Genomic DNA, 116,594 nt, shown 5'->3' on the forward strand with positions numbered 1-116,594 from the left:
TTAAGTATCTGTTTGTTTGAAATTATGGACATTTGTATTTGATTTGTTTGGAAAACTGATGAAAAAAGTAATGATGAACCAATTTGTTGACACCAAATCAGCAAAACAGTAAATAATAACTGGCTATCTCTTGAAGAAGCGTTAAAATGAAATTTTCCTATCATACATAAATATAAATTGAAATTGAAGCCTACGATACATTTATTTAATAAACGCCTACGATTCCAAATGAATATCTTTGATACCTTTCTGTCTCACGGTAACTTTTAAATAATTATTAAAACTTAAGCAACATGTATAATGCTGAAAGAGCTTTGACCAATCAGAATCAGAACGTCAGAACCCAGCCACCTTGAATTGGGCAAGTGGTAGACACACTCATATCACGTATAAATGGTTAAACCATTATCCTATTAACAGGAAAGCGCGTCTGATGAGGACAATTGTTACGGTAAAGACACGTGGTCCAAGCGCCTCCCCAACCTAGTCCCTCCACCTATCCCTTCCTACAGGAGAATGGCCAAACCCCCAACCATTATTCACCCTTCATCACCATCGGATGACAAAAATTTCCACTTGTGTCATCCGGGTAGGGTTTAGTGGTGGACAAAAGTTGACCCGATGGCGCACTTGTGATTTTTGAGATCAGTGACTTCTTAGAAGTTGATAAATTGTTTGTTTGGTGCTATTATTGACATGTTTTGAGATTATAAATTTATTTGATTGTGATTATTAGTAGTGATTTTTATATTTATGATAATTATTTTTTCTATCTATCCATGTTAATGCTACATCGTTTTCTAACTAATTTGATGAGCTCTCAAAATTTGGCCAACCAAACATCAAAATAATCAACGATTTTTGAACCACTAATGTAGTTATCATGTGGCACCGATCGGCATCTGTTGGCCTCAAGCACCACCTAAATCTCAACTTACAAAATTACATTAGGTGTATAAAAGAAACCCTACGTCTTTTGAGATGGGCTTTTAAACATCAAATAACATTTCTATTGATTGTTAGACAATTCAATTCAGGCTCTGTTTCATTCCCAATAATTGGAGAAAGAATACAAAGAAACAGTATTTCAGAATATTAAAAAAAAAAGGAACTTGTATTATTTTATTATTATTTGATCGATGTAAAACAAAACAGGGAATTAGGTGGGGTTAACTTTAGAAATAAGGAAAGTTTGTTTAAAAAAGCTTCTTAAACTATCCTTAATTGGCATATGGAATTAAAATCATTCTTTTTTTTTAGTAGTTTTGGACCGATTTTCGAAGCATGGGCGTTTTTTGGGACCGATTTTCAAGAAAAAATGTTCATACTTTCAAGACCCATTTTTCACAAAAAAAAAATTAAAAAAAAATGCTTCAGTCAACCGTTGGGGGAAACAGTTCACCGATTCGACGTTTCATGCATCGGTGGGGTCCTGATTTACGAAACATGCCCAATTTTTTAATAAACACCTGAACCAAACATTCATATATATGGTCATTTGTTGGAATGCCTATGTAGATCCAACGTGACAATTTTTTTTTGAAAAACGGCCATGGTTCCAAACATTCCCGTAATTAAATTCTTGAAATTCAACTTTTGTTAGCTTGGTCTGAGCATTTGTTAAATTTTAAATAGAAACGGGTGAGCCCTCACGTAGTTGAATTATTAAACTCAAGCAAACCCGACTTACTGCGCTAGTTTTGTTTCACTCTCATACTTTGTGCAAATCTGTTTTAGTATTGGAAATTTGTAACATTCAGACCCTATCCTTTAACTAGTAATATATATGTGCAAGGAGGATCATGACCCATCATCATTTGAATAGGTCCAACCCAAGATACAGTCTATGCCAAAAAAAAAAAAAAGAAGCACGATAAGTATCACCACCAAAAAGAATACGACCACATAATATGCAAGGGGCTGCTGAATTTTTTTAAAGAGAAAAAAAAAAAAAAAAACTTCTTGAATACTGATTGTAGACTTGGGAAAAAGTTGACCTAACCCATGAACCTGACCCAATCCAATCCGAAAAATAGGGTTAGGGTCCCATATTTAATTACTTGAATTTGAGAATGGCCTGACCCAATCCAACTTGGAAAAAATTGGATTGGGTCATGGGTCAATCCACTGACCTGATTGTTAGGTCTAATTGGGATTATTTGTATATTCTTAGAATCTTTCTCTCTTTCATCTTTACTATTTAGTCTTTACTCTTTATCGTTTACTCTTTGAATTGTTGAATGTTCAACTTTTTCTATTTTATGTTTGTAATTATTGAGATTAATTCCTTTAATTTTAACAATTTTCATGTATTTTTCTTTATTTTATAAAATTTATGTTATTTTTAGGGATGACCCCAATTGACCCGTGGGTCAACCCTAACCTGAACATTTAGGGTTAGAGTCTAATATTTACTGACCCAACCCAAACCCGACTCACCCAACCCAATTGCCAGGTCCCTACTATTGCATATTATTGGTATTGCAATTAAGATTTAAAAATAAAAAGAAATCAGAAACCAGTGTAAGAAACCTGAGGAATAAGAAATAATTACATACTAGTACTAGATTGAATAGGGGGAAGAAGAAAGACAATTTCTTTGTCCTGGTGCAGATTCAGTAAGAGATGGATATGTTGTGGCATATCTTTCATGAATTCTTATTGAAATCTCAACAAATTCGAGAAATTATGTATATAGATTATAGATTGAAGAGAGAGAGAGAGTTATTATTTTATTTCTGTCATATATTATATGAAGAAATATGTTATAAATAAATAAATGGCATTCACACCTCTCATGTCAGCTTTCAAGCCTTCTTCTTTTTATCCTAAGATTCATCGTCATCTTCTTCATCATGAATCCAAATCATTAAACCTAACATGATATATGTTGCCTAGTTATCAAAAAAAAACATGATTAGATATCCTTTTCATGTCGTACCTCTCCTAATGACTAAACAGTTTATAGCACCAAGAAAGAAGACAAGATGCATTGAAAGCCTGGTATACCTTTCTCCAATAATTAATTAATTTGCAGTCAATGCCTCCGCTGAAATGGTACACCCCTTTTTGTTTTTTGGTATTACCGAAACAAACTGTAAATTCATTAAAGCTCAGTTTGGAATGAGTCTAAATTCAATTATGTACAGTAAAAATACATATAAATTAAAATATATGAATTAATATTTGCACTCTACATATTCAGTTTGGAAGAAGTACAAATGCAAATGCAAATATATACGAGTGCAAAACCTTATACTCAGCATAAGTTAAAACCATGGTGACAAAATATTGTACAGGTATGGCCCAAATGCAAGGGATAGGGGAGGGATCACAGGTATATATAAGCGCCCCAATTATGTTTGGTGATATAATCCGGAAAGCCTGCGTCAATGTTCAACCCAAACGCAGAAGCTCTTCCAAACGAGACCTAATTAAAAATGATACACCTTTTTTTAACTTTAAGGCTATGGGGAAAATTTTTTACCGAACAACTTACAAAAAAAAAAAAAATTAATTCATACATAGCCTAAATGCTTAGTTGAAATTGAATGGTGGAGCAGGAAAATGGTATGGCGTAAGCTTGCTGTCATGTGATATATATGTATATATATGGCTAGCTAGATGGTTAATGGGTAAGATCATCAACTTAATTTCAATTACTGGGTCAAATGGAAAGATAAATGTATATATGCTATATTTCATTTAATAATTTGAAGCTGGGAGGTGTCTCCATGTACACCATTATGTTTAAGAAATTATTAGATCGCCAAAGTGGATAAATTCATGGAAATCCATGGTGGACCATACCTCAACTTGTGTAAGCATTACGTAAGAAAGCTTTTAAATTAGGGTAAAATACAAAAATCTCCCCTACAGTTTTTATAATCATAAAAACTTTCTTTTAGTTTCACTTTAATAAAAATCTCCCTTACATTTTTTAAGAATTCAACAAAAACCTCCTCTTCATCATTAACCCAGACGGAAAATCATTAAAATTATGAGAGTGCCCCTGATTATTTGTTAGGGCATCATTAAAATATTTCAAAATATCGGAATTACCCTTGCTTCCCCTTCCTCTTGTGGCAGAACGAGGGAAAGGCACTGTTCTCCGTCCCCAATCTCCTCTCACTGGTTTTTGTCCTTGATTTTTTCTTTCTCCATCCCCATTGTCCCTACTCTCTTCCATCAATCCAGAGCAACCGAAAGGTACTGTTCATCTTTTTCACAACGGCAACAAACAGAGTTTTGATAACTAGCAACGACAACCTCCTCAAGACTCTCTCTTTCTCTCCACTCGTCTCTTCCCTCTCCTATTTTCTTCATTTTTCTTTCTTTCTCTTCTTTCCCATCTTCTGTTTCTTCTTCTCCTTTATGTTTTCCCTTACTTTGATTCTTTTGGTCTGCTTTCTCCTCACAAGCATTCTTCTTCCCACGAGCTATTCCAATGCTCATCAGCTCTACCAAGGAAGAGATTGCATTTGACATCTCTCCAATTAGTTTCCTCTACTCCTCAACTGAAAAAAATAAAATAAAAAAAACAAAAACAAAAAATGTAACAGCTGCTAGAATGTTTTGTAATTCCTCCTCTTAGAACGTCCAAAACCAATCCCAATCCATTGTTCTTGAAAATTAACATTTTGTTCTTGGAATGTTTTGATAGGTTCAGCATGGCTGCCATGGCAGTCTCTTGTATTAATGGACCAGTCATGGATAGAAGCTTTAATAAATTGGGGATTGTGCTGCATCTGCCAAACAAGACCTATTGAATATGCTTGATTTTACAACTGGATCTCATAAGCGACCTTCTTCCTCTCTTCACCCGTCCCTTTTGCAAGCCATCGGCTAAAAACTCGTCAAGCATTTAAATAGCTTCTACAGCTGCCAGACTGCCGACAAAAATCGTTTTTGTAATGTCACGACTCCTACCAATATTTTGAAACTTTTACAATTCCAGTATTTTGAAATATTTTAATGATGCCCTAACGATTAATCAGGGTCATGTTTATAATTTAATGATTTTTCGTCTGAATTAATGATAAAAGAGAGGTTTTTTTCGAGTTCTTTAAAAATTCAGAGGAAGCAAAACTAAAGAAAAGGTTTTATGATTGTCAGAAACTTCAGAGGTTTTTATATTTTTTCCTTTAAATTATTTGATAATTTTATTCTCAATCCTTTTAAGTTATCTTCATTGTACGTAATATGTTACAGCCACAAATTTAATTTCCTTTCAAATTGAACAACCAACTACACCCGCAAGCCCTAATTAGAGCACCAATAAATTAAAAAGCGGTTTCTTTATTGAGTGCTGAAACTTCTGAATCGATCGTGATGGGAAATTAATTAAGACTGTGCGTCTTTAATTTCACTCTTCATTTCCATTTAATTTCTTTTGTCATCATGAATTAATGAATCAAGTATGTATGTACCAAAGGCTAAGGCCTTCATATATCATATTCCATAGTCGAGACATATATAATAATACGAAAATAATGATAACAGTTGAGAGCGAGAGCCAGTGTATTATATTACTAGCTAGAGAGAGGGAAAAAAAAAATTGGAAAAGAAGAAAAGTAAAAAATGGGTAAATAAGCAAACAGCCCACCCCCACCCAAGGAGTAGTGATAGATGCAGCTTGTTTGAGCTTAGACAGTCCTGACTGGCACAGACTGGTAATTTAGTAAGAATCTGAGTCAATGATTAGTTTGGAGCTTGGATACGTAGCTTATCAAATCCTAGTGTGATCCGAGTCATGAGTCATGACTTGACAAACAAATATCCACCACATGCAATTAGTTGCAGAGACCGGAAAGAATCCTGGCAAATTGGCATCCATCGATCGTCACCTTAAATATCCGTTTGGTTTGTAGTTGTAATCGGAATTGGAATTAGAATTGGAATTGAAATCCTCTGGAATCAGAATGGTTCATTTCAATTGTCCGTTTGATTCAGATAGGAATGAAAATACGAATTAAAATTAAAAAGAAAGAAATTTTATTCTCAAAGGAGGGGCAAGGAATAAAATAACTATTTCCTCAAATGAGAAAATACCATTTCAACAAAAATGATAATGAAATTCAGATTCCATCCAACCAAATAATTAAAATTAGAAATTGGTCGATTCCAATTACTAATTCGCCCACGCAGCTCAACACTACTCAAATGATTCAAATATGTGTGGGCGATGTAGGGCGAGCCTTGATTAAGTACTTGTGGGGTCAGTGAGTTTTATATATCGATCAGGGATCGAGTGGTCGACACATTCGATCAAAAATTAGGGACCAGCGACGGGCGACGTGATTGGCTGACGGGCCGGGGTGCAAACACACACTGGTACGAACTACGAAGGACAGCGTGTCCCATCATTATTGACTGCACAAAGCATTAGTCTTCGTGAAATTGATTTGGGAACAAGTTGGTAGCATTGCTGTGTCGCTGAGACTGGATCTGTTTCTCACACTTGGCGCCTCACAAGCGTCTAACACGCATATACGAACATCTCAACATCTTCCCTATTTATTAATTATTATTCACGAGAGGTATTCTTAATGCACGGTGGATGTGCATGTGAGGCGCCCATTTGTAAGGAGCTGATCCCGCTTCTATTCCGCCAAATTTACACCACAAAAATGGCAAACTCCTTGACAGTTGGCTTGTTTGGTGGCACATCCTCTATCAAAGCTATTTTTGGCATATACCTTCCAAATTAAACTGTCCTCCACTAGGCACTATCAGCCATGCACCCCTTGCATTATTTTGAGCTAACATAAATGCGCAAAATTAATTATCAAAATATCCAACTTTGATCGTTTGAATGTTAAATTGGCTTCTAAATTTGTTCTTCCCTATTAATTACATTGATCATAAAGTTTGTTTAATTATGTATTTTTTTATGAATTTTATGTATTTTTTATATTTTCTACTTTTAATTGAAATATATTTTTTTAATTTTTATCACCTTTTTATTGTCTACAATTTTTGCCTTTTTTTACTTGATATGTATAATGATTTTTTTTTAATTATCGTTTTATGTATTCTTTTATGCAATTCCAATATTTTGGTTGAAATATATTTCTGAAAAAGCATCGCTTTTTTATGTTTTTCTTTATTTTGACATTTTTTTGTTAGTATTTTTTTATTTTTATCAATTTTTGTCTCCAATTTTTTTTTTTTTTGTATTTTGAGAAAAATATTAAGTGTACGTGGTGGATATGGGATCAAAACGGGTAGGTTGAAGTGGGTGAGGGTTAGGGTGGGTTAGTGTAAAACCACATGTTTTTATCTAAGGGCATTCTTGACATTTAAAAATGTTGAGATAATAACAACTGCAATTTCAATTGACATTCTAATGTTGAGTTAATGGAGAGGATGTAAATGCAACAATGTCCTAAAGTTTAGGGGAGGATAGTGGTATTAGCATAAAGAAGGGTATTTGTGCTTTTATTAGCATAAAGTAGGGTTTTGACAAGGGGGTTGTTTTCTCTTTGATCCTATGTTGGGCGATGGATACTAGTGGTTGCTGCTGTGTTTGTCGTCCATGGTTAATTCCGTTTGCAGTTCTCCAACAAATGCAATTATTGATGGCGGTTATATTCTCTGGTAATGGTTGTAATGTTTGGGGCTTTGCCATCTTTTGCGGATCTACTCCCAATCATACTTTTACCGATACCTTGCAGTTTCTTTTGGGAACCTCTTTGCTGTTTTAATACTTTTATTGGTGATTATTACTTCACCTTTTGTAATTTGGTTGCAAAAGTTCTTTATGTTCTCCTTCATTCACTTTTATATTTTGTTCTTTTTATAAAATTGTATCTGGGTTTTCTTGATTGGCCTTGTTGTCAATTATTTTGTACCTATATCAATTTCTTGACTGAACGAAATATGCTTTAAGTCTTAAAAAACAAAAAAGAAAGTACAAGGGAGATTTCAACAATTTACCCTTAATTGTTACATGTGAAATTCAGGTCTTACCCAATCAAATTAAAGATGTCTTATTTTTCATGGGCTCACGTTTTACAAAGTGTATTTTTGTATTTAACAAAATATACTTTGACATAAAACAAAACATGAACCAAAGATATCAACAGTCCACATCTTTTGCTGCAGTGTGGAGATGTATCATAAGTTTTGCCAAAACATAATATTAGAACTCCAATATATATATATATATATATGCAAATGCAACAATAAATTCATTAATGCAACGTAAAGCTTAGCTCATATAGCCACACACGCACCCTCTTGTAAGCTCACCAATCCTATGTAAATTTATTGTTCAATTAGTAATTACCTAAGATCAATGTAGGGCTATTCACGGGTCGGGTTGGGTCAGTTTATTGGGGTTTTCCCAACCGACCCGACCTGGGCGGGTTACCTAAGATGAAAATCGAAACTGACCCAGTATTAAACAAAACCAACCTGGTCGGTTTGAGTCGGGTTGGATCAATTTGGATCGGTTTCGGTTTTGCTTCTGTACAAAAAGGACATAGAAGCCTAGAAGGAAATATCTATTCTGAAAACTTAAAACTGAAAACTGAAGTTTTTAAGATATTTTCTGGAAATATATTTAAAACTGAAATATTTATTTTAGAAATATATATATAAACAAAAATATACATATAAACATATTGGAATATATATTTTCTGAAAATATATATCTCACATATTTTAGAATATATATTTTTTAGATATAGATTTTTTCAGATATTTCGGTTTTTATGCAAAACTGAAATATCTTTATTTAACAGTTTTAAAATAAAATATTTTTAAATTAAAACGAAATATATATTTAAATAGATTAGGTTTTTCATACAAAACTGTAAACTGAAGTTTTTAAGATATTTTCTGGAAATATATTTAAAACTAAAATATGTATTTTAGAATATATATATATATATAAACAAAAATATACATACAAATACATTGGAATATATATTTTTTAGATATAGATTTTTTCAGACATTTCAGTTTTTATGTAAAACTGAAATATCTTTATTTAACAGTTTTAAATATAAAATATATTTAAATTAAAACCGAAAGGACTACTCGTTCCAAGAGTTCCCACCATGCGCAGACCGCCATAAGGTATCCCTTACCCAAAGGACTACTTACAAATGGTAGTCAGAATGATGCAGAACCAACTTCCTACTCTCAGGTGTCCAAGTCTACTCAATGGCACACTGCTATGGCATTTGAATTTCATGCTCTCATACAAAATGGTACGTGGCACCTTGTTTCTTATGATTCTTCTATGAATGTTATTGGCTCTAAGTGGGTTTACAAAATTAAGAGAAAACCTAATGGTTCTATGGAACAATACAAAGCCAGACTAATAGCTCAGGGCTTCTCTCAAGTTCCTAATGTCGACTTCACTGACACTTTCAGCCCTATTGTTAAGCCAGCCACTGTCCGTACGGTTTTATCTTTGGCCACCTCACAAGGATGGAACATTAAGCAATTACATGTTCACAATTCCTTCTTGAATGGATTTATTTAAGAAAATATTTATATAAAACAGCCCCAGGGTTTCAAGCATCAGACATGTCCAGATTATGTCTACAAGCTAAAAAAAGCTCTCTATGGTCTTTGTGAAGCTCCTCGGGCTTGGTTCTCTTGACTCAGTAGCAGACTTCATGATCTTGGCTTCAGAAGCTCTCAATGTGATCTCTCTCTCTTCATCTATGCCAAAAATATTATTTCTCTATATATTTTGGTTTATATCGATGATAGTATTGTTATTGGTTCTTCTGCTGCTCATGCTTCTTAACTCATTTTGGATTTGTCTCTGAGTTTCTCTCTTAAGGATCTTGGATGTCTACACTATTTTCTTGGAGTAGAAGCTCATCAAGACAAGACTGGACTATTTCTTTCTCAGAGGCGTTACATTTTGGATCTCCTACAAAAAACTAATCTGGCAGCCTCTAAACCCTTGACCATGCATATGGCTCCCATGTCTAGATTGTCTAAATTTCAAGGAGACCCACTTCTTGATCCTACTCAGTATCCTAGCATTGTTGGGGCCTTGTAGTATGTTACATTCACATGTCCAAAAGGCTTGTCAATTCCTTCAAAACCCGACCAATGATCATTGGACGACAATGAAATGCATTTTGCGTTATCTCAAAGGCACAATTGAGTATGGGTTATTTTTTGCATCTAATTCTCTTGGGTATTTAGTTGCTTTTTTAAATGCTAATTGGGCCAGTTGCCCTGATGACAGCCGATCTACTAGCGGCTATGGTATTTTTCTTGAGTCTCATTTAATCTTCTGGAATGCAAAGAAACAACCCACCATTGTCCATTCTAGCACTGGAGCCAAATTTCGCTCATTAGCTAACTCCACAACCAAACTATTGTGGCTTCATTCTCTACTATGAGATTTGGGCATCCGTCCATCTATTCCACCTATTCTTTACTATGATAATATTGGCACCACCTACCTAGCAGCGCATTCGGTGTTTCACACTCGTACCAAGCACATCGAAGTGGGCTTTCATTTTTTGCATGATCATACTCTGTAAAAATCTAGATGTCTGATATATTTCTACTGATGATCAACTAACCGATATCTTTACCAAACCTTTTGCTCCAATTTGATTTGATTTTCTCCGGTGCAAGCTTCATGTGCTTCCAGCCCAGTTTCACTTGATGGGACGTATTAAGGAAAGCTCTCCATAAGGTAACTCCACAAGTCTGGCATTTACCAATGGACGCTCTCAGTCTAGATTAGCAGCTACTAATAAAGGATCTTTAGCAGCTGCCAATGAAAGATCTCCTCCAATAATAGCAGTTACTAATAAAGGCTCTCACATAGATTTGGCAACCACTAAATTAGAATGAGAGTTAATTAGCAATCTTTGTACATAGGCAACTGCCTATTCTATTCTTAGTTTCTTTTATTATTTTTGTTCTTTGTGTATCTATAATGTACCCATCTTAGCCTGATCGACAGGTTAATCAATACAAGAATTCTTTTATTTTTTATTTTCTCTTTTCTACATTTCTTATCTCGCGAGAAGCATGTGGTTTGAAGGCCCATTGGTCGGTAAGATTGAAACAATAGATTAGGTTAGGCTGGGTGTGATTAAATATTATCTTGGTAGATGAGAAAAAAAAACAATCTAGCAATAGCAACAGGGTTTATTGTATTTATATTTTTATTTTATAAATAGGTTTATTTGTTTCTCTCTTTTTTCTCTGAACTTGTTAGGTTTTGGTTTGGGATGGGTTGTGAGACGTTCTCCTTTTGTCATTTTTTATTTCCTCTTGGCTTTTGCTCATGTATTACTCCCACAATATTTGTAAGTGAAGCACTAATACACCATGCACGCCATTTGCCCTCAACTTGCAATTCAATTTAATAGTTTGATTTGTAGGTTCGTGTCACACATCATCGACTGAACTGTATCCTTATTTCATTTTTTGAAAGATAAGGAAACTGAATTGATTGTGGATGAGAGGGTGCCAAATCTGATTTTTTTTAATTAAAAACACTTTGGTTTATATAAAGGCCAGAAGAAACGATCTACTAGTGGTTTTTGATGGCATATCTAGATGTTTCTTGAAATTTTTGAAGTGGTTTTTGATGAGGGGTAAGGTGGCCCGATGTAGCAACCGAGGTACACATGGACACGATCAGCCACTAGGATGATCTCAGCAAGGGAGCCCTTCTAGCAGCTCGGGACCTTAAACACCTCGGTACCTAATCCAGTTCGGAGCCAAAGAACTGAGCTGCAAGATCGGAGCCAAAGAACCAAAGCGCCATGTAATCGACTTTAAAAGCTTCTCCAAGGGACTCCGAATTCTCCGGGATCACAGTGTTCATTAACAAGGCTCATCCTCACTCTGCCCGAATCGGAGGGAATTGATAAACCTTATTAACTGGTGCATTGCTTTCCTTTGGAAACGAAACAGATCTTATCTACGCAGCCCGGAGATCCCGAAGCCTTTTCGTAGGATTCACGACTACTGAACTATATAAGGGCATCAAACCTTAAAGTGAAGGTACGCGCGATTATTTGCTCACTAGCACTCTAGCATTCAAGTATTCATCTCGCATCTATAATATAGTAGTAACTTAAGAATCGGAGCGACCTCGCCAGGCTAACCACCCTGGGTTCTCTGATCTATTATTCTGCAACTTGGTACAGCTCGCCATGCAATTGGTGTTCGATTCATCTTCCAACTAAAAGTATCCAGATCGTGCACCACCAATTTTGAATTTCCACATGTTTACTGTATTTAGATTTTTGGAATTTTCAGGACGTACTTGAAGAATCTACGAAACACAATTGTATTCGGAAGTAGAATATTTTGAACGAATTTTCTTTTTTGTTCTCAATTGAACAATTAACCTAACAGTATCAATGAGACCATTTGATTGTGATTTGGAATACTTAAAAATGTTGCATATAAATAATGCTCTATTTTGATCTCATATAAAGTAACTATTTTTAATAATTAAAAGGACTAATATTAATATAGGCATTTTTCTTGTCCAGGCATTTTCCCTGGACCACAATAAGCACTCAACAGGTTTCATTAACATCAAAGGAATGGTTGTAAGACATCATTCTAAATTTTAAAACTACTCTCTTTGTATATTTGTATGCGAATTATTATCTATTTGGTGTCCACGGTGAATGCTCAGGGGTATTTTTAATCTCAGTCTCTTTTTTCCTTGGAAAAGATTGAGAATCCACTTCCCAAGCTTGATAGGGACATCCCTACAACTTACGAGTTCTTTTGGTCACATGGGATGATATCTAATAAAATTGGCCTTACCATCACAAATGAATGTGATCTGTGAGGCTTCATTGAAGGCATCAAACATGACCCAAGGGAAAAACAAGACATGTCAATTAAGGGAAAAAAGGAATAGAATAATTTCCTCAAAGGCATCATTTCATCATCTTGAGTTGAGTTGTTTCCACTAGGATGGGGAGATTAGGCAAAGAAGGTAAAATAAAAAAATGAAATGAAACTAATTTTAAAGCATTGAAATTCTTTTTAGCAAAACGAAGTGCAACCACAACCATGAATAAGCAGTAAAACAATAAGTTATCATTCTCTTTGTGAAAACTGAAAATAACCACTAGGAACTCCCTAATAAAACCATTTGCAATACCATACTTCTAAAAGCAATTGAAATTTTCATAGCTCTATTAAGTTTTCTTTCAACATATATAATAGTACTATACTTCTCTGATTTTTTGCCTCTTAAATGCATTCTCTTAGAGTTGGTGTGAAGGTTGTATGCTTACTAAAGAGTCAAAGGTTCAAAGATCTCATAGAAGTTATTCTTAAGTTGATATTATCTGGCTTCAATTGTTTGTGAAAGTATAATAAGCATTATCATTAGTTCATGATCTCTTAGGTGCATTCTAAGAGGAGATAATTGACTTAAGTTCAGTTTCCAGCTTGATTCCAACAAATTATAAATGGCAGTATTCCCGGGAAATCTAAAAGCCACCCTAATTCTAAGAACTTATTTTGATAATTACCCTTATTCCAAGAACTTGCAAAATTGGGTGCAAATTAGGTTCAGCATATGGGTGTCATGGCTTCATATGCATAAATACCAAGCAAGAGAATGTGTTGCCTATATAATAGAGTTGCAGCTTCTTTGATTGGGTGGGGGTTTACAAGGAAAGAGAGAGAGGGCAGCTAAAGTTGTTGCCACCAAAGGAGGAAACCATCTGCATGCATGAACTCCAAGAGTTGCAAAAAACACTAAGGTGGTTTTTGGAGTTTTGAAACACTTCCTTTGAGTGTGTTTGGTTACAACTTTAAAAAAGCTCATTTATATCTAAGATTTTGCTATGAAACACTCCCTTTCAGTGTGTAAGAGTAGCAACACTATTTGACAGCTGAGAGGTGAGAGACAAATTCAGATTGACTTGGTTTGAATTGGTCCATTTGATGGAAGTGGTGATGTGGTGACCAATGTAGCTGCTTTTAAAGTGTGTTTCTTTCTATTTAGTTAGTTACTTTGTAAAGGGTAAAGCTTTAATGATGAATCATAACTGCACAAGCGTGGAACGTACAACCTATGGTCTTGATGGGAGGATGATAATTTATGGTATTAGGCATGGTTTTCAAAACCGGACCGGAAAAACTGTGAATCGGTCATTTGATCGGTTCCATTTTTCCCCAAAACTGTTTTTTTTTTTAAATCGTTGATTTTGATCAACAAACTGCTGAATCGGCTAATTAACTATTCAAACCATTCGAATGGTTTTGACTGTTTTTCAATTTTTTTATTTTTTTGTCAGAATGGCCCAACTGTTCAACCCGGTAACCAGACCCCTGACCGATAAGATCGTCGGATCGGTTTTAAAAACCATGGTCTTGTGTAGTTTTCTTATTGTTACGAGGCAAATGATAGGCATATATATGCTAATTCCTTAATACCCACTTTCAGGTACAATAATTGAAGGCCAGTTTTGGAATGCCATCTCCTCCAACATGGATAATTGCAAATGGTGGGGCATCATCAAACTATAGTCTAAAGGCCAGGTAAGCAACTATTGTTTGAACATTATGTCCTTTTCCTATTTGCTTCAAACAAAACATTTGAGCCAGAAATTTATTAATGGGGAAAATCTAATAGAGTCTCTCGTTACACCTCTGTTCTATCGTTTTCTTTCTGTTGTTAAAACACGATCCTTGCATGGGTAATACCCGGATCCTTCACTTATACCCCTAAGTTCCTATGTCAAAACATGATTCTTGTATGGGTACAGGTAGGGGATATCTATTGGGCCAATTGTAACCCAATTTCAGCTGTCATTCGTAATGAAACGTGAAACTCTTATTGCAACCAATTCATTCTTAATTGTTGCCCTAATTGACTATATGGACTATTACCAATAGGGGTGTCAATGGACCGATTTATGGTCCAATCCAACTCAATACAATATGGGTCCATAAGCAAATAGTCCAAGTCTGATCCAACCCAAATCTTATGGGCAAAGAATCTAATCCGATTCATTTTTTGTGCAAATGAAAACAAGTCATGTACATATCATGTAATTTATTAATTGAAAGAATCCAACCTGGACCACATGCATGTCTTTTTTAGGGAAAATGGGTTCAAAGAGACATGCATATATCTCTTAGGGTGCTTTGCTTTGGCAAGGTTATTATGTCAAAGTTGTCATCAGTGAGCCATAGCAACTCTTAGGCTGTGGGGTTGGAAGGATGCCATTCAATTCGCTCTCCTTACTCATCCTAGTCAAAAACAGTTTTACGCCATTAGCAAAGACCTTCCTCCTCTTAATTGCTATAGTGAAGTTTACTTATGATTCAAGTGTCAAATAATTGAGATTAATCTTTAAGTTGAAGAGCAAAATCAGCCCTCACATCATAGGCAAACAATATTCTTTTATACCTTCTTTGCATTTGTACTTAAATATTAGTTCACTTTCTTAAACCTCCACAAAGTTTTTCCCATTGTTTCCCTATATTGCTTGCATTTTTTTGAATTGTCATCAGTTGCAAATTTTTTATCTTATAAATATTTTAAACCGACATTCTTTTGCAACTCAAGTGTCAAACCAAGTTGGCCAAAGTCAGCCCTTACAAAGTGAAAAAACAATATTCTTTTAAAGATTTTCACTTCATTTTACTTGATTTTGTATTCTGAGCATTAACCAATTTTTTACTGATATACTCCATTCCTTAACCATTTATATGGTATGATTTGCATGTTCAATCATTATGTTAAGTGGATTTGCATTGGAAGACATGTTACATTATCCGGGAAATTGATTTCTTTTATTCCTTATACTTTTATATGTCAATCGGATATTGTATTTAGACAATTTGTTTTGGATATTTATTATAATAATAATTAATAATTCAATTAATAGATTTTATTTTTAATTGCATTTTTATTTAAATTGTTTTTTATGTATCAATAGCCATGAGATATGTATTAAATTGAGATTTCTTATGAAATTAAGCTAGTATAAAATTTAAAAAAAAAAAGATTTATCAAAACCGGCAGTCATGCAATTGCCAACTTAGTCATAAACAAGTTACAAGCCGGTGGTCAAATGGACTTAAGCCGACGGTTCGGGCTGCCACCTAAGGCAAGTAGAGTTTAGACTAGCCTAAGGCAGCGGTCAAATGGGACCTAAACCGGCGGTTCGGACTGTCACCTAAGAAAGCAGGTAGAGTTTTGACTGAGCTAAGGTAACGATCAAATGTGATCTAAGCCGGCAGTTGAGATCACCGCTTAAAAATGGAAATAACGAATTGATCATGCGACCGACATTTTTGGTTATTTATGAGAACAGAGTAATCATGGCGGATTACAAGATCTACAATGTCGGGCTCCATAACCGCTGTGTTTTCTTCTCTTGTGTTCTGACTTCTGACAGGGAAGTAGACAAAGCAGCTCAGGCTGGCCCAGGCTGCATGATCTGTTCAATACATGGAATATATATACCTACCGGCCACCGGCATGGACAATCATACAACAAGAGGAGCTGTCTCTCCTCTAACCACCCTAATTATTTTTTAGTGGATCGCTCGCAGGATTAATTAATTCCTAATTAATCGCTTTAATCACTTTTCACTTAAACAACCAAAAAATGTAAAAGTACTGGATGTGGATTGAATTAGAACTAGGAATGGAATCCAATATATATGGCGCCAATGGGGACCCCTCCAGGCTCCAGCCCTCCTGAATGTGTGGTCGTCGATCGCCCTCTTGTAGGCTACGGCTTCAAAGTTCAAATTAAAACCTGGAAAAAAGGATGACATCCCATGTGACCCTTGCGCAATTGCGATGAGTTCCCAGGGAGCACAATCCACAGCCCATTCCCTCGTGCATTGGGAACATCTTTCATGCCTGTCATTAGGAGATGTTTCTAATTCACGGAGAGATGGGCTGTGGGGCGAGATGGGATCTGCTCCTCACAAATGAGTGCTTTATATGCACATTCACCGTGCATTAAGAATATCTCCCATAAATAATAATTGATAAATACGAGAGATGTTTCCAATGCATAGTAAGATGAACGTGTGAAGCGCCAGGTGTGAAGAGCAGATCCGGTCTCCTGTGGGGCGCCCTCTGTGGGCAGTCCATTCCATCTCCCCTTGTGCCACTGCCTGATTTGTCTAAAATATAGGTCCGGTGTGGGGTACCGATAGGGTTGTTAACATTTCACATCCTACCGTAAGTGATGCAATTGGGCCGGACCCGACCTTCTACAGGTTTTAGTTAAGGAATACCAAACCAGCCCAGCCGGCCTAAGTGCAGGCCTGGGCTAGGATACAGCCCACAGGCATTTACCTATATTAGTATTATATGTCGTGTTTGTCAGGAGAATGACTAGCACTAGCAGCGAGATCTCTCACATGAATAATTCTGGTGTAAAGCACTAATTTGTTCATGATTGCCAACATTACATGGCTTGTTCATCGCCAGAGCTGGGACACCATTTGGATGGTGAATGAAGATGAGCCACTGGGTGATCATTCAGCCTGTAAAAAACCTCAAGTAATTACACCCAAAAAGCTCGTCCGGCCACCAATCCTAACTATCTAGTCTAGTTTGGTTTGGTTTGAGTGTGGCAACAGTGACTCGTGTATATACACTTATACTACTCACTAGGGGTGCAATTTAGGTCAGGTTATTTCGAACTCAACTCGAAGTCAAATCAGGCTAGGTTGAGTCTGTCAGGTTGAAAATTATGAACGTGCTTTGACTAACTTTTGGTTAAGGTTGAGGTTTTGAGCAATCTAAGACGTTGACTAGGGGTGTCAATTGCACTTAATTTGGTTCAATGTGAGTCTATTTATCATTTTGGACCAGTCCAATTCAATATTTGAATCGTCCAATCTGTTTAATTAAATTCATTTTGATTTAAATTGGTTTCAACCGATACGCAGTCCATTGACACTTGTATTCTTATCTTATATCAATGGACCAGATGTTGTCTTAATCCAATCCCATCCAATATAAATTTATCACGGACAGGCCAGGTCCAATCCAATCTAATAAATATTTTGGACTGAATTGATCCACTCCGCAATGTCTTGTTGGTCTGTCCCATCCATCCAAATTGATTTTGGACTAGATAGGGTCCAATATATATGAATATTACATAAATATGTACATGTGCATGCAATTACTACAATTATTTTGGGAGTGCTTAAAAAATAAGTGTTTATTCAAAATAAGTGACTATTTGGGCCAGACCACACCATTAAGCACTTATTGGTGTTTGGGAAATAAACCATAAATAAGTACTTATTTTTTAAGCCCAAATTTTCAGATTTTTTAAGTGCTTATACAATAATTACTTATTCATTTTTTCTTCTAAAATTATCCCTAGTTGAATTTTAAAATACTACTTATAAAATCATCCCTAGTTGAATTTTATAAAAGTATTTTCATAAAAAATGTTTTTATAAAAGTACATCCTTAAAAGTGCTTTTACAAAAGTACTTTCATAAAAATATTTTTAAGAAGTGCTTTTGCAAAACTACTTTTATAAAAATGTTTTTATAAAAGTGCTTATTAGAGAAAAAGGCTACCAAACGCCCAATATGAAATAAGTGCTTATTTTTAAAATAAGCACTTGAAAAAGTTGGGTGCCAAATACAAATAAGTGCTTGTTGGAATAATCACTTGTTTTTAAGCATTTATTCAAGAGGTGTTTGGCAAGCCTTTCTATACAGTCTTCCTGGCTTTGATAAGCTTGAAAGACCAAAAATCAGTCTTTTTCCATTTGGTAACCAAAGGTTGGACAGACCAAAAGATGCATGTATGGAAAGACATGAAAATATCAAAAATACCGAATTTTGGGAAATTTCAAATGAAGATTTCTCATCTTTCTGAGTGATAAATAGCCTCTAAATGCGTTTTTAAAAGCTAGATAGACTGACCACTTACCAAATGATTTTTGTCTTTAAAGACAATACCCCAAAAGCTAAATACGTCTTTTGGCCATCTGGGATACTGAAAGATCTTTCTAAAAAGACTTTCCAAACGGAACCTAAAGGCCCCCTTTGGCGCGTCTTTTTTCATGGGCTGTCAGCTATTTAGAAGCCTGACAGATTGTGTTTTGGTCTTTCCCTGTTTAGATGGAAAAAATCTAGTCGCCAAAAGATGCCGCCTTGAAAAGATGCATGAGACCCATTTTTTCACCGTCTTCACGCAAAAAAACATACGGGAAGATGCACATTTACCAAATGGTCTTTAGACTGCTAAGATCTTAATACAAAAGCTCATAATGTCTTTTTGCTATAAGATATATCGAAATATCTTTCAAAAAAGACTTACAACTTTCCCCTTCTCAAAATCCGACTTAAGAAAAGAAAAGAGGCAGGGAACTCTGGACTAGAGGGGTATTTTATATTGGTAAAGCTTGGGTCTAGCCGTCTAAGGATACATGATTCACAACCCATCTGGTGATTGGCCAGATGTAATAACTAGTAATAGTTGCCTTTAGCCTCAAAATGGGCTATTTTATGCTTAGAGATCATATGAATCATATGGACTGAACTTAGGCCAAATCTGGTTTGGTTACTGATGGGTCCTACTTTGGTCTTTGATCACTAAAAAATATGATATTTTATTTAGAAATTACAAGGTATATTAAATAGCTACAGAGTAACACTTCGATCTTGTCAAATGGATCAGTTTGGATTCTTATGTAAACTGCCATTTATTAGGGGTGCAACTTGGCTGGGCTTGAATTGGGACTTTTTAAATCTGAATAGGCCTGGCTCAGAAATTCAGGCCCAAAGACATTTGCCTTATCCTACCCAAGTCCATATTGACTTGTGTTGGATTTAGGATTTTTAAAGCATAGATCGAATTCAATTTGGGCTGGCCTATTATGCCTCTGACCTCAGGTTAGACAAGGCCCAGAACTTAGGCCAAAGTTTTGTGGTTAGGTCCGCTTTAGGCCCAAATCAACCCACCTGAGTTGCACCTTTATGTGGCAACCAGTTTATAGCTCAAAATAATTACTGAGCTTCTGCCCCCACTCTCTCTATGTTTAGAGAATGTTTCAGCCCATGACACCTTATTACATGTAAAAGATAAATCCAATCTTATAGGCCAGTTTTATTATTTATATTAAAAATTAGGATTATGAAAAAGACATGATATTATATTAAAATCAACCGATATCATAAAAGTTATACCCAATCAACGTATTAATCAAAATTCACAGGGTTTTGATTGATCAAAAATCTTCTCGTATCATACCTCTCCGGCATCATGGGTTTACCAAAAACTACTTAATCATGTAGAAATTGACGGGCCCCTTTTCTGAAGCACGGTCTGTAATTGGGATGACATGCTTAGATAATTATTATCGTTGATGTTGCAGTTATTCTCATCATCATCGTCATGCAAAGGGATTGATATATTATTACATGTCATGACGATATTGGAGCAAGATGCCATGTCAGTCAGTCACCTATCTTTATGTTAATCATTCGACATGGGCGATTAGGCTGATTCGAAAATTTGAATTATGAAACGGCTATCCAACGTCTCTTTCCTTGGGAGCCACATTATAATTTCAAATTGATATTCGAGCTTTTCCATACTGTTCTAACTTAAAACTCTCCAACTATTATCTTACTTTTGGTTCTCAAATTGCCGCTTGTGCCCCTCGCGACATCCTAAAGAGCAATCAATTTGGGCTCTTTTGAATTCCTCACTAAACATAGATAAAGATTGTTTGTGTTTGTGAAAGCTAAAACCAACCGAGAGATGGCTCGTTGGTGTGTTATTAATGTTTGTGTTTGTGTTATTAGTTGGTTTCTTCCGACGTTGAGGTAGAAGTTATTAATGGTGTATAACACTAAATACCAAAATATATATATATATATATATATATATATATATATATATCTGAAGACCTATAATGTTTTTTTTCTTTGGATTCCTGATGATCCATCACTGTTTTCAAAACCGGATCAGAAAAATCGGGAATCGGTCACTTGATCGATTTTGTTTTCCTCCAAAACCGTTTTTTTTTTCAAAACCGTTGATTTTGGTCAGCAAACCGTTGAACCGGCCAGTTAATCGTTCAAATCGTTCGAACGGTTTTGACCATTTTGCAATTTTTTTTTTATTTTTTGTCAGAATGGATTGACCGTTCAGGTCAAACGGTCAGACCGTTCAAACCGGTAACCAGACCCCTGACCGATTCATTTTTAAAAACCATGTAATCCATTACTCAAAAAAGAAAAAAAAAGTTAAATGTTTGAATTTCCTTATGAGGAATTAAGAAGATGAGAAATTGATAGATCTCTTCATAAAAGTGTTAGTCTTTAGATCATGGTTTTCAAAACTGGACCAGATCAAACGGTCGGATCAGAAAAACCAGGACCTGATTGATTCTGTTTTTTCCCAAAACCGTTTTTCTCCCTAAAACCATTGATTTTGGTCAGCAAACTGCTGAACTGGCCGATTAACCGTTTAAACCGTTCGAATGGTTTTGACCATTTTTTAATCTTTTTGTTTTTTTTTTTTTTGTCAGAACAGGCCGACCATTTGAGTTGAACATTCAAACCGTTCGACCCGGTAACCAGACCCCTGACCGGTTCGATCACCGGGTCAGTTTTAAAAACCATGCTTGAGATATGCTAGCAAGATGAGGCAGCCAGATTCCAACTTGACTGCTCCGTCAATCTCTATGAGAAGACTTCCTTTTGGAGAGGATTTTAGTTAGATAACGATGGCAATATGGGGCTGCATGTCGTGGCAACTGTGGTGGTGATGTAAGTAATGATATTTTTGGAGCACTTATTGTGGTTGTGGAGACTACTATTTCTGTTCACTCCACCAAGCATAAGAAAGGAGGAGGAGGAGAGAGAGAAACAAAAGGATTTGCAAACTTGTAGTGGTATGAGAGTTGCATTGGTCATTTCCAGGAGACAATATTATTAATGGTTCTCAATGGGTAAAATAGGGATTAAGAAATATCTAATCGTTTTTATGAATTAGCCCTTGATGCTTCATTTAACTAAGCCCTATTTATGTTATGTGGGGTTATATTAAGAGATATAACCCCGGTGATTTTTGAACATGTCGATGCTTGGTGCATGGTGTAAAAAGACAAAATGTCACATAGAACTAGTGTTCGATTAAAAAACTGGTGTCAAAAAAGTGGGAGAATGACGATTTAGCTCAGGGTAAGAATTTTTAAGCCCAAAGTCCAATTAGCGTAGGTGTCAGTTCGGAATTGATGTTAATTTACAGGCAGGCATTGGTGTATAGAGTAGGGATTTCTAACATTTTGAATGTTTATAGATCTACTGTGAAATTCAGAAATCTGCATTGGCCCTGTCCGTATTTTTCCGTAAAAAACTCAGTGAGGGGTCTCGGGGGTTGTCCTACAACAAGGCATTGGTGCTCTCATTTTTTTCACCAAACATTGTTTATAAACTCAATATTTTAACGCCCAACCACATATAGGACACAAATTTCAAACAAGATTCGGATAATTTGGTCTTGGACCAAAAACCTTGAACTCTTCCACTTCAAAAGCCAAGAGTCATCCCATATACTTTGTCTTTACACCAGAACATATAATTGCAAAGCCCTTGAGAAGAATTTCTCAACCATACAACAAACTACATCATCCCCAAGATCCATTGCTTGTAAGTTTAGAGGGGATAAAACTTTTGTTTTTTTAAATATTCATCTCCAACAATTATAGTCTATGGATCATTTTCATCTCTACATAGTCTCCATGCTAGCTCTTCAAGTAGTGCAAAGTTGAAGGAATGAGGATCCTAAAACCCTAAACCTCCACCACATTTGTTCCTACTAACACAACCCCACTTAATCCATTTTATTTTTTAATTTTTCACCACCTCACCAAAGTCTTCTTTGCAACTTAACCTTCTCATTACAAATTTGCTTTGAAATCAAGAAGCATGACATAGTGCAAGCAAAAATAACAATGTTAACATATTTAATCAGCACTTCTTTCCTAGTTCGTTTCTAATAGAGATCAACTTAAGAGATTCTTTTAGAAGCCATTATATAAATGCGATGGTTGAACAACTCTCTCTTAGACCTCTCAATGTTTGTTAGAAGACCTAAATGTATATAAGGGTGACCCGTCATTTTTATGTGTAGAGATTTAGCTAAGAACTTGTTTAACCCATGATGGATATTGTGACTAAAAAAACCAAATTTAGCAAGGCTCACTTGTTGTTCTGTCTTAAGGCCCTCTCATAAGCATAGATAACATATAAAAGCATATGTCATTCCTCAAAATCCATTTTAGTAAAGATGTAACTGTCATATGCAAAGAACAAATGATGTGCAATTTCTATTCATTTTAATGATGAATAATTTCATGATAGTCACCAAATATTTATGCTTAAATATTTTATTGGAAGAACCATTAATAAGCAATTGATATGACACATTAGAGACACACTCCATGACATAGTAATCCAAGTTTCTCAAGTAAGTCTCCTCATCACTATTTCTAAGAAAACCCACCATACTTTATCCTAAGCCTTATTTGTATCTAATAAATAACAGATGGACCTCCAATGTTCAAATCCAAAAGTATAAAAAAAAACCATCAAAGACTCAATGCCCTCCCAAAATGTACCATATTAGCATGCAAAACTTTCTATCCCCTCCAATAGCAGTCAAACATGCCACTCCATTTCAAATTAACAGTCTAAACTTAACAACGGTTTGGACTCCAAATTTCTTTTTATTTTCATTTAAGCACCCAACCCCCGCTCTTCTTCATTTTCATTTTCACTTCTCTCCTCAGCCGCCTCCCCATATCTTATTTGGTTGTTGTTGAGGTGGTCTTTGAGTTGGTCGAGTCACCACATGTCAGCTTCCATGGCCAACCTCCTCGGACCAGGTCAGCATAGCATAACACAACCACATCACAAGAAGGTGCATAGAGGAGATAGATTTCTACGCGGACAAGGATACATGCCTCACCAAGGAAGGGGAAACCTCCCACGGACCTCGGCGAAGTCCAGATCAAGAGGGTACGCCATTGTAAGCACGTTAAATGAGCACTTTTAAATTTTTTTGACACATGTCCCTTGAAATACCCCCAACCTACCCTTGAAAATGATTAAATACAACTCTTAACAGTTGTCATGATATTTACAATGTGTTCACTGAATGTGGTTCCTATATTGTGCCTACTAGATCTGGTCCCCCTCGGCGGGCGACCTCATCTCGACAACCCCGCGGACCTAATTCGACTACGACACAGACGTTCGGCTATATAAAGGCATCTCCCCCTCAAGGTAAAGGACTTTTGACTCTCAACCTACTTCAACACCCTTTGCATTCAACTCTGTCCAAACTAACATGTTCTCCTCAGCTCATCTTGACCGATCTCCCATCTCTTACTAACTTGAGCACCGAAGTGCCTACTTGAGGAACAACTCCCCAAGCATTTGATCATCTTTCTGATTGCAAATTATATCGATGCACGTCTTCGTTCTTCCACCTCGGCCTTGTCTAGTTGGCAGGACTTATTTGACTACGTCCTTGGTTGAAAGTACCTCAGATCAGACAGTATGAGATTGGCACCATCTGTACACAAAAATCCTATTCCCTATTTTCTCCCTCTATGTGGACCGAAAAAAGTCATGCCTAGGAACACTTTGACCACTCTGGAGCTCGTTCCCTACCCCAGGAATCTTGCTCATGGCATAGTTCCCCTCTATGAGAGGCTCATCCACAAGCTCAGGTTAACCCCGCTCAGTTTAATGCTCTACAACAGAAGGTCAAAAACATAATCACGATGATGGAAGCATTGGGGCAGCAAGGACTAGTCCCCCCTGCAGTACAGGTGCCCACAACAATTGATCCTCGGACTGAGGACCCCAAAAGGCACCCTATAGAGCAACCAAAGTCTAGGATAGAGCGTGAGTGACTCCAACTGTCTCAGAAGTCTAACTCCCAACCTTAGACCCGAGCCAACAATGCTTACACTCAGTTCCACCACACCGACACTCGACTCCCTGCCAAAGAACGACTCGACCAATGTTCACACCACCAGTAACCACAAATTTCGCTAGTTGAGTCTAGCTCCGTCCAAGACCGACAAACAATGCCCAAGGTAAAGAAATCAACAAACATCAGTCCGACAGACCAAAATGTGGAGATCAGGAGTCTGTGGGAAAGATTGAACAAGCTAGGGCACAACCAAGTAGACTGCAGCACAACCCCTTCGATGACCCATCCCACAAAGCCGCATCCTGCCAAAGAGACAGTCTTCACACAAGAGATCATGGATGAGTTCCCTCCTCCAATGAGCACCATAGTGTTCAACCAGGCAGATAAATAGTAATAACCCTACTAGTGCTTCTTACACTAGAGAAAATACCTAAACATCAACAAAATGATCTATATGTGCTAGAGGGTGCAATAGCAAAGAAGCCTGACCATATACCTAAATGAGTTCGACATCATTTGGATAGGTTGGACATGATACCATCTCAGCACGGTCACAACCCCTGGGTCTAAGAGAATTCTAAGGTCAGAGATCATGTTATGCTCATACACATAAATCTTGCTAGGACGGGCCAAGGTGGCCCTCTCACCTGTTCTCAAGCACCTCAACTCAAACTCCTCAGGAATGCTATACGCCTCCCACATATAGATCCTATTGACTGAGGAAAGACCGCAAGGAGTTGAGGCGAATCATTCCTTGAACCTCCTCTCAAGGACTTGCCCTTCTTCCAATTTTACCTTGGCCTTGCTAGCCTATTTGATGCCAACTTCCTATTGGACCTCAGTCTCATCCTGCTCATTGACCTTGATCGTATTGGCGTCGATATCAGGCACTCTAACCTTGACCACCGCAGGCTGAGGAATACAATCATTCTCACCCTTGAGGTAAAACTGATGAACAAAGAAGAAAGAGAAGAAGACAAAGTAGAGAACATCAAACCGAGGAAAAAAAGAGCTCAAGCCACCTGAAACACCAAGCAAGGAAATAGTCCAAAGTGTTAAATGAACTCCAAGCTGCACTCCCTCTCAAAATGACAAAGTGAAATGGCCCACCCCACTCCCTCTTTATATTGAGGCAACAACAGTCTAGACCAAATGGAACCAATGGTCCGGATGAAACACTACACTCAATATGTGTGTAGCCTCAGGAAGACGAAATGACACAACCGCCAACCGATATAGGTGATAGTAGGAATCATGAACTAACGAGTTGACCCGCCGGCCCAATCCATCCAAGTTTTGACCAACCAAAGAAATTGAAGTTCTTCAACCGAGGACCTAGTAGCTCTTCTACTCCATCGCAGTCGAGCACTACACTCATTGACTTCAAAATTGAGGGAGTGGTGTTTGAACTGGCTAAAGTCACCACATGTCAGCCTCCATGGCTAGCCTCCTCAGACCACGTTAACACAACTTAACGCAGTTGTGTCACAAGAAGGCGCATCGAGGAGATAGAGTTCTATGCAAACAAGGAGACACACCTCATCGAGGAAGGGGGAACCTCTCAAGAACATTAGCAGGTAACCTAATTCCAACAACCCCGCAAACCTTTTCCAACTACGACACATATGTTTGATTATATAAAGGAATCTCCCCCTCAAGGTAAAGGACTTTTGACCCTCAACCTAGTTCAGCACCCTTTGCATTCACCTCAGTCTAGACTAGCCTGTTCTCCTTAGCTCGTCCCAACTAATCTCCCATCTCTTATTAACTTGAGCATCGAAGTGCCTACCCGGGGAACAACTCCATGGCCATTTGATCCTCTTTGTGATTGTAGATTACCTTGGTGCACGTCTTCGTCCTTCCACCCCGGCCTTGTCCAGTTGGCTGGACTTATCTGACTGCATCCTCGATTAGAAATACCTCAGATCGGGTAGCATCAGTTGTCATCATCACTACAACCACTAACTTTTATCTCTACTTGACAAGATCACTATTCCGGTTCAGTTGACTACCAATCCAATGTCCAACATTTTCATGATGATAGGAAACCTTCTAGATGAACTCAAGTTTTTGGATCCTATTGTTAAGGGTTTCATTTGTTTCCTAGATGTGAACCATGATACTAGAGGCCCCGACTCTTGTAGATGGAGCTTGGAACATGACCACAAAAAAGCCTTTGCCAGATTTAGTTCCGAGTATGACTTTACTTGGTGGAGTTTCAAGCATTACTAAACCAAAGAGTCCAAAACACAACACAACAACAATGAATCTAGTAGGTGGAGCTTTGAACATATCCTCGGAAAAGACTATGAACAACAACTCGATTTTAGTAGGCAGAATTTTGAAGATGTCCACTTCAAGGACACCAAGTAACTCTAGTAGGTGATGCTCTGTAATTGTATATCCAACTAGTCTAGTCAACAAGCTTTGGATACATGTAACACACCTTGCTATTAGCTCACTACTACTAAATTTGTGCCATACAAAGAACATTCTCTTACCTACTATAGTTAGTTTCTCCCAAATATTATCGCTTCTTGTCCTCATAAATGACTTACAAATTGGGGTACTTCAAAGTAGTGAATAGATCAAAAGAAGCAATCGCCAAAACTAGGAACCCTTCTAGTCTGTTAGTAGTTGTAGAATCATCCATCCCCAGGGATAAGGGAAGGGTAAAGCTAAAGATCAGCCAAAATCATGATCTTGTTGAGAGGGGGAAGTGGTGAAGGATATCTAGAAGTGAAAATGAAAATGAAAAATGAACGACAAAGGGGGGTTAGGAGCCTAAATGAAAATGAAAAGAAATTTGAAGTCCACAGTGTCGTTAAGTGTAAACTTTGTTAATTTGAAATGGAGTGGCATGTCCGAATGCTATTGGAGGGGACAAAAAGGGGGGATTCATGATGCACTCTTGATAGACTTTGTTTTGCTATGTTGCGAAAAAACCCAAGAAAAGCATATCTGAATGGCACCCAAAATGAAAGTAAAATAGAGATAAAGAGAAGCAAGCATATAGCCTATGTCCCTAGCAAAGGCGCAGAAATCCACTATGTAGTAAGCAATGGAGAAGAAATACTGAGTTGTGCACTCACAACCTCACTCATAGAAAACCCTAAACCCCAAATATACCCAATGTCTCATTCTTCTTTCACAAGACAAAGACTAAGTATACAGGAGAGAAAACGCCTGAAATACCTAACTCTTCGTATTCAGATTGGACCTATAAACTGAATATGGATCGGGTCTAAGCCCTACACTTCCACCACAAACCACTATGGAACTTTGCCTTCAGGTTTTTCTCAAATTAATTCAAAGTGGATTCATGAAGCGAGTTGCCACAAAGAATTCAAGGCACAAACATAGCATGCTACCATAACATTCCCATTTATATGTCATATTTCATTAGTTTCTTTTAATATCTTTTTCTTTTTGCATGGAAACTTTTTAATTCAATATTTCAACCATCAAGCCAAAAACACATGTTTGCGACATGAATCATTATGCTTGGTAAAATGCTTTTTAAGCTAATATTAACATTGTTGGACTTAGCCTCTAAGGGAATCTCATGTTATTAGGCCAATAATCTATACTATGCCAACCCAATGTTTAGGTCCATTACAGAGCCCGTTCAATATATTGTGATTTGTTACCAAGTATTACGAGTATAACCGTAGAAGAGGGTTTGAACTTGTGTCATAACTCATATTGGTCTATCAACTTGCAGCACAAGAAGGAAACAAAAAGTAAAAAAGAAAGTCTTGATACATGGCAAGGGGGACAAGGGATATGTTGGATGTATGTTTCTGGGTTGGAATGCAAATGGATTGGATTGGATTTGAATCAGGGTATATTCGAATCCAATATGATAATATAAAACTTGTATCCGATCCCATCCAATAATTTGATTGGATCTCACAAAGGTCTATTCAAATTCAAATCCATTAAGGATGTTGGGAATCCTAATATGATATTATGATCCAATCTGATTTAGTTTTTGTAAAATTTAACAAATTATTAAAAGGAAAAGGGTAAATTGCTGAAAACTCTCCAAAAGTTTCTCATTATTGCTAAAACCTTCCTTGAAGTTTAGTAATTTCAATCACCTCCTCTGAACTTTCTGATATAGTTGCAAGGAGATCCCCTTTGTTAGAATCCTCTAACAAGAGCCATGAAAATGTCCAAAATATCCATGCATTTACTATTGAAGATGGTTCCTATGAAAAAATAATACAAACTTTATGAACAAAAAAAAGAGAGAATTTAAAGTAGCAACTTTACCTTTAAGTGATTGATATGAAGGGCAAATTTGGAAAATAAATCAATTTAAAAATAACTACATGGGTATTTTAGACATTTTTGGAAAATAAATCAATTTAGAAAATAAATCAATCCCATCTAAGTGATTCATACGAAGAGAAGATTTAGAAAATAAACATTTTTGTCAAAAATAACTACAAGGGTATTTTAGACATTTTCATACCTCTTTTTAAAAGATTATACCAGAGGGGTCTACTTGCTAGGGGTGAGCATGGGCCGGATTAGTTCAATTCTGTGTAGAACTTGGAACCTACCCTATAGGGGTCGGTTCCAGGGCCAACCCATGGAACCTGTACTTCCTTTACATAGCTAGCATGGGCCATCAAAATCTCACCCCGTTTTGCGTTAAGGGGGGTGTAGGTGGTCCTCTCTACTGGGGCGGTCCTAGATCGCTGACCTGACCTAGAACCCTGAAGTGGTGACTTGCTCTTTCTTCATGGAGACTTGCTTCTTCTTGGTGACTTGCTTTTCGTTCACAGGATGCTTGATGTTGTTGGTTCCTTCATCTTCTCTTTTCCTCTTTTCCCCTTGTCGAATCTCTGCCCTGGAGCCTAGGGCTTCTTCCGTCTTCATGAACTTCTCAATGTCGGAAAGGAACTTCTCAATCGTCTTCGACGGGTGTACTCCGAGGTGCCATGCGAACTCGACAGGCCTCACTTCTTTATGAGTTGCGGTGAGGCGTACGGATGGGTCGAGGTCGAGTATCTGCAAGCACTTTTCGTTGAAATGCGTATCTTCTAATTGATTCATTGTCTTTCTATACCACATTCAGAAGGCTTGACATGGATTTCAGGCACTTCTTATTGGTGATGAAATGAACAGTAAAAATGTTGGCAAACTGAGCCTAGCTCTGGATCAATCCTAGTGCTATGTTCTTGTACCATGATCTGGCTAACCCTTTGAAGGTTGTGGAGAAGGCCATGCACATGCTCACCTCATTTACCCCGACAAGGAGCATCTGAGATTGGAATGCATTGGCGTGGTTGTTAGGATCAAACTTCCCATCGTACATCTCCAGCGCGGGTGTTTTGAAGTCTTTTGGCCTCGGGGTTGCAAGGACCTCTGGCGCTAGGGGAGAGGGATGGATGTGCAGCTACTGAGCTCACTTCCTCCCTCACCCTGCTCGATTATGGAAGGATGTTACTCTTTGGAAAACTATTTTTTACTACTGTCCAGCAGGCTTTGCAGCAACATTGCTTCTTCATTGTTTCGGTGTTAGTGCTATTTACTTCGGTGTTGTTAGGCACCTCAACTCTGGTGCATTCTTGTTCTTGGATATTATCGCAAGGAGGAAGTTGGTTTCTATTGCTCATGTCCTCCCTACCACGGATGCTATGCTGGTCATTACGGGGAGTAGAGGGGTCTCGACACGAACCCACACCTCGTGCCCTGGGTTGGCAGTGGCTGTTCTGGAGGTCACGGTTCTCAGGTCATGAGTGTTGTTGCTGATTGGTCTTGGTTTGCATACTATTCTCAGGCCGGTTCCTTGGATTCGCTCCCTGAGATGGTGGGGGCGTGCGCTGACCCTCAACTCTATCCCGAGGTGTGGTCCGAACTCGTAAAGTTGTTGGGACCAGAGATGCTTCTACACCCCAGGGAGGAGATCAGCGTACGCCTTGCAGATGTTGGTCCTGGATCTGGTTTGGCTGTGGTAGCGAGGGAACTATTGCTGGTACTACTGCTGGTATTATTGTTGGTATTGTTGCTGGTATTGCTAGTAGAGGTAGTATAAAGGGAACTGTTGATACTGATGCATCTGTTGCATCTGAAGCTGCATAACTTGGACGCTTTGGACCATCTCATCAAACTGGTAAGGCCCAACCCTAGGAGGGAGCATAGAGGGCTCTAGGATAGAGAAGGTAGTGTTTACTTGGGGCAATGGGGCGTGCAGTGGTTGAGTAGTGAAAGTCTGATTCACCTGACCTCCTGGGACAGTCAGGGGGATAGTGATCTGGCCGATGGTTATTGAGGGGCCTTTAGAGTAAATGGTGGTGTGGTCTTGCCCCCATTAACACTCATGTCAATGGCCTTGCCGGTATTGCTTGATGATGCCATCAAGTACAATAGAAATCAAGAGTGAGTAGGGACTTAGCTTTTATGTAGCGTTCCAATAGATGACGCCAAATGATGGTGCACGACCTGGATGCTCCTAGCTGGAGAATGCTGTCGACGTCACTTGCTTAGTAGGATAATTAATCTGTAAGACAAATTGACCAGAGAACCCAGGGTAGCTAACCTGAGGAGGTCACTCTGATGCTTAATTGACGAGCTATAAGTTGCATGCTAGAGAGATAGAGAGCAAATAGACGTGTGTACCTCGATTTCGGGCGGTTAAGGCCCATATATAGGTGGGTGACTATAACTCTTGTGAAACGTCCCCAAAATCTTTGCTCTGAGCCATTGGGGTCCGTTCCTGGAAGGTGGGGATTCCGCTAATTGACGAGAGTCACTACTACCTTCCGATTCGAATGGGATAGAATTAATGCCTACGGTTACACGATGTGTCCCCGAAAGGCTCAAAGATAGCCGTTAGCCTTCTAGACACTCGCCATGTGTAACCCTGATAAGCGCAATCTTCTAGGATACCTAGGTTTAGGTAGTAGCTAAGATGGCCAATGTGCCCGAGGTGAAGTGACCTGCCGAGGTGGTCGGGGTGTGGTCTGACCAGTTGAGGTGAGGTGATTAGGTATACAAAGTTAGTTTGCCAGATAGTTGAGGATGCTAAGTCATGTGTCCAGTCACTTGATCGAATCCACGCGTCTACTACTTACTAGGTCGGGCCAAATCACCTCCCATCAGGTTCCTTTGGAGTGTATGAGTGGTTCCTCTAGAGATGATGGTAACGACTTTTTCCTTTGTAGTGTGTGAATGGTTCCTCTGGAGTAGATGATGATGACTTTACTCTCAGAAGTAATTAGGGTTGTGGATGTTTTTTTTTTTTTAATTTCAGATAGCTCGTGATGCATTAGATTAGGCTTACGACCAACCAACCCAATTGCCACGTTGGTGCCAGGTAAGATTTGTATTTCGTGAAATGCTGAACCATTGGGGGAAGCAAGAATTTGAATTCCCTACACGGCTAGATTCACATAAATCGAGATGTTTCAATTTCTTTGAATTTTCTAATAAATGCCCAATTGTTCAATTGTAAATAAATGCCACTTGAACCAATTGTTCAAGTGGGGGAAGCAAGAATTTTATTTTATATATATATATATATATATATATATATATATATATATATATATATATATATATATAAAATAAAATTATAGAAAATAAAATATATAATAAAAATATTATAATTTTTAATTATTAAAATTCTTATTTTTTTAAATATTAAATAAAAAATATTTATATATATAATTTTTATTTTTATAAAACATTTTTTTCTCAAATTGAGCTCGAGCTTATGAGTTTTTGACTCGAGCTCAAGGTCCTAACTCGAACCAAGCTCGAGCCTTGTACTTCCTAGGCAAGGCAAGTTCGAGACTCATACTATTCGACTCGGCTCGGCTCGAATCCACCCCTACTCACACCTAATTGGTGCAGATGTGACATCGTTTTTTCAAGAAACGGTCACGAAACCAAGCATGCTCTTATATTCATCAAAGTTTTAGAATTTTTGTGCTTCCAAATCTAAGTTTTTAATTTATTATTTATATGATATAAGAGTATTATATAATATAAATAAAACACTATAAAATATTTAAAAATGTTAACCAATTAATTAAAATTTGTATTGAAGGGTAAATAATTAAAAATACTATTGGGGCTTGAATCACAACCATAACAATATGCTTGTACAAGATCCTTTTGAATGGTGGACATCAGAGAAAAACACTTTTAGAATTGGTGTAAGGCCTATCTTCAGCGGGACCCATGAAAGTTCAATCCATAGAAGAATTATGTACTGTTGACATCAGTGGTGGTCACCAAATCAAATGGTTCTTAGTCAATTTGGACAGGACAGATAGCTAGTAGTAGTTGGTGATGATTCTCGTGGTCGTGGGATCTAAAAGGTTTCATGCCCACCTCTCTGCCTTGAGTCCGGATCTCCAGCGCACGAGAACTCTGCCTTTGCCAATTATATAACTCTCCTGCACACCATACAAATTATGAAGATACAACATGTTTGAACTTTCAAAACAAGAAACAAAAAGTTAAGAAAAGAAAAGCAACCCCCCTCCCTTTCTCTCTCTCGAAGCAACAACAGCCTCTGATTTTCTCCTAATCTTGTAATTGTAGACAAGACAAATTGTGCGACCCTTTTCGACCCATGAAGCCTTTTTCACTGAGAGACACAGACACTTCTTTTCTGGCAAATGGATTTTTAAAATAGGGGCATATTCGTAATAATCTCCAATGACGAGTCCTATTATTTGCAGAACATTTCAAATGCCAGAAAACAAACAAAAGAACGAAAAACACTTGCTGAGAAAATAATAGAAAATCAAGCGACGGACACCAAACTCAAATGCATCAGATAGACCGATTGACCTGCAGACAGATGCCCGTTTTTTGAAACAGAGAAAATAGAGTTTAAAGATTGACGCTCACAGGGCGCGCCTACATGGAAATGTTCCCAATACACGGTTGGATGTGATGTGGAGCGCGAGTGGGACGCGGTCTGTAGGGCGCCGTTGGGAATTTGAGAAAATAAAATAATAAATAAAGGATAAACAACACAAAGATAGAGCGCGCTATCGCACTGGTGAGAAGTGAGAAATAGAGAGGGCGAGAGAGAGAGAGAGAGAGAGAGAGAGAGAGAGAACGGAGAGTGAAGGGGATCAGACGCTATGCAGCCAAATAGAAGTAGAAGCAGAAATAGGAATCAGATCAGCCTTGTTGGATTTGATATCCTCACTGTAAATGACGTATTCAACAGGAAAAAACCCTAAACCATTCAAGAGGTCTTCGAACTGGACTGACCTCTGGTTCAGGTACAAAACTCTCAAGCATAAGCATGTTGTTTTCAAGATGCAGCTCCCATCTCTCAACGCAGCGGCAGCAGCAAAAAATGAGAAACATCCAGCGAAAAACCGAAGCTTAGGCTCTTCCAAGGATCTAACCTCTCTCTTATCCGACGAGCTTCTCCTTCGAATCTTCTCCAAGCTTCCTGACTCACAAAGAAACCCTAATTCGCTTGTATGCAAGCGATGGCTATCTCTCCAGGGACGTCTCGTTCGCTCTGTTAAGCTCCTCGATTGGAGTTTCCTTGAATCTAGTCGCCTTGTTTCTCGTTTCCCTAATCTTACTGATATTGATCTTGTCACAGCTTGCATTTGTAGGCCCAGGAATTCTGGAATATTTCTATCCCACAAATTCATATCCTTTCATCTTGACTCTGGTTTCTCTCCCGGTGGGTTTATCCACGGGGAGAATTTACTGTCGCCAGAGTCAATTGATCGAGGGCTACGAGTTATTTCCCGCGGATGCCCTAATCTTCGGAAGCTTGCATTAATCAGTGCCACTGAAACGGGGTTGGAAAGCGTCGCTGAGGAGTGCCCGACTTTGCAAGAACTAGAGCTGCACCGGTGCACTGATCTCACGTTGCGTGGGATTGCCGCCTGCCAGAACCTTCAGATCTTGAATTTGATTGGAAGTGTCGATGGTTTTTACAATTCTGTGGTTTCGGATATTGGCCTTACTATCTTGGCACACGGGTGCAAGCGGCTTGTGAAACTTGAGCTGAGTGGGTGTGAAGGGAGCTACGACGGGATCAAAGCTATTGGGCAATGCTGCCACATGCTGGAGGAACTCATGCTGTGCGACCACAGGATGGATGCAGGGTGGATGGCAGCATTATCATTCTGTGGGAATCTGAAGACATTGAGACTTAAGTCGTGCAAAAAGATTGATCCGAACCCCGGACCAGTTGAACATTTGGGGTCTTGCCCTACCCTTGAACGGTTGCATCTGCAGAATTGCCAAGTCCGGGATCAGCAGAGCATGAAATCATTGTTTATCGTATGCGAGGCTGTTAGAGAGATCATGTTTCAGAATTGTTGGGGCTTGGACAATGACATGTTCTCCTTTGCCAGCACTTGCAGGTATCAACCTACTTTGATGCCCATACTTCTTCAACTATGTTCTTTACATTTCAGTAACCTAATGACTCTAGATTCCTTTTCTTCAATGGCTGGCACTTTATTACAGAGCTACCTTGAAGATGTATTTATATGGGTAGAGATCAACCAGGAAGCATGACATGAAGCGTTATGTTACAATTGTAGTTTGGCCTTTCCCTTAGTGTAGCAGTCAGCAGCTGCAAACTGAACCATTATAGTTACGCTGAAATTTTAAAATACAGAATTCTGCTCAATAGTTCTTCTAAACAATTTATTTCGTTCTAATGAAAACCGATTATAGATTTATCCTTCTAATCAACTTAAGGAATTTTGTCTTAAAAGATGACATGAACAAAACAAATAAAACTATGAGAACCAAAGCAAAATATTGAACATAGAAAAGTTTTAACATGGTTCTACACTAAGCCAACATCTGCAGGAGTCTCTGAGTTCTTTCATTTTTTTGATAGCTTCTTCTGGATCACTAGGAGAACATGGCTTTTCTCCCCTTAAAAATCCTAATTTAATCCCCAGAACCGGTAAGGAATTTACTTAAAATATACCCTCGCACATACAGACAGGTAGCCCCAGGCACACCCGCACTGACATGCTTTTGGGAATGTAAGCGAGATACAAAATGGGCTGTGGAGATTTTTAAGGCAGGAGGGGGTGCATGCTGCACTTCATACTCTTTGCAGAGTACAATAGATGGAGAGGTCTTCCATGTCACAGAAATATCTTCATTTGGTCATTGGCCCAACTTTTTTACATATAGGCAGGTTTTTGTCATGGCTGATTGTGCAAATAACAATTCATTATTACATTAGGAACTTATTATATTAGTTGCTAATCACTTTCTTTACAGGAGGGTAAAGTATCTATCTTTGGAAAGATGCTCGTTGCTGACAACAGATGGTCTGGAATCAGTGGTTCTTTCTTGGAAGGAGCTTCAAAGGCTTAGAGTGGTCTCATGTAACAATATAAAGGACAATGAAGTCACTCCTGCACTGTCAAGCTTGTTTTCTGTGCTCAAGGAGTTAAAATGGCGACCAGATTCCCGATCTCTTTTTTCAACCCTTTCAGCAACAGGAGTGGGAAAGAAAGGTGGTAAATTTTTCAAGAGGGTATGAGGCCTGAACTTGCTACAAGATGGTGAGAATCTGAACTTACTCTCATGCTTCAGGAGGCTATCACAAAAGGTCTTGTGGCAATTCTAATCATACTACCATTCTGATGTAGTCATTCTCTTACCCATTTAGATGGTTAACATGGTCATTAATGGAGGATGATTTACATTTTTCTTTTGCTTACAGTGAACCGGCCAATGGAAACTAATCATTTTAAACGTGTCAAACCCTCTTCACCTGTTATTTATGCATGTGGAGTAACTTGTTCACCTGAGTTTCAAAATTTCCCAGCTCAAATTACTCCATGATGTATTTACCCTAACCCTGCATCTGTTATACAGTTGTACTGTTTACAAGGTTAGATATGCTAATCCCCTTTCTGTTAAGTAGTTAAAGGAAGATACTGGAAGGGATTGTTGTAATTGGATATCTCAATGTCACATCTTTTTCATTTTATATACTTAGGTTTTTGAACATCTTGGATATGTAGCATGAAAAATGTCTACAGAACATTATTGTTGTCAAATCATCACAGGAATCAGCCCCCTTTCTGCAGCACATTCCTGCTGAATCATATTTCAACTGTTACGGGAAGGATGAATTTACATGTCATGATGCTACTGCTCAAGCTGGTAGGTTGGTTTTGCCGTTTTGGTACTGGTATTTGCTGATCTTAATTGAAATTTGCTTGTGCCATCAGTTTGGCTGGCCTTTTACTTTTACCCAGGTGGGGATCAATGTACCTTCCAAACAAGTACAGAAGCTTCATAACAGGAGTCTGCGTTCTGTGCACCCATGGACGAGTGAACCCACCAATAAAAAGGTTAAAATGTCAGCATTTCGAAACTCTGATAACTTAACGGGTGTTCAGCCGTTAGCTGAAGACAACAAAAATCATAGAATGATTTCTTTCAAGGGATTTCATTCGAACTCCCTCTTGTTTTTTCCTCTCTTCTGAGCCCTAACACAGAGAAGCATTCCACCGGCCACTCACCACCCATCGGTGTCCATGAATGTTGTAGCTTTTGGCAGTGGTAAGAATTCCTCTTCTTTCCTTCTTTTTTTTTTCTTCTTTTTCAGTACAACCAACGAGAAGACAAAACACAAAAGCATGTGATTTCTGCCCTGCATGAGGGAAAATATAAAAGGCAAGGAAGAGGGTCCATTTTGGTGTTACACATTTAAATAGAATTGTAAAATCAATCACAGAAAACGGGAATTAGGAAAATGGGATGTTTCTGAGTTCCAGTTGCCCGTAGCACTTCTGAAAGACCAAAACCGCTACCAGAAGTTGAAGCACGTGCTGACCTGTCTTTAGCAAATCCTCCACCCACCTGTGACTAAGACAACCAAGATTGACCCACCTGCTAGCAGATCCTCCACCCAAGCCCGATGAAAAAGTGATCCCATCACCAGATGAACTAGCCCCAGTTGTAGAAGCTACAGGACCACTGCCGAAAATGAAAGGAAGTTCAAATGAAATCCCTCGAAAGAAGTTATTCCTTTTGTGTCCGATTCCATTGGGTACCAGCCGCTAACGGATGAAATCCCGTTAACTGTTGAAATGATGAGATGTAACATTTTTATTGATGGATTCATGCATCCTATGGCCCATGGGACTGCGGACTCTCATAACTGAAGAGAGGAACAGTACTATTTATTGAAAAAGTGTGTCGACTTTTAAGAAGTCAAGAACTTAGATATTTCTGTGAAGGATATTTTAAATAATCTTGTGGGACTGATTTGAATTCTCTACGTTTTTCATACTGTTCGTTTTTTTTGAGTTATCCCTTTCAATTTGCAATAACTACTGTACTAAAAACAAGGGCAAAAAGAGTTGTGGTGAAGTAACCAGGGACCTGGAGAGTCTTGCGTGCGATGGACCAATTTCCTTTAAATTGATCTTCGCACCACATTGTTTCTTATGTAAAATGTCGCTACCTCGTTTGCGTCCTGTGATTGCCTCAAGAAGTTCTATCAAACCGCAAGTGCATGGAAGTGAATATTTTTTATGCAGGCAAAGAGGTGGCATTACTAGCAAGTCATATGAAGGGAAGCTTTCTGAACTGGGTTTGACATGGTAGGTCTGAAGAATTAGTGAACATGTTTCCACCCTTTGCACCTCTGAAGTTTGAACTGATCGCTTTTGGCATTCCTGTTTGCTGGACCAAGCTGACACGATAGAAACCTTCTCATCAAAAAATCTTCATTACGCATTTCTTCTCACATTATTAGGCTTTCACCTTCTCTCCCACTGGCTTCTTTCAATACACTGGCCAGGCTGGGGGCTCACAATATGGAGATTATCAAGACCTAAGACCTTAGCTACCTCAGTGCCACTCTTTTTTATGTAAACTTGGTTGCTCAACGTGCCAAGAACTATAACTCTTAGAGGTGTGGTGGAATTGCCCTTTTGTTTGGGTGGAGCAGGTTGTAAATATTTCGTTTGGTCATGGCTAATGCACAGCTTGTTTATCTAAAAAAATGTAAGGCATCCCTAGCTCTTCGCGTTGTGTTAAGGCTGCAAATTTGAAATTTTTTAATGTTTTTCAAGTCCGGCAAATTGATACATTGTCTTTCAACAGTAAACAACCGAGGGCTGTTCATTGGTGTGTTAGCTGGTTTGTTCCAGTATTGACGCAGAATCCAATCATACAATCAACACTTTGGGGAAAAAGGGCAAGGGAGAGGTGAGAAGTTATTAATAGTGCATAGCTCCGATTACCAAAAAAGGTCTTTCAACAGTACAAGTAAATTGTTATAAAGGAAGAGGGTGCAATTGGCTAAGTGGCTGGTTGGTGTAAACGGCAAGGAACCACAAGAGAGATTCAAGAGGATATTTACCATCTTCTGCGTGTCTCCTAGGCAAACACTTCCAGTTGTTTTGCTAATAAAATGCCTTCCTTAAATGCTAGAGGGTCCAACACCTCAAGACTGTTACTCTCCTAGTTCATTGCTCTTGCCATGTAGGATTCGCCTAAGTGGTTTCTTACAATGATGCCAAGGAGGTGGAGGAGCCCAAGAATTGTTTCTGTGTCCATATATTAGTTGATCAATACTTCAAGGCCCCATTTGCTCTTTAGGAGGTTATTTACCTAGGTAAATGTAGTTATTTGGGTAAGTTTTTCTTAGGAAATGTTTACCCAGATAGGTGCATTTAATCATGCTCATTTATTTCTCATGTAATAGTGCAATGACCATTTTAGCCATAAAAATCCATTATTAAAAGGGGCATTTCTGTTTCATTCAAGTGTTGGCAACTTTCTCCCTAGGTGGTAAAGTTATTTACCCACCTAGGAGATAGGTATCACTTATACCTAAGAAAATAAACTTTCCCTAATCCCCACATAAATATGAAAAAAGAACATGGCATTCTTGGTCAATGGGAACCAAAATCCCATTGACCAACTTTCCCTCATCTCAAAATCCGAAAAAAGAATGCCCCCAAGAAGTATGATGAAACATTAAGGATAATTCATGTGTGATTGAAAATTGAAATCAACACCCTGCATTACCTTTTTGCACCTAGCCTTCTATACATACCACATAAAGGCGCATTACATAATTTGATCCCATTAAGGGTGCTTCAAAATTAATTGATCCATTTATAATTGGATCATTTATGTAATCCACCCTCATAGTCAATATAATCTGATTCATCAACTTAAATATATGTGCTTTTACATACTTAGAATTCGTTTGCTTCATATTTGGAATTGGAATCGGAATCAAAATGGTCTATTTTCATAATATTTTTGGTTCAGATAGAAATGGGAATGAGAATTGGAATCAATAGGAATGAGATTTCATTCCCAAGGGAGGGGTAGGGAATGTGCATTCTCTCAAATGGGGGGAGTGTCATTCTAGTAGGAATAGGAATGGGATTCCGATTCCACCCAACCAAATGGTTGAAACTGGAATAACCCATTATGATTCTAATTCCAGACCCCTATTCCCACGAACCAAACGGGGCTTTAAATTTTATATTGTATCAAATACTTAAGTTGGTTTAAATGTTGTGATTTTACTAAATTGTCCAAGATTCAAGTTTCATACAAGTAATTTTCAATTTATTTCGTTCATATAATACAATATCAAAGTTATGTTTAGTTCATTTCATTGACAATATATAATATTTTGAATATTTTTACCTTAAAGAAATCCTATTCTAACTTGAATATAAATGAATCTGATTTGGATCTACCTACCATATGTTGTGTCTATGCACCTCATGTCCACTCTACCTTGGCTCGGAAATTTGGGGATCTATCTATCTATATAAATATACACCGGTGGGGGAATATTAGGCCATATCGGTATTTTTTTTATTATTTTCAAAACCGGTCCAGGGGGCTGGTTTAAGGCTCTACCCCTTGAACCGATCAAAACCCTGATACACCCCCTGTAGGGGCGTATCGGAGAGCTCCCAGAACAATACGTATGACTGATATGTATCAATACTTTGAACCTTGGGTCAGACCATTCAACCTAGGAACCAGAAGGCAATATGGTTTCTTAAAACCATGATTTTCATTTTTTCTGAAAAAATAGAACTGGTCAAAACCCAATAGAACTGTTGAAAACCGGATGGGTTTCAATGATCCAACCAAGATTCAAAATTTTTGACATGATATATTGGGCATATTGTATCGTATCTCATCGATGAGTGTTCAACATTGGCCTTTTGACCCATTTCACGGGGTAGGCATGCCTAAGACCTATCCTTAACCTACTTTTGAAAAAAATTAAAAAAAAAAAAACGTGGAAGTTAGGGACGAAGTACCGAAATGCCCCTTCTGGTATAATAGGGTGTATCAATACTTGAACCTTGATCAGTGACCCATCTAGGTCACTAAATGCACATATATTATGCACTGGCTTTTGCCTTATTTGGTGAAAATTAAAAAAAAAAAAACAATACATTTTTAATCAATCATGAAATCATCATTCTGCGAAACTAATTTAAAGCCGCTTTAGAAGGGCTTTCATGTAGCAACTTATGGCATGGCAAGGTGGGCCTCATAGAGAAAGCCTAGATGCTATGTTTGGTGAAAAACATGGAAAAGCAGAATACTCTTTAATAGAGCTAATAAGTCGACTTTCTAGTGAAGCTAATTTAAATAGCATTTTGAACATGGCCAAGGTTGTTTGATAACAACTGAAAATTTTTCCGCTTTGTCTTTTATTTAGGCTGCGTTTGGAATTAGTGTAAAACATCATCAATGTAAAGTGATCATTGTTTTTTAAAAAATGCGATTGGTGGAAGTGTAAAATTTTATATCGATAAAATCGATGTGGTTTTTATATTGATTATCGATGTAAAACTTTATGCTTGATGAGGTTTTACATCAATTATCAACGTAAAACTCCACTCCATCCAAACGCACACAAAACTGAACTGGAGTGGAGTTTTACGTCGATCATAGTTACACGTTCCTTCCAAACGCCTACAAAACCGAAGTGATGTAAAATTTATATCGATTTTTGATTTACATTGCTTCTAAAGGCAGCCTTAATAATTAAAGAGCTTGCCAACTCCTTAATAGCTAAAATTGAAGTTGGATAGAAATTTGTATCCTTTAAAAATTTATCATTTAATTATTTTAACAACTAAAAGATAAAGCAATAAGTCTTTCAATTGGTTAACAAGCAGCCTCTCCTTCTGATGAGGGCAGATTTGGCCCTCCAATGACATTATGACACCTAGCACCTCATGCCAACTAAGTGCAGCCTCTTGACAACTAGATAGTTCGAGCTCGCCACAGGCAGCTTGACACAAATTGATCGCCACCAGGTAGCTAGTCACAGATAGCTCGCCACCAGGTAGCTAGTCACAGATAGCTCGCCACCAGGTAAATCACTACAGGGCAGCTCGTTGTCAGGTAACTCGCGAGAAGCTTCCAGCCTGACAGGACCGTACCTGCCAACCCTAAAGACTGCACCCACATCCCTTGTCTAGCGGCGTAGTATCTACCCACTTTGAGGACTGCACTCATGTCTCTCGCTTGGTGGCGGCGTGCCTGCCAACCCCAGAGGTTGTCACCTGCCTAGGGGGACCATACCCTACAACGGTCACGTTAGCCCACCTGCTCCCTAGTCCTGACGAAGATAGCCAATCACTCTGAACCGTTGCCTGACAACAGATCGCCGCAACAGAGATTTGGAATCAGTCCCCTCAAACCTGCCAGAGTGTTAGTGTATAAAGACTTCAACCCCCCCAGGGGCCAAGGTATCGCATATTCACCACTCTCTAGCTTTCTCATCTTCTTGCAAAAACTCATTCTCTTCCAGCTTGCAACTGAGTACTAACTTAAGCATCGGAGTGTTCCCATCGGGTGAGCAACCCCGGGTTCCTTCATTTCTCTTCATGCAGGTATCTCTTGCACGTCGCCAGGTAGGAGCTCTGTCACTTCCAGCTAGGAGTAGCCGGATTGCACATCATCAATTGGCGCCGTCTATGGGAATGTTTCAAAAAGCTTTCTCTACCAAACTTTCACCAGCATTAATAGTGGCTTCTAGCAACGCCGAGCAGAACAACAAAACGAACACTTCTGGGGGGCACCTTCAGGCTCTTGCCGTGCGTATCATCTAGTTTACTGTACCTCTTAGCACCTTCGGGGTCCCCACGCTAGACCTACCCCAGGTCGCCGAGGTGGTGAACACCCCACTCCCTCCTGCGGTGAACACCACCTTCACTGAATCCTCTATGGTTACGCCCGCAGTGGGGCAAAACTAGCTGGGTGACCTAGTACAATGCGTACGGCCCATTCAGGCCCAAATGCAGCAAGTTCAGCAGCTTTAGCACTACCAACAGCAAGTCCTGTGTCATTTCTATCAGCAGCAGTTCCCAACGCTGCGGCAAAGCCGGCAACTAGCTCAGTCGCGGTGCCCGATAATGTCACAGAACCAGCAGCCACTCAACCACCACTGAAGTAGCCACCCTCCTCGCAGAGGGGAAACCTCCCAAGCCTCATCCCGTAGCAGGAGAGAGCTAGTAGCTTCCACCGCCTTGCGGCTACAAGGTGGATCAGAAAGCGCTTGCCCCACCAAGGCCGGTCCATCCCAGCGCGCACAACTGGAAGCCTCGCTGACGGGCAAACAGTTCGAAGTCCTGCCTGCAAACTCTGAATGAAACCCTTCAGTTCGTAAAAGCCAGTATCAACCGGATTCTCCCCAGGCCAAGACTCGGCTTAACAGTACCGAAGCAACCGGCGCCAATGCGGGCTCCGCCAAGAAGCAGCGAAGGCGGCGTCCCAAGGCGTGCCGCGCGATAATACTTGAACGACTCGCGGAGCTTGGCCAACCTGAGCAACCCAAAGATAAGATGGGAGCGGACCTGGGAGTCGCAAAGACCGCGCCTCTCCTCTTGGTATCACCCCCTCTCTCTAGACCTCTTAACAGCCCCTATGCCAAAAGACTTTTAAGTACCTCTTCTAGACAAGTATGACCGGGTTGTTTGACCCGAGTGCTTGTGGACTCCTTCCAGTCCCAGATGCACCTCACCGGGGCCAGTGAAGCCTGCATGTGCGTTGCCTTCTCCACAACCCTCAGAGGAGTAACGCACACATGGTATAGAAACCTCCCATCGGGGGCAATCTGGAGCTGGGCGCAGTTCGTACAAGCATTCACCTCGCACTTCGTTACCAGCAAGAAATGTCCGAGGTCGCAGGAAAGCCTTCTTGGCATAGTCCAGAAAGAGGGAGAGTCCATTCGGAGCTACATCAAGCGCTTCAATGACACCTGCCTTCTGATCCCAGACCTAGACCTTGCTGTGAGACTCGCCGCAGAAAAGAGAGGAGTCACTCACCGGGAGTTCAAGTGGCACGTAGTGGTGAACAAGCCCAAAGACATCACCGCATTCCTCAAGCTCGCTGACCAACTCATCGAGACCGAGGAGGAAATTAATCAAAAAGCTGAAGCTCCAGCAAAGAAGAGGAGGAGAGACGACGACAAAGACCTCGGCACCGCACAAGTCCCAGTTGCCTCTTTGGCATGGGCAAAGCTTAGAGTGGACCTCGAGTCACTCCCAAAGCCTAAGGGCTAAAAGTGCCGAACTGACAAAGACCTCGGCACCGCACAAGTCTCAATCGCCTCTTTGGCATGGGCAAAGCTTAGGAGTGGACCTCGAGTCGCTCCTAGAGCCTGAGGTCTAAAAGTGCCGAACTGACAAAGACCTCGGCACTACACAAGTCCTAGTCACCTCTTTGACAAGGGAAAAGCTTAGGAGTGGACCTAGAGTTGCTCCTAGAGCCTAAGGGCTAAAAGTGCTGAATTGACAAAAACCTCGGCACCACACAAGTCCCAGTCGCCTCTTCGGCATGGGCAAAGCTTAGGAGTGGACCTCGAGTCGCTCCTAGAGCCTGAGGGCTAAAAGTGCTGAACTAACAAAGACCCCTGCACCGCACAAGTCTCAGTCGCCTTTTTGGCATGGAAAAAGCTTAGGAGTGGACCTCGAGTCACTCCCAAAGCCTGAGGGCTAAAGTGTCGAATTGACAAAGACCTCGGCACCGTACAAGTCTCAATCGCCTCTTCGGCATGGACAAAGCTTAGGTGTGGACCTCCAGTCGCTCCCAGAGCTTAAGGGCTAAAGTGCCGAATCGACAAAGACCTCGGCACTACACAAGTCCCAGTCGCCTCTTCAACATGGGCAAAGCGTAGGAGTGGACTATGAGTTGCTCCCAAAGCCTAAGGGCTAAAGTACCACATAAGACCCAATCGCCTCTTCGGCATGGGCAAAGTCAACGAGAGTAGACTATGAGTCGCTCCCAGAACCTAGGACACAATCGCCTCTTTGGCATGAACACAATCCAGGAGTGGACTGCGAGTCGCTCCCTGAGCCTAAGAAATCGAATTAGCGCATACGAGCTCATCGAATTCTGGGCCAAAAGAAGAAATCAACTCCCTTTGTTGAGTTACCTTCAGCTTGGGAGTGGGGGACAAATGATGAGGGTAGATTTGGCCCTCCAATGACATTATGACACCTAGCACCTCATGCCAATTAAGTGCAGCCTCTTGACAACTAGACAGCTCGAGCTCGCCACAGGCAGCTCGCCACTCGGCAACTCGACACAGATAGCTCGTCACCAGGCAGCTCATCACAGATAGCTCGTCACTAGGTAATCGCTACAAGGCAGCTCGTTGTCAGGTAACCTGGCGCCTCGTGAGAAGCTTCCTGCCTGACAGGACCGTACCTACCAACCCTGAAGACTGCACTCATGTCTCTCGCCTGGCGGCGTCGTGCTTGCCAACCCCGGAGGTTGTCTCCTGCCTGGCGGGACCGTACCCTACAACGGCCACGTTAACCCACCTGCTCCCTAGTCCTGACGATGATAGCCAATCACTCCGAGTCCGTTGCCTGACCACAGATCGCCACGGTAGAGATTTGGAATCAGTCCCCTCAAACCTGCCAGAGTGTTAGTGTATAAAAACTTCAACCCCCCCAGGGACCAAGGTATCGCATATTCACCACTCTCTAGCTTTCTCATCTTCTTGCAAAAATTCATTCTTCCAACTCGCAACTGAGTACTAATTTAAGCATCGGAGTGTTCCCGCCATATGAGCAACCCCGGGTTCCTTCATTTCTCTTCACATAGGTATCTCTTGCCTGTCGCCAGATAAGAGCTCTATCACTTCCAGCTAGGAGTGACCGGATTGCGCATCATCACCTTCCATGTAGCTCAAATTAAGCTCATTTAGGATGGTTTCAACATTGATCGAGGAGAGTGATGAACCCGTGTTTTGTGAAAATTTTAGAAAGCATAAAAATATGATTACATGAGATGCAAAAATAATCTTTTGCTAAAGCTATTTTTTGTAGCTTTTTAGAAAAGGCTAATTCAACGCCACTCCGGATCTGCTACCCACAAAATATTCTCATATCCATAGAACACAGTCGCCAATATTGGGAACATCTTCAATAAAAAAAGATATTCCTAGTGAGAACTGTAATGTCTCATGAATAGAAATGTGGGTAGCAAATCCGAGCCCATTCAAGGCAGATCAGTCAAAGCTGAAGCCCTACTAAATGGGCATGCATTCATTGAATCACTTTCCGCATGAGGCCTATATTGCAATGGCAAAACCACTGCATGAAGCCCTCCCAAAAAGCGGATCGGTGAAAGCAGCTCACTGAAAGCTGAGAGTAAGTCCTCCCAATGGGTAGTTGCAACTTGCAAGCATCCGTGTATGACATTCTTTTTCCTAGTTTTCAGTAGAATTTTAAATTGTGGATCTATTGCTCTGCATGAGTGCAACGTGTTTTAGGTACCACGTTACAATACATGTGCAGTGCACGACAATCTATACACCATTGAAATTCGTTTATACCTTAAAAGGCTTTTAAACATAGAGAGACGAGATACAAGAAGCATGCAGAAAAGGAAGTCCGGCGAGGTTGGAAGTTTGTTCATTCGGTCTTGAAAAGAGGGAGAGAGGGATAGGGAGGAGAATGAATCAATGAAGAAAGGGAAGAAGGTGCTAGTGATATCAAATCCTCCTGCTGATGGAGAAGGCTCAGATAAAAAGGGCGAATTATCTCTGCCCTTTGGCTCAAATCCTTCTTCCCGAAATGCTTCTTCTAAATACGATTTTGTCAAGGTTATTTATTGATTCTTTTGCTCAGTCCGCCCAATGTACTGTTTTTAAATTTTAATGTATTTTTCTAATGCTTTTGTTTATCTTAGAAGCCATCTTCAAATACAATGAGAACAATGTTGTCACTATTTTTTCTTCAATTTATTCACTCGATGCGTGCCATCTTCGGTAATCAGGTAAAGGTATGGCTTGGCGATAATGCGGATCACTACTATGTTCTATCCAGATTTCTCCTCAGTAGAATGTTGACTGTCACTAAGGTGCTGACACCCCATAATTTTTTTTTCCCGTTTTTATGTATTTATTATTTATTCTTGATGATCTTGTTTCCTTTTCTGCCATTAGTACTTAGGAGTTTTTTTTTTTTCTTTTTCTTTCTTTTCTTTTCTTTTCTTTTTACGTGATCCTTACCCCTGTTAACTTGTTTTATATTTACCCTGTTATTGATGGTTGTGGTTGAATTCTCTATCAATTTTACTTTCTGGGAGGAAGTAATTTTGTTTTTCCTTGTCAATATTAACTGCAAATAGCTTCATAGAGAGAGGATAAAAAAAAAACACGGAAAGGTGACCAATGAAAAAAGAGAGAAATTGCAATTGCAAAATGTGAATTCTGCGTTCTGCTGCTGTTATTTGTAGTTGACAAATATCTATAAGAAACCCATTTTGGTTCTCCAGGATAAAAGGAGGCCATCCATAAAGACAATGAACACCCTTTCAACGAAAAAGAAAACAACCAAAACATGAGCCCCTGGTAAAGAACCTAGTACAAAGATTATCTATCTAGTATTTACTTCCCTAGATAGCCTATCAATAATTGAGTGAGTGGATCTTGACGTCCCCTGGAGCTCAGCCTCATTGAAAAAGATCCAGTTTGCTTGATTTAGTGGCTCAGCCTCCATAGGTCAATTGATGAATCTAATCACGATTTGGATATCCTCTGAGATCCTCTAATCTCTACTATAATTCTCTAAAATCCCATGTAGAAAAGAAAGGCCATTACCCAATATTGGTCCTACCTATCTGGGGTCTATAAATCCCCTGAAGCAGGGATAGGATCTCCACCATCACAGGGTCTCCTTCACTGATAGGTCCAGAATAATCAAGAATAGCCTCCTGGCCCTCACCCGTACTTCTTTAGCAGGCCCCACATATAACTGATGGCCTGGGTTTAACTGTTTAACAAGGGAACATCCATCAACTTTAAGTTTGATGGTGTTTGTTCTAGGGGGAATGATCTTCGACTATCACGCTTGAGTCTGGACCAAGCAATGGGTTGCCACACTTGCAGTGGCACATCAACTCAAATGCCTATGAACATTTCCCTCTCTCAGAAGCAGTGATGATGACTCTGATGTGGGCAAGTTCAAAAGCCTCCTCATGAGAGTGCTTAATGTTCTGAAGTAATGGTTAGTTTGCGTGGTGCCCAACATTTAGAAGACCTTTTTAGATAGAGAATTTGAGCAATAAATAAATGTATTTATCAGGTTGGAAGCTTCAAGTATTTCTCCTTTTCTGGATGCTACATGGTGTAAGGAGTTTGCTGATAGATGCTTTACTATGAAGTCATATTATTGTAATCAGTCAGAATAATCTAGGATGGAAGAGAAGACAACAAACAGAATTGAGAGATGTTTTATTTATTTATTTATTTATTTTGATAGGCAAGGTCTGAGATGGATTGGATGCTCCCTTCCTAGGATATCCTCAATTTTTTGTATTCCCATTATATGATCAATGTGAACAGTTGGATTTCTAATTTTCTTCTGTTTTATTACTTCATTAATAAATTACTAGATCATATAATGGAATAATGATCAAAACAAAAATTGTCACTTTGTATCATATCATGTTGGTACAGTTTTCTGTAGTCAGTTATTCTGTAACATGCCCTACATGTTTGTATTGAGGATTTGATTGCAATGTAGTGTTTTTAGCGGTAAGCTTACCACATAGAAGTATTGATATTTCTTAGATTACCATAACCTCACCGCTCAGAGTTAATAACTCACTTCATTCAATTGTTAATGTTAAAGGGATAAATTTGTGAGCTTGTTTGAGAGAATCTTATTACACTCTGTTGTTCCTCGAGGCACGAAGACTTTTTTCCTGTTCAGAAGTTATTTTCTTCTTGCTTAACAATAGTATATCACTTTATTTTGTTTTTTTGTACTAAATTTTCATTTTATAATCTCTTCTGATATGCCAATCACGTTTTGAGGAAATTTGTTTCTCCAAGTTGGTGAACATTTCTCAGATATCTTTTCAAGGGTTGTTATTTTTTGTATTTCTATTTGGGTGGCAATTTATGACTTGAGTGGATTATTCTAATCTAACCAAAAGGTGGATTGTTGATTTCAGATCCCTAATCATGTTGCTATTAAAATTGCTCTGGAACTCAAGAAGTTACTTATAGACAACAGTCTTCTGGATGTGTATGTCTCCCTTCCTCTCTCTCTCTCTCTCTCTCTCTCTCTCTCTCTCTCTCTCTCTTTCACACACACACACACACAAAAAAAAAAAAATCTTTTTTGCTAGCATAGAGTCTGATACATTGTCTAACGACTGCTTGTATTGGTTATCCGCAGCTCCCAATCAGATTTGGAAGTTAATCTCTTTAAGGTACTTTTTTGGTAATAAATGTCTTTAAGGTACTTGCCACTTTTGCAGCTGCACTTCTCAATTCTTAGTAATTTTCTGCCTTGGTATGTTTTTTTTTTCAATGATCTTTTACTTTCATTGACCCATAAAAACTAGAGGTGATTCTAGCTTATTCAAGGTCAGAATTGCCATTTGTTTCACTTGTCATAAAGTAATTTCACTGATAATGAGTTAGAATCAAAATTCAATAAAGAATATCACTGTTTCTGGGTTAATCTCCAAAATTCCTGGGCACAAGATTTAGATGCCAGCATATCTGTAAGACACCAAAACTGTCTTATATTATGATGTACTTCTCCAGATCTCCTCTTCCAAAGACAGATGCATATGGAAGCCTGTTATTGCATGTCCTAATTGATTGTAGACATCTTATTACATCCACTACCAAGTTTAAAGAATGGTAAAGGGAAAAAGAAATAGCCACAGAATGGTGATTCTAGCCTGTTCAAGGTCAGTTGTTGGTATGGACTGTGATAAATGGACATAGTGTTTATGTCACACATGCATCAGATTCTGGCCTAAGTGAGCTAATAAAGTTTTCCAAATCATTTTTTCTTTTGATTGATAAAATTTTCCAACTTATTTTTAGGAAAAGGTAACCATGAGAAATTTCCAACTACATTCCTTTGGGTGGCTTTGTCTGGTCTTAGAGGTAGTTTATCTTTATCAATATTTAGGTTTTCAAATGGTTGTGAGTTGTGATGTAGATATTGAGAGGAATTTAAATTGGAGAAAAGATGAAATTCTATGTTTGTTGTTAATGTGTCTCAAAATTCATGTGTTGTTCATGATTAAGATGAAATCATCTTAACTGGTGAAAGAAAGCTTTTGCCGAAACTTATTGGTATGTAACCTAGTGATCTTCCCAGATAAATTTTTTACTTCAAAGATTCTACATTTGATTGCCTACCAATGGGGCTTTATTTGCAGCTTATGGAGAGGCGTGGATATGGGGAAGAATATATAAACCGTTATAAAATGATGACCAGGTAAGTGAGCTTCTCTAGAAGTTGCTTTCATTCTTTTTGTATTGCAGATTGTCTCCATGAATTGAATTCAGACTTTTTGCAGATGCCCTCTGGGTGTTTTCTGCAGACAAATAACTACTGTATTCCATGCTTTTGTAATCTTGTTATGAATTAGTGGAGAGTTGGCTGGTCTTAGTAGCCAACAGTAGCTTGTGTTCAAATCTTCAACCAAATGATTAATCTCCCTCAGTGGTGCCAGATTCCCTGTAAGCGAGGAATCTGCACAAACTCTGAAAGCATGGGAATCCAGATGCACATTGGGAACAACTCCCCATGAATTTAACATACATGTAATGGAGATATTCCTAATGTGTGGTTGGATGATATGTACGCAGAGTTTTTGCTTGCAGGAGATCTGGGCTCACCTCAATGTATGCCTGAAAACCAAGATCCTATTTTGTTCTGTCGTAGCCAACCTACCATTTGTCTTGGAGTCCTCCACAATTGGCATTTGTGTGAAATTCCTGTACATTTATATGTACCCTTGGCAATTGTTCCTTAGCCATTCCACAACCTTGATAGATCTCCCTCCACCACCATGTTACTAAAGTTAAGAGTTAAGACTTAAGAGACCTGCTCAGCCTCAAACCCTGTAGAACTGCCAAAATTTCTGCTTTTCTGGAGTCCCCTACACCTATAAGTCCTAAAATAGATGGCTAATATGGTTTGGTCAAGCTCAATTTTCATGTCTCCTCCCTGGGAAGTCAGTCTTCAGGGATAGGAACAGCTTTTAGAAGCAGTAGACTTACTAGTTACTGCCAATCTACTTGGTTTGGATTGCATAGGAGACTTTATTGGAGCAGAAAATAGTACTTCTATAGGTTCTCAGATTGATGTTTCCCTGAGATTTGGTGCAATATCACTGTGATGGTGGAAGATGATTCACAAACTATTGTTGGATGGATAAGAGATGGAGTGATTGCCATGGCCAATGCAACATCACATCAGAGAGATAAATGATTTGGGGCCAGAGAGTGTACTTCTCATTCCAAATTTCCAATGAGTGACATGATCAGCCAAATCTTGGTATTTTGGCTAGATGTGGGGTAGGGAGGATGAACTATATTGGGGGTCACTTTCCCTGCAGACATTCAGTTGAGATTGTTTCTGGTATGTTCATGTATGTATAGGGTGTTTCTTTTGGTGTCCCATTTGGTTTTGGTTTCTTCTTCTTGGAAGCCTTGACGATTTCATTCTTTGTTTCATCATCATTTTCTTTATTATTGATAAAATGTTTCCTTGTTCATACACTGTGACTACACCTATAAGATCTGGGATCACCTTAAGGTGATGAGGTTTCACCAAAGAAAAAAATGGAACTGAAACAATCCCAATATCCAAACTCAAGGATGACAACAATTTGTTTCCAAAATCATTTTTACTCACGTTTTTAAATTCTGGAAGGGATAAAGACCACTCCATACTAGAGAGCATATATCAGCAACTTGTTTTCTTTGATACTGATACTTTTCTCCAAAGTAGGGATGGCAATGGGGCGGGTTCGGGGAGGGTTTTGTAAATTCTAGACCCTACTCACCTCCCAAAATCTCCCAATCTATAATCACACCAAAACCCATAGTGGGTTGATCCAAACCCTCCCCACACATGAAAATGCAAAACCCTCCCTGCATTCGAGGGTAGGGCGGGTTGGGTTTAGAACCCACATCCTAATTTTCTATTATTTCTTGTTATATATAAGGAACAAATAAGTAAAATAACATGAACAAACAACAAAATTTCCAATTATTTGATTAAGACATGTAAAAAGTACAAGCTATCAATTATCGTTCACATAAAATTCAAAAGATTATTACATTCAACACCTAATACATAAAGTTCATATGCTTTCCAACAATGTGCAGGTTGGGGAGGGTGAGGTTTAGCCTAATACTATACCCTACCCATACCCGTACGATTTGTAGAATCCAAAAACCTGTCTTGCCCCAAGATCCGTCTTTCAAGCAATAAAACCCACCCCATCAAGGTGGGTATCCACTGGATAGGGTAGAGATTTCCATCCCTACTCCAAAGATGTGTCTGTTTCTTTCTTTCCAAATTCCCCAGAAAATGGAAAATGGAATGATGCTCTAGTTGAGAAATACACCTGTAGTAATTCAGAAAATATAGGAAAAGAAAGAAAAGAAGAGAAAGGAGAATAAAGAGGTTTCAGCAGTAGGTTGTGGAAGAAATGAAGGGAAGAGAGAAAAGAAGAGTTCGAACTTTTCTCTCTAGCCCCCTTGATCTCTTTTAACTTAATTCTAAAATTAAGTGCAATTACTTGGATGCCCTTAATGGGGGCGGCCAACACTAAAGAAATAATTAAAGAAAACAAAAAAAAGGCCCATAACCAACGAACATAACCTTAAACACTACTTATAAGAAATAAAAACACTAAGGCCCATCCAGTCCATTCTCACTACACTCCCCCTCAACTTGAGCATAGATGTCAACCATGCCTAGCTTGCTTACATGATGTTGAAGCTTTGCCTTTGGAACTCCCTTAGTTAGAAAATTTGCTAGCTGCTCTTCTGATGCAATGAAAGGAAGGCACACCTCTCCTGAAGCCACTCTCTCCCGTATAAAGTGTTTGTCTACCTCAATGTGCTTTGCTCTATCATGCTGAACCGTGTTGTGAACAATGTTAATAGCATACAACAACACTGGCTCGTCACATGAAACACCCATCTCATCAAGGAGATATCTAAGCTATAACAACTTAGAAACCCCATGGTCCATAGCCCTATACTCTGCCTCAGTTGAAGATCTAGCAACCATTGATTGCTTTTTACTTCTCCAAGAAACAATATTTCCAGCTACCATAGCACAATAACGTGATGTGGATCTCCTGTCATCCACATTTCCTGCCCAATCAACATCTGTATATGCTTCTACCTTCATGTGGCCATGTTTAGCAAACAATATAACTTTCTAGGGGGTTCCCTTATAGTCCGTTTGGTTTGTGCAACTGGTATGAGAAAATAGGAATATTCTTCAAAGATTCCTATTTTCCCAGATTTGTTTTGGGCGAAAGGGTGAGATGCGACGAGAATACACGTCTCAATTTCTGGGGCACGGGGTCTCACCAAATACGTGCGACCCCACTAAGAAAGGAAGCTTAGTGAGAAAATTTCATCGAGCGAGGCAATTGAGCGTAGTCTTCTTCTCAGATGCCGTCCAATGGTTTACTCACCGACGTCATCGCCTGTTACTTTCCAAGCACCCATGAATGATGTATTTCAACCCCACTTGCACAAATTTATACTAGTTTTTTTTTTTTATGATGATATACTCGTCGTTTATTGTGCTACTTGGGACGAACACCTAGTGCATTTACAATTTACCTTGGAATTACTCAAGACTCATAAACTCTTTGCAAAGGAGTCAAAGTGCACGTTCGGACAAACTCAGGTACACTACCTTGGGAATGTGGTTGAAAATGGCACTATAGTAGCAGACCCAGAAAAAATCGCAAGAATGATAAATTGGCTCCAACCTCAAAATGTCAAGGAGTTACGGGCCTTCTTAGGCCTAACAGGGTACTACCGTCAATTTATCAAAGGGTATGGACTGATTGCTTCACCTTTGACAAGTTTACTTAGAAGAACGGATTTTGCCAGACTATGGAGGCCCAACAGGCCTTTGAGACGCTAAAAACAACTGTTTCATCTCCACCGACACTCGCAATTCTAGATTTCACAAAGGACTTCATCATTGAATGTGATGTGTCAAGCCAAGGAGTGGGTGCGGTTCTCATGCAAGAAGGAAGGCCACTATCTTTTTTCAGCAAGGCATTGACATCACAAAGATGGGCCAGGCCAGTATATGAACGAGAATTGATAGCGGTTGTTCTTGCAGTTCAGCGATGGTGACCTTACCTTCTAGGGAGGAGGTTCATCATACGAATTGACCATCAGAGCTTGAAATTTCTGTTGGAACAGTCAGTTTTATCCCTAGAACAGCAGTGGTGGGTAGCCAAATTACTTGGCTATGATTATGTCATTGAATACAAGGCAGGGCACACTAACAAAGCAGCAGATGCACTGTCGCACCAACAACAACTGGTGATAACTTGCTGTTTTATAAACACCGACTGGTGATAACATAGGATTCAATCCATATTCATCAGCTTCTCGAACTATTCCACTCATCACCAACAAGAGGCCACTCAGGAATTCTGTGCACTTACAATAGACTAGCCACCCAATTCCATTGGAAAGGCATGCGGAATTCTGTCCAAAAATTCATAGCTGAATGTGTCATTTGCCAAAAGTATAAGTCGGATACCCAGAGCCCAGCAGGCCTGCTACAACCACTCTCAATTCCTACACAAGTGTGGGCTGATATATCCATGGACTTTGTGACGGGATTGTCCCTTTCCTATGGCAAGTCTGTCATTCTCGTAGTTGTTGAAAGATTCACCAAATACTGCCACTTTTGCCCTCTCTCCCACCCTTTCACAGCTTTAATGGTGGCTGAGGTCTTTACTAAGGAGGTGGCACGGCTGCATGGTCCCCCTAACTGGTCTTAGACCGCGACCCAATTTTCATGAGTCATTTCTGGGCAGAACTTTTCCAGTTACAAGGAGTGAAGCTCTTCAAATCTACCAGCTACCATCCTCAAACAGACCGACAAACTGAGGTGGTTAACCGGAGTTTGGAAACCTATTTAAGGTGCTATACTGGCGATAGGCCACGACAATGGCTCAAGTGGCTCCATTGGGCATGGTGGTACAATACCACTTATCATAGTGCAGCAGGAATTACTCCATTCCGGGCTCTATATGGACAGGACCCACCTACCCTACTTCCATATGAGAAAGGTTCTATGACAGTAGCAGCATTGGAAGACCAACTCCTCCAATGGGATTTAGTGTTACAAGAGCTCAAACCCCACCTCCGTCGAGCCCAACAATGGATGACAAACTCATACAACAAGAAGTATAGGCCAGTTCAGTACCAAATTGGAGATCAAGTCTCCCTTAAACTACACCCATACAAGCAAATTTCAGTAGCAGGCTGCGGGTGGAACAAATTGAGTCCCAGATATTTCAGCCCATTTCAGATTGTTGACCGCATTGGGTCTGTGGCATACAAATTTGACCTTCCATCCCCGTCAAAATTACATCCTATATTTCATGTATCCCTGTTAAAAAAATGGCCGAAAACATGGTGGTACAATACCACTTATCATAGTGCAGCAGGAATGACTCCACTCCGGGCTCTATATGGACGGGACCCACCTACCCTACTTCCATATGAGAAAGGTTCTATGACAGTAGCAGCATTGGAAGACCAACTCCTCCAACAAGATGTAGTGTTACAAGAGCTCAAATCCCACCTTTGTTGAGCCCAACAATGGATGACAAACTCATACAACAAGAAGCATAGGCCAGTTCAGTACCAAATTGGAGATCAAGTCTCCCTTAAACTACACCCATACAAGCAAATTTCAGTAGCAGGCTGCGGGTGGAACAAATTGAGTCCCAGATATTTCGGCCCATTTCAGATTGTTGACCGCATTGGGTCCATGGCATACAAACTTGACCTTCCATCGCCGTCAAAATTACATCCTGTATTTCATGTATCACTGTTAAAAAAATGGCCGAAAACTGGAGAAATAACGACAACGACCCTTCCATCATTTTCGGAAGACGACCAAGTTCAAACTGAACCTACCCATATAACAGACTTCAGATGGGTGTGCAAAGGTCATCACATCGAACTGGAAGCATTGGTGGTGTGGTCAGGTCTCTTGGATTTACAGAACAGATTCCCACACCTTGACCTTGAGGGCAAGGTCTCTTTCAAGGGAGGAGGAACTTTTAAGACACAGATGACCGAAATAGTGATTAGGTGTAAGAAAAGGCCACGCCAGCCTTTAAAACAATACAACTGAAAGCCAACCACTAGAACAAAATACATAACAGAACTGTACAAGTGGATAGGCTTGTGTAACTAATTGTATAACAGTTATAAATAATGAAAGAAAGATCAGAGGGGGAGACATTGATTCTGGGAATTCTCTCTCTCTCTCTCTCTCTCTCTCTCTCTCTCTCTCTCTCTCGTTTCATGAGGTAGGCTCCCTTGAAGAGCTCGACGTTAGGCAACAATCTAACACCAGGGTCTTTTCCGAACAAAGAGAGAGAGTAGTCAAACACTTTCAATGTTTACCTATTCAAGATTATCCAATTGCTACCTTATCTCCTTGGATGAAACTAGCATGTGAGGGTCTTCTTTTTTCTTTCTTCTTAATTAAATATTGCACAATAATGGTATTCTAAAAGGCTTGCATTTTTAGTGGGTTGAGTTAAGGTTTTAAATATTGATATGATACGTCCGATACGGGGTATATTGTATTAGTATCGTTAGTAACTGGCATGGGATACATTATGACTGGAGGCATACCTTCCAGTCATGCATGTTGGGCCGGTATGGGTGTGTATTGGTCCATATTGTATTTTATCAGTTGATGTGCATAGATATGGACCGGTACACAATGGTACACCATGCGTCCACGGCTTTCTAGTTTTTACTAGAAAACAAGAATGGGGTGATTCAAGCCCAAGTCAACTCGTACAATAATGCTTAGTGCCTAAGTTCTTAAACCACTAAGTTATTTATCTTCTTGTGATAATAAGTGAAATAAAATAACTTTTATTAACTTTATTGTCTAAATGCAATCCAAATAAATAGTATATATTTATGTTTAACAACTCCAACTAAAAGAAGAATGATATTCAAAATTAGTATTTTATAAAGTGATGTATTAAATAATTTGTACAAATAAAAATTAATAATAGAATAATTATTTTAGTACTTAAATTTATAAATTTGCACATGATATGTATCTTAAAATTTTTATATATTTTTTAAGTTATTAACTAATATTTTAATTTACATTAAATGACAACATATTTATTATTTAAAAAAATAAAATTTGTTTACAAAATATTCAAGAATATAATATTAAATTGAATATATCAAATCTACTAATCTACATTTACCTAAAAAAATGATTTTTAATTTTAAAAAGTTATAGAAATTAAAATATTAATAATGGAATAATCATTTTAGTAATTAAAAATTATCAATTTGCATATAATAGGTGCAATGTTTTGTGTTGAGATTAATCATTAAGTTGAGATTATATATTTTTATAAAATTATTAATTGATATTTTAATTTACATTTGAGAATTTAATATTTGGTTGGTTTTTTTGTTAATGTAAAAAATTAAAAATAGTAAAATAGAAATAATTAATTAAAATACAATAGATGCATATGTTTTGTGGTTCGGACTCTTGATTGATGCATTATCAATAAAATTGTATGATATTTATGCATCCTGTTATGTTAATTGTAATATATTTTTTCATATACACCATTAAAATATACATTTTCTATGCATTTATACATTATTTGTGGCCATTTGACCTTAAATTTAGTATTATTAATGTATTTATGGAATTTGTATGTGTTTCTCTAGCGTATCCAAGCTGTCCATTACGATACCCATACTGATACTTTAATCCTTGGATTGAGTAGACTAGTAGTTGTTTTGGATAAGAGGTCTATGGGACTACCATTTATTTTAATGCTGTTTTTAATGTTACTCTTCTTTTAGATTTCATCACCAAAGAGTGCCATTGGTAATTCTTGTATGTGGAACTGCTTGTGTTGGGAAGTCAACAATTGCCACCCTACTTGCACAAAGGCTAAACTTGCCAAATGTTTTACAGGTAGACATGTTTACATCTTTCTGCAGAAATTCGTATGTATGCACCCATGTAACACATGACTTACCAATCCATCCCCACTCACATAGCCATACATAGACACATACAACAGGTCAGTTGGGTTTGTTTTCTAGATGAGCTATCCTATTTCAATTACATAGAGAGATGTTGTAGCTGATTCATGGCCATCATCCATCAGATGGGGTCCTTGAATTAGCAATTGAAATCTTAAATTTTCTTTGTTAAAATACACCCAGAAAATAAATCTCAAAGAACCACTCAACCTAAAAGCTTAAGCTGTTAAGTGAGGTCTCTTGACAATATGGCCGGCCAGAATTAAGAGGAAGAAAAGAGAAGAGAAGAGAGGAGGGAAGAAAGAAGGGTTTTGCAACGTAACAATGTTGGCGGCACCAACCTTTATTTTAATATATATAGGGCGGTAGAAATAACAAGAGAAAAGACCCTTGTGCCCCTGAGTACAATCACAGACATAACAGAAAGAAAAAATGAAATAAAAAACACTTTAATTAGCCAAACAGGTCCTAACATCAACAACCAAATTATTTTAACACTCCCCCTCAAGTTGGAGCATAAATGTCAATCATGCCCAACTTGTCACACAAATTTTTGTGCCGCACATGATGGAGACCTTTGGTGAAGATATCTGCAAGTTGTTCTTCTGAGCTGACATATGGTGTACACACTTCTCCACTTTCAAGTTTCTCTCTAATAAAATGCTTGTCCACTTCAATGTGCTTCGTCCTATCATGCAGAACTGGATTAGCAGCAATATTGATGGCAACTTTATTGTCACAGTAGAATGACATAGGATTGCTTACTACGAAACCCAGTTCACCTAATAGATTTCATATCCACATGATTTCCGCAACCCCATGAGCCATCGCTCTATACTCTTCTTCAGCACTGGATCTAGCCACGACACTTTGTTTTTTGCTTCTTCATGTGACAAGGTTTCCTCCTACAAAGGCACAATACCCACTGGTAGATTTTCGGTCATTGACTGCTCCTACCCAATCTGCATCAGTATATACTTCCACTTTTAAGTGACTGTGTTTCTGGAACAACAAATCAGCTCCAGGAAACTTCTTGAGATATTTCAAGATCCTCTCTGTAGCCTCAAAGTGAGTTGTCCTAGGGCTGTGCATGAATTGACTAAGGACATCCACTGCATAGGCAATATCAGGCCTGGTCATAGGCAAATACAAAAGTCTCTCCACGACTCTGGAACATCTTTACATCTTTCAAAAACTCTCCCCGACTGTCTCCCAGATGGTGATTAGGTTCAATAGGTGAATCAAATGGTTTTACCCCCAACTTGCCTATATCTTCTAGTAGATCTAGTACATACTTCTGTTGGGAAATAAAGATGCCCTTGTGAGAGTGGACAACTTCAATTACATGAAATTATCGTAAGGGCCTAGATCCTTCACCTCAAATTTAGTGGCTAAGAGTTGTTTCAGTCTCCGGATTTCAGCCTCCCAATCTCCTATGATCACTATGTCATCTGCATACACAATAAGGGTTGCAATTTTACCTTCACCTCTTTTCACAAATAGAGTATGATCTGGCTGGCATTGTTTGAACCCCATCTGTTGAACTGCTAAATGAAACTTATTGAACCAAGCCCGAGGTGATTGCTTCAACCCATATAGAGATTTTTTTAACCTGCACACCTTTTGTTCATTGCCATTGGCACAGAACCCTAGGGGTTGGGTCATGTACACTTCCTCTTCCAAGTCACCATTCAAGAAAGCATTTTTGATGTCCAATTGGTGAAGATCCCAGTCAAGATTTGCTGCCAAGGAAAGAAGAATCCTGATAGAGTTCATCTTGGCTACTGGAGCAAAAGTCTCTGCATAGTTCACTCCATATACCTGTGTGAAGCCTCTTGCTACCATTCTAGCCTTTTACCTTTCAATAGTTCCATCAGCCTTGTGTTTCACTGTGAACACCCACTTGCACCCCACTGGTTCCTTCCCTTCAGGAAGGTTTACCAACTCCCAAGTGCCATTTTTGTGTAAAGCATCGATTTCTTCCTGCATTGCATCTGTCCATTCAGGTTTTGACAAAGCTTCTGCCACAGTCTTAGGAACGGGGACACTATCCACAAAAGAGAGAAAGGCACGGTACGATGGCGAAACATGCTCATAGGACACAAAATTAGAGATAGGATGATTAGTGGTACAAGACCTAACACCCTTCCTCTTAGCAATAGGAATATTAAGATCATTGGTGACAGGTGAATCAACATTTAAAGGAGCAGATATATCAATGGGAGCAAGTGTACCTGGCTGATGAGAGGATCTGCCTTGGGTGAATCCGATAATGTTGGTTGCATAGTGTCAGGCTCCACGGCTCTTGAACTCTGTTGACTCTTAAGGCGATGAAGAAAAACTCGGAATGGAGGAGGATCGGGTAAAGGAGGTAGTTGAATTTGAGTCATCGCCTGTTTCTCCTCAACCCTACTCTCCCCCTGAGGAGAAACTGAGAAAAAAAGGTTGATTCTCAAAGAATGAGACATCAATGGAAACATAGTACTTGCGAGCAATGGGATCATAGCAACGATACCCCTTTTGAGATAAAGGGTAACCAAGAAAAACACAAGGAATAGCCCGAGGATCAAGCTTACCACGAGTAAGGGACAGGTTATGGACAAAACAACGACACCCAAAGGGGCTGTAGGGAACAAGAGCTGATGTGGGGCCTTATACTCTAGTAGTCGAGAGGGCATGCGATTGATGATATATGTCGCACACAAGACTGCATCCATCCAGAACTGTTTTGGCACATTCATATGAATCAACAAGCCACGAGCAACTTCGAGAAGGTGACGGTTCTTCCGTTCAGCCACACCATTTTGTTGGGGTGTCCTGGTACAAGAGCTTTGCTGAAGTGACCCACTCAAAGCAAAAAACTTCGTGAGATCACTATGGAAATATTCCTTTGCATTGTCCGACTAGAAGATATGGATTTCCGTTTGGAACTGAGTGAACACCATGCGTTGAAAATCTTTCACAATTTGTGGCACTTCATCTCGAGACTGCATAGGGTAAACTCAAGTGTATCTAGATTAATCATCAATCAAGGTAACAAAGTACTTATAGCCAGTCGCAGTAGGTAGAGTAACAGGGCTCCAAACATCAGAATAAACAATATGAAATGAAAATTCAGATCTTTTATTTCGTAAAGGTAAAGAACTTCTACAATGCTTACTCAACTGACAAGTTTGACGCTATAACTGACTCACTGACAATGACTCAAACAACTTTGGGAACATAACTTTTAATGACTCAAAAGAAAGATGACCTAAACGTCTATGCCATAAATAGGCTTGACTTTCACTTGACGAACTTGTGGACTTTGTCGCCACTAGACTAGCATTATTCTCCAACACATAGAGACCATCCACCATGCTTCCTCTACCAATCGTCTTCCCCGAGGTCAAACCTTGAAACACACATGAAGACAGAAAAAAGTGATTGAGCAGTTCAAGGAGTGAGTCGGAGTACTAATAGATAGCAAATTAATAGGTAACTTCGGAACGTGCAGTACATTAGGAAGAGTAAGGCCAAGTGGGAGAGGTATGGTGCCTCGGCCAGCTATGGTAGAAAAAGAACCATCAGCCAGTCTTACCTTATCTCTCCTAGAGAGAAGGTTATAAGTCTGAAACAAATTAATTAGACTTACCAGTCATGTGATTTGAGGCTCTGGAGTCAATAATCCAAGGAGAATTAGTAGTATGAGATGACACATGGAAGGCTGTGGCATTACCTGATGTAGACGCAAATGAGATAGGAGTAGGCCCAAAATCCATCTGGCGGAGAATCCTACCATACAATTCCAAATGTTCACGGAAGGAGTTGATAATATCTTCCTTAGGGTCAGAATTGGGATGTCTCTCCTGAGTTACCAAAGAACTAGTCTCTGTCGATGCCATATTAGCTGAGTTATATCTTTTTTGATTATGCTGGCCTGATTTCTTGCCTTGATCAGGTGCTGACTTCTTACCCAAATCGTGTGCCCATTTAGGTTTTCCATGGAGATCCCAACATGTATCTTTCGTGTGTTGTGTCTTCTGGCTGTGAGTGCACCAAAGCTTTCTCTTATCATCTGATTTTTTCTGAGTGTCACCCTTTTTAAAACCACCTCCGACATTTGTATCTGAGTTTCCCCGGACAGTTAGGGCAACTGACTCCCCTTCTACACCATTCATCACACTTCTTCTGCTTTCTTCTGACTGTACCAAGGCATACACCTCCTGAACTGATGGCAAGTCTTTACTACCCAAGATTTGCACCCTGATGGATTCATATGACGGATTCAGCCCTAGGAGGAAGGCAAACACTTGTTGCTGAGATACAAGTGACTTATAGGCCTTTGCATCTTCATCACACTTCCAATTTACATTCTGATAGTGATCAAGTTCTTTCCATATTGATGTCAAACCAGAATAGTACATCGAGAGACTCCTCTCCCCCTGCTTGCAAGTAGAGGATTCAGCTTGTAGTTGATATATCTTGGCATAGTGTCTCTGCTCTGAATAGGTGGCCTTCGCTTGTTCCCATATCTCACAAGCAGTTTCAGCCCACATAAATGTCTTCCTTACTTGTGGCAGCATTGAAACCAAGAGCCAAGACATCACCATACTTTTCTCTTGGTTCCACCTATCATGCTCAACACTTCCATACTTCGGCTCCTTCACTCTCCCATTGATGTATCCTATTTTCCCCCTAGCAGTGATGTAGAGTTTTATTCCCCTAGACCACTCTAGGTAATTCAGACCATAAAAGGGAATAACAACCATGGGAAAGCTCATATCCATTCCCCCACTCACTCCATTGTGGCTCCCTGTAATCTCTGAAGTAGCAGAATTCTTAGTCGACATGGTCAAACAGTAAATCAGTCCCAAACACTGGACTTTAGGACCCCTCCTTACTCCACAAAACAATGCTCCACTCAGTCACACTCACACACTTGGGTTTAACAACTAGGTTGAGCACAAACAGTACCGAATTCCGGACAAAACAGAGGTAGTATTCGGCAGATTTTAAACCTGCATAGTTTTAACAGTCCCAATCTACCAGAATTCCAGAATGTCTAACGACCACTAATCAACAGGAGAGATCCTTCTTACTTATAGTCAAATCAAACCATTGAGTAGACAGGTCATCTTCGACCTACAGTTGTCTTAACACATGAACAGGATCACACGATCCAAAAAAGCAGGAGGTGCACAGATTCGACAGCATTCAGCCGCCTAGACTCATAGGGTTTTCACTCGGTACTTGACCAAGGAGGGTAAAGAAGAGAAAAAACAGGGAGAATTGTATTAGTTGTAGCTGTTTTTTCAGCCCCGAATCAGATTTCTGTTCCGCCCAGGTTCTGCTAATCTATTCGATTTGTTCTCTCAGTAAGTTTGTTTGATCTGCTCTCCTTTAATCTGTATTCCCGCTCTGATGCCATCTTGACAATATGGCCGGCCAGAATTAAGAGGAAGAAAAGAGAAGAGAAGAGAAGAGGAGAAGAAGAGAAGAGAAGAGAGGAGGGAAGAAAGAAGGGTTTTGCAATGTAACAGTGCTGGCAGCGCCAACCTTTATTTTAGTATATAAAGGGCGGCAAAAATAACAAGGGAAAAGACCCTTGTGCCCCTGAGTACAATAACAAGCATAACAGAAAGAAAAAACGAAATAAAAAACACTTTAATAAGCCAAACAGGCCCTAACATCAGTAACTAAATTATTTTAACATTATTTTAACAAGGTCTTTGAATAGGTTTTATTCTCTAACATGCCCCCTCACACGAAAACCCATTGGGCTTGAAGCGTGGACAACACAGCCCCACCCATACCTTGTGCTAAAACTTAATTAATTATAATGGGGTTGACAAGAATCGAACACTAGACCACTTGGTCAAAGTGGCTCTGATACCATCTCAAAGAACCATTCGACCTAAAAGCTTAAGCTGTTAAGTGAGGTCTTTGAATAGGTTTTATTCTCTAACAATAGAGTTAATTTTGGTCATGTAGCTGGGGCTGTTGCATTGAAACTTGGCCAATGAATAGATGCTAGAGAGGGGAATACATGGATCTCTTTTGGGACCAACAATGCTTCCACATATAAGGTTCCTGATTTTTACGAGCCTACTTTGGTGTCTTAAAAGCCGAAATGTGCAAGCTTGCTTTGGAATATATATATTGCTGAAAGTAATCTTCTTTAGATGATCAACCCTATTCATGGCATGTGGTAGGATTCTGTGGCAAAGAGCTCTCTCTTTCTCTTTGGACTTTCTGAAGTATAATATGCTTTTATTGGTATTTATGTATTTTTTTTTTTCATTGCAGACTGCTATGGTATATGAATTGCTACGCACATCAACAGAGTATGTGAAGCTGCTTTATTTATTTTTCCCTTATTTATCCATTTGTATTATGTATCCAGATGCATAAACAACATAAAGTTCAGAAAAGGATGCTTCCTTTTTGTAGAAAATTGGATAATTGGTATGAGAGAGAATCAAACAAGTATCACTTTCATAAAAGAAACAAATCTAAGGGTGTCACTTGCTCTTGCAAGTTGCAATACAAGTGAGTGAATATTACTATATTCAATTCATTATTTGGTTATTAGTTTTGTTTTTAGAGTATACACTTTTGATTTGAATAATGTAAGTTGTCAAAATATGCCTGTAGTAGCATATTCGATGTGGAAAGTAAGTATCCCAAGAAACAAAAAGAGAATGTACAAATCATCCCAAGCAAATAGCTTCAGAGAGGACCCTGAGAGGAGGGGGATGGGGGAAGGTGCTGCTTGTTGGAAAACGTGGGGTTACTGGTGCAGATCTATATTTGGTAGTTGTGTAAAAATAGAGTTGTATATATTCCTAGGATTGTGGAAGGATTGACTTAGAAAAATTTTCTTTCTATTTCTTTCTTTCTATTCTTGTACTTTCTATTTTTCTACTTTCTATTTTCTTTTCTTTCTATTTTTTCTTCTTTCTATTTATTGTAGCAGCTTACTGTATAAATAGGCCGATTGGCAATAGAATTAAATACATCAGTATTCTACCATTCCAAAACATGGTATCAGAGCTCTAGGTTTGTCAACCTTGAGATTTTTTTTCGGCCTTCATTGCCATTTTTTCGTGTCTTTCTCTTCTAGCCTTCAGTGTTGATTTGTAACCAGAAGTGTTCCTTTATTCTCCTTTATTCCGGCCAGTTCTTCCCTCCTTTATTCTCCTTTCCTGCTGGCCTTATTTTTCCTCCATTAACAATGTCCGACATGACTGCAACAAGTGCTCCCGTCCAAACCGGTGAAGGAGCAATAAATTCTCATCCTCACACTGGTGATTTGCAGAATATTCAGACAACATATAGATTGAATGGCCAGAACTACTTGAAGTGGTCACAACTAGTGCATACCTATTTGAAGGGAAAAGGAAAGATTAGTCACCTTCTTGGAACAGGGCCAAAGTTGGGCGAGCCAAATTTTGATGCTTGGGATGAAGAGGACTCTATGATTATGACATGGTTGTGGAGTTCAATGACACTTGATATCAGTGATACTTGTATGTTTCTTCCCTTTGCAAAGGCTATTTGGGATGCTGTTCGACAAACCTATTCCAAAGCCCATGACGCTGCTCGTGTCTATGAGGTCAAAGTGAAGACAATGGCGGTCAAACAAGGGAGCAGAAGTGTTACAGAGTATGCAAATCTACTGCAAAATTTATGGCATGAGCTTGATCATTATCGGGTTCTTGAGACAAAGTGCCCTGATGATGCTGTGATCTTGAAGAATTTTATTGAAAGAGATAGGGTGTATGATTTTTTGGTCAGACTGAATGCTGAATTTGATCAGGTCCGAATACAAATTCTTGGCAAAGAAGAAGTGCCTCCATTGAATGAAGTCATAGCCCTTGTCAGAGTTGAGGAAAGCCGCCGTGGAATCATGCTTGAGCCTAAAGACCCCGAAAGCTCAGCCATGGTGGCAAGGGGAGGAAGTTACAGTGGTTCAAAGGGTGAGAACAATCACAACTTGGCTTGTGACACAACTATCGGTGACTCTAACGATAACCTTTGGTGCACCTATTGCAAGAAGCCCAGACACACAAAAGATCGGTGCTGAAAACCTCATGGGAAACCTCCCACATCTAGTAAGGAATGGGGAAATCGAGGAGTTTCAAAAGGTATTCAACAGCACTCAAGTCAGGGACCATTTAATGATGAAGAAATTGAAAGGCTAAAGAGCTTCTTGAAATCCTTGAAACCAGGAAGTGGTTCTACCTCTCTTGCTCTTTCAGGTGAGTCTTTATCTCTAGGATTGCATGCCTCGGCTAGTGTTTTTCCATGGATTCTTGATTCTGGAGCTACTGACCACATGACACCCTCTTCACTACATTTTCTCACCTATACACTCTGTCCTAGTAATAGAAAATTTTTTGTTGCTGATGGTTCTTTCACCACAGTGGCAGGGGTTGTGAATATTCAAATTACTCCATCCCTATTGCTTAAAAATGTGCTTCATGTTCCTAAGTCATCCACTAGCCTTATCTCTATACATAAACTCACCCAAGATGTGAACTGCAATGTTGTGTTCTTTCCTTCTTACTGGGTATTTCAAGACCAGGTTTTGGGGAAGAAGATTGGACTTGCTAAGGAAAGGGATGGACTCTACTACCTAAAGCAACCAGCAAACCATCTCACACTGTTATGCATGTCACACACGAGTCATTCTTATCTACCTCCAATAAAGATTTAATTTGGCGTCATTACTTCTGTTTCGGTCATCCTTCATTTCTTGTTTTAAAAACAATGCTTCCTTCCTTGTTTAAAGGAATTGATATTGAAACCTTTCATTGTGATGTTTGTGAACTTGCTAAGCACAAAAGAGTTTCTTTCCCAATCAACAATAAAAGATCTTCACCTCCTTTTTATTTGATTCATTCGGATATATGGGGCCCTTCTCAAATTCCCAACATTATTGGTTCTATATGGTTTGTCACCTTTATTGACGATTGCACTAGGGTCACATGGATCTTTCTTCTTAAGTCTAAATCTGATGTGGGTACCATTCTTCCCAACTTTCATAACATGGTCCAAACTCAGTTTGGTGTGAGAATTAAAAGGTTTTGATCTGATAATGCTACAAATTATTTTAATAAGAATTTGTCCCCATTTTTTCAGAAAGAAGGCATTGTGCATGAATCCTCCTGTGTTAACACTCCCCAACAGAATGGGATAGCTGAGAGGAAAAATGGCCATCTTTTGCAAACCACCCTAGCCTTTTTCTTTTAAAACCGGGTGCCAAAACAATATTGGGGGGAAGCTGTCCTTACTGCTGCATACACCATAAATAGACTACCATCTAAAGTTCTTGACAATCGAAGCCCAATACAAGTCCTTTCTCAATTCTACCCTGATATTCGAACCTCAAATAATCTCACACCAAGAATTTTTTGGCTGCACTGCCTTTGTTCATGTCCATAATAAGGGAAAATTGGATCCACGAGCAATCAGGTGTGTCTTCTTGGGATATTCCCCAACTCAGAAAGGTTATAAATGTTATCATCCAACCACCAGAAAATTCTACACTTTCATCAATGTCACATTTGAGGAGGGACTATCCTTTTTCACTCAAACTTATCTTCAGGGGGAGCCCTCATTAATGGAAGATAAGGCCTCGGGTCTACTCTCATTCGATGTATTACCCTCTTCACAGTCCTCTGAGTCACAATCCTCTGAGCCCCACATTCCCGAGTCTCAACAAGAGTCAAACAACCCGACCATTGAACCAAATTCAGACACTGTTAAGCCCACCAATGATGTGTATGATGTTGTGAGATATGTAGGTTTACTCTAGGAGAAGAAATCTAGATCCTCAACTTGTGTAGGTCCAAGATTCAACTCCTAATCCTGGAATTGAGGGATATGCAGAACCTGAACCTGCACCTTCACAGTCTGAGAATGACCTACTTATTGCACTGAGAAAAGGAACCAGAGAATGTACCAAACGCCCATTGTACCCTTTAGCCAAATCTGTGTCATTCCTAAGATTCTCTAAATCCCATAAAAGTTTTCTAGCTAGCCTTAACACCATTCCATTTCCTAATACTCTAGCCGAGGCACTCTCTAATAAGGAGTGGAGAAAAGCCATGAGAGTGGAAATGGAGGCACTAGAAAAGAACAACCCATGGGAAGTTGTGGATCTACCAAGAAACAAGAAGACTGCAGGTTGTAAATGAGTGTTCACAATTAAGTACAAATCTGATGGGTCGTTAGAAAGGTACAAAGCACGACTGGTAGCCAAGGGATATACACAGATTTATGGGGTAGATTATCAGGAAACTTTTGCTCCAGTAGCTAAAATGAATATAGTAAGGGTGTTGTTGTCTTTGGCTGCTAACTATAATTGGGATTTGCAACAGTTTGATGTAAAGAATGCATTTCTCCATGGTGATCTAGTAGAGGAGATATACATGGACATTCCACCGGGTTTTGGAGAAGGCATTAAGGGGAACAAAAGTTTGTAGGTTGAAGAAAGCACTATACGGCCTCAAACAATCTCCGAGAGCATGGTTTGTAAGGTTTACAAAGGTGATGCTTAGTACAGGTTACAAGCAAAGTCAAGGTGACCACACATTGTTTATCAAACACACAGCCTCAGGGGGAGTTACTACACTATTAGTCTATGTGGACGATATAATCATTACTGGGAATGATAAAAAGGAGAAGGAAGCATTGAAAAACTACCTTTCTAGAGAATTTGAGATAAAAGACTTGGGGAGAATAAAGTATTTTCCCAGAATTGAAGTTGCACATTCTAAACAAGGCATCTTTATCTCTCAACAAAAGTATGTTGTTGATCTTTTGAGAGAAACAGGAAATATGGCATGTAAACCAGCTTCCACGCCTATAGATCCCAATCATAAACTTGGAGAAGCCAGCAAGAATGCAAGTGTAGACAAGGAGATGTTCCAAAGACTGGTTGGAAAACTCATTTATCTTGCACATACACGGCCAGATATTGCATACATTGTAAGTGTAATAAGTCAGTTTATGCATAATCCAAAAGAAGTTCATTTGCAGGTTGCTCATCGAATTCTGCACTATTTGAAACCCAATCCAGGAAAAGGAGTTTTATTTAGAAGAAATGGGGGACTGACTCTTGAAGCATATACAAATGCCGATTATGCAGGATCTCCAATAGATAGACGGTCCACTTCTGGTTACTGTACCTTCTTGGGAGGAAACTTAGTCACTTGGAGTAAGAAGCAAAATGTAGTGGCTCGGTCAAGTGCAGAGGCAGAATTCAGGGCTATGGCACAAGGAGTGTGTGAATTACTTTGGTTGAAGATAATTTTAGAAGACCTGAAGATTCCACGAGAAGAGCCTATGAAACTATATTGTGATAACAAGTCAGCCATCAATATTACTCACAATCCTGTTCAACATGACAGGACGAAGCACATCGAAATTGACCAATACTTTATAAAAGAGAAACTGGACAGCAAGTTGATTTGCACTCCCTATGTGTCTACAAAAGGACAACTGGCCGATGTACTTACTAAAGGGCTCAATAGTACAGACTTTCGGAGAATTATAGCCAAGATGGGAATGGAGGATTCTCTATTCACCAGCTTGAGGGGGAGTGTTGGAAAACGTGGGGTTACTGGTGCATATCTATATTTGGTAGTTGTGTAAAAATAGAATTGTATATATTCTTAGGATTGTGGAAGGATTGATTTAGAAAGTTTTTCTTTCTATTTCTTTCTTTCTATTCTTTACTTTCTATTTTCTTTTCTTTCTATTTTTCTACTTTCTATTTTCTTTTCTTTCTATTTTTTCTTCTTTCTATTTATTGCAGCAGCTTATTATAGGCCGATTGGCAATAGAATGAAATACATCAGTATTCTACCATTCCAAAACACTGCTGCTATGCATTGTAGCATCAGGAGTATTCATGATAGAAAGTGAACTTCTACTGTCAAACAGGGGAGACATGAGAGGGAAGTGGAGGAAAAGGCCTTTTTCATAAGTTATTTTAAAAATTCATTACACTTTTAGTTGTACAAAGTATATGCTGATGACAATGATAATAATTAACCACATTATCCTTCCAAATTCTGAAGCCTCTTCAATGGCTATACCATTCAGCTCTATTAACCATTCTTCTAAGTACACTCACCACAAAAGTAGAGGGTGAATGTAGATCATCTTGTTGAATCTTTGGCTTAAAAGAATCCTTACAAAAGACATTAATGAGAAACAGAAAAGTGGTACATCTATCCGCCTCTATCTAACCTTGAAATCCAACCTCTTAACAATGTGATACAGAAAAACCCTGTTAAAAAGCATGGAAGCTTATTAATCATTGTTGTTTTTTCTTAAGTTTGGGGGAGTGTCTTGTTTGGTTTTTTATCTCTTTTTAATGGCAAGACTCTCTATTCCCCAAAGAAACGATATAATGGCCACGAGGTTTCAGCCTTACCAATAAAGAAGGTTTTTTCTGTTCAGTAATGAATGTTTCATTTCCAGTGCCATAAGAAGGAGATGTCTTTGGTGGAAATATTTTGGTTTCAGTGGGAATTTAAAACCATGTTAGCCTGTGATATAATAACCATAACATTTCAGCCTGACCAATAAAGAAGGCTTTTTCTGTTCAGTAATGAATGTTTCATTTCCAGTGCCATGAAAAGGAGATGTATTTGGTGGAAATATTTTGGTTTCAGCGGGAATTTATTTAAAACCATGCTAGCCTGTGATCCTGTTTAGTGTAGGATTTGATATTGAAGTTTCCCATGCCTTTCTTTAGGAAAAAAAAATTTGCATTTACGAATGTTATGTGAGAAAATAATTTTTGTATATGAGAAACTTAATAAACTCTGGGGCTCCAAAAGATCAAACTAAATTGTGGCATAAAAGAGGTCATTGTCCAATGCTAGTCCTAGCTATCTGTGTAATGTAGGATGAGAGGGAGAAAGTCCTATTGGGTTCAATGTGGTGTGAGAAGAGGGAGATCTAAGGATCTAAATAAAGGTACAAGGAGATTCAGAATTTCAGATCTGAATATAAAGGAGAAAGAGAAAGATCACACCATTACCCACATGTAACTTCAAAAAGACTTCACTTTGTTAGTTCCACTCTCAAAATTCAGTTAAAATGGCTATTTATAGACTGAAATTGAGGGATCAGATCTCTAGTTAAAGACTCCAATTTCAACACCCAAGACAAGTTCTAACTGCTTCAAAAGGCAACCCAATAGGTAACCCATGGGGACACTAGTAAGGTCTCTAACTCCTACCAATTAGTAACTCTATTAATAACAAGTCTAGAAAGTTACCATAAATAGTAATTTCATTTTTTACTAATAATAGTAGATTTTAAGAAAATTGACAATAACACAATTCCTAGAACACCAACAAACTAAAAGTATTAATATTGAAATAATCCAAAAATAAAAAATTCCATTAGATCAAGAATATGAAGAATTTGGAAACATCCTCTTTGTATGTGTAGGGGTAAGGCTGCACACATCTGTCCCTCACCAGATCCCTCAATGGTGCGAGCCTCGTGCATTGGGATGCCCTATCAAGAATATGAAAAACATTGGTTTCTTCTTTAAAGGGTTCTTTCTTTGCTTTGTGCCTGCATTACTATTTACTAGGTCATGGGAGGGGTGGATTGGATATGGACCTAACTTTCAGTATTTTTTGCACAAGTTGTCAGTCTGAGATTCAAACCTGGATTGTCAAACAGCCCAAAATTTTATTATTTCACCAAGCAATGGCCCCACCAAACTAAATTGTAGGATCAATTGTTCAAAAAAAAATTAATACCGAATGCCAATATCAAGCTTTTAATTTTTGTTTACAGGAAACATTCATGCATTAACACCTGGGACACAGAAAAAACATTAGCATCCAAGTATGTAATATTTGACAACAAGCTGAACCAAAGAGAGTCTAACTCAAGGTTTCAGGGGTGTTAAAGAATGAATCGACGCCCATCCCCAAAGAGCCTTTATTATATTATGCATATTTGCAAGTAAGCCCTTATGGGGCTAATAGATTACAAGAAAGCCCTTATAGGACTGAAAGAGAAAAAAATAAAAGAATAAAATAATACAATACGACGAGGACTTTAATAATATACTACATCAATACTCTCCACACTCCTCCTTAAATTGATGTGAAGTCATACGCATCAGTTTGCCCACAAGAAAGAGATGTTTTGCTCTTGTCATAGCCTCAGTAAAAATGTCAACAATTTTCATATTTGAGGCCACATGAAGAAGTGAAATAGAACCCGCAAGAAACAAGTCTCTGATAAAGTGACAATCCACTTTAATATCCTCCTCTTGTGAAAATTTGGATTCGAGGCAATCTTGATAGCATTGGTGTTGTCAGCATAAAGACAAATATGGGTAGGAAGATGAACACCGAGATCATCAAAGAGAGACTGTAGCCAGCCAATCTCACTGTAGATTGATGACATAGCTCTATACTTTGTTTCTGTAGATGGCTTAGAGACTGTTTGTTGTTCCTTGCATTTCTAGGAAATGAGGAATTCACCCATGAAGACGCACCACCCCGTAGTAGAACGCCTAGTGTCAGGGCAGCCTGCCCAATCAGCATCAGCAAATGCCCTCAATAGAACAAGAGGAGGAAAAGAATAACCCTTAAGATAATGTTCCACAAACATACTAAATAATCCAGTTAACAACAATTAGATGAGGCTGACAAGGGGCCAAACAAACTGACTAACAACCTGAATCATATGGGAGATGTCAGGATGAGTCATAGTAAAATAAATGAGAGAGCCCACCAGTTGTTGATAGAGTGTGCCCTTAGGACGTAGTGAACCCTTTGTCTTGGATAACTTGACATTCAGTTCTAAAGGAGTATCAACTTGCTTGTCATCAATAAGATCAATCAATTTGATAAGATTAGATGCATACTTTTGTTGACAGATGAAATATTCCCAATCACTTCTTTGGACCTCAAGTCCTAGGAAGTAGGAGAGCACCTATATCTTTCATATGAAACAAAGAGAGAATAGTTAGAAGAGCTTCTCAAACCAGACTCGGGGAACCTGTTTTAGACCATATAGAGACTTCTTTAGTCTATAGATAAGAGAGGGATCACTATAGTACCCAAGATGAGCTTTCATATACACTATCTCCTTTATCTGGCCATGAAGGAAGGCATTCTTCACGTCCAACTGATAAATGGACCAAGAGTGTACAACTGACAGAGTCAAAAGAACACGAACTGTAGTAATCATGGCAACAAGGGCAGACGCCTCTTCATAATTAATACCATATTCTTACATATACCCCTAGGAAACAAGGTGAGCTTTGTATTGGTCTAAGGAGCCATCAGATTTTAATTTGATAGTGTAGACCCACTGGCTCTCAATAATCAAGGCATTTGAAGGTGCAAGCAAGGATCAAAATTTCGTCACGTATCGGCCTGTATCAACCGATACGTATCATAACAGGGGGTGTTTTGGGTCGGCGAGTGGTTCAAGGGATAGAACGGCCTTAAACCGGCCCCTCTGAACCAGTTTCAAAAAAATAAAAAAACATAAAAAACAGTACCGATACAGGCTGATACGCTCTATCGGTCTGTATTGATATTTTGAACCTTGGGTGCAGGTACAAGATCCCAAGTGTCATTCTCATGCAAAGCATGGATCTCTACATCCATATCCTCTTTCCAGTGAGGGCTGCTACTGGCTTGTTGGTGGGTATGGGGAATATCTATAGACGACAAGACAACAAAAAGAGGAACTATGGTTTGAAGGGAAACCATAGCAATCAAGGGGTCTAGAAATGTGAGTAAAACGACAAAGAGGGATGGGGGCAAGAGGGGTATTTGAAACAAGAGGAGTAGGTGTAGTTGTGGGATGATTTGAACTGATAGGAAGGTGGGTCATAGGCACAGGGTCTGGAGCATGCAACCGCTTGCAAGAGAAGACAAGAAGATCCTTCACAACTGTTAAAGAGGAGGTGTCTTGTGAAACAAAGTCATACAAGATTGAAATTGATGCAGTAGGTAATTTATCAACTCCAACAAAGAAAGATGTGTATTAAAGAAAAAACAACATTACAAGAGTACGAATACAATGAACAGATGGATCATAACAAAAAATCCCTTGTGGTTAAGATTGTAGCCCACAAAGGCACACATAGCAGACTGAGTAGACAATTTAGAGCATTCATGAGAAGGGAGATGTACAAAACATAAACAACCAAACACATGAAGAGTAAAAAATTCTGGTGGACGACCAAACAATTTCTGAAAAGGAGATACGTTTGCAAGAACAAAAGAAGGAATATAGTTGATCAAGAACACAACCATATTAGCTGCCTCCACCCAAAAAGAAGAAGGTGCATGCAACTCTTGTAATAAGGTCCTTACAATACTAAGAACATGTCCACTCTTGCGCTTGGCCACACAATTTTGCTAGGGAGTATTTAGACAACTTCATTGAACTTGTATCCCATTAGTCTTCAAATAAGATAGAAAGTCTCATTGGTGTACTGTCCCCCTGAATTTGAGCGGAGGATACGTACACAAGACTCAAATTGAACTCATACCATGGTGTGGAATAACCAGAATGTTAGGAAGACTTCTGATTTGTGACGAAGAAAATAAATCTAGGTGTACCTAGTGCAATCATCAATAGAGTACAAAATACTTGTAGCCCAAATGAGAAGTAAAAGAAGTCCAAATATCGGTATGTATAATTTCAAATGGAGAAGTAGCATGCGTAGACTTGCGAGAAAAAGGCAAAGTACGACTCTTAACAAGAAACACATGAAGTATCAAAGGTTCGAAGAAGGAATTTTGGTTCTTATAAAACCAGAGTTGAACAAAAGCTTCAAATTTTCAAAATGTGGATGGCGCAAACACTTATTCCACAAGTCCTAAACATTGTTTCTTTGACAAAAAAAAAAAAAAAACAGAACTAGATGAGGAAGAGCTGAAATAAGTTGATGACTTGGTTGTGAGGAGCTTCTCAAACTCCAATGCAAATAGGCGGCCCAACCTATGCCCTTCCCTTTCACCTTCCCAATGCATTGGTCGTGAATCAAGCAACCATCAGAAGAAAAGGTAAGAATGTGACCTTCGTTAACAACTTAACCTACTGAAATAAGGTTTGTAATGAGATTGGGGACAAAGGTCTTGGTAAGGGAAAAGGAAGATAAGGGAGAAAGCTTAAGAGACAAATTGTTACTACCAATGGTGATTCGATTTTTCATCATCGGCAATAACAACATGTTTATGATGGGTTTCAATATAATTAGTTGAGGGTCCAGGGTAGGCTCCGATCATATGATTGGTAGCTTCATCCAAATAGGAGAAGAGGAAGGACAATAACGGGAAAACTCACCAAATAAGCCAATAGCAAAGAAAGCAGGAGAGATAGCAGAGGATGTCAGTTTTCGAATTTTCTCTTCATGAATAGGTGTGGATGATTCACCTTTAACCAAAGAGTCAAACTTAGTAGGAGTGATGCTAGAAGTCTGGCCCTCAGTCACCTGATATGCATGATGCCGGTTATTCTTTTGAACACCCTTAGCTGATCAAACAAGGCAATCTGGAATAATGTGATCATGTTGTTTATAGCAAGTACACAAATTTTTCTTCTTACAATGTGAAGCAATATGGCTGAACCCTTTACACTCATAGTATTGAACCTTTGAGGCATCCTTATTGGATGATTTCTTACTTTCATGTGCAATGAAAGCAGTATCAATCCCAGTATCAGCTAGCTTTCCATAAAGTCGTAGAACAGTCAAAAGTCTAGTCTCCCCCCAAGGAGTTCACCTATCACTGAGTCTAGGTCTGGAAGGATCCCTTTGCACAAGATATTAGGCCTAATTATTTTGTATTTAGGTCTGAGTTTCATTGGAATCTGATTTACCTTCCGTTTCTCAAAATGTTTCTGAAGGTATTTGATACACTCAATAGAATCCGAAGGGTCAAGATGGACTTACTCATATTCAGCCCATAAGTCCAGAAATCTAGCATAGTACTCTTGTATTTTCCTGTCCCATTGGAATAAGCAAAAATTTCAGATTCAATTTGATATTGTCTAGACATGCTTGACCGATAGTAAACTTTCTTCAGATAAACATACATGTCATACGCAGTTTTCGTTCATCTCATAGGAACGGTAATATGGGTCTCTATAGAGCTTAGAATCCAAGAAACCAACAACTTTCCATTGTCAAGCTTTCATTGCTGAATAGCCTTCACATCAGTTTCTTTGGGTTTAGTGACTTCACCATTCAGATAGCCTTCTAAACCTCTCTCAACAAAAATAAAAAAATCAAAGTGGAACTTCCACATGCTGTAGTTAGTTCCATTGAATTTTACAGGAATAACATCCATTTTTTCAACCATTTTATTGAACAGTTCACAGGTCAACACTGTAGCACTAGTAAAGTTGAGTCCACAACTAGACAAATAACAACAGTTTTCCAAGTAAAAAGGAACCTGGAATCTTCCAACACATTGAGAAACAGAATCCCACAACAAAAGAAGAAAGATTTTCTAGAGAACAAGTCCAAACAGAAAAGTATCCAAAGTTGACAGCCCAAAAAAAGAGGTTGCAGTCCTATCGATTCAAAGAAGGGATCAAAACCCTTCTGAAACAGATTGGAATCTTCAACCAATCAAAATAATACCTAGAGGTCAGGGTGACACAAACTCTAGAGTTTCAAGATGAACTAAGCATCCGATCAAGAGAAATCTAAGAAAAACCAACCTAGAGGCGTCCTTTTCCAGGGAAAAAAAACAGTTTCTTGGACTGAGTAAAACTCCCTTTAAGAAAGGCCCAAACTACGGCTGAAGGTAGCTCTTGATCTCTCTAAACTATTCTTCAAATCCCAGGTGTTGAATCAAAACAAAAGCTCTGAGAGGTCCTGCATTTGTTGATGAGGTCCTGCATTTGTTGATGAGACAATAGATCACCATAATGCAAATTTAGAATTGTGAAAAGGGGATGATTTTAATTCCAGGGCTTTATATTTGAAGAATATGTCAATATGCAGAGCATATGGAGAGCAAACAAATGTTTAGAGATGTGATGCTAGTTACCAAGCCCAGAAACGAACTATTTCTGTTATCTCAGATCATATATTCATGAGAAGATAAATCACAATAGGATGTGTATGAAAGAATTGAAGATCTTCTTTGAGGTGTGTAGAGAGACTAGGCCGAATGGGCCCTAGTCCGTTGGTGTCTTATTGGTTAGTTCTTTTTTGTTATTTGTTCTTAATGGGCCTTTAATTCTTGTTTATGTTTTCTAAGTATGCTGATGAGGTGGGCGCCCACTTAAGGCCAGACTTGTAAATTATGTAACTTAAGTAAGATTAATAAAAGCTTAGAGTGGGGGAAAATAGGATATTATCGAACTCCTCCTTTCTCCTTTCTTCTCCATTCTTCCTTCTTCTTCTTGCTGTCTTCTTCTTCTTCTCTACTTCTTTTGCTATAATCTAAATTATTCTAATATTTTTTATTGGTTTGAATCACATCTTGGTATCAAAGCAGGTCTTCCTTCACTTTTATCATTTTTTTCTTTTCTTTTCCCACACTTTTTCTAATTGAAAGGTGTATGGAGAGAGAAATTGCTGATCATTCAAAGAACTTGTATGCCTAGTTGGTAGATGGTTTGGAGAGTTAGAATCTGGCTGTAGATTGCCAAGAAAGTGGGGCTGTAGATTTTTTACCCAAAACCCTAGCCGACTATAGAGCTTCTAGTTATAGGTTAAAGAGACTGTTTGGGTGTGGCACTCAAGACTTGGAGGGTTCCTTTTTATCTCCAAAAGTGGGTGGTTGCAGTTGGAAGAGGCTTGGGTAGCTCTGGTTTGAGCAACTACTTCTTCTCTCTTTCTCCCCAAAGGATAGGTATAGTGATACCCTAGTTTTTGGTTTTTTAAGTATTGGATTGACCTCAGTTAGGTCTATAAAGGTTGAAAACATTGTTCTTTGATTTTCGTTTGATTGATGGAGCAATTTGGAAGTGAGATGAATTAGATCCCGGTGTCAGGGGTTGGTTCCGTAGGTTCAATTCTGATAGGGGTGACTACAATCAAACTTGATAGAACAAATTACTTAGCTTGGGCACAATCTATAAAGATTCATGTCTGTAGTAGGGGTAAACTAGGGTTTCTCACGGTTAGTAAGGTGAAACCGGAAGAGGCTGATCTTGCATATGTGAAATGGATGCAAGATAACTACACAATTATTGGGTGGTTGGTAAATTATATGTAGCCCCACATAAGTCAACACTATCTTTGTATGACTTCAGCCAAGGAGATTTGAGATAGTGTTACAGAAACATATTCTCAGAAATTGAATGTTGCAAGGGCCTACAAGTCGAAGAATGATGTGAAAATTTTGAAATAGGGGGAGAAGAGTGTAGCTGTCTACTATTCGATGTTGAAGTCACTATGGCAGGAGATTGATGTTATGGAAGTAGTTGTATGGGAAAGCACCAAAGATGTAGAGACTTTCAGGAAACTTGTGGAAAGAAATAAGGTGTTTGAATTCCTTAAGGACTTAATCCTGAATTTGATATTACAAGGCAGAATATTCTGGTCAAGGATGATGTAACACTTGCTCAGCAGCTCAGGCAAACTCTATGGTGAGTAGTGAAGAGAGCAGGCGACAGGTACAACTACAGGGCCCACCACCTTTAGAACATTTTGCACATGCTGGAATAAAACTGAATGGGGTAAATGAGAAGAAAGAGGTGATATGTGAATACTGCAAGAAACTGAAACATACTAAGGATACTTGTTGGAAATTTCATCCAGATCTTCTTCGAGAGAGGTTCCAGAACAACAACAATAACTTTAAGAAAGGTGGTTAGTCTGGAAAGCCCAAGAATGCAAATGTTGCTACATCATCTGAAGAAAAATCAGTTGTGGAGCAGCTGGCAACAGTGAAGGTAGAGTTTGAGAGATATGGGAGGTTGATTAATCACTTGGAGACTACTGTTGTAGCTTTCTCCTCAGGCAACAACTCTTCATCCACTTTTGCACATTTAGGTATTCGTGCTTCTGCAAATCATGCTACAACCTCAAGTAATCGTAGAATCGAATCCCTTGGATTATAGATTTTGGTGCATCAGACCATATGACTAGCATACCTAACATTTTATGTTCATACTAGCTCCTCTCTGGTAGAGAGAAGATTCCTCTTGCTAATGGGTCTCTTGCTCCCATCTCTGGAAAGGGGAATATTAGAGCCTCTGACTCCCTTGTATTATCCTTTGTTCTTCATGTTCCTAAACTTTGCACTAACCTTTTATCTGTTAGTAGCTTAACAAAATCAATGAATTGCAACATAACCTTCTTCCCTACTTATTGTGTTTTTCAAGACCTGAAATCTCAGAGGACGATTGAGAGTGGCCATGAGGCGAATGGAATATATTTGCTGGATATCTTTGATCGAAGTCCTGAACCACCTAATGGAGTAGCCTTGGAGTCTATTTCATCAGAGTTAGTTGATAGAGTCATGATATGTCATTTGAGATTTGGTCATTTGTCTTTTTTAGCTTTGAGTCATTTGTTTCCAAAAATGTTTAAGGGAATATCCTTATCGAGTCTTCATTGTGAGTCATGTGAACTTGCAAAACATTGTAGACAATCTTTTTCAGTGAGTTATAAAAGATCAATTTCTCCTTTCCATATTGTGCACTCTGATGCGTGGGGCCATATCATTTATTTTCTATGGGAGGTTAAAAATATTTCATCATTTTCATTGATGATTTCTCTCGTTACACCTGGATTTACTTTATGAAATCCTAGGATGAAGTGCCAAATATTGTACAAAAATTTCATGAACTTATTCTTACCCAGTTTAATACTCGGATCAAAATATTCTGATCTGATAATGCAAAAAGAATATTTTGAGAAGAGCCTTTTCTCCTACTTTGATACCTTTGGAGTTATTCATCAGAGTTCTTGTTCCTACACTCCACAATAAAATGGAGTGACAGAAAGGAAGAATCGACATGTGGTTGAGGTTGTGAGGAGCCTCTTTTTTGCTTCTTATGTTCCTGTTAAGTTTTTGGGGGATGTTGTCCTTACAACTACATACTTGATAAACCAGATGCCTTCCCAGGTTCTGGGGTTTAAAACTCCCTTTAGCTTCTTATTTCCAAATGAGGATCTCTTCTCTCTTCCTCTTCGAGTGTTTGGGTACACTTGGTATGTTCATGTTCACAACCATCAAAGACATAAGTTTGAGCCTAAAACACATAATGTTTTTTTGGGATATGCCTCCACACAAAAGGGGTATTGCTGTTTTGATCCGGTTTGTGGCACTTGCTTTGTTTCTAGAGATGTCACATTTGCGGAGTTTGTTCCTTTCTTTGGTACTTCTCTTGAGGGGGAGCACTCAGAGGAGTTGTTTGTGACGTCACCATCTGTCCCTCTTCCAATTCCCATTGAGTCTCCTCCCATCGAGTCCTCTATTTGCTCTTCTTCTCATGTTCCTGCTCCCTTTCCTCCTGTTCATCCTCCCACTTTTTCTTTCCATCCTATTATCCAAAGGTGGTACTAGAGACAAAGACTCTGGGACAAGCAAGTTGTTTCCACACTTTCAGATGAGCCTCTTGCACCTCCCATCACTATTGAGGTAACAGGTCAACCCTCTTCTACCACTTTTGATACCTTCTCTGACCTTGATCTCCCTACTGGTCTTCGCAAAGGCAAACATTGCATTTCCAAACACCTATCCTACAACCTTCTCTCCCCTTTCTACTATTCCTTCATTGCCTCTATTTCCACACATGTGACTCCCAGATCTGTCCAAAAAGCCTTGTCCAGACCAGAATGTAGGGATGCTATGATGACTGAATTAGATGTTTTGCATAAGAACAATACCTGGGAAATTGTGGATTTGCCTGAGGGAAAGGAACCAATTGGCTATAAGTGGGTGTTCACTATCAAGTATCATTTAGATGGTACTATTGAGAGATTTAAGGCCTGTTTGGTTGCTAAAGGATACACCCAGATGTATGGTATTGACTACTTGGAAACTTTTGCTCCAATGGCCAAAATGACTTCATTTCGAGTTTTGATATCTTTAGCTACTACTTTTGATTGGCCACTTTATCAATTCGATGTAAAAAAATGCTTTCTTGAATGGGGATCTACATGAAGAGGTCTATATGTCTTTACCTCTGGGGGTGTATGGGAAGGAGATGCAAGGGAAGGTCTGTAAACTAAAAAAGTCCCTTTATAGCCTTAAGCAATCTCCTAGAGCCTGGTTAAACAGATTTCAGGCTGCTCTTGTTACTTTTGGGTACATACAGACTCAGTCGGATCATACCCTGTTTGTTAAGAGGAGAGATTCCTTAGTGACCCTTTTGATTGTCTATGTTGACGATATTGTGGTTACTGGTAATGATACTCAGGAACTTGCTCATCTCAAAAATTTTCTTAACATTGAGTTTGAAATTAAAGACTTGGGAGAACTCATATTTCTTGGGATTTGAAGTTGCCAGATCTAAGGATGGTATCTTCATTTCTCAACGAAAGTATGTTCTTGATCTTCTTGCAGAGACTGGAAAATTGGGTGCTTGACTAGCTTCTACTCCTATACACCTAAATCATAAGCTGTCAGCTACTAATGGTGAACTGTTGACTGATAGGGGAGTGTTCTAGAGACTGGTTGGGAAGTTATTATTACCTTTGCATGACTCGATCGGATATTTCCTATGCAGTTAGTGTAATTAGCTAGTTCATGCATTCTCCTAGAGATACACATTTAGTAGTTGCTGAGAGGGTTCTGTGCTATTTAAAAGGGACTCCAGGGAAAGGTATCTTGTTTGCTAAGCATGGATACATGAAGCTGGAAGCATACACTAATGTTGATTGGGCTTGATGTATTGATGATAGGAGGTCCACTTCATGTTACTATGCTATGGTAGCAGGGAACATTGTATCGTGGAGGAGTAAGAAGTAGTCTGTAGTGGCTAGATCCTTGGCTGAAGCAGAGTACAGGGCAATGGCACATGGAGTTCTAGAACTTTTGTGGTTGAGATCATTTTTAGAAGAATTGGGTATAGACTATGAGAAGCTAATGATGTTATATTATGACAACCAGGCCGCTATCAACATTGCACATAATCCTGTTCAACATGATAGAACTAAACACACAGAAGTTGATAGGCACTTTATACGAGAGCATAGTTTTCAAGGTGCCAAGGCGAGGCTAGGCGTCAGGGGGCGCCTTGTCTCCTAATTGCCTAGGTGCCCGCTGAGGTGATGGATTTTTTATATAGAAAACCTAGATCCTAGGGTAGTTCCCTAGGTATCATAGCCATATTTCCTTAATAATTCTTCATAATTTTCATAAGAAAAGTATAGAGTTCATGTTAAAGTATAGAAAATCAACATATTCATGAGAAGAAAAAAAAGAAGGAAAAGAAAATTCAAAAAATATAGGGGCTGAAACCTTATTTTTGTTATAGAAAAAGAAGAAAAGAAAAGTAGAAAATGTGTTGATTAGGCAGTTTTAAGTTCTTCCTTATTGGTTCAGGTTTTAAAGTCTTTGAGGGTTCAATACAGCATTTAGCAATGTTTGTATTGATTAAATCCTAACAAATAAGAAAATAATAAAAACAAATTAGTATATAAACACACAAAATGAATATTTTAGTTTAATAGTGCCTATTTTATAATAATAATGTCAAAAAATAAAGAATAAAGAAGTATTTTACAATACATAGTACAAAACTGCTTGGCGATTAGGTGAGGCGACCCTCAAAGGGTGCCTTGTCGCCTAGGCGCCTGCCTAGGTGTCAACTTGACAACTATGTACAAGAGAGAGTTGCTTCAAGAGAAATCTGTCTACCATTTATTGCTTTTGAAGAACAGTTGGCTAATGTTCTAACAAAAGGTGTTCCTAAAGGAAAGCTGGTTCACTATATAAGCAAGCTGGGCATGATTGATATCTATGCTCAGCTTGAGGGGGAGTGTAGAGAGACTGGGCCAAATGGGCCCTAGCCCATTAGTGTTATTTGTTATTTGTTCTTAATGGGCCTTTAATTCTTGTTTATGTTTTCTAAGTATACTGATGAGGTAGACGCCCACTTAAGGGCAGACTTGTAAATTTTGTAACTTAAGTAAGATTAATAAAAGATTAGAGTGGGGGAGAAGAGGAGATTATCAAACTCATTCTCCTTTCTCCTTTCTTCTCCACTCTTCCTTCTTCTTGCTGTATTCTTCTTCTTCTCTACTTCTTTTGCTATAATTTAAATTATTCTACTGTTTTTTATTGGTTTGAATCACATCTGTGCTGCTTTTCCAACTCGTATGCATCAAACTGAAGGGAAATAAGAATTTTGTAAAATTCAAGAAAGATAAGCCATCATTGATGGTGCAATATGTTGGCACCATTAGGGGGAAAGAGAATCATGGAATGGCATGGAAAAATGCTTAAAAGAAGGTGTTTACATGATTGAGTGACGGTGTTAAGAAGGGGATTAATCAGATAAGAATACAGTAGAAAAGTTTGGACAACCTGTTTTGATATAAAAACTGTAAAAGGAAGAAGAAAAGGTTTCAGCTGAGAAAGAGAGATAGAAGAGAATGGGAGAAGCTCAGAATTAGGTCTGGCCACCCCTTTCATTAGATTATATATATACTCATAAATAAAAGAGAGTACAAAGACAAATATGCCCTTAGTAAGTTGACTATTTGTGAGAATTTAAAAACACTCTTAACTTAAAACATAAACTAATGGGCCTAGGGCCCAATAACTCCCTAATTATGCTATGTAAATAAAAAGCATGTTATATCAGCCCAAAACTCAACAAATACAACCAAGGGAACTTTGGAATAATGCATTATGGAGGATTGTAATGAGTTTGATCATGTAGGGTGGAGACAGAAAGTGCTTACTCAATAGTGGCACTGGTTCAAGGCTCTAAAATGATGACGGGCAGGCTGGCATGCTGGCTGAGGACATGGGTTGAGGTTGTGATGATAACACAGTTTGAAACAAGATATAGACTTATGCATGCTGTCATGACTGAAACAATCTTCTCTTGCACTCTTTGGCACTATTGTTACTTTATCTATAAACCAATAAAAAGAAATTATTACTATATCTACAATTTGCCTCAATGTGATATTTTGTAATCCTATTGTACAAACATATGTAAGCACAGTATGCAATTGTTTCCATTGGCAAAAGTGCCACTTAAAGCACCAATGGGGCCATTTTGGCACCTTGGATTCCTTGGTTTCTATTCTTATGCTTTTTTTTTTTTTTTGAGTTGGTTGGATTTTTCTCTTAGATATTTGGTTAATATGCATATGGTTATTTCATCATCCCTGGGTCAAAAATGCATCCAAGGAGGCATAGTACTTGAAAAACCAGTAGCTTTTCATTTCTTTTCAATCCTTTACTCTTCTTTCTTTCTTTCCTTTGGCAACTTTGATCCAATTGAACTGGCAGGAATTGTTTTATATATTTGCTTGAAACATATATTTCTAATTTATCTGTGGGTGGCTGAAACATTTCTCATTCTGTGGGGCATACCATATTATTTTGTTGTCACATTTTGATCATTGAAGTGATATTCTTTATTGTCACCTAATTTTCTCATTTAGATATGCATCTTAGCAAGAGGAATACTCCACACCTTACTTATTATGCCTATTCTCAACCTCTTGCTACTTTTCTTTTTCTGAACCATGCAACATCACATAACCATGCAGTGCTCCATTGGCATCTGTTCCTGTTTGGGCACAAGATTTTAGTTCTTCCAAGGAACTGATCACTGAATTTTGTAGAGAATGCAGAGTTGTTCGTAAAGGTATTCTACCAGTTATTCTTTGTGGTTGTTTAATTTTGTCATTGTGGTAGCTGTTAAATTCCTCAAGGATTCTCCAACTTTGTAAAGTGGTTTACCATTTGCTGGTGTATTTTTTCTTTTGTGTTAGGATTCTTCATGACATGGTTGCATTCTTGCATTCTTTCTAGGTTTGGCAGGTGATTTGAAGAAGGCAATGAAAGATGGCAAACCTATTATAATTGAGGTCAGATTACTCAACTTACAAATCCATATTTTGGAGTGCATTTATTACTAACCTCGTAGATATATATATTTAGCACCTCTGGGGTTATCTACGATTTAGTTTTCATCCATTCTTTTTGTGTTTTATAAAATTGTACAAAAAGAGGGAAACTCAGCTCACCATATCTCTTCAATATCAAAATTAAGTTGCTACTTCATGAAGGAACTTTAGAAACATCACTTGGAATTTATATTGCACAATAATTGGTCTCTGCATGATATTGTGAATATTAGAAGCAAATGGAAGGATTATGACTTATGACAGCAACATAATCTTTATAGCAAACACTTGACAAATAAGAAATAAACGGCTTATTCTGTAATGTTCAAAATTTCCTTTCTTTTTAGTTAATTCCTTATTAATGAAATCAAAGACATTTATCTGATACCACTCCATCAAATGGCCATCAAAGGGCAAAGAATTATAGGTGGTAGATAGTTTTACTTGTCAATGAATAGGCATATTTATTAAATCTTAATGATCTATATCAGTTCACCTCACATAAGTACCAAACAAATTGTATGATATTGGCTAAATTACTTTTTTTTTTCTGATCAGTAGCTGTTAAGTATATCATATTAGTAATAATATAAAAAGTTTTGAGTACAAAGTGTGCTTATATGGGTAGATACCCCAGCTAATAACCCCTGCTATTGAGATTTACAATCTGCTAAAATGGTTAGCAGCTCAAGGTATCCACTCATATGCCTGTAACACCATGTCCCCTCCTGCTTTCTTTCCAGCCACCTTACCTGGGAGTCCCCTTCAATGGTGACACTTGTACAGTACAAAGATTTTTCTCTTCTTAGGCCTATCAGAGTAGCAGTAAGCTCTGCCCTTGTAGAAGTAGAACCTCTGACTCCAATCAGACCTGAAAATAGAGCAATTATATTCCCTTTCACTGTTTCTAATCATTCCTCCAATTCCTGGGTTGCCTAAGATGCAGTCTTCAAAGTTTAACTTGAAAAAGGATTAAGTGGAGGAACCAAACGGCAATTATTTGCAGCTTCCCTGTGGAGGAATCAATCACTGTTTTCTAGTTCCTGCTGATACCGTATATGGTAAAAGGAGCAAATATGTTCAGAGTTTTAACCCAATGTACAACCTTGATAGCGACATTATGAATTATTCTCATTTTCCCTGTCCATATCCCCAAACAGCCTCACATTTCTTTTCCCAAAGGACCCAAACACACCACAAAACTTCTTCCCTCATACATCTCCAAAGGATTTTCCCTCTTTTTTCTGGCAGGAAAGAAGATAGTAGATTCAAATAGGAGACTAACTACAGCCAAACAATGGGAAGAAATGTTTCCAAATAGCAGTCACATAGTTGCACGAAAGTAACAGATGGAAAGAGTTTTACCGCTTGTTGTGCATAGAAGTTAAATGTGAGGGAAAATAGACCAGTATGGTCTTCTTTACAACATCTTCCAAGTACTAACTTTGGCATGGAATACCTCCGATTGAAAGCCCTAACCTTTGGTGGTACCTGGTCCTCCCCAGATAGCTTTTTATTGGACATGCTAAATTGTAGTTAGCATCCAATGAAAGACCAATAAAGAAGGATGCACAAGAAAAGAGGCCTGAAGGATTAAGAGTCTAAATTATTTTCCAATAAAAACTTAAGAGTCCAAATTATGAAATCAGATTTAGTAGGATTAATAAATGTTCCTTCCAAAAAATTGGTAAATTCCATAGCTTCTTCGCTTTCAATCTCCCTTAATCCCCTTCCTGTAAGTATTCTAAAAAGGCCATTACCCAATATATTTCCAGCTTATCTGGTACCTTGGGAGAGGTGCATTGGATATGGAGCTAACCGTTGGCATTTGTTTGGGACAAAGTGGATGCTCTCAGAGTTGAATCTGCATTCATACACTTGTCAGCCTGAAATTCTACCTTTACACTAAGCATCCCTTACTTTTAGATTCTCCCTTATTCTAAATGTGTTATATCACTGAAGCATGATAACCAAGAAAAATGTGTTTTGACTTCAATACATATGTTAGTTGGGTTTCTTGAATCACCTGCATCCATAGTGAAATATATTTATATAACACATATTCTTACAATTCTAGCAGGGAATCCATTTGGATCCAAGTATTTATTTAATGGATGATGAGAATAAAGAACCGACAGATTTATTTGCAAAAAAAGAAGATCCAAAACCTTTGCCTATGACCAGTGAGGATGATATTGCAAAGGAAAAAGAATGCTGTGCAAGCAAGGCTCGTAGAGTTTCCAACCAGAGTAGCAGCATTCTACCTGCCAACCAGGTGAAAGAAGTTTCAGATTGTCTGGCATCTCTACATCTGGAAAGAAGTGCTTCTGAGAATCGAGGTTGTATTCTTAGACATTCAATATATTCTTATTGTTCTCCAATTGTTATTTTTGGTTTTTCTTATTGTTTCTTCCAGCCACTTATTATTTAGTTTCAGCATATAATTGGGTACTTTTGATTTAATGATGCTTTTATCCTGTAGGTGCAGATCTTAGAAGTCCCGAAACAAATTCTAGTCACCCTGTGAAGAAAGAAAAGTCATCTGCTAAACCAATAATTATACCTATAGTTCTGAATATGGCTGAATTTGATCACAAGGTATGGTTAGCTTCCTTTTTCTTGTTTCTACTCTTTGCTGGTGGTATTACTTCCTTTCCATCGTCATCCCAAGACCTATATGATAAAAAAATATCATTTAGTGATGTTTAGCAGGATATCACTCTTCTGCATGTTCTGCTTGCACATGACAAGTGAACATGAAATTTACTTGAAAAGAACGAAGAAAAAGGAGCCTAGCTAGTTATTTTATAATGTACAAAGGTTGCCTATTCACACTTTATTTGGGTGAAAAGTCGGTGGCAACCTTGTACTTTGATGAAATATTTTTCAAGATATCACATTTTTGGATTCCAACCTTGGTACTAGAGACCATGGAGAAACTATTTTTCTGGTATTCAGGACCCATCAGAGATGGGAGTTCTATCAGAGCAGGCTTGTGTCACTTCTTCAGGGCTTGAGAATGACATTTCCTTGGATTCTCTAGGGTGGAGGTAGAGCAGGACGTCAGGAGGTGATAGGGTAGATTACAATTGATAACTCATGGTTGCTTTGGCATCATATTGGAGAGAGCTAGATATTTTACTTCTAGTTTGAACATCTTGTTCCACTGGATATGAAAATCAGTTAATTTACTTTCTGGTTATTTGGCCTAGGAGTGGAGGGGAAAAGAGTGAGTTTTAGTAGGCATTACCCATTCCAGGTTAGATCTCTTCTCATATTCTGTGATGATTCTCTGTTTATGATGTTATATTTATTTTATTTTTCTTTTTAATTACATCCAAGTACCCAAAAAAATAGTGGTAGTACTTACATAAAGTTTTTCTCTAAATTTTCGTTTTTGCCTAACTTTGTGGTACAAGTGAAGCCTTGGGGTTACATATTCTTGGAGAGGAGGATTTTTCTAGAAAAATGTTTAAAGCTTGGAAGAAAGACATCCAATGCCTCTACAGGATAAAGGAGATTTTAGTTTGGGTTCTGAAGAGATTTTTTTTTCTTTTGAAAATTAAGGTAAAATTATATTAATCAAAAGGATAAAAGCAAGCAAAACTGCTCACTGTACAAGATCTTGTACAACTGAAAACAGCTTTAAGAACCCTCAAAAAAATTTACGGCCACACAAGAAGCCAGAACATCCCCCTTGAAAAGAAAATTGGAACTCAGCCACCCTGTGAGGTCATCTACAATTAAATTAATCACACTTTCAACCAGAAGCTGCTTCTGGTCGAAAATCCTCCTATTTCTTTCCCTCCAAATTGACCACAGCACTGCTAGAGGAATTGATTTCCACAATATCCTGCCTTTTCTGCTCATGCCCCCAACTTCCCAACTTTCTAGAAGGGCCTTTACTGAGATAGGCAAGCAAGTAGAGAATAGCTTTGAGAATCTGTGCCCAGATTTTTGAAGAAAATTCACAGTGGAGAAACAGGTGGCTTGAAGTTTCTTTCCCCTTACCACATAAAACACAGATTACATCTGATAGCACTGCTTTTCTAATCAGCATTACCTTCGTCAAGCACTTTTCTTCAGCAGCCATGCAAACAAAAAACTTGACTTTAGAGGGGGCCACACTACCCCACACTAAATGACCGGGGAAAGAGCTAAGGGAGGCAGGCTCCAAGCTGGAATAAAAGGATTTCACTGAAAAGACTTCAGCCTTTGACCAACCCCAATATCACTGATCTGGAGCCAACGCATTTAGCTTGAAGCCCTGTAGCCTTGATAGCAGATCTATAATCTGTGGAATCTCCTAATCATTAAACCCTCTTCTGAAAGAGGGAGCCCAGACTGAAGAATCTCCTGAACCATCGAAACAATCAGCCACCACAAGGATCAGTCCAGAATTTCAGCCTGAAACCATTTCCTAATATTTAATACCTTTCAGAAACTGTGGATAGGCTTTATAAATCCCTTTCCACACCCCACACCCATAAGAAAGATTGGACTCAGCCGGATCCCACCCATTACTGTGGAATCCATATTTCTGCACTATTACTTGTCTCCATAGCTCGTTGGGCTCCTGAAGGAACCTCCAAAACCATTTTCCAAGAAGAGCCAAGTTGAAGGGCTTCAGCTTTCTGATACCCAAACTGCCACAGTTGACTGGTCTACAAATCTGATCCCAACTTACCAGGTGAAACCTGTTGGAATCTTTCCACCCCACCCAAAGAAAGTCTTGCATGATTTTCTCCAATTTTGAAGCTACCTCCACAGGCAAGGGAAACAAAGACATGAAATACACAGGAATACTGGCCAGCATACTCTTTAACAGCACTAATTTACCTCCCTTGGACAGATATCTTGCCTTCAAGAACACTAAATTGCTTGTCAATTTCTCCACCACCAGGGACCAAATGCTTTTGGAATTGCACTTTGCCCCTAAAGGCAGCCCCAAATAAGAGGAAGGTAAAACACCCACCCTGCAACTCAACAAGTCAGCCAAGGACTGCAGTTTAACAACCTCTCCAACAACCAACGTTTTACTCTTAGCCAGATTAGCCTTTAAACCTGAGACCACTTCAAACCAACACAGGATTTTCCTCAAGGACAAAACCTGCTTAGATTTAGCACCATAGAAAAATAGGGCGTCATCTGTGAATTGGAGAAGAGGTATTTCTTCCCCATTTGGATCTATTTCAAAGTCTGCTAAACAGCCACTCTCTCACTGCTCTAGCTGTCATCCTGCTCAAACCCTCCATAACACAAAGGAACAAAAGAGGGGAGAGGGGATCTCCATGTGTAGACCCGTAGAGATTTTAAAATTACCCTTTGCAGGACCATTTAACAGGATTGAGAATCTAGGAGTAGTGACACACACCTTCATCCAGTTCCTCCACTTTTGTTCAAAGTGCATCCTCTTCAGCATGTAGTCTAAAAACCCAGTTTACATGGCCATAGGCCTTCTCTAAATCGATACACCAGTTCCTTACCACTCCTTTTTCTTGAGCCAATTAATTCATTAGCTATGAGCACACCATCTTGGAAATGTTTGTTATGAATAAAAGCCCCTTGAGAAGAGGAAATAAGAGACCCCATCACCCTACGCAACCTTGAAGCCAACAGCTTTGCAACGATTTTATATCCACTACCTTATAAACTGATAGGCCTGAAACCTTTCAGCTCAGAAGCCCCCTTCTTTTTAGGGATCAGAGAAATGAAAGTGGCATTGAAACTTGTTGAGTTTTGGGCAGATTTGTTCAGAATTAGTAGTTGTTTTTGTTTAGATAGGAAGTGGGGACCACAAAACTCTTGTTGGGCCCCTTTTTAGTGGTTCTTTTAATTTATATATGCAGTTTTATGTGTTAGCGACCCTATAAGGGCATATTAGTCATTGTACCCTTTTTTAATTAAAAGTATAAATGCTAGTGAGGAGGGCGACCAGATTATTGGCTCTCTTTTCTTTCTTAATTTCTTTTCTTCTCTTTCTCTTCTTCTTCTTCTTCTTCTTCTTCTTCTTCAAGAAATATCTTTTTCTTTACAGATTCTATGGTTCAACAGTTTTCTACTTGGTATCAGAGCAAGACTATGGTTTCTTGGAGTTCTTCCATGCAGTCCTAGTCAAGTTGGACTCTTCAATTTTGATCTGATCTTGGGAGCTTGGACCTTGTTGGACTTATCTAGGCTTTATATAGGTGGTGGTTTGGTTTCTGGGAGTTTCTGAGCCCTCTAAAGTGATCAATTCACTTTTCTCAACATTGGGAGACGATGGAAGAAGAGGGGTTTCTCTCTGGATAGGCTTTTCTCCTTCCTGAAAGGTTTGTTACACTTGTCTATGAGATCGATTTAATCTTGCGGGCCTTCTACCTAGTTATTTCTAGTTTTTGAATTGTTTGAAGTTGAAGTTGAGAGTTGGAGTACTGAGTAGAAGTCCACCAGTAAAATGGGTCTAGGTGTTGGAGGTACTAGTGATATTTTTGGGTTTGGAATTATTACCATAGTGAAATTGAGTTCACATCTATGCCCCACAAGGGGGTGCCCCATTTATCATAGTACATCCCCATTGTGTATTGGGAACATCTCCCGATGATAGTACAAGAACTGATGATGTCATCATCGGGAGATGTTCCCAATACACGACGGGGATGTGTTGTGGGACATTGTGGGGCTCCCCCTTGTAGGGCGTAGATGTGAACTTGGTGAAATTGGATTGTACAAATTATTTAGAATGGGCACAATCAGCCAAGATGGTTATTGGTGCTCGTGGAAAACTGGAGTACATCACTGGGGAGAAGAAACTTGATACAGATTCCTCTCGGTGGGTACAAGAGAATTACATGGTGATGTCCTGGTTGTGTAATTCTATGTTACCTCACATTGGTAAAAATTTTTTATGGGTCGATACTGCAAAGGAAATTCGTGGTATAGTGATTGAAACCTATTCCTATAAACAAAATGTGGCTAGAGCCTATCAGTTAAGGAATCAGGTGATTAATACAAAATAGGGAGATAGACCACTTGCCATGTATTTCTCCATGCTGAGAACACTATGGTAGAAGATAGATCACTTAAAGATTGTGGTTTGGGAGAGTACGTAGGAGGAATGTCATGTTCGGACAGCCTAGGATTGACCAGTCGGCTATGATTAGTACAATCATATTTAGTCCAAATGGAGATAGGGAGAGTAGTGAGACTTGGAGGAAGGATAAGAAGGACTTGGTGTGCGACTATTGCAAGAAGACTAAGCATACCGGAGACACTTGTTGGAAGCTCTACCCACATCTCATACCAGCTCGGGTTAAGAATAAGAAGGGAAATGCAAATGTGGCAATTACAGGAGACTGTTCAGGACCATTTACCTAAGTTGACGTGGAGTCCATTGTAGGAGCAGCAGTTAGAACTGAATTGGAGAAGTTTGGATAGCTTATGAGCAAGAAGGATTTAGTCAGTTATAGTTTTTCAGACGGACAACAAAGTGTAGGAGCCGATCACATTACTTCCTTTGCTCATACAAGTAGTTCATATGCGGTTGCAAATTTTGCATTCACCTTAGGTAAGGAGGGACCTCCTTGGATTATAGATTTGGGAACATCTGAGCACATGACCAATATACCTACCCTTTTCAGTTCTTACCGGTTGTGCTCTAGTAGAGATGGTTCCCATATTTCCATTGTCAGGAAAGGAATAGTTAGAGTGACTGATGACATCACTTTATCCTCTGTTTTGCATGTCCCTAAACTCCATACTAATCTTCTTTCTATGAGTTCTCTGACAAGAAATTTGAATTGTTCAATGACTTTCCTTCCTGGTAATTGTGTTTTGTAGGATCTTGAGTTAAAGAGGACGATTGGGAGTGGTCGTGAGGTGAATGGAGTCTACCTTCTAGATGATATTCCGAGACATTAGAGCCATCATGTTAGTAGTAGCAATAGTAGTGGATAAGAGTCAATGAGTCAGATTATGCTCTAGCATAATCGCTTGGGTCATCTTTCTTTCAGTTCATTAAGATCTTTGTTTCCAAAGTTGTTTGAGTTTATTCAGTCATCTAGTTTGGAGTGTAAAAGTTGTCAGTTGGGAAAACATTGTAGACATTCTTTTAAACCAAGTAATAAAAGAAGTTCTTTTGCTTTTGACATTGTTCACACTAATGTATGGGGACCTTATCATATTTCTTACATAGGTGGTTACCATTATTTTCTTTTGTTTGTGGATGATTACACATAGTATTCTTGGATTAATTTATTGAGATCACGTGATGAGATACCTACTTTGGTGCGACAGTTCTATCAAATGGTTTTCACACAATTTGGAGTGAGTGCTTTAGTTCCTGTTCATTTTTGGGGGCATGCAATTCTCACGATTGTGTATCTGATTAACCGTGTACCTTCACGCACTCTAGGGTTTAAAGTGCCATTTAATATCCTTTTTTCTAATGGGGAGATATTTCATATACCTTAGAGTTTTTGGGTGTGCTTGCTTTGTTCACATTCTTGGTCCTTATCGTAGGAAATTGGATCCTAAGGCCAAGAAATGTGTCTTCCTTGGGTATGCTCAAAACCAAAAGGGGTATTGCTGTTATGATCCAATGTCGATGAACAAATTTGCCATTATGGATGTTACCTTCTTTGAGTCTACGTTCTTTTTCTTTCGTGGTTCTCCTCAGGGGGAGTGTCTTGGTGAGGAGAACTCATAGTCTGTTCCTCTTCCTATTTCATTTGATCCATCAGTCCCACTTGTTGTTACACCACCGGAAGCTCTAGTCCCACTACCTGATCCACTATGGCCAGCCTCACAATGTTATCAGTGCCAACACAAGAAGAGGGTTGATTCCACACATGCTCCAGTAGAAGAGCCTACACCACTCTCCGTTAGTCCATTTGAGATTCCAGGTTCAACTGATACAGTTCCAGGTATTCCCCTTGAGCTTGAGCCTATTATTTTACTTGATGATGTTTTTGTACCTAACACTGTTATTACAGCTGATTCCTTTAACCTTGATCTTCCCATTGCACTCTGCAAGGGAAAGAGAAAGTGTACAACCCATTGCATCTCACACCATCTCTCCTACAATGCCTTATCACCTTCCTATCGTGCATTCCTTTCTTCCCAAGATTCTATGTCTATACCAAGGAACGTTAGTGAGGCTCTCTCCAAACCTAAGTGGAGAATAGCTATGCAAGAAGAAATGGATGCTTTGATTAAGAACTAAACATGGGAGATAGTTGACCTTCCTATAGACAAAGAGACAATTGGATGTAGATGGGTGTTCACTGTGAAGTACAAGGCTGAAGGAAGTATATAGAGAGGTACAAGGCAAGGATGGTTGCAAAAGGGTATACACAAACCTATGGTATTGATTACCTGGAGACCTTTGCACCAGTAACTAAGATGAGTTCAGTTTGAATCCTCTTGTCTCTAGCAGCTACCTATTCATGGCCTCTCTTCCATCTTGATGTTAAAAATGCATTCCTTAATGGTGATTTGCAAGAGGAAGTATATGGATTGAAACAATCACCTATGGCATGGTTTGATAGGTTCAGAGGGGCACTTATCCGGTTTGGATACACACAGACTTAGTCCGATCATACTCTCTTTGTGAAAAGGAGAGAAGCACTTGTGTCAATATTGATTGTGTATGTGGATGATATAGTTGTTACGGGGAATGATTTGAGGGAGATTGGTGCACTCAAGAAGTCACTACAACAAGAGTTTTGAGATCAAGGATCTAGGTGAACTAAAATATTTTCTAGGGGTTGAGGTTGCAAGATCCAAGCATGGGATATTCATCTCTCAGAGGAAGTATGTGCTGGACTTACTGCAAGAAATTGGGAAGCTAGCAACTAAACCAACTGGTACTCCTATTGACCTAAACCATAGGATTAATGCTTTGGATGGTGAGTTGGTTAAGGATGTGGTGAGATATCAGAGGATGATGGTAGGTTGGCTATAATATCTATGTATGACACGTCTAGACATTTCTATGTTGTTAGTGTTGTGAGTCAGTATATGCATGCTCCTCGGGTTCAGCACTGGGAAGCCTTTGAGAGGATACTTGCATACCTAAAGAAGCATCCCAGTAGAGGGATTCTATTCTTAGACCACGGGAATTTAAAATTGCAGTCCTATACAGATGAAGATTGGGTAGTTTGTTTATATGATAAGAGATCTACATCAAGGGTATGCACCTTTGGTTTCAAGTGCAAAGGCCGAATATAGATCTATGGCTCATAGTATTTCAGAGCTGTTTTGGGTTAGATCCTTGACAAGTGAGATTGGGATAAAAGCTGAGGAGCCCATGATGTTTATATTGTGACAACCAAGCTTTAATTAATATTGCCCACAATCTGGTTTATCATGATAGGACAAAACACATTGAGGTTGATAGACACTTCATAAGGGAGAGAGTGACAACCGGAGAAATTTGCTTGCCTTATGTTTCCTTTGAATTACAATTAGTTGATGTCTTCACCAAAGAGGTTGCAAAGGACAAGCTTGAACATGACCAATGCAAGTTGGGAATGTGTGACATTTACTCCCAACTTGAGGGGGAGTGTTGAGTTTTGGGCAGATTTGTTCAGAATTAGTAGTTGTTTTTGTTTATTTATTGTTTAGATAGGAAGTGTTGAGTTTTTGTTTATAAATGCTAGTGAGGAGGGCGGCCAGATTATTGGCTCTTTTTTCTTTCTTAATGTCTTCTCTTCTCTTCCTCTTCTTCTTCTTCTTCTTCTTCTTCTTCTTCTTCTTCGTCTTCTTCTTCTTCTTCTTCTTCAAGAAATATCTTTTTCTTTACAGATTCTTTGGTTCAGCAGTTTTCTACTAGACTTCTTTCTAAATAAGCAGGGGAATGAAACTCAGTCAGTACCTTCATCAGGTCCTCTTTGACCACCTCCTAAAATCTCTTATAGAATAAAATAGTAAAGTGATCAAGCCCCGGAGCTTTATCCCCTTCCATTTCCTTCAATACATTTAGCACCTCGACTTCCACAAAAGGCTTCTTCAAATCTGCTGCTTGCTCCACTGAGAGATGAGCAAACTGCAAACCCTCCAGTTTTGGCCTGGTCTGGAAGGGTTCAGAATAGAGATTTTTGTAAAAATCGATGACTGCCTTCTCTACCTCTTCACTATTTTCCACACAATGGCCATTCACATTCAGCTTCTTAATTGTATTGATTCTTCTCTCGTTGGCAACTTTGTGGAAAAAAGTGGTGTTTTTGTCACCTTCCTTTAACCATTGCACATGGGAACATTGCCTCCAATGAATTTCCCCTTGGTAGGCCAGCCTATCAAACCCTTGCTTAGCCTGCCCCCTCTTCTTTCTCTTTGCCTCATCAACAGTGGAAGTCTCTTCCTCTTTATCAATTTCAGTGATAAATTGAATACAAGCCTCTTTTCTTTTCCTTGACTCGTCTATCTGAAGTATCTGCTATTCTTTAATCTGAGCCTTCAACTTCTGAAGTTTCTTATTGAACACAAAGCTAGCTGAACCTTCAAACCTTGCTTCAGACCACCACTTTGTGACATTTTCCTGAAAAACATCTAGCTCAAACCATCTGTGCTCCAGTCTAAAAGGAGAGGGTTTTCTAGTAATACCTCCTGTATCTAATAGTAAGGGAGTGTGGTCAAATATTACCCTTGGAAGGACCTCTTGTAGAGTTTGGGGGAACAACTCCCACTTAGCAGATATAATAAAATGGTCTAGTCTCACTAACGAGGGATGATCCTGGTTGTTGGTCCAGGTAAAACGAGCACCCACCAGAAGCAAGTCTAGCAACTCCCATTCTTGCACAAAATCTGAGAATAGTTTCAAGGATCTGTCATGCCTGTGATCCCTTTGCCTATCTTCAGACCTCAGAGTTGCATTGAAATCACCACCTAACACCCACGTCCCTGACCATCTATGCCTTACTTCATTGAGTTCTTTCCATAACAGAGGTTTTAACAACGAATCAGTGGGACCATACACCGGAAACTAGGATCATTGTATCCATTTGCTGCCAATAAAGTTTCGCTGCAAGAGAGAAAACGCCAACCAACTGATCTAACATCGTGAAACTGGAACTGTTCCAGATCAAAGCTACATCCCCTGCGGTATTCATTGTTGGGATGAAGAGCCAATCACGCGACTAAAAACCCCAAATACTTCTTACAACTGAGAAGTCCACTTTTTGCAATTTAGTTTCCTACAACAATGAAATGTCTGGCCTTTTCTCCTTGATGAAATCCCCTGCCACCATCTGCCTCCTTCCAAAACCTAAACCCCTTATGTTTCAAGATAAAATCTTTAGATTAGCCATGGCTAACGATCTGCAGGTTTGCTTTTTTGTTCCCGCACTTCCAGCCCCCTGATTCAATCCCCAAGTCAACTAAAGAATCTCCTTCGTTTGTCTTTTGTTTTTCTTACCTTTTTCCATTAGGTGTCTATTCTCTAAAGCAACCATCAACGCCTTTTCTTCTTCCATTCCCTTAATAGAGACTCCCAAAAATTCCACAAAGCTGAGTATCTTGGATAGAACTGTTGAAGTTCGGCCTGCCCTAGAAGTCTGTTTTGTTTGTTAGCTGAAAAGTAAAGTAAACAGCAAGAAGGAAGAGAGGAAAGAAGGAAGAAAGAGGAAGGAGAAGAGAAAAGGTCTGGTTCGAAAATAGGAAAAAGTCAACCCTAGTTTGGCCAGACCTGTTATTATATTATTAATGTAATTGGAAAAGACATAAGTGCCCTTATTTAAGTAAGAGGCACTCGAACTAACATAATAGTACACATCAGCACTCTCAACAGGTACAAAGACTGAAATACCCCTTCGCTAACACTCCCCCTCAAGTTGGTGAGTTTATATCATATAATCTCAGCTTGTTACATATGCAGTCCACTCTCCCCCGACTCAAACCTTTTGTAAACAAGTCTGCCCACTGATTTCCTGTATTAACATATGCAGTCTCTATCACTCCATTCAACACCTTCTCTCTCACAAAATGACAGTCAACTTCGATGTGCTTGGTTCTTTCATGAAACACCAGATTGGAAGAGATATGAACCGCTACCTGATTGTCACAATAGAGCTTCATTGGAGTACTGATGTCATATCCTATCTCCTATAGAAGGTTCCTTAGCCACTCTAATTCACAAGCAGTATGTGCCATGGCCCTATTTTTTGCTTCTGCATTGCTTCTTGCCACAACTATTTGCTTCTTACTTTTCCACGTTACCAGGTTACCCCCCAGAAAGGTGCAATAGCCTGTGGTAGACCGTCTATCAGACATAGATCCTGCCTAATCAACATCGGTGTGTCCTTCTACTTCCAGTTTTCTGCCACTTTTGTACAACAAACCACGACCAGGAACTCCTTTCAAGTACCTTACAATCCTTAGCACTGCATTCCAATGTGGGACCAAAGGTTTCTGCATGAACTGACTCACCACACTAACCGCAAATGAGATATCTAGACGAGTAATGGTTAGGTAGTTTAGTTTGCCTACAAGACGTCGGTATCTGCCAGGGTCTTCAAATACTTCAGCTATATCACTACTCAGCCTTGTATTTGTTTCCATAGGTGTCTCAGTTGGTTTAGTACCCAACAAACATGTTTCTTCCAGTAAATCAAGCACATATTTCATCTGACACAAATTAATGCCATGCTTAGGTCTTGCTACCTCTATGCCCAAAAAGTATTTCAATTTGCCAAGGTCCTTTGTTTGAAAGTGTTCTTGTAGGAATAGTATTTTGCCTGCCGGAGAGTCATGATTGAAGACAAAGTGATCAACTTGGCACTGTTTCATACCAAACTTCTTGACCACCTCACTGAACCTACCAAACCATGCTCGAGGGGACTGCTTAAGTCCATATATAGCCTTCTTAAGTCTGCATACCTTACCATCCTCCCCCTGTTGCTCCATGTAGACCTCCTCGAGCAAATCACCATGCAAAAAGGTATTTTTGATATCTAGTTGATGTAGATGGCAATCATACATAGCTGCAAGGGAGATGACAACATGAACTGACCCTATCTTAGCAACTAGGGAGAATGTCTCTGTGTAGTCAATGCCATAGGTTTGGGAGTACCATTTTGCAACCAGCCGCTCAACACGACCATCTGGCAAGTACTTAACGGTATACACCCATTTACAACCAATAGCCTGCTTCCCAGGAGGAAGAGCGATGAGGTCCCAAATGCGATTATGATGGAGGGTAGAGAGCTCTTCTTCCATAGCATGACACCACTCTAGAGAGGCAAGGGCTTCCTGGACATCCTCAGAAACAACCACTGAGGATAACAAGGAGATGAACTGGCGATGGGAGGCGGAGAGGTGAGTAAGGGAAACAAAATTGGAAATAGGGTGAAGGGTGCAGGTGCGTTTACCTTTTCGTAAGGCAATAAGAAGATCAAAGTCGGAGGCTGGTGTTGACACAAAATTGGTTGCTGTGGGTCTGGTAGCTGGGTCACATAAAAGGTTTTTGACTCGAACCGCTAAAACCTCTGCCAGGGAATTAATGAAATTGTCATCCAACCTGTCTTGATTCTCATTCAAAATTTGAAACCTTCCTAACTCATCTTTTTGAAAATAAAAAATCAACTTATTGGGACCGTTGGATCTGGGGTCTAATCGATGATCCTTAGAGAGGCCACGTCTTCCTTTCTTCCTCCTTCGAACTATAAACCATCCTTCTCCTTCCACTTCTCCGATGACCTGTGAAGGACCGGTTTCTTATCCCTCCCAAGACTCCTGAGTCCCCAATTGTAAAAGAGATGCTCTCCCTTCCATTTTCAATTTAACTTCTTCTATCGCCCAATTCTTCAGCCATTGGGTAAGAAGATCCTTTTCAATAGCTACTGCTTCCTAAAAATCTTGAGGGATTTTTTGTTTCTCTGCTCTAATCTCCGGCCATAGGGTAACCACATAGAGACCCTCTCCATCTACTTCACAGTAGGGGGCGGGAACACCTACCCAGTTGACCTCAATGCACACACAATCAGAGGACCATCGGAGATTGTCAGATTCATCCACCTCTATGAAGCCTCCATTAGACTTTAGACATCACTGATTTTCTACAAGATTTGTGAACTCCACAAATGGAAAGGAAGGCCAAAATCTCTGACCCAAATGAAGCCCGATAGGTCTTTTACTTTTTACCAAATCTTGCAAGAATCCGACCAAGGTTCTAGATGGAGCAGAGCTCCCCTGAGGTTTCTTGTTCCTGACATCAACACCTTAGCAGCCTCCTCCGGCGACACTAACAAGAACCCCCACCAATTGTCATTCAACTTCCTAACGCTCACACCACCACAACAGTTCCATGCTTTGATAGCCCATCGGTTTATTTCATCCCCCTTTAGGCCTGACTTTTCAAAACAACCCACCAGGCATCTTTTCAAGAAAGACCTTCTCTCTGCAACTCCCCCTGCTCTGCTTCTAGAACTCGAAGACCACCCCCACGTCTTTTGATTTCCTCCATTGGCCTCAAGGGAGCTGTCCCTCTGGAAACTCCTTAGTTCTTTCCTACCGAAAGAGCCTTTCCTGATACCATAAAAGGCCTAGAAGTGCCATTCCTCCCCTTGACACCCCTTCCAAGCTCCTTATTCTGATAACAAATTGAGGCAAACAGGCGATAGTTGAAGGTTTGCCCAGACATTGAAAAATAGAACTAGTACCGTTGCCTACTTGTGCCACACATCGGAGAAGGAGCACCAATGCTTGAGAACTAGGAACATCGTTGGAGAGCTAGCGCCATCATAGGAGATACGAAAGGGAGAAACTAAAGAAATCCCAAACTCGATCAGTTCATCTTTGGTCCCTACGAGTCGTTCTCTCAAAACTTGAATTGACATCAATCCAAGTCATAGTTTGATAAAAAAAAGTTAAATCAGCCTAAAGGAGGTGGGGTGGGCTGTAGAGGAGATGAAGGGTCGGCACCAAATCAGTTTTTTTTTTTTTTTTTTTTTTTTTTCCGAAAGAAATGTGGTGATGGAGCTGGAAAGAATTAATGGTGGTCAAAAGACTCTTAAGGTCTTGAAGAAGAAGCCTAATGCTGTTAGAAGATTCAGCAGCCAGAAAACTCCTTGAACAATCCAGGTTTCAACAGTGTTTAAAAGATAAAAAGGGGTTTGTTTGGAATTGGGCCTACTAAGAAGGTAAACCAGTCAAAGAAATTAGACAAGAAAAGCAAAGAACTCTGATTAAGATTGTGGAGAGTTGGGGTCAATTTTGTTGTCTCGGTGTAAGGTGTGTATTTATATTATGTATATTTGTGTACATATTACATGTTTATACTTGTGTATAGTCAAGTATATTTACAATATTTATATAAATATATAATTAATCTGGGCACATATTCATGTACAAGCATGTACAAACACATGTATGCATACTATGTACATACGTGTATGCCTTTTCTAGTATATATATAATATGTATATATGTATTATGTAATGACACTTATTCATACTTCTTTTACTTTGTTTTTCAATTGGATTATAAAGCTCAAAAGATAAAGTGCAAAACATACATGCGAAAACTTTTAAACCTGACCCAGTTCAACCTCCGAGTCGGTTTTTAAAATATTGCTTGAAACATAGAAAAGTTGGTTTAGTGAATTCTACTTGCAGCAATTTCTCTCCCCACTTGTCTTATTTCTTCTTACAAGTGCTCCATCTCTTTTTTGCTTGTTTTGAAGCAAGAATTCTGTTTCCTCCTAATCTCTTGCCCTTTCTTTGTCTTATTTCTTCTTGAAGTGATCTCTCTCTTTGTTGTTTATTTTGACAGCAAGAGTTTTGTTTCTTCCTAAAATCTTGCTCTTTTGGACAAAATGTTGTCTTCATGCTTCACCATCTCTACTCTTCACCACTAAACACCTAAATTATCTTTTTTTTCACCCTATAGGCCACCACTAGATCTGAAAGTTGTTGGATCCCCTACCTGTGCGCCATTAGGGAGACAGCGTAAAGGAAGCAAACCTTGTCTATTACTTCTCTTCTTGTGATTTGGTCGAATAATTGTCTTTATGATTGGTGTGAATTTGTAGATGGTTGGCTAGGCATAAATTTATGGATTTGGTAAGGCAGTGCACTCCTTCATGTCAATCTTTTGGCGGAAAATCTGGTTGGATTGGTTTAGTTGCTTTGTGATAGCAGGTTACATGGCTTTTAAACCTCTTTTAGGGTGGAAAGCTTGCTAGTTCTTTATTTGGGATGTTGATCTATGCATTTATATCTAAGATTCTAGGCAAAGCTTCTTTGGGGTGAGTGGTTGGGGATATTTCTATTTTTTTTCCCTTGTGACTTCCTTGCGAATAGAACATGCATACTCTTACTTCTTTTTAATATATACAATACTTATCAAAAAAAGAATGAACATGCATACTCTTCCCTAGTTTTTCTTGAAGCATCCTAGACAAACTGTTCATATCACCCTTTGATTTCACTTGCTAAACCATCCCCTTAGATTCTTGTAAGAAAATGAATTTATATAAGTGCATAAGCCTGGCTGACCTAGAGCGAACCTGGGTTAGACCAGACCAATTTGGACTGAGTAAGTGCTAATACTTGGACAAACTAAATCAAGCCAAAGCAACAGAAATTTCTAGACTAATAATAAAAAGGACAAAGTCGGTGAAAGAACTTTCCAAAACTTGGGTACACCCAAAACTCTATAAATAGAAACCCCATAGTTCAGTTCAATGACTCTTTTGGACTCCTTTTCGACCATTTTTGGAGATCAAGATATTTGGGGAGAGATCGGCTCTCTCTCTCTCTCTCTCTCCCATTCTTTCTTTTCTCTCGGATTCCATTTAAATCACCACCTTTCCCTCCCAGCTCCGACTTCTCTCTCTTTGCAATCACTGACATTATTCTCCTGTGTTCTCTTGCCAGAATTCATCACCAGCCACTGTAGCGGCCTGATCCCTCACTAGGGGGTATGTAGGCAACTCCTCCAGGAGCCTGGCTGGATCTCTCTCTGACTTTTGGAGTCAGATCACCACCACTGCCTTACCATACACCACCAACTTATAATTCTTTCTCCAACTATCAAGTTCTTTATTCTTTTCACCTTCCCAAGTTTTTTCAGATCCTTTTGAGATCCATCTTTTGTGTATTGAAAATTAAATTCAACTCATAGTCTTCATTCATCTGGTGATTTACTGTTTAAAGCCACATTTGACAGAGACTTATAGACTCTAAACCTGAACCTTATAAAAGAAACAAGGGTTTTTTTATCTATTCATCTTATTATCGTACTATGCATGATATATATATATATATATATATATATATATATATATTTATTTATTTATTTATATATCACTTATTGTATTAGGTTTGATTTGCTCTTTGTCAAAGATTGTGCAAATATTACTTTTTGTAGTAGTTCGTGTTTTGCAAATTATTTTAGGGTTATTATCTGAAACATACCTCCACTTTTCTGATCTTATCTTAAACTTTCCCTGACTTTTCAATATCTCCAAAGACCCCTCCATTAGACATTTTCCATTAAGAACTAACATTGTTTGCAATATTACAATGATGCCCCTCTATTCAACTCCATTTTTCGAACCAAAATTCCAAAAATATGCCCATCCATTCACTTAAATTGAGCAGTCGGTGGACAAATCAAACTTTTGGTGGGTTGTGAAATGATTGAACATGAAATAGGCAATAAATAGAGAAGATAAATAAACCAAGGGTATTTTTATCATATGAAAATTAGTTAAATAGTGTAGACTGGTTGATCAAGGTTAGTTTTTCTTAGAAAATAAAAATGGCACATTTGGACCACCTACATTATGGTCACCAATGTTGACTTGATGGAAGGTATGTAAATTATAAGCAAAAGTGTCTGACAGGGGGGTCTCCGGAGGTATCAAAAAGTCAAGGTAAGTTTGTCTGTTAGAGAGAATGTTTGCAAAAAAAATGAATAGGGAGTTTCAGATAATAACCCGTTATTTTATTCCTCCTATTGACATCTTTATTTTGTTGGGTGAAGGCATTACTAGAGGAATGGATCTCCACTAGGACATTTGGTGGTAAACGTCTACCCCAGGTAATGAGAATAATGAGTTATTCTGTTAGGAGATAAATGTCTAGCACTGGTGTGGACTATGCTGTAGCTTTTAGAGATATTAACTTCTTCAGAGTGGGTAACATGTCATGCAATCTGAATAAGACACTACGTTGCTGCTTGGCATATAAAGAAATAAGAATGATAACATCATTCAGCTTTGGCAGTTAATTGCTACTAACTCACTATAAGGCATTTTCTTTTGTTGTTTATATGAAAATATGGAATAGACAATGAAAATAGTAGGTTGTGCCTCCTGATAGTGTTTTCCTCCATTTTGGATATTTTGATTGGGCAGTTATATCTAAATAGCATAAGAATTTTCTCTTTTATCATTTTTGCAGGATCAGGATAAGCTCATAAGAAACTTGAAGATAATTCAAGATTATATTTGCTCGTTTGCATCTCAGGTTGGCTCATAATGACTGCTACTCAATGCTAAAAGGGAGCAAAAATTGATTGGTCATACATCCTGTATTTTTAGGATAATTTAAAAAAAATGCAAACTATAATTATTACTATATTATATAATGGTTATAATTACAGTACCATGGCAAAGATAGCTCAAGTCACTGTATACTTATCTATAGACCAGTAAGTAGTCTAATGAATCATATTAACTTGATGTAGCTGTAATGATTAGGGGAGCCAAGTAAATTAGGAACCTCATAAATTCGGTAAAACAAAACATAAAAAAAGCAATAACCAAATGCTAGTTCTAGCTATCTTTGATCTTGGAGCGGTGAACTGAATATGGACCTAATCTCTGGTATTTTAGCATCAAGATGAAGTTTACACTTTCAGACTCCAAATTATGCTTGTCATCTCAAGGTTTTGCAATTGCACCAAGTCTCAGATTTTTTAATCAAATTCAGTATAGGATTTACATTTTGAAATTGTTGGTTTGGTCTTGTTATACACATGAAATATCTACAAACCAGGGTCTCCATTTGTGCCTATTTTTTCAATTGTAGTATCATGGCATAAATACAAGTGAAGCATTACTTTTCCAATGTTGTAGTTGGGACTTGGAAACTGCTAGAGATGAGCTAAGGTATTGCTGTCATACTTCTCTGTTGTGCTCTTGGAATAGGGTTTGACGGTGGTCAATATTTCGGCAACAACATTCCCACAAACACTTGATTGGCTGCATGGATATCTTCTTCAGGTATAACTTGACATCATGCTATAATTTCTGAAAAGACGGTTATTTTTTTTACATTATTACATGTTACACATTACAGGGGGATTAAGGGGTGTTGGACAGAGCAGGGTGCGGGGTGTTGGACAGAGCAGGGTGCACATGAGGTCCACTTATCTTATCATGGAGAGCCTGCAGTTATGTGGGTTTGATCCCATGCCTCCATATTTGGAGAGATGCCAAGTGACCATCTCAAGTACTGGGTCACTGGTGCAAGTTTCAGTTTGAACAAATCAGATTACCCTATTCAAAGTGGAAGATCTCCAGCCAATTTTGTGGGATTCTGTATTTTTCATCAAGTTGAGAACAGGATTGGAAGAAAAACAGAATTGGCAGCAAACAAAAACTTAACTAATCATTATATCCCCTCATTTTATGAATGGAAGTTAGATAATATAAAATTAAGAAACAGGGCTTATGTGTTCTTTTCCTCCATGTCCATGGGGTTTTGGGAGTGTACACCTCTGAAGATTGGAGGATATCCAGCAGATCCAAAGATAGTGGGACTGTACATATCTGAACTCCATTGTGGCCATGAACCAGCAACTGAAGAAAAATAAATCTGCCCCCTCAAGGCTGCAAACTTGGGATGATCAGTTGATGATAATAGTTGGTGCTGCCCTACCAAAGAAAAGGGTAAATTACATACACCCTCCCTAATGACACTTAGCCCTCTGAACTTTTTTTGCCACAAACAGCCCCCTGTACTTCAAGGTACCATCACATCGTCCCTGCCATTACCATTTTGTCAGTGAAATACTTGGAATATGTGGGGTTTTACATCTCTAAGACCCCAAACTACCCTTAGATTGTATGTTAAGTCCATTTTGCTTTTCTAACCAACTTTTTCCTTTCTAAATGCAAACTCATGGATGGTGTTTATTTCTTTTCAAAAACCTCAAAAAACCATATATTTCATTAAAAGAAAATCATAAATTACAGAAAAACATAGAATTTGCAAAAAAAAAAGAAACAGAAATTGATGGAAATTATCAGAAAAACACAAAAGTTCATAAAAACATAGAATATTTCAGATATAATGCAGAAAATACACAGTAATTCATGAAATCTATATTTCAGAAAAACGCAGAAATTAAAAAAAACATAGAAATTGCATATAATTTATAAAAAAATATTGCAGAAAATTTAGAAAAAACGGAAATTAATAGAAACCTCAGAAATAGTGAAAAATAAAAAAATGATAGAAAATATCAAAAAATTCATAAACCATATATATTGTTAGAATAATGTTAAAATAACTTAGTTGCAGATGTTAGGGCCTGTTTGGCTAATTAAAGTGTTTTTTATTTCTGTTATGTCTGTTATTGTACTCAGGGGCACAAGGGTCTTTTCCCTTGTATTTTCTGTCGAACTATATATAGTAAAATAAACACTAGCACCGCCAGTACTGTTACATTGCAAACCTTCTCTCTTCTCTCCTCTCTTCTCTTCTCTTCTTCTTCTCTTCTCTTCTCTCCTCTTCCTCTTATCTCTGGCCGGCCACACTGTCAAGATGGTATCAGAGCGGGAATGCTGATTAAAAGAGAGCAGATTGATCAACCCTACTGTCGAGAAGATCGGTCAACCCAAAAAACAGATCGAATAGACTAGCAGAACAGAAATCTGATTCTGGACTACAGAATAGCTACAACTGGTACAGTTCTCTCTATTTGTCTCTTCTTTACTCTCCTTGGTCATGCACCGAGTGAAAACCCTATGAATCTGGGGCGGCTGAATGCTTTCGAACCTGTGTAACCCTAGTTTTCTTGGATCGTGTGATCCTGTTCATGTGTTAAGACAACTGTAGGTCAAGGATGACCTGTCTTCTTAATGGTTTGAGTTGACTATAAGTAAGAAGGATCTCTCCTGCTGATTAGTGGCTGTTATACGTTATGGAATTCTGGTAGGTGGGGGCTGTTAAAACTATACAGGTCTGAAATCTACCAAATATTACCTCAGTTTTTGTCCGGAATTTGGTACTATTTGTGCTCAATCTGGCTGGTAAACCTGAGTGTGTGGGTGTGTACTGAGTGGAGCATTGTTTTGTGGAGTAAGGAGGGGTCCTAAGTCCGTTGTTTGGGACTGATTAACTGCTTGACCATGTCGACTGAGAATTCTGCTACTTCAGAGATCTCAGGGAGCCACAATGGAGTGAGTGGGGGAATGGATATGAGCTTTCCCACGGCTGTCATTCCCTTTGATGGTCTGAATTACCTTCAGTGGTCTAGGGGGATAAAACTCTACATCACTATTAGGGGGCGAATAGGATACATCAATGGGAGAGTATAGGAACCGAAGTATGGAAATGCTGAACATGATAGGTGGAACCAAGAGAACAGTATGGTGATGTCTTGGCTCTTGGTTTCAATGTTGCCACAAGTAAGGAAGACTTTTATGTGGGCTGAAACTGCTTGTGAGATATGGAAACAAGCGAAGTCCACTTATTCAGAACAGAGACACTATGCCAAGATATATCAACTGCAAGCTGAATCTTCTACTTGCAAGCAGGGGGAGAGGAGTCTCTCGATGTACTATTCTGATTTGACATCAATATGGAAAGAACTTGATCACTATCAGAATGTGAATTGGAAGTGTGATGAAGATGCAAAGGCCTATAAGTCACTTGTATCACAACAACGAGTGTTTGCCTTCCTCCTAGGGCTGAATCCATCATATGAGTCCATCGGGGTACAGATCTTGGGTAGTAAAGACTTGCCATCAGTCCAGGAGGTGTATGCATTGGTACAGTCAGAAGAAAGCAGAAGAAGTGTGATGAATGGTGTAGAAGGGGAGTCAGTTGCCCTAACTGTCCGGGGAAACTCAGATACAAATGTCGGAGGTGGTTTTAAAAAGGGTGACACTCAGAAAAAATCAGATGATAAGAGCAAGCTTTGGTGCACTCACTGCCAGAAGACACAACACACAAAAGATACATGTTGGGATCTCCATGGAAAACCTAAATGGGCACACGATTTGGGTAAGAAGTCAGCACTTGATCAAGGCAAGAAATCAGGCCAGCAGAATCAAAAAAGGTATAACTCAACTAATATGGCATTGACAGAGACTAGTCCTTCCGCAACTCAGGAGAGACATCCCGGTTCTGACCCTAAGGAAGATATTATCAACTCCTTCCGTGAACACTTGGAATTGTATGGTAGGACTCTCCGCCAGGTGGATTCTAGGCCTAATCCTTCCACCTCATTTGCGTCTACATTAGGTAATGCCACAGCCTTCCATGTGTCATCTCATACTATTGATTCACCTTGGATTATTGACTCCGGAGCCTCAAATCACATGACCGGTATGTCAAATTTGTTCCAGACATATAACCTTCTCTCTGGGAGAGATAAGGTAAGACTGGATGATGGTTCTTTTTCTACCATAGCTGGCCGAAACACCACATCTCTCCCACTTGGCCTTACTCTTCCTAATGTCCTGCATGTTCCGAAATTACCTATTAATTTGCTGTCCATTAGTAGTCTTACTCACTCTTTGAACTGCTCAGTCACCTTTTTTCCGTCTTCATGTGTGTTTCGGGATTTGATCTCGGGGAAGACGATTGGTAGAGGAAGCATGGTGGATGGTCTCTACGTGTTGGAGAATAATGCTGGTCTAGTGGCGACTGAGTCCACAAGTTCGTCGAGTGAGAGTCAGGCCTATTTATGGCGTAGTAATTTAGGTCATCTTTCTTTTGAGTCGTTAAAAGTTATGTTCCCAAAATTGTTTGCTTCCTTGTCAGTGAGTCAGTTACAGTGTCAAACTTGTCAGTTGAGTAAGCATTGTAGAAGTTTTTTACCTACGAAATAAAAGATCTGAATTTCCATTTCATATTGTTTATTCTGATGTTTGGGACCCTGTTACTCTACCTATTGCGGCTGGCTATAAGTATTTTGTTACTTTGATTGATGATTATTCTCGATACACTTGGGTTTACCCTATGCGATCTCGAGATGAAGTGCCACAAATTGTGAAAGATTTTCAATGCATGGTGTTCACTCAGTTCCAAACGGAAATTCATATATTCCAGTCGGACAATGCAAAGGAATATTTCCATAGTGATCTCACGAAGTTCTTTGCTTCGAGTGGGTCACTTTAGCAAAGCTCTTGTGCCAGGACACCCCAACAAAATGGTGTGGCTGAACGGAAAAACCGTCACCTTGTCGAAGTTGCTCGTGGTTTGCTGATTCATATGAATGTGTCAAAACAGTTCTGGATGGATGCAGTATTGTGTGCGACATATATCATCAATCGCATGCCCTCTCGGTTACTAGAGTATAAGGCCCCACATCAGCTCTTGTTCCCTACAACTCCGTTGTCCACCATTCCGATGCGTGTTTTTGGGTGTCGTTGTTTTGTCCACAACCTGTAACCTACTCGTGGTAAACTTGACCCTCGGGCTATTCCTTGTGTTTTTCTTGGTTACCCTTCATCTCAAAAGGGGTATCGTTGCTATGATCCCATTGCCCGCAAGTACTATGTTTTCATTGATGTCTCATCCTTTACCCTATCCTCCTCTGTTTTGGGTTTTTCATCGTTGCCATAAGAGCCAGCAGAGTTCAAGAGCCGTGGAGTCGGACACTATGCAACCAACATCATCGGATTCACCCGAGGCAGATCCGTCTCATCAGCCAGGTACACTTGCTCCCATTGCTCCTTTAAATGTTGATTCACCTGTCACCAATGATCTTAATATTCCTATTGCTAAGGGAAAGGGTGTTAGATCTTGTACCACTAATCATCCTATCTTTAATTTTGTGTCCTGTGAGCATGTTTCACCTTCGTACCGTGCCTTTCTCTCTTCTGTGGATAGTGTCCCCGTTCCTAAGACCGTGACAGAAGCTTTGTCAAAACCTGAATGGATAGATGCAATGCAGGAAGAAATTGATGCCTTACACACAAATGGTACTTGGGAGTTGGTAGATCTTCCTGAGGGGAAGGAACCAGTGGGGTGCAAGTGGGTGTTCACAGTGAAACACAAAGCTGATGGAACTGTTGAAAGGTACAAGGCTAGACTGGTAGCAAGAGGCTTCACACAGGTATATGGAGTAGACTATGTAGAGACTTTTGCTCTAGTAGCGAAGATGAACTATATCCGGATTCTCCTTTCCTTGGCAGCAAATCTTGACTGGGATCTTCACCAATTGGACATCAAGAATGCCTTCTTGAATGGTGACTTGGAAGAGGAAGTTTACATGACCCAACCCCAGGGTTCTGTGCCAAAGGCAGTGAACAAAAGGTGTGTAGGTTAAAAAAGTCCCTATATGGGTTGAAACAATCACCTCGGGCTTGGTTTAGTAAGTTCCATTTAGCAGTGCAACAAATGGGATTCAAACAATGTCAGTCAGATCATACCTTGTTTGTGAAAAGAGGTAAAGGTAAAATTGCAGCTCTTATTATGTATGTGGATGACATAGTGATCACAGGAAATTGGAAGGCTGAAATCCAGAGACAAAAAATTCTTAGCCACTAAATTTGAGGTGAAGGATCTAGGCCCCTTACAATACTTTCTTGGAATTGAAGTTGCCCGCTCTCACAAGGGCATCTTTATTTCCCAACGGAAGTATGTACTAGATCTACTAGAAGATACAGACAAGTTGGGGGTAAAACCATCTAATTCACCTATTGAACCTAATCACCATCTGGGAGACAGTCAGGGAGAGTTTTTGAAAGATGTAAAGATGTTCCAGAGACTCGTGGGGAGACTTCTGTATTTGCCTATGACCAGGCCTGATATTGCCTATGCAGTGGGTGTCCTTAGTCAATTCATGCACGGCCAGCCCGAGGACAACTCACTTTGAGGCTATAGAGAGGATCTTGAGATATCTCAAGAAGTTTCCTGGAGCTGGTTTGTTGTTCCAGAAACACAATCACTTAAAAGTGGAAGTATATACTGATGCAGATTGGGCAGGAGCAGTCAATGACCGAAAGTCTACCAGTGGTTATTGTGCCTTTGTAGAAGGAAACCTTGTCACATGGAGAAGCAAAAAACAAAGTGTGGTGGCTAGATCCAGTGTTGAAGCAGAGTATAGAGCGATGGCTCATGGGGTTGCGGAAATCATGTGGATAAGAAATCTGTTAGGTGAACTGGGTTTCGCAGTAAGCAATCCTACGTCACTCTACTGTGACAATAAAGCTACCATCAATATTGCTGCTAATCCAGTTCTGCATGATAGGACGAAACACATTGAAGTGGACAAGCATTTTATCAGAGAGAAACTTGAAAGTAGAGAAGTGTGCACACCATATGTCAGCTCGGAAGAGCAACTTGCAGATATCTTCACCAAAGGTCTTCATCATGTGTGGCACAAAGATTTGTATGACAAGTTGGGCATGATTGACATCTATGCTCCAACTTGAGGGGGAGTGTTAGAATAATGTTAAAATAACTTAGTTGCAGATGTTAGGGCCTGTTTGGCTAATTAAAGTGTTTTTTTTATTTCTGTTATGTCTGTTATTGTACTCAGGGGCACAAGGGTCTTTTCCCTTGTATTTTCTGTCGCCCTATATATAGTAAAATAAACACTGGCGCCGCCAATAACTGTTACATTGCAAACCTTCTCTCTTCTCTCCTCTCTTCTCTTCTCTTCTTCTTCTCTTCTCTTCTCTTCCTCTTATCTCTGGCCAGCCACACTGTCAAGATATATATACAAAAAATTTAGAAAATAAATGCAGAAATTGCAGGAAAAAAATAAAATCATAAAAGCACAATAATTCCAAAAAACATTAAAAAATTACAGAAATGAAAGCGGAAATTCATAGAAGCCATTTTTTCAGCCAAAACAAAGTAGAAATTGAAGAGAAAGACATGAACTCATAAAAACAATATATTTCATAGAAACTGCAAAATTTTCATGAAGAAACACAAAATGTCATAAAATACCCCAACAAGCTATATATTTCAGTAAGAAAGTAACAAATTGCAGAAAACATGGAAGTTGCAAAAAATATAAAAAATTGCAAGAAAGCAGAAATTCATAAAACCCATATATTTGAGAACAAAACATAGAAATGGGCCAACATTGGGTGATGGCCTTTATACATGGAATATGAAACAGGATTCATGTGGCTGATGCCATATATTTGGGATAAGACTTAGATGATTATGGTGTTGATGATACAAGAAATATGAAACAAGAGTCAATCAAGTACTGTAGACTAAAATGATTACAAACCCCTGGGCACCTTTCAAAGGAAATTAAAACATGGAATCCATTTCTGCTGAACTGTTTGTTAAGAAGAGTCTCTAAGATGCCTATCTATGAAGTTCTGCAAATATCAAATTGAAAAATGGATGAAACAAGGAACTTCCGAGAATGGTAATTACTTCCGAACTATTAGATTTGCACATGAATAGATTTTCCATCCTAAAAATGATACCCAGGTTTCACTGATTAAAAAATTATGAGATGACATTAGAAAAACAGTTTAAATGATTTGTGCATTTTAGAGGACTGTCAAAAATTGATTAAAATGTGTCTAGGCTTAATCTTGAGGCTTGCCTCAAGGGGAGGCCAAGGAAAACACTATAAAGCCTCAACCTTAGGTTGCATAAATGTACATGGCACTTGACTCATACCTCAACATGCCTTATGTCAACAATTTGTGTTTCAGACAATAACGGAGTAACAGAAGCAGGGTTTTCATCATAACACTGATTTGAAAACAAAGTCCAAGTTCTCTTTTGTTTTTTTTTTTTTTTTTTTTCTGTGTCTGTGTGTGCATGTTTGGAATTTGTTAAAACCTTTAGATTTTATATCATTTTAGGTTTTTGTTTTATATTAAGAACTTTCCGATTTTGAAAGATTTAGAAATTAGAATGTAACTTTTCTTTTAAATCTATTAGTACATTATGGTCCTTGTTTGTATGATAATTTTCTTATGACATTCTTCATATATACAAATATATCATATATGAAAATATAGTATTGGAAGATCCTAACACCTTTCTTTACACCTTTTCCTTTTTAAAGCATTGCCATCAATAACTGGACAAACTCATGGGATGTAGATGTGAAACAGCAGTAAGATGATTTGTATTATTGTATATATCATCTAATAAACTTAACTTTTCATTTTAATAATTCTTATTCTAAAATTTGTTTGTTGTCTTAATATTTGCTTAAAGAATGTCTTTACACCTGTTCTGACTACCTATAAGAACACCCAATCCTTTATATCCATTTAAATAAACAGGGACCATGCTGTTACTTAAGCTTTACCAGAAGAAAATCCTTAATTCTGATACCATGAATAATGAATATGTGCTCCTCTTTAAAAAAAGTCATTTTTATGTTTCCAGAACTTTTGAAATGTACCTGCAATGGACAGTGGCTTTTTGCTTAATTTTCTGCCTGTTCACGTATATTTGTATTTTAACATTTTTAACTTTCAAAACTTAATTAACAGTGTATTGAACGGGGTATTTCTTCTACATCTACTGAACCAACAACATGACAGATGCAAATTAGAGCTGCAGTTATTAGTTTAAGCAGGTATGATCCTCATAAATATCTGATGATTTTGCTATGTTTAGTGTTCTCTATACATCACATTGAAGGCTTTTTACCAAATAAGTTCCTTGGAGAGGAAAAAAAACTCTCATGTCTCGTTTTAGAAAACTGGAAGTGCCATCATGAGTCAGACAAATATTATGTTCGTCTTCAGAAGAAGAGCATAAGTGCGGTTATTGTTTCTTCTGCCAGATCAAATAATGCTTGAGTGGAAAAAAAGAGTATGTAGGATGAGAAAAGAAAAACAGTTAACATATAAAGCAATAATAAGTGCTATATTTCTTTGAATTGATGTTTTTCTTGATCATATAGGACATTATCAACATGATAATACAATATGATCTTTACAGAGTTCTACAAGTTTTATGGGGGTCAACCTCTAAACCCTTCTAATTATGTCCGGAAGATGATATAAAATAAATCAGGGCACTGGAACAAGGTGGGGTTACATGGAGACAAGCTGTTGAATGTTGAATGGATAAATGCCAGAAGGTGGACGAACAAATGATCTTTGTGCTACAGTCATCTTGACAACCTCTGTTGGTTGGATGAAGGCTGTCCCAGAAGTAAGAATTCCTGTTATCACATGGCGATGTTCCAGCAATACAGTTCCTTTGCAAGTTACCAACTCTACAGCATCCTTGCCAAGCGACTGAGAAAACTGTGATCTGAAATAGTTAGCGTGTCATTGGATGGATCAACCTAGCTAAATTGGAGAACTGGCAGATTTAAACGATTTGTTAGAATTCCTTGTTAGATTATCCGTCTGTATGTAATGAAGGGATCTTTTTTTACATGCTGATTAGCCCATCCTCTGAACCCCATAACACTACCCCCCTCAACCCTGATGAAGGCGGGTATAGATCCTAAGTCTCCTACACAACCATCCACAGACCGTACCAACTGAGCCAATTGGCACATTCATTAAGGGGCCTAATTAGTCACTTAAAAAGACATTATTTATAATATTCTCCTTCTCGAGTAACGTATTGCTTAGGGGATGTCCAAAGACACATTTGGATATCTAATTTGATGGCATGACTCCTTATTGCAGAGATACTTTCTTTCCTATCACAGCTGTAGATTGTACTTCTGTAGAGTGCAATTGCAATGTGCTGTCATGAAAACATTTGAGGTGGCCTCGTATGCTTAGTAGTCTTAGTGGCCAATCAGGTACCAATTTGATGTGAGAGATCTTGCATGAAGAAATGGCATGCCTCCTGTCCATAACTAAAATGCCTAATTGACCAGTGGTGTTGATGGCCCATCTTCAGTTACTAAAATGTAGGGAGCAGAGCAGTTTCTACAGTCAGACCTGGTGCACTCTTTTCTGCTCTACTTATCTTGCTCTTCCATTCAGTCTGACAGGTGTCCCACTACATGCGTGGTTTCATATGCATGGGTATTTACAAACGTATAATGGGACACCTGTCAAAGACTGAATGGAAGTGTATGATAAGTGTAGAAGGTCCAGGCTCCCTACATAATTTCCATCATCTGAAAGTGGTCATCTCCACAATAGAGGATTAGAGGGTAGGATCAGCAATGAATGTAGGGACAGACCTATTCCAAGTTGTTGTCAACTCTCCGAGTATGTTCTAATAATCGTTCTTGTCCACTGGTAATGCAGTGTGATTGATCAGCCAGTGACCTCTACATTTTGGGCTTTGAATTCATGGGGCCGTTTGAACAGCTGAGTCCATTAATAAACTTAAAACTAATGTACTCAAGCTCACCAAATATGCGACCATTTTAGTTATTATTTTTCAATGCTTTTCTTGGGCATTTGAAGAATAATTTTGATTCTTGAGTGCTAAATCAAAAGCCACCTTACCCATGTACTACTGTTACTTATCTGAAATCTTTGTCGGGGAAGTGTACATGTTTCTTGAAAAGATCACTGGGACTAAACTGAAATGCTCATTATAGGTGGTATAACTAATTTACTTGGCTGCTTGATTTGGGTCCAGTCTTGGTCCCACCAACGTGAGTATAATTTTTTCAGATATGAGGTATGATCGATGATCCTTAACGCTGTGTTTGGTTTGAAGGAAAAAGTATGGAAGGAGAGGTAGGGAAACCTTTACAAACCAAACATAGCCATTCAAACTAACTTTACTAATAAATAATAAATAGATGCATGTTGATGTTGGATTCTTCTCCAATGGGATCAGATTGTGGTGGATCCAAAGCGGCAGCAGATTTGCATAGGATCGAATCAACTGATAAAGCAGTAGTAATATCTGACTCGA

At 38.9% G+C, this 116,594-nt stretch overlaps 3 protein-coding genes across 20 annotated transcripts in view; 2 read left to right on the forward strand and 1 right to left on the reverse strand.

Moving 5' to 3' along the window:
- Window positions 1–85, reverse strand: part of LOC148880405 (transcription factor UNE10-like) — a 3,602-nt gene extending 3,517 nt beyond the window's left edge. The window contains exon 1 of the mRNA XM_088962285.1: window positions 1–85. This exon is cut by the window's left edge and continues 468 nt beyond it. The gene's annotated coding sequence lies outside the window, so the exon portion shown is untranslated.
- Window positions 86–33,755: 33,670 nt separating this feature from the next.
- Window positions 33,756–36,925, forward strand: LOC148880406 (F-box protein At5g51380-like). Its single transcript, XM_088962284.1, has 2 exons — window positions 33,756–35,304; window positions 36,188–36,925. The coding sequence occupies exons 1-2, from the start codon at window positions 34,124–34,126 to the stop codon at window positions 36,450–36,452; spliced, it is 1,446 nt and encodes a 481-aa protein (XP_088818410.1). The 5' UTR covers window positions 33,756–34,123; the 3' UTR covers window positions 36,453–36,925.
- Window positions 36,926–46,358: 9,433 nt separating this feature from the next.
- On the forward strand, window positions 46,359–115,327 carry LOC148880407 (uncharacterized). 18 transcript variants are annotated; one of them, XR_016104558.1, is made up of 18 exons: window positions 46,359–47,045; window positions 47,219–47,302; window positions 49,403–49,476; window positions 49,630–49,663; window positions 50,633–50,691; window positions 58,353–58,467; window positions 64,827–64,864; window positions 64,971–65,069; window positions 85,234–85,331; window positions 85,499–85,554; window positions 87,674–87,932; window positions 88,076–88,191; window positions 104,557–104,613; window positions 104,976–105,041; window positions 105,725–105,799; window positions 105,876–106,468; window positions 114,239–114,324; window positions 114,693–115,327. XR_016104558.1 is itself a non-coding variant. In XM_088962287.1 (17 exons), the coding sequence occupies exons 1-16, from the start codon at window positions 46,905–46,907 to the stop codon at window positions 114,284–114,286; spliced, it is 1,419 nt and encodes a 472-aa protein (XP_088818413.1). In that variant the 5' UTR covers window positions 46,359–46,904; the 3' UTR covers window positions 114,287–114,324; window positions 114,655–115,327. The 18 variants fall into 18 exon arrangements, 17 of the variants coding, with proteins under 17 accessions (XP_088818413.1, XP_088818412.1, XP_088818414.1 ...); XM_088962287.1 differs by lacking the exon at window positions 105,876–106,468 and having other exon boundaries at window positions 114,655–115,327; XM_088962286.1 differs by lacking the exon at window positions 105,876–106,468.
- The last annotated feature ends 1,267 nt before the right edge of the window (window positions 115,328–116,594 follow it).

Source organism: Nelumbo lutea, chromosome 1, assembly GCF_056320005.1.
Source record: "Nelumbo lutea isolate HS-2025 chromosome 1, American lotus-T2T, whole genome shotgun sequence".
NCBI lineage: Eukaryota > Viridiplantae > Streptophyta > Magnoliopsida > Proteales > Nelumbonaceae > Nelumbo > Nelumbo lutea.

What these genes read in the sequence shown, in the direction of transcription:
- LOC148880406 (XM_088962284.1), top strand. Translation starts at nt 34,124, where the DNA reads ATGACGTATTCAACAGGAAAAAACCCTAAACCATTCAAGAGGTCTTCG. An exon ending in TCCTTTGCCAGCACTTGCAG is followed by an intron (nt 35,305 to 36,187) that starts GTATCAACCTAC and finishes CTTTCTTTACAG; the next exon opens with GAGGGTAAAGTATCTATCTT.
- LOC148880407 (XM_088962287.1), top strand. Translation starts at nt 46,905, where the DNA reads ATGAAGAAAGGGAAGAAGGTGCTAGTGATATCAAATCCTCCTGCTGAT. An exon ending in ATGCAGAGTTGTTCGTAAAG is followed by an intron (nt 85,332 to 85,498) that starts GTATTCTACCAG and finishes CATTCTTTCTAG; the next exon opens with GTTTGGCAGGTGATTTGAAG. An exon ending in TGCATGGATATCTTCTTCAG is followed by an intron (nt 105,800 to 114,238) that starts GTATAACTTGAC and finishes CTTAATTAACAG; the next exon opens with TGTATTGAACGGGGTATTTC.